This window comes from Trifolium pratense, linkage group LG4, assembly GCF_020283565.1.
Source record: "Trifolium pratense cultivar HEN17-A07 linkage group LG4, ARS_RC_1.1, whole genome shotgun sequence".
Classification (NCBI taxonomy): domain Eukaryota; kingdom Viridiplantae; phylum Streptophyta; class Magnoliopsida; order Fabales; family Fabaceae; genus Trifolium; species Trifolium pratense.
The window spans coordinates 55,542,616-55,677,372 of record NC_060062.1 but is presented as its reverse complement, the minus strand read 5'-3'; the positions used below and the strand labels follow the sequence as shown (position 1 = coordinate 55,677,372).

At 34.6% G+C, this 134,757-nt stretch overlaps 7 protein-coding genes, 1 non-coding gene and 2 pseudogenes across 9 annotated transcripts; 6 read left to right on the top strand and 4 right to left on the bottom strand.

Annotated features, from left to right (window-relative positions):
• Positions 1 to 22,757: 22,757 nt before the first annotated feature.
• LOC123922964 lies at positions 22,758 to 28,074 on the bottom strand (annotated as a pseudogene).
• On the top strand, positions 27,590 to 27,696 carry LOC123882509. Its single transcript, XR_006799839.1, has one exon. It is a non-coding gene; the product is annotated as a small nucleolar RNA R71 (small nucleolar RNA).
• Positions 28,075 to 68,567: 40,493 nt separating the features above from the next.
• LOC123921701 (syntaxin-22-like) lies at positions 68,568 to 72,550 on the bottom strand. The gene is made up of 7 exons (XM_045974349.1): positions 72,118 to 72,550; positions 70,907 to 71,000; positions 70,432 to 70,571; positions 70,118 to 70,192; positions 69,445 to 69,602; positions 69,232 to 69,332; positions 68,568 to 69,020 (listed from the first exon to the last, which is right to left on the bottom strand). Exons 1-7 carry the CDS (start codon positions 72,303 to 72,305, stop codon positions 68,955 to 68,957), a joined length of 822 nt encoding a protein of 273 aa, XP_045830305.1. The 5' UTR covers positions 72,306 to 72,550; the 3' UTR covers positions 68,568 to 68,954.
• Positions 72,551 to 81,476: 8,926 nt separating this feature from the next.
• Positions 81,477 to 92,378, top strand: LOC123921075 (binding partner of ACD11 1-like). The gene is made up of 5 exons (XM_045973469.1): positions 81,477 to 82,175; positions 84,439 to 84,542; positions 84,633 to 84,708; positions 86,304 to 86,384; positions 91,685 to 92,378. The coding sequence occupies exons 1-5, from the start codon at positions 82,170 to 82,172 to the stop codon at positions 92,255 to 92,257; spliced, it is 840 nt and encodes a 279-aa protein (XP_045829425.1). The 5' UTR covers positions 81,477 to 82,169; the 3' UTR covers positions 92,258 to 92,378.
• Positions 92,379 to 94,704: 2,326 nt separating this feature from the next.
• On the top strand, positions 94,705 to 97,587 carry LOC123921074. Its single transcript, XM_045973468.1, has 2 exons — positions 94,705 to 94,973; positions 96,847 to 97,587. The coding sequence occupies exons 1-2, from the start codon at positions 94,843 to 94,845 to the stop codon at positions 97,304 to 97,306; spliced, it is 591 nt and encodes a 196-aa protein (XP_045829424.1). The 5' UTR covers positions 94,705 to 94,842; the 3' UTR covers positions 97,307 to 97,587.
• A 5,454-nt stretch (positions 97,588 to 103,041) lies between these two features.
• Positions 103,042 to 113,313, top strand: LOC123922963 (annotated as a pseudogene).
• A 1,217-nt stretch (positions 113,314 to 114,530) lies between these two features.
• On the top strand, positions 114,531 to 118,030 carry LOC123882007 (receptor-like protein 6). The gene has a single exon (XM_045930784.1). It carries the CDS (start codon positions 114,828 to 114,830, stop codon positions 117,666 to 117,668), a length of 2,841 nt encoding a protein of 946 aa, XP_045786740.1. The 5' UTR covers positions 114,531 to 114,827; the 3' UTR covers positions 117,669 to 118,030.
• A 690-nt stretch (positions 118,031 to 118,720) lies between these two features.
• On the top strand, positions 118,721 to 122,394 carry LOC123923129 (dolichol-phosphate mannose synthase subunit 2). 2 transcript variants are annotated; one of them, XM_045975784.1, is made up of 4 exons: positions 118,721 to 118,889; positions 119,986 to 120,069; positions 121,837 to 121,950; positions 122,037 to 122,394. In XM_045975784.1, exons 2-4 carry the CDS (start codon positions 120,031 to 120,033, stop codon positions 122,187 to 122,189), a joined length of 306 nt encoding a protein of 101 aa, XP_045831740.1. In that variant the 5' UTR covers positions 118,721 to 118,889; positions 119,986 to 120,030; the 3' UTR covers positions 122,190 to 122,394. The 2 variants fall into 2 exon arrangements, with proteins under 2 accessions (XP_045831740.1, XP_045831741.1); XM_045975785.1 differs by lacking the exon at positions 119,986 to 120,069 and having other exon boundaries at positions 118,727 to 118,889.
• A 5,031-nt stretch (positions 122,395 to 127,425) lies between these two features.
• LOC123923128 (probable calcium-binding protein CML11) lies at positions 127,426 to 128,209 on the bottom strand. The gene has a single exon (XM_045975783.1). The coding sequence runs from the start codon at positions 128,005 to 128,007 to the stop codon at positions 127,513 to 127,515; it is 495 nt and encodes a 164-aa protein (XP_045831739.1). The 5' UTR covers positions 128,008 to 128,209; the 3' UTR covers positions 127,426 to 127,512.
• Positions 128,210 to 130,770: 2,561 nt separating this feature from the next.
• On the bottom strand, positions 130,771 to 133,664 carry LOC123923127 (F-box/kelch-repeat protein At3g06240-like). The gene has a single exon (XM_045975782.1). The coding sequence runs from the start codon at positions 133,482 to 133,484 to the stop codon at positions 132,294 to 132,296; it is 1,191 nt and encodes a 396-aa protein (XP_045831738.1). The 5' UTR covers positions 133,485 to 133,664; the 3' UTR covers positions 130,771 to 132,293.
• Between the last annotated feature and the right edge of the window lie 1,093 nt (positions 133,665 to 134,757).

Here is a 134,757-nt window from a genome sequence, read left to right as displayed (position 1 = left end):
TCTTCTATTTTTCAGGAATGTGATCATAAACAAAGATATGAAACAAGAGAAACAAAGTTGTTTTCATGGGAGAATGCAAGAATATTGAGAACATTTTGTGGGGCCTCAAATTAACTTCTTAATTTGGATGCTAATAGTGTTTATTCTTTTGCTTGATAGTGTAATAATCATATTAGTTGTCTTCATTGTTAATCATTTGTTGTAATGGGTTGAAGTACATCTTCTTGCATCTTATTTTGATTTTGCCTATCAAAAAAAAAAACTAAACCACATTTGTTGTCAAATATTAATTAATAAAATTATTTTTGTGTACATCGGTCAATTTCTGGCGTTTTTTTTTCTTTGGTGCCTTAAAAAAAGGTTTCCTCTTTAATATTTGATTGAAAGTATTCTCTTTATATTCAACTACTCACTCCGTCCCATATTATAAGAAAAAAAAATCATTTTTTTATGTCCAAAATTATAAGCAAAAAAAACTAACTTTTATCATTTTCAAGATTTACTTTTATTTATTCTCATAAAATTAAATGCAAATTGCATTTAATTTACTTTCTCTTCTTTCATCAATAATAAATAACCAATAAAAATTCTTTTTACATCTTCCCATGAAACTTATTTCAAGAAAAACACAAAAAATCATACTTCAAATCATCATATTCCACTTTTCTTAATAAGTGTGAATTTTTTTTTTTGCTTATATTATGGGATGGAGGGAGTATGATAGAAATTTGCATTTATTTTTTTTACAAAAATTTGCATATATAACAAGTTTTTTTTTTCTAAAAAAACAAGTTTATTTTTCGGTACCAAAATATTATCACATATAACAAGCTAATTATTACTGACCACCATTGTAACGACCCAATTTTCAAATTATTAATTTTTATGTGTTAAAATATTTTAGTAACGTAGAATTTTAATTAAGTTAATAACTTGAGTTATTTATCGAGTACTTTAGTTATTAAGCGAGTAGTGAGAGTTAACGTGTTATTGGGCCAAGCCAATTGGGCTTGAGGCCCATTGGGCCTTGTGGACTTGTGAGGGGGGGGGGGCGCTATTTAGCCCTTGAAGTGAGAGAAAGTCTCACTTTTTGGTTGTTCTTGGAGAGAGCTAGAGAGAAGGAAGAGAAGAGGAGAGCTAGGGCAAGCTTGGAGGAGAGATTCGAGGAGCAATCTTCGTGAGTTCGTCGATCTAAGGTAAGAGAGTAGATTTCATATTCGTGGGTGACCCGAGGAAGGGGAGAATGTCGATTTCTCCTCACCCGAACTTCCTCCACCCCATTTTCGTTTTAGCTTGGAATGGATTTTCTTGATGGAAATCGTTCCTAAGGTTCTTAATATGTTTAACATGCTTTTAACATGATTAACGAACGGATTTAATGATTAAAAAATGAGTTTATGAAAGATTAAACTCAAGAACTTTGTGTTCTTGAGAGTTTTGATGAAAAAGTGTTCAATCTTTACTTTTTCGATGTTTATAATGTAGATCTGAGAAATGGACTGTCCTTTTGTGTTCATCCATGTTTGTTATGCTTGAATACAAACTCTTTTGGGATTTATAAGATGAAAAATGAGATTTTTGGGCGTTTTTGTGTAGAAAACGCAAGTATTTCGCCCCAGGCGTAAATATTTCCGCCCCAGGCGAAAATACTGCAGATTTCACAATTTTCATATGCTGTCTTCCTTTGCATGTAGTTTCAAATCAGTGTCTTATTCTTACATGATTGTTGATGCATGTTGATGCTTATAATGCTCATTGCTAATCATTAATTGATTGTTAATCATGTATGAAGTATAAATGAAGTATATTAAGGTGTTAATCAACTTAATAAAGAAGGATATTAGAATTATGTTATTCTAATAAAGACGTATATTAAGGTATAGTGTTATCTTAATAAAGAAGTAATGTTGGATAGTGTTCCACATTAGTAAAGGAAGAACTTAATGCTAATTAAAATGATTGTGAGTGAATTCATGAAAAACATATACATGCATTCATGAATATATGTGATATTGGATATTCCAATAAAGAAGGATATCGGATTATATTTATCCGATAAAGAAGGATATTAGAGGTGAGATACTCTAATAAAGAAGATGGTACCACATGCATTAGAGGTGTCTAGAGGACATAGCATGAATGTGAAGCATTAGATTGTGAAATTCTGGTATCACTAGAATGATGTTGCCTAAGATGTCCCAACATCTACTTTATGATTAACGTTGTTTCTATTGTTGGCACATCTTATATAACATATAAAAACTGACAGAAAATAAATAAATGACACAAGTAATTGTTAACCCAGTTCAGCCAACTGCCTACTCTGGGGGATACCAATCCAGGAAGGAAATCCACTAATAGCTCTAGTTACTAAGACCTCCAGCAAACCCTAGGATTTACGCCTTAAACTAAGACCTCCAGCAAACCCCTGGTTTACGCCTTATAACCTCGACACTACTCATGCAACTTCTGCCTAGAAACTCCTAGACATGAGATCCCATCTCACTTCCACTCACACAACACAACATGTGTTGTTTAAACAATGTTAGGTGTGAATATTTGCCTTGACAGGAATATTTTTGTTTTGATGATTGACAAAAGAGTCCGAGAATGACAAGGATGCAAAAAGCGGAAAAGAGGGTCAAGCTTTTCAAGACTTGAGTTATATACTTATTAAGTTATAATTCATATATTTTTAGGATCCTTATGTGAGTAGTAAAAATAGCTCTCATGAAAATATAACACACACTAAAATTATTTTTGCATAAATTGTCTTTGGAAATTGCATATTTTCTTATGGCTTTAAAAATATTTGTGAGCATGGTTTTGAACAAAGTCATAATTATATTATAGCAAAGGAAATGCTTTTCAACGTGCTACTAAGCAGGAAGATATTTTTTTCTGGCACACAAACATTTATGCATTAACTGTCTCAGCATGATTTTCTTATATGGCATTATTTGTTTCCTTTCTTAAAAGAGACCATCGATTTTACAATATGCATAATCGTTTTTGCAAAGAGATCAATTGGATTAATTTCTTTCTTTTTTCATAATATGACCGTTGCATATCATTCATTTTGGCATTAACCAAATTGTATCATTTGCATTAAAAGGTTTCGTTACCGTTGGAGGAATTCTTTATGGATTTTGCATCTCTCATTTTTCTCTTATAAATAGGTGCCTTATGCTAGCTTATTAAAAAAACTTAATTTGGCATAAATATTCTATAAAAATATTATTCACCACTCTCATTTTCATTACACTTGCTAATATATTTACTTGAGAGCTCTTTTATACTACATAGTTTATCTTGTAGTACTTGTGCTTCAATTTGTTATATCTACACATTTGGTGTAATCTTTCAATCTTGTAATTTCTATTGTATTGGGTGTGATCCCAAGGTTTTCAAGAGAGGTGATATCTCTTAGTTTAGAGGCTCTTGCACAAGGGAGGTGATATCCCATTGTTTGTGTTGAGAGTTCTCGATTGTAAAGGTTATTAGCTTATCCTGTTATAAAAGCTTGGTTTAGTGAAATCTCAAGGTGCTTTCCTTGGGGACTGGAGTAGGCCCTTTGTTTTGGCCGAACCAGGATAATTTCTTCGTGTTTTTCTTCTTACCCTTTCATCTCTTTTATTTCTCGCTGCAAGTAATTTTTTATTTGGTTAAAATATTTTAAGTGCTTATTTTTAATCAATTTTTGAGTACACAATTCACCCCCCCCCTCTTGTGTCGTTTGGAGTCACTTGACTAACAAGTGGCATCAGAGCTTGGACTCTTGTTTAAAGACTAATCGTCTCAAGAGCCAAGATGACTTCAAACAATTTTTATGGGGAAATTTCCTTAAATAGACCACCACCCTTCAATGGTGAATGGTATGGTTATTGGAAAGAAAAAATGAAAATTTTTCTTCAAGGTATAGACCTTGATATATGGGATGCCGTGGAAAATGGTCCTTTTATTCCCACTCGTTTAGTTAATAATGTAGTGGTGAATAAACCAAGAAATCTTTGGACCAAAAAGGAAAAAGAAAAGGTACAATACAATTTGAAGGCTAAAACAATCATAAGTATTGCTTTAAGCATGGATGAGTTTTACCGAGTTTCAAATTGTAGTACCGCCAAGGAAATGTGGGACACCCTTCAAGTGACCCATGAGGGAACTCCCGAGGTCAAGAGGGCAAGAATGAACACATTAACTCGTGACTATGAACTATTTAGGATGAATTCGGAAGAAAATATAAAAGATATGCAAACACGATTCATCCACATAGTTAATCATCTCCGAGCACTTGGAAAAACTTTCAATAATGAGGATTTAATTAACAAAGTTCTTGGATGTCTAAATCGGAGTTGGCAACCCAAAGTGACTGCCATTTCAGAATCTAGAGATTTAGCATCTATGGACTTGGCTACTCTTTTTGGAAAACTGCAGGAACACGAGATGCAACTAAATCGACTCATAGAAAATGAAGAAGGAGAAAAGAAAAAGAAAGGGCATGCTTTAGCTGCAACTACCAAAAATAGTGACTTTGAAGGTGGTGACAGTTCTGATGAAGATGACGTGGACATGGCTTTAATGTTTCAAAATTTCAAAAAGTTCATGCGACACCAAGGTAAACCAAAACAATTTCGAAATTCCCAAAAGAAAAGTGATGAAGGAGCCTCTTTCAATCCAACATGCTATAAGTGTGGTAAGAAAGGTCATATAAAATCTGAGTGTCTTCTATATCAAAAGAAACATGAGAAATTAGATAGAAGACCACAAATAGAATCTAAAGGGAGAAGGGCTGACATTTCATGGGACGACAACGACATGGATTCATCCGACGAATCAGATAATGAGGAAGCAAATCTATGTCTCATGGCTCATCAAGAAGAAGAGGTAAATTCATTTGAATCTGAACCTAACTTTACTTATGATGAGTTGCTCTTTATTTGTGAAGAATTAAATAAGGAGTCCAGCAAGTTTAAAAAAATTGTTTCTACTTCTAAGAAAACTATTTCCACTCTTGAATCAAAAATTAATGTTTTAATTAAGGAAATAGAGGATCTTAAAGAGAAACAAGTTTTTCTAAGCGAGATATCTACTTACACCCCTTGTGAAAACAAGAAAAAAAATATTGAATGTAATGAATGCAATATCTTGAAAGATAATTGAACAATGTTCTTGCAAAATTCACAATGGGTAGAGACAAACTAGACATCATTTTGGGTAATCAAAAGGCAAGCTATAATAAAGCTGGTTTGGGTTATCAAGCAAAAAGACACACTTTACCTTTTAAAAGAAATTTTAGCCTAAACATGACTTCTAGTAGACCTTTTGTTAAATGTTTCTATTGCAACAAAAATGGTCATACTTCATCTATTTGTAATTTGAGAAAGAACCAATATTTAAATAATAGATGGGAAGGAATGTCAAATGGCACTTTGCCTAAAACTAACTCTCAAGGACCCAAAATGATTTGGGTACCAAAAGCCAAAGTTTGATTTTGTGTTGTAGATGTGCTTGGAGCCGAAGAACTCAATTTGCATATCTTTAATGGCTATTCAAAGCACATGACATGGAGAGAAAGGAGTTGCCTTATTATCAACAAAGAAAATGGCTATGCATCATAAGGCGATGTTATTTATTGAAAGTTCTCCAAAATGAAATTGCAAATTCAAAAGAAGCAAAACTGGTTTACTCTTTTCACTTTACTATTTTTTATGATTTATTTTTCCTAAATATATGCCTTGTCATGATTATTTCTTTTCCGCTTTTTTATAATGCCAAAAGGGGGAGAGTTGTGTGATTTGCATGTTTCAGGGGGAGTAGTTTGTAAATGTTTGCATATAGAAAGGGGGAGAATAGTCTGCGCTTATCTCTAATATATACTTTATTATTGATTAATTTTATCCTAACCCCTTCATTGAGCAAATCCCACCAAGAGATGTTTGTCATCATCAAAAAGGGGGAGAATGTGAATATTTGCCTTGACAGGAATATTTTTGTTTTGATGATTGACAAAAGAGTCCGAGAATGACAAGGATGCAAAAAGCGGAAAAGAGGGTCAAGCTTTTCAAGACTTGAGTTATATACTTATTAAGTTATAATTCATATATTTTTAGGATCCTTATGTGAGTAGTAAAAATAGCTCTCATGAAAATATAACACACACTAAAATTATTTTTGCATAAATTGTCTTTGGAAATTGCATATTTTCTTATGGCTTTAAAAATATTTGTGAGCATGGTTTTGAACAAAGTCATAATTATATTATAGCAAAGGAAATGCTTTTCAACCCCTGCGCAGGAAGATATTTTTTTCTGGCACACAAACATTTATGCATTAACTGTCTCAGCATGATTTTCTTATATGGCATTATTTGTTTCCTTTCTTAAAAGAGACCATCGATTTTACAATATGCATAATCGTTTTTGCAAAGAGATCAATTGGATTAATTTCTTTCTTTTTTCATAATATGACCGTTGCATATCATTCATTTTGGCATTAACCAAATTGTATCATTTGCATTAAAAGGTTTCGTTACCGTTGGAGGAATTCTTTATGGATTTTGCATCTCTCATTTTTCTCTTATAAATAGGTGCCTTATGCTAGCTTATTAAAAAAACTTAATTTGGCATAAATATTCTATAAAAATATTACTCACCACTCTCATTATCGTTACACTTGCTAATATATTTACTTGAGAGCTCTTTTATACTACATAGTTTATCTTGTAGTACTTGTGCTTCAATTTGTTATATCTACACATTTGGTGTAATCTTTCAATCTTGTAATTTCTATTGTATTGGGTGTGATCCCAAGGTTTTCAAGAGAGGTGATATCTCTTAGTTTAGAGGCTCTTGCACAAGGGAGGTGATATCCCATTGTTTGTGTTGAGAGTTCTCGATTGTAAAGGTTATTAGCTTATCCTGTTATAAAAGCTTGGTTTAGTGAAATCTCAAGGTGCTTTCCTTGGGGACTGGAGTAGGCCCTTTGTTTTGGCCGAACCAGGATAATTTCTTCGTGTTTTTCTTCTTACCCTTTCATCTCTTTTATTTCTCGCTGCAAGTAATTTTTTATTTGGTTAAAATATTTTAAGTGCTTATTTTTAATCAATTTTTGAGTACACAATTCACCCCCCCTCTTATGTCGTTTGGAGTCACTTGACTAACAGTTTAAACAATGTTAGGAATGATGTGGCGACAACTTGCCAATACAACACTTCACTTTTGCTTAAAAGCTTCAAGTGAATCACACACGGTAAACTCCGTACTTCAAAGCTTAGGAGTCACCTTAAAATAATAAACTTACTTCTTAACTCGTGTTATAGAATCCACAAGCAAGAATTACAATCAAACAATAAAAGACTCAACAAAGACTCAATATGTGTAACTAATATTTTTCAATAAGATACTTAGTCTTGAGCTTGGTCTTCGTATATATAATGATTAGGCACGCTTCTCTTTCTTCACAAATGCTCAGACGCTCCTTGAGAATCATAAAGGATGATCTGATACTTTTTCAATCTTCATTAAGGATATATCAAGACTTTCCAAAAGTGTTTAAAGGACTTTATATGATAGGATAAGTCATCCAGCTATTTCATTAAGTTTGTCTTATCCTTATAACTCCTGATCAGATCAGATCTCCATTAAGCGTGCTTTTTAAGTGGATTTCCATATATAGCAGATGCTCTCATAAATGCGCGAGATTTCCTTCAGATGTTTTCCAACATCTTGTTAGTATATTTGTTTTAGCAAAATTAAGCCAATTCAAATATCCAACAATCTCCCCCTTTGGCAATTTTTGGCTAAAACAATTTCAGGCCATTACCTTTGAGAGATTAAAAAGCGCAATCCTTCAAATCACCATGGTCACACAAAAGAAGGAATGTTAGAGCATCATTTAAACAAAATTTCACATAGGTGAAAAATATATGCATCAGAGGCAGCAGCAGCGGAGATATCATCAAATAGCCTCGAGCAAAAATAAAACGTGGTATCAGAGCAAATGATTAATCATATCATATGTCATATGTCATCAAAGTGGTTGTGACATATGGGAGCATATCTTCTAGCACATGTTCGTCCAATCAGGGCAGCATCCATTCAGCAGCAAACTCCCCCTGAATTCATCAGCTTGTGCATCATCTCAAGGTAAAAAAAATTTACTCCCCCTGAATACTTGCTTACTGCTACTTAAAAACATGTCATAACAAAAGACACAACAACATGTAGCAGAAACAAACAAACCAAAATGCTACTCCCCCTTTTTAGCCACAAAATGTGCCAAAATAGGAAAGTAAAGTATCCAAAGTGCAGAATTTAAACAGAGTACAGACCATGCACTCAGAAGGTGCTAAAATCCAGGGCACAAACACCCACAAACCAAATAACAAAGTGCAGTAAAAACAGTAAAAAGATTACAAAATCATTCATCATCACTGCTATCAGAAGCTTCATCCTCATCTGTAGCAGTATCATATCCTTCATCCTCATCTGCATTGTTTTGTTCACCTGCAGCAGCCACATTTGCACTAGCTTTGACAGGTACTTCATCAGCTTCCAAGCCTTCAATCATTTTCATGAACACTTTCTTTCTTTCCTCAAGCTCAGCCTGCTGTTTATCAATGTCCTGACATTGAACTTTCAAACCAGCAATAATCTCTCTTTTGGTCATAACACCAGCTCCAGCAGCAGATGTCCCAACATGATCAGTAACATTGTGATTACCAAATAGCTTATGATGAAAAGTAAAACCAGATTCCCTCTTCTTAGGTGTGTCAGTCACAACCTTGATGTCTGGATATTGGGCCAAGATAATTCCACATAGCAAAGATGGAAATGCTATTGGCATCTTCACAGCAGTTGATCTAATATGCTTAATGGTTTGATCAAAAATAAAGGTCCCATAGTCATAGTCAACCCTGGTTCCTACAGCATATATAAATCTACCCAGGTTGGTAGCAACATTGGTTGCATGCTTAGTTGGCACCCAATTTGTTGACCCTATCCTATTGAGGATGGCATACTTGACATTCAACTTACTAGTGGGTATCAGCTTCTTCTTGGGCCAGACCTTAACCTTACCAGCAGTTATCTCAGCACTTACAACATCATTGGCAACCTCTAATTCAGCCTTAGGTTCTACAGACCTACCTAAGTAATTATTGATGACAACAGGAGAAAAATTGATACATTTACCTCTGACAAAAACTTTATGGTAGTCCTTGCTCAGTGGGTTATCACATTCTTCAGGGATGTTCACAAGAAACTCTTTCACCAGCAGCTCATAGCAGGGACTGAAGTCACAAACTGTCTTCATCAGACCAGCTTCCTTGATGTAGTCAAAATGTCTTGACATTTGAGAGCATCTTTGGTCAGTTCCCTTTCAACAGCCAATCTCCTTTGGTAGATATAGTCTCATCTCAGTGCAAAGGCAGCACGATGGAAAGAGATGTTATCACATGGGGCTTCTTCAATACCTTGAGGAGCCTTCTTTGCTGTAGCCTTCTTGGGATTGGGAGATGAGATGTTAGCAACATCTTCAGCAGCATCATAATCTGAGTCACTGGATGACTCCTTCTTTCTCTTCAATGTATCCTTTTTCTTGACAGGAGGGGACGAAACTTTACTCCAACCTTTTACGGGTCCAACACCTTTTGTTTTCACTCTTGGTGCAGGAGTCTTGCTTGCAGTGGCCACAGCCTTCCCTGTACAGCTTCTCAACCTTTTTGTTATATCACCAGTTGATTTTACAGCAGTCTTGGTGGTGACATAATCATCAACATCTACTACATCCTTTTCTTTTTCCTTCTCAACTTCTGCAGATTTGTCAGCTTCAACCTCTGGTTCTTCTGTGGGTATTGACTGGTTACTTTCTTCAGACTGAGTGTCCTTTTCATCATCAGAGGTACCCTCATCAGCAGTTCCAATTCCTTCTTCTGAGGACTCAGATGTTGTGTCAGTTGTCTCAACATCTTTTTCAGCAGCAACTTCCTTCACAGGTTCTTTCTCAGCAGTTTCAACTTCCTCTTGCTCATTCAGAGATGTTTCAACATCTGTCATGACAACTTCTTCAGTAACAACAGGGATTGATTTTTCAGCCACCATCTCAGCAATTGTTGGTGATTTATTAGCAATATTAGGCTCAACCTCTGTAGGGGTGTCTTCCATCTCAGTTTCAACAGGCATAGCATTAAGATCCCTCTTTTCAGCACCAGGCCCCAATTTTTCTAGACTATGGTTATCACCGGTTGGAACGATTGTTTCAACAACATCAGACACAGTTTTGGGGTTTACTTCAGTTGCTTTCTCAGATGTGTTAACATTTGATTCAAAAACCAAATCAGACATAGAAAGAGAAAACTTAGATTTATAATCCCTTCTATTCCTTTTAGAAGTTCCTTTCTCAGATTGATTACCAGATGGAGAGATAGCATCACTTACTTTTGGAGTTTTCTTCTTTTCAACTGATTTTCCCTTCCCTTTCTTCTCAGCAACACTTGATTGAACTTTGGGTTTGGAAGCACGAACAGTTGTAACCGGTACAGCATCCTTGATGATTAGCGCAAATTCGATCTTTGCCTTTGATCGAGTAGAACGTGCAGACTTTGTTGTTTGCGATGATTCAGACATGTTCGGATGAAGGTTTTTGAAGTTGGAGAAGTTGAATGGATGAAAGTTGTAGTGAGAAGCAGTTGAATAGGGTTCACAATCAAAAATTAGGATTTGGAAGAAAAAGCATTGATTGCGTGTAATGAAATATTTAAGGGAAGTGTGTAATGAGTTCCCTAAATTAGCGTGCATTGATTGATAGGAGAGAAAGCGGTTTCCTTTTGCACGCCACAACTGCAGTAACTTCTATGCTTCTTCATGCAGGCAAATTCCCAATTTGCCCCTTAAAAATTCAAACTGATTTGCGTCAAGTGCCTTTGTAAAAATGTCAGCTAGCTGTTCACTTGTACCAATATGCTTAAGTTCCACGCAATTTTCTTCCACAAGGTCTCTAATGAAATGATGCCTGATGTCTATATGTTTGGTTCTTGAGTGTTGAACTGGATTCTTTGATATATTGATTGCACTCAAGTTGTCACAATATAATGTCATGACATCTTGGTTGACATTATATTCTTTCAGCATCTGTTTCATCCACATTAGCTGGGAACAACTGCTACCTGCAGCTATGTATTCAGCCTCTGCAGTAGATAGAGACACACAATTCTGCTTCTTGCTGAACCATGAGATTAAATTATCACCCAAAAAGAAGCATCCTCCTGAAGTGCTCTTTCTATCATCAGCACTTCCAGCCCAATCTGCATCACAATACCCTATCAAAGTTGAGTTCTTGGTCTGGGAATACAGAAGCCCATAATCACTGGTGCCCTTTATATACTTTAGAATCCTTTTGACTTGTACAAGATGGCTCATCTTTGGCTTGGCTTGATATCTTGCACAAACACCAACAGCAAAGGTGATGTCTGGTCTGCTAGCTGTAAGATACAAGAGACTGCCAATCATGCTCCTGTATAGGCTTTGGTCAACATCAATGCCATTCTCATCTTTGGTTAGCTTCAGATGAGTAGCAGCTGGAGTTCTCTTGTGTGCTGCAGTGTCCATTCCAAACTTTTTTATCATATTCTTCGCATACTTGCTTTGAGAAACAAATATGGTGTCTTCCATTTGTTTGACTTGCAGACCAAGGAAGTATGTTAGCTCACCTACCAAACTCATTTCAAACTCAGATTGCATCTGTTGTACAAAATGTTGCACCATCTTTTCAGACATTCCACCAAATACTATGTCATCAACATAAATCTGGGCGATCATCAGCTTCTCTTCTTGTTCTTTAACAAACAAGGTTTTGTCATGGCCTCCTTTTCTGTATCCTTGACTAACAAGAAAGTTTGTCAGCCTCTCATACCAAGCCCTTGGAGCCTGTTTCAGTCCATAAAGAGCTTTCTTTAACTTGTACACATGATCAGGATTGGTAGGATCTACAAAACCTTTTGGCTGCTCCACATAGACTTCTTCATGTAAGTACCCATTTAGAAAGGCACTCTTGACATCCATTTGGTACAGCTTAAATTTAAAGATGCATGTTATACCAAGTAGTAGCCTAATAGATTCCAGTCTTGCAACTGGCGCAAATGTTTCATCAAAGTCAAGTCCTTCAACCTGAGTGTACCCTTGAGCCACTAACCTTGCCTTGTTTCTTGTTACAACACCATTTTCATCTGACTTGTTCTTGAACACCCATTTTGTGCCTATGACATTAACACCATTGAGTCTAGGAACAAGATTCCACACATCACTTCTTCTAAACTGAGTTAATTCATCTTGCATGGCTTCTATCCAAAACTCATCAGTGAGAGCCTCTTTTACATTTTTAGGCTCAACTTTTGAGACAAAACATGAATTAGTAACCACTTCATTTGTCCTTCTTGTAGCAATTCCCTGGTTAGGATTTCCTATGATGAGATCCTTGGGATGATTCTTCTGTATTCTTATTGAAGGAACTTTACTCACAGGACGAGGTGTAGGAATGGTTGATTCATCATCTGAATCTGATTCCTTTTCTGCTACAGCTTCTTCAGATGTTGGCAAAGTTGTTGCAACATCATCTTCAGTGTCAGATGTTTTAGCAGATGTCAAATCATCTATCACAACATTGATAGATTCTACTATTACCTTGGTTCTCTGGTTGTAAACTCTATAGGCCCTGCTGTTTGTTGAATATCCAAGAAACAATCCTTCTTCACTTTTAGGATCCATTTTTCTTCTGTGCTCTCTATCAGATAGGATATAGCACTTACTTCCAAACACATGAAAGTGTTTGACAGTTGGTTTTCTGCCTTTCCACAGTTCATATAGTGTAGTAGAAGTTCCAGTTCTGAGTGTGACACGATTGTGAATATAACAAGCAGTATGCATAGCCTCAGCCCAGAATTGATATGGAAGATGTTTTGCATGCAACATCACTCTGGCTGACTCTTGTATTGTCCTATTCTTCCTCTCAACAACACCATTTTGTTGAGGTGTAATTGGAGCTGAGAATTCATGCTTGATTCCTTCAGAGATGCAGAATTCAAGAAAGCTTGCATTCTCAAACTCTTTGCCATGATCACTTCGTATCCTTACAATAGCAGAGTTCTTTTCTCTTTGGAGTTGAAGACAAAGTTCTTTGAATGCATCAAAACTTTTAGATTTGTCTTTTAGAAATACAATCCATGTGAACCTTGAAAAGTCATCTACCATGACAAACGCGTACCTTTTTCCTCCAAGGCTCTCCACTTGCATTGGCCCCATCAGGTCTATGTGCAGCAATTCTAGTACCCTTGTTGTGGTAAGATGTTGCAACTTTGGATGCGACATCTTTGTCTGCTTCCCTATTTGACATTCTCCACATCTACTTCCTTCCTCAATTTTGAGTTTTGGAAGACCTCTGATTTCCTCTTTAGCTATTGCCTTTTTCAAGCCCTTGAGGTGCAGGTGACCAAGTTTTTGGTGCCACAACTTTACCTCATCTTCTTTGCTAATAAGACATGTGGATAAATCTTCTTCTATAGGTATCCAAAGGTAACAGTTGTCTCTTGACCTTACTCCTTTCATCAACAGCTCTCCTTGCTCATTTGTAACTAGACATTCAGCTTTTGTGAAGTTAACCTTCATGCCTTGATCACAAAGTTGGCTTATGCTGATTAGATTTGCTTTAAGCCCTTTTACAAGCAGCACATTATCTAGCTTTGGTAAGCCATGGTTTGCAAGTTTACCGACTCCCTTGATCTCTCCTTTGGCTCCATCTCCAAAGGTCACAGAGCTGGTAGCATATGACTTCAAGTCTTCAAGATAGTGTTCAACACCTGTCATGTGTCTAGAACAGCCACTATCAAAGTACCAGGTTTCTTTTGAAGAAGCTCTTAAGGATGTATGAGCTATTAGACCTGTGATCTTCTTCTTTTCTCTCCATTCCTGTCTTGTTGTAACATTAGGAAAGATAGGAGTATAGAATTCTTGATGAACTCTCCTTGGATATCCGTGCAGCCTATAACAGAAAGGCCTAATATGTCCTTTCCTTCCACAATGATGACATGTCCAGTTATAGAACCTGGGCACAGGATGTTCCATAAGATGTTGCGACAATCCTCCTGACACAAACGTGTTGTTGATTGGAGTATGTATAGTGGCATTGTTGAACTTCATCTGTTGCTTTACTCTTTCATGTTCAAAACCAATGGGCTTAGGTTTCCCGTAGTTTTGTCTTTGTAACATTTCCTCAAAGGCATCAGTACCTTTGGTCATCATTTTAGCCACTTTTGTGACTTGATCCAAGTCAGCATTTAACTTGGTCACTTCTTCACCTTGTTCAGCAACTTTACACAGGAGGTTAGACTTCTCCATTTCCAACTGTTGAATTTGACTACTCTGATCTTCAACCTTAATGTTGAGATTATTAATGTTCATGAGTAAGTCATTTCTCTCAGCTTGCAGTTTGCCATTAATCTTCTTTTGTTTCTCCAATGCTTTGCAAACTTCTATACTTCTATTATGAAGATCTTTGTAAGTAGCAGCTAGTTCCTCATAAGTTACCTCCTCATCACATGATTCTGAGTCAGATACACAAACTCCTGTTAAAGCATTAACAAATTTGGCAGATTCTTCCTCCTCTGAATCTGTATCAGACCATGAAACCACAAGACTTTTCTTTTGCCTTTTTAGAAAGGTTGGACATTCAGGTCTGATATGGCCAAAACCTTCACATTCATGGCATTTCACTCCTCTTTCATCTTCATTTGTCTTTTTCTGAAAGCTGGACTGTTTGTTGTTGTTGAATCGACCATTTGGCTTGTGCCTTTGATCCACTTTCTTCATCAACTTGTTGAACTGTCTCCCAAGCATAGCCATAGACTCAGCTAAGCTTTCTTCACCTTCAGATTCAATTTGTAAATCATCAGCAGCACTTTTTGAAGCAAAGGCTAGATTCTTATCTTTCTTTTCATTCCTTCTGTTCAAACCAATTTCATAGGTCTGAAGTGATCCTATGAGTTCATCTAAATTTAGGCTTGAGAGATCATGAGCCTCCTCAATGGCTGTCACCTTCATATCAAATCTTTTAAGCAAAGATCTGAGTATTTTTCCAACTAGCTCCTCATCTGAGATAGGTTTTCCAAGTGCATCAAAGAATTTGCAAAGTCAAGCACATTCATCTGAAAGTCATGAATGGTTTCTTCCTCCTTCATTCTGAGATTCTCAAAATTGGTTTTGAGCATCTGAAGCTTAGATAGCTTAACTTTTGATGTTCCTTCATGAGCTTTTCTCAGAATTTCCCAGGCATGCTTAGCAGTAATACATCTCTTAACAAGCCTGAACATGTTAGCATCCACACCATTGAAAATTGCATACAAGGCTTTGGAGTTGCCAAGTGCCAGATCATCCTCATCTTTAGTCCATTCATCATGTGGCTTCTTAACATCAGTTTTATTGCCATCTTTATCAAGAACCATTGGTGGTTCCCATCCACGTAACACAGCCTTCCATGTCCTGCTGTCAATTGATTTTATGAAAGCCTCCATACGAGATTTCCAATAATCATAGTTCTCAGGACCTGTCAGTAAAGGGGGTTTAGACACTGACCCTCCTTCTTTATCCATTGTACCAGAAAGTACTTTCCCTGGAGCTCACCCAAAATAACAGAACAGGGTGCCTGCTCTGATGCCAATTGAAATTCTGGTATCACTAGAATGATGTTGCCTAAGATGTCCCAACAACTACTTTATGATTAACGTTGTTTCTATTGTTGGCACATCTTATATAACATATAAAAACTGACAGAAAATAAATAAATGACACAAGTAATTGTTAACCCAGTTCAGCCAACTGCCTACTCTGGGGGATACCAATCCAGGAAGGAAATCCACTAATAGCTCTAGTTACTAAGACCTCCAGCAAACCCTAGGATTTACGCCTTAAACTAAGACCTCCAGCAAACCCCTGGTTTACGCCTTATAACCTCGACACTACTCATGCAACTTCTGCCTAGGAACTCCTAGACATGAGATCCCATCTCACTTCCACTCACACAACACAACCTGTGTTGTTTAAACAATGTTAGGAATGATGTGGCGACAACTTGCCAATACAACACTTCACTTTTGCTTAAAAGCTTCAAGTGAATCACACACGGTAAACTCCGTACTTCAAAGCTTATGAGTCACCTTAAAATAATAAACTTACTTCTTAACTCGTGTTATAGAATCCACAAGCAAGAATTACAATCAAACAATAAAAGACTCAACAAAGACTCAATATGTGTAACTAATATTTTTCAATAAGATACTTAGTCTTGAGCTTGGTCTTCGTATATATAATGATTAGGCACGCTCCTCTTTCTTCACAAATGCTCAGACGCTCCTTGAGAATCATAAAGGATGATCTGATACTTTTTCAATCTTCATTAAGGATATATCAAGACTTTCCAAAAGTGTTTAAAGGACTTTATATGATAGGATAAGTCATCCAGCTATTTCATTAAGTTTGTCTTATCCTTATAACTCCTGATCAGATCAGATCTCCATTAAGCGTGCTTTTTAAGTGGATTTCCATATATAGCAGATGCTCTCATAAATGCACGAGATTTCCTTCAGCAAAAAGGATGTTGTAACATGTTTTCCAACATCTTGTTAGTATATTTGTTTTAGCAAAATTAAGCCAATTCAAATATCCAACAGATTGCATTAGGGATTATGTGTGCATTTTATGATAAATGATGTTTGACACATTGTTGCGATATTTCTGCAAGTGCACAGACTTATCGTGTAGTTATAAAAGATTATCGATCCCACAGGGACTATTTGTTAAAATTTCGCTTATGTTTTTAATACAATGTAAGGTTAAGGCTTAATAATAATTAAAAAGGGGTTTGTAAAATAATTACCTAGAAATAAAATAATTAAATTAAATAACAGTGGCTATTAAGAATTGGTTTTAAATAAGTTGGATTTTAACTAACTGGAATGTTACTTTAGGTACTTCAATGGGTTCGGTAATAAACACTATGTTTTGAAAAGTTTAGTCTTTTTTTTTTAAAATTGATTTAAAAATACTCGTCTCACACTTTCGCGCTATTGAGTTATATTATATAATGATAAAATAAATGTATCACTTTCGCTATAACATTTACTTATAAAAATATTGTTTGGAAATCAATTAAATTTTACTAAAATGGTCTAGTTTTCACAAAACGATACTAGTTTAAAAATATAGAACTCATGTCATCACACTATTGGACTATATTATATATTATAAATAAGATGTTTTTGCTATCGCTCAATCATTAGTTCATAAAATACCTTTTGAAAACTAATATAATTTAATTAACCTTAAAGAGCTATCGCGATATTAAAGTTAATGTTCAGTTTTTACTATCTAATATAAATTTCAAACAATCGTTCTGTTAATTCATACTTTAATTAATTTTCACTATCGTGCAAAATTATAATCTATTGTTTAATTAAAAACTGAAACAGAAAACTAGACTTGAAAATTTAATTCACAGTTTAATTACCGAACTCATATCAGACACCTATTTCACATACCAGTTATATTAAATTAGTTGGACATAATTATAAATAAAGGCATAATATAATAGTAGTTACGTGAAAAAGAAAACATAGATATGGATTTAAAATAATTAAAGTGAGCAGTAATAGTAACTGGAATTTGGAAAATAAACTTAAATATATTGATTAATGTAAACTTACAGACAACGGAAACTGGAATTGAAACAGGAAACAAAGGACAAGCTGCAGCTCTCAACACGTAAAGCAGTAAACTTAAGTCTAAAAATTTAAAGTATGTGTTTTTTCTCTTCAGCTTGACGTAGTGAAAGATGATTTTTAATTCATTCTGAATGCATCTATATATAGGCTGAGGAGTCCTGCCTTTTCTGCTTTCAGTTCCTTTAATTTCTCCCCACGATTCGCAACTGACTTGATAAGATGAGACTGATATTTTTGCTGAAGAATAGCTCACGACCGGCGCCATGTGTTGTTTAAATTTTGCACGTGTTCCTTTAAAATAGGTGACTGGCGCCACAATTTTCAAGGCTGGCGCCATAAATTCCACGGCTGGCACCTTAAATCTTGTGGCTAGCACAAAATTTGTGTCCCTTAAATACATGGCTGGCGCCTTGTATTCATGTGGCTGGTGCCACTTGTTTTGCTTTGTTTCTTTGATATTTTTTTTGGTCTCGGCACATCTGTAGTTTCATAAAAAAAACAATAATTATTTTATTAATACTAGGATAAATTAGATAAAATATTAAAATACTTAAAGAAATAATAGTGATAAAATAGTGCATTTTTCGGTGTTATCAAACTCCCCTAAACTTGAACCATTGCTTGTCCTCAAGCAAAAAGATATAACATTTAGTGATAGAGAAAACAAAACTAAAGACATCCTCAAAGCCACTTATTTAATTTCTACCGAATCATTCAAATCTGCTTGTTTATCCCCACTAAAGATATCATGGAAGCACAAATCAAAAGTGATCATGAATTTCTTCCTTATATAGACCGTTCCGATATATTTTGCCATTACCCGAACTTAACTTTCATTTCTTCTTTCGTCATCCCCTTTTTACCCGTGGTAATCACATTAAGCCCGTTATCTATTCACACACACATGATAGCGAACCTGTTAGTGATTATGATTTTTTTTTTTTTTTCATTTATTTTTCTATTTCAACCAATGATAGTTTTGCATCTTTTAGGTGTTTCGCAGTTGGGCTAAATGACCGGGTGAGAGTCACCTAACTTAGAATGCGTAGTCCCTTTTAGATTTATACTATCTTTATACATATATTTTTTTCGAAATCATTCACTTATTTTCGTCGATTCTACTACTTAGATAGTGATCGTAGATGGTGCCGACTACCACTGGGTTTACTCAAGAATTAGTAAAGTTTAAGAAATTTAAATTCGGGATTTGGCAAGTATCAAAATTGATCTACATAACTAAGAAATTTATGGTGTTAAAATGATATAGCTAGTAGGAAAACATACTGATAAGAGGATTTAGTTTAATTACGTCAATGACTTAGGAACATCTAAAGTGCATTGTTTCTCAAAAAAAAAAATTTTTTTTTTTTTTTGTTATGGCTCAAGATTGGAAAAATTTAAAAATAACCCGAAAGTTTTATTTGCAAAGATAAATTAAAATAAAAACTGGGAAATAAAATGATAAAAGCGATAAAGTCCTCCCCTAAACTTAAATCCAACATTGTCCCCAATGTTATGACTTAAAAGAAGGAGAGGAACGTGAAACCTGGGAGTATTATCAATCATGGTGGAGGTTGTTGGTATCGTTGAAAGTTGTCAAACTGCATCCTGAATTCGCTTAAGTTATAAATGACACGTTCAAGTTGCTGTTGACGTTGTGCCTCCGCAGTTTCCCATCGGTCAAAACGGCCTTGAATTTGTTCTTGATTTTGGAGTATTTGATTTTGTTGGGCGTGCATTGAGTTTATTTGTCCCATCATCTCCGCTTGTTGTTGATGCACATTATATAAGAGATTATCGCGCTCATCATCGGTGTAATGGCGAGAGGAGGATGCACTTCCTGCAGAAGTGTTAGAAAAATATGTGGTGTGTGCAGGTGGAACAAAATCATGGCTCCCATCAGCGGCAACATCATCAGTAATGTGCGTGGGAGTCGGGTCGGTCATAGGTTCCTCAGCAGTATTATCATAAAAAAGGTTTCCAGGAATCCGAACATTGGTGCGGTCCGGGTTAGGAAGAGTGAAATTAGGGAACACTTTATTATTAATTAACAAATAGTAAACACTTTGTCGTTCCTTAATTAATTTCATGCTCTTAACCGTGTTAAGATCAATGTAAAAAGAAGGCAACGGACCGGCGAACTCGTCTCCGTGTCCTAGGAGTTTAGCAAGTGTTGTAATTAAACCCCCAAACATAATGTCTCCTTTCTTTGCAACAAATGAGCGCATATGTGAGAGCATGAAAGAAACAGAATTAATTTTGATATTATTAAAAATGGCATATAGAAAGAAAAGCTCTTTGGCGTTGACTTTGTTAGAATTTATTCGCCCGAAAATAGTGTAACCAAGTAATTGTCGAAAATATCGGACGGCGGGATTGTGAATGGAGGAGGCTGCATTACCCTCAAAGCTCTTCAAGCGTCTTCCCGTAATAGAATGCCAAAATAATCTAGCATTTTCTTCCCATTGCTCGTTTTCGGGGATACTATACATTACACCATCGCCATAAGGAATACGCAAAAGATTTGCAATTTGATCATAAGTCAATTCGTATTCCTTATTTTGCAATCGAAAACGAGCAATGCCATTTGAACTATCAGGATTTATTAAAATAAGAGAGCTGAGAAATTCTATAGTTAGTGGAAAATACCCAACATCTTTTTGGTTCAAGAAAAAATTCAAATCAAGAGTATCAAGCATATAATTCACACTATCATATAATCCTAGTTTTCTTAAACAACCTTCATCAGCATACCTAGTGGGAACAAAGTCCCTTTTGGTGAGAGCTTTAAAGATATCTCTTTGTGTATAACCTTCTTGTCCCGGCCGATACATGAGGGGTGCTGGTTGGTTTGCCATGGAAATTGAGTGGTGTAATAAAGAGAGGGAAATTATATGGTATGTTGGTATAATAAACTTAGGAGAATAGAAAAAGTAATGAATGAATTGTTTGTTGAAATGGTCAAAAGGGAATAAATAGGAAATAGTAATATGTCAGGCATCTCAAGGAAGCTTCACATGAGGTAGTATTTTCAAGAAAATAATAGCATGCATTATGACAATGACAATGACACATGAAGAACTATTGCATGCATGACTACTCACATGTGAACTTTATTTATTTTGACCAAATAATTGTTGAAGGCATTGGATACTATACACACTACGTATAAGTATAAGAATGAATGTATAGTGGTGTAAGTCTCTAAGGCGCCAGCCATGTTGATATTACATGGTATGGCGCCAGTTTTAATTATATGGTGCTGGCCGTGGCCTTGTGTAGCGCCGGCCGTGGCTTTGGTACTAGTCACAATTGAAAAATGTTGAAAAAAATCGTTTGATAAATTTTTGTGACCGGCGTAAATGCGTAAATAAATATACTTAATAATTTGCGTTATATAATAATAAAGTGGTACTAAAAATAATAACTATAAAAAAGAAATATGATTATCCAAAATATAAAAATATGCATACGAAAAATAAAATTTGTCTTTGTGATGCATGTGATGATATCTAACATGAAATAAATATCTTCTTTCACGATTTATTTAAAGCAATGTCTGGTTGTGAAAGAAAAAATAAAGTAAAATTTTGCGATCAGCCACTTGGTTGTGGCGTAGCGGGAGGCACTTGGATGGCGCGAATCTGGTCCGAACAACGATCGAACTGTTCTATAACCAAGTCCATGAATCGATAGAAATCTCCTTTTAAAGTTGCAAGATCCGTACGAAGAGCAACGAGTTCATTCTGCATGCCGGCAATGGCAACTCCACAGTCAGGTGGTGTGGTAGAAGCAGCTGTAGGGGTAGGTGATGGAGGTGCAGGTGTGTAAAAGAAAAGTGGTGGTTCTGGGTCATTAAGAATGTAGTAAAATGGTGGTGTTTCGGGGTCAGTTTCATCTTGTCCCTCCAAGTTATAGAGCCAGTTCTTTTTATCGTGTACACTAGTTTTGGTATTGTACGGCAGAGTGAATTCATGAACAGGCTCAAGGTTGATCAATAACTGGAAGGTATCAGGGCCAAGGTTTCCAATCAGGTGGTTGTTGAAGCAATATTCAATTCCCATGGGTTCTACTCCTATAGAGAGGTCAATCTGTGACAGGGGGGGTGTAGAGGTCTAAGGCTCTAGCTATGATGGTGACAAAACCACCAATGCCTATATGGCGAGTTGGGTCTTTGGTGAATTTGGCTAAGCTGTCAAGTAGGAAGGATGCAGCATTGAGTGGTCGACTTTGTGATCCACAAAACATTATGAACAGTTCTTCCCTATTGACGGTTGTGACGTTGGAGGGTTTTCCAAAGAAAGTGTGGGCAATAATCATGTGGAAGTATCTTATTGCCAGGTTATGGATTGCTGTGCTTAGTCTTTCATCGGGGGGTGAGTTAGGGTTGCCCGAAATGCTGCCCCAGAAGCGTTGAAGCTCACTTTCCATAAAAGTATCTTCTTGTATCTTAGTGAAAGCATCTGGGCCACAAGGCACTCCTAGGTATTCAGCTATTTCTCGGGTGGTAAGACGGTAGGATTTTCCGAACAATCTAAAACTGACAAGACCTCCATGTATGGGATTTCCACGTGTCGACTCATACCTAAATGCACTCAGGAATTCCAGAGTCAGATTTCGGTAGGTGGGTGGGTTGGAAAAAGTGAAGCGGTCCCAACCTAGTTGGTTAATCAAGAATCTCACGCTCTCAGAAATTCCTAAAGCTACTAAGGCGTAACTGTCTGGAAAAACATGGAATGATGTCACTCGGTGTGAAAGGTCTTCGTATCGTTTTTTCTGTATAGCGCTTCTGAAGTTAACTATCATTTTGTCCTCCATTTCGTTTTTTCTTTCTTTCTCTTTTTTATTTTTTTTTTAAAAAATTACTCACTATCTGCTATAATCAGGAGAAAAAACAATCAAAAAGGTTAGTGCTGATCAACAAAATATGCGAATTAAAGTATATGAAATAAAATTAAAAATTAAAAATATTAAAGTACAAGAAATAAAATAATAGAAAATATAAACATGGGTTGCCTCCCATGCAGCGCTTCATTTAATGTCGGTAGCTTGACAATAATTCGGGCAAACGTTTAGGTTTCAGGTGGGAGATCATCTAACTTTAAACTTGAGTAGTGATCTCTATCGTTAGGGAAGTAGTAATGTTTTAAACGTTGCCCATTAACAATGAATGTCCCGTTTGATCCGTTCTTGACTTCTATGGCCCCATTTTTAAAAACTCTAGTTATTTTAAATGGTCCTGACCATCTGGAACGTAGTTTTCCAGGAAATAATCTTAGTTTAGAGTTGAAGAGAAGTACAAGTTCCCCTTCCTTGAATTCTTTTCTCAATATATGCCCGTCATGCCATTTTTTAGTTCTTTCTTTGTAAATCTTGGCATTTTCGTAAGCATCTAGTCTAAGTTCCTCTAGTTCATGTAATTCTAAAATCCTTTTTCTTCCGGCAGCTTGGTAATCCATATTAAGGGCTTTAACTGCCCAATAGGCCTTATGTTCTAATTCCACCGGCAGGTGACATGACTTTCCATAGACGAGTCTAAATGGGGTGGTCCCTATTGGTGTTTTGTAGGCTGTTCTATGTGCCCATAGAGCATCATCAAGCTTTGCGGCCCAATCCTTTCTAGAAGTGGAAACAGTTTTTTCAAGGATTGATTTGATTTCTCTATTAGAGACTTCAACCTGGCCGCTTGTTTGTGGATGGTATGGTGTGGCAACTCGGTGTTTCACTCCACATTTCTTTAATAAATTCTCTAATTGTTTTGATATGAAGTGTGATCCGCCATCACTTATGACTAACCCGGGGACTCCAAACCTAGGGAAAATGATTTTCTTAAACAACTTAGTGACTACTCGCGCATCATTTGTAGGTGAGGCTATAGCCTCTATCCATTTTGACACATAATCTACAGCTACGAGTATGAATTTGTTGCCCATGGAGGATGGAAAAGGTCCCATAAAATCTATTCCCCAAACATCGAAGATTTCTACTTCTAGGATGTTTGTGAGTGGCATTTCGTTTCTTCTTGAGATGTTTCCTGTACGCTGACATTGGTCACATTTTGCAATAAACGTGTGAACATCTTTAAAAAGGTTAGGCCAATAGAGGCCGGCTTGTAGAATTTTATAAGCGGTTTTAGAAGTGCTTGCGTGCCCTCCATAAGGTGAGGAATGACAATGGGTAATGACACTCTCCATTTCTTCTTCGGGGATGCATCGACGAAAAATTCCGTCGACGCCTCTTTTAAATAAAAGGGGCTCGTCCCAATAGAATTGTTTAACATTATGGAAGAATTTCTTCTTTTGTTGATAAGATAATTCAGGAGGTATTATTCCGGTAGCTATGTAGTTAACATAATCAGCATACCAGGGGGCTGTAGTTTGGACTAGAGCGGTTTCTATTTCTTCCTTGCCAGCTTTTTCTTCGCCGAAGGAGAAATCTAATTGAGCGATCAGTCTATCACAAGGGAAGTCATCGTTAATTGGGATATGTTCTTTCCTAATATCATCTAGTCTAGATAGGTGGTCTGCTACCGTATTTTCTATGCCTTTCTTATCTTTGATTTCTAGGTCGAACTCTTGTAGCAGCAGTATCCATCTTAGCAGTCTTGGTTTTGCATCTTTTTTACTCATAAGATATCGGATTGCTGCGTGATCGGTGTAAATGATGATTTTAGATCCCACCAAATATGAGCGGAATTTGTCGATTGCAAATACGACAGCTAAGAGTTCTTTTTCGGTGGTAGCATAGTTTAGTTGTGCCGCGTCTAGGGTTCTACTTGCATAATAGATAGCGTGTAGCTTTTTATCCTTTCTTTGTCCTAGAACGGCTCCTACGGCGTAATCGCTGGCGTCACACATGATTTCGAAAGGTTCACTCCAATCAGGAGGTTGCATTATAGGTGCGGAAATCAAGGCTTGCTTGAGGAGTTGGAATGCTTCCATACATTTGTCGTCAAAGATGAATTCGGCGTCTTTCATTAAAAGGCCGGTTAAGGGTTTAGTTATTTTAGAGAAGTCTTTTATGAATCGCCGATAGAAACCTGCGTGTCCTAAAAAACTTCTTATGTCTCTAATGGTTTTGGGAGGTTGAAGGTTTTCTATTACTTCGATTTTAGCTTTGTCCACTTCTATTCCTCTATTAGAAACTATATGTCCTAACACTAATCCTTCACGGACCATGAAATGGCATTTTTCCCAATTTAGTACTAGGTTGACTTTAACACATCTTTGTAATACCAATTCTAAATTAGCGAGACATCCTTCAAAACTTTCCCCATAAACAGAAAAGTCATCCATGAATACTTCCATTTTATTGTTTATAAAATCTGCGAATATCGCCATCATACATCGTTGGAAAGTCGCAGGGGCATTACACAATCCAAAAGGCATACGTCTATAGGCAAAGGTACCTACAGGACATGTGAAGGTGGTCTTCTCTTGGTCGTCGGGGTGTATTGGGATTTGGAAAAATCCAGAGTATCCATCTAAATAACAGAAATAGGAGTGTTTAGCTAGACGCTCGAGCATTTGGTCAATGAAAGGTAGAGGAAAATGATCTTTCCGAGTGGCTTTGTTTAATTTTCTATAGTCGATGCACATTCTATATCCTGATTCCACTCGCTTAGGTACAGATTCTCCCTTCTCGTTTTTGACTACTGTTAGTCCTCCTTTCTTTGGTACTACATGAACAGGGCTGACCCATTTGCTATCAGATATTTGATATATAATGTCCGCGTCTAAGAGTTTCAACACTTCTTTCTTAACGACTTCGCTTAAGATAGGGTTTATTCTTCTTTGGTGTTCTCTCGAAGTCTTTGCATCTTCCTCTAATAAGATTCGGTGCATGCATACAGAGGGACTAATTCCCTTTAAGTCTGAGATGTTGTAACCTAAGGCAGCAGGATATTTTCTTAAGACATCTAATAATTTTTCTGTTTCTATCGGGTTTAGGTCAGCGTTCACTATGACTGGGCGACTCATATTTTCGTCTAGATATTCATACCTAAGGTTCTTAGGTAGCGGTTTGAGTTCCAGAGAGAGTTGTTTAGGTTCAAGCGTGGAATTAGGTCCAAGCGGTGGATCTTCTGTTAAACTATTGTCTATATCTATAGGATGTTTCAGGATCTCCGCCTCTTTAGGTAATTCTTTCTCTATCTCTTTAACACACTCATCTATTATGTCTATAGCGTAACAAGTGTCTTCTACGGCGGGTGTTTGCATGAACTTAGAAAGAATAAATTCAATTTTTTCTTCGCCCACTTCTAGAGTAAGTTTTCCTCGCTTAACGTCTATTATTGCTCCTGCTGTGGCCAGGAATGGTCTTCCTAAAAGGATTGGAATACATGAATCTTCCGTAATGTCCATTACTACGAAGTCGGTAGGGATGTAAAGCTGGCCGATTTTTACTGGAATATTTTCTAGGATACCTACAGGGTATTTAACTGAACGGTCTGCTAGTTGAAGAGACATCCTAGTAGGTTTTAGATCACTCAAGTTTAACTTTTTGCTGATCGAGAGGGGCATGAGAATAACACTTGCTCCTAAGTCGCATAGTGCCTTATCTATTACGTAGTTGCCTATTACGCAGGGAATTGAAAAACTTCCAGGGTCCTTAAGTTTAGGTGGCATTTTGTTTTGGAATATGGCACTGCATTCTTCGGTAAGTGCGACTGTACTATCCTCGTCTAATTTCCTCTTGTTTGATAAAATTTCTTTAAGAAATTTCGAGTATGTGGGCATTTGCGTTATTGCTTCCGAGAAAGGTATGGTTATGTTTAGTTGTTTCAGAAGTTCTACAAATTTCTTAAAATGCCCTTCAGTTTTAGTCTTAGCCAATCTTTGAGGAAAAGGGATAGGTGTTTTGTAAACAGGTGGTGCAGCAGGTGTAAGCTTCTCGGTTGTCTCCTCCTTATCTCCTAATTGAGGATTTTCGGCTTCTCTCACAGGCTCCTTTGGGGATTCACTATTCTCGGCCTCCATGCTGGTTTTCTTAACGCTTCCCGAGTTTTTGACTCGAGGATCAGGTGGACCTTGCAATTCTTTCCCACTTCTAGTGATTATAGCATGTATGGAATTTGCATGCCCTTTGGGATTAGGCTCAAGTTGTCCTGGAAATGTGCCAGCTGGAGCGGCCATAGCTGCTTGCTGTTGTGCCACTTGGGAAATCTGTGTTTCTAGCATTTTGTTATGGGTGGCTAGGGCATCTATCTTAGTGGATAGTTGTTTTACCAACTCATTAGTTTGAGCATTTTGGTTTAAGCATTTTTCCGCCATAATCTCGAAGTTAGACTTCCTTGGTGGATAAGGTGCAACTGGTTGTCCTCCTTGCTTTTGGTAACCTGGAGGTGCTTGAGTAGGAGGGTTGAGTGTATTGTTGTTCCTATAAGATAAATTAGGATGATTCTTATAGCCAGGATTATAGTTATTGGACAGAGCGGCATAGTGTACTTGGTCGAGTCCGGCTAATATAGCACAATCAGATGGTACGTGACCAGGGACTCCACATACTTCGCAATTTGGTTGGATTGCAGCTACGGTGGATGTGGTTGGCAGGGTTAAACTCTCCAACTTTTGAGTAAGGGCTTCTACTTTGGCGTTGACATGGTCTATGCCACTTACTTCGTATATACCGCCTTTTGTCTGGGATTTCTCTATGGCAGCGCGTTCGCTTCCCCATTGATAATGGTTTTGGGCCATGTTTTCTATAAGCTGGGTGGCTTCTTGGTAAGGTTTATCCATCAGCGCTCCGCCGGCGGCTGCATCTATGGTTAGTCTTGTGTTATAAAGCAGGCCATTATAGAAGGTATGGATTATGAGCCATTGTTCTAGACCGTGGTGTGGACAGAGTCTCATCATGTCCTTGTATCTTTCCCATGCTTCGAAAAGTGATTCTCCTTCTTTTTGCCTAAATCCGTTGATTTGGGCTCTTAGCATAGCTGTCTTGCTTGGCGGGAAATATCTGGCCAAGAATTGTTTCTTCAATTCGTTCCATGTAGTGATGGAGTTCGAAGGTAGAGCTTGGAGCCAAGCTCTAGCTCTATCTCTCAAAGAAAACGGGAAAAGACGGAGTCGTATTGCTTCGGGTTCGACACCATTTGCTTTTATTGTGTCTGCGTACTGCACAAACACTGATAAATGGAGGTTAGGATCCTCCGTAGGGGAACCAGAGAACTGGTTTTGTTGCACGATTTGCAACAAAGCGGGTTTCAACTCGAAGTTTCTTGCTTCGATGTTAGGGGGCGCGATGCTCGAATGCGGTTCTTCTTCGGAAGGAACGGCGTAGTCCCTAAGAGGACGTGCGTTGTTAGCCATGGGTAAGAGGTTTTGAAGTTCGCGGATTCGACGTTTAAAATGAATAAAACGTTCTATTTCGGGTATAGGTTGTTGTAATGGTTCCTCGGAGTTACGAGTATTGGGCATACAACCTAAGAAAAAGGTTTAAGGGTTTGCCTTAATCGTTACGGATTAAAAACTGTATAGCGAAAATTTGACTAAATTAGTCCCCGGCAACGGCGCCAAAAACTTGTTGCGATATTTCTGCAAGTGCACAGACTTATCGTGTAGTTAGAAAAGATTATCGATCCCACAGGGACTATTTGTTAAAATTTCGCTTATGTTTTTAATACAATGTAAGGTTAAGGCTTAATAATAATTAAAAAGGGGTTTGTAAAATAATTACCTAGAAATAAAATAATTAAATTAAATAACAGTGACTATTAAGAATTGGTTTTAAATAAGTTGGATTTTAACTAACTGGAATGTTACTTTAGGTACTTCAATGGGTTCGGTAATAAACACTATGTTTTGAAAAGTTTAGTCTTTTTTTTTTAAAATTGATTTAAAAATACTCGTCTCACACTTTCGCGCTATTGAGTTATATTATATAATGATAAAATAAATGTATCACTTTCGCTATAACATTTACTTATAAAAATATTGTTTGGAAATCAATTAAATTTTACTAAAATGGTCTAGTTTTCACAAAACGATACTAGTTTAAAAATATAGAACTCATGTCATCACACTATTGGACTAAATTATATAATATAAATAAGATGTTTTTGCTATCGCTCAATCATTAGTTCATAAAATACCTTTTGAAAACTAATATAATTTAATTAACCTTAAAGAGCTATCGCGATATTAAAGTTAATGTTCAGTTTTTACTATCTAATATAAATTTCAAACAATCGTTCTGTTAATTCATACTTTAATTAATTTTCACTATCGTGCAAAATTATAATCTATTGTTTAATTAAAAACTGAAACAGAAAACTAGACTTGAAAATTTAATTCACAGTTTAATTACCGAACTCATATCAGACACCTATTTCACATACCAGTTATATTAAATTAGTTGGACATAATTATAAATAAAGGCATAATATAATAGTAGTTACGTGAAAAAGAAAACATAGATATGGATTTAAAATAATTAAAGTGAGCAGTAATAGTAACTGGAATTTGGAAAATAAACTTAAATATATTGATTAATGTAAACTTACAGACAACCGAAACTGGAATTGAAACAGGAAACAAAGGACAAGCTGCAGCTCTCAACACGTAAAGCAGTAAACTTAAGTCTAAAAATTTAAAGTATGTGTTTTTTCTCTTCAGCTTGACGTAGTGAAAGATGATTTTTAATTCATTCTGAATGCATCTATATATAGGCTGAGGAGTCCTGCCTTTTCTGCTTTCAGTTCCTTTAATTTCTCCCCACGATTCGCAACTGACTTGATAAGATGAGACTGATATTTTTGCTGAAGAATAGCTCACGACCGGCGCCATGTGTTGTTTAAATTTTGCACGTGTTCCTTTAAAATAGGTGACTGGCGCCACAATTTTCAAGGCTGGCGCCATAAATTCCACGGCTGGCACCTTAAATCTTGTGGCTAGCACAAAATTTGTGTCCCTTAAATACATGGCTGGCGCCTTGTATTCATGTGGCTGGTGCCACTTGTTTTGCTTTGTTTCTTTGATATTTTTTTTGGTCTCGGCACATCTGTAGTTTCATAAAAAAAACAATAATTATTTTATTAATACTAGGATAAATTAGATAAAATATTAAAATACTTAAGGAAATAATAGTGATAAAATAGTGCATTTTTCGGTGTTATCACACATACTTGGTAAATGTTGATTGTTAATCCGTATGTGAGGAGCAGAGTCCGTCATGACTATAAAATGAACAACGCAGGGTCCGTCATGATCATAATCTGAACAATGTATTTGTGGTGTTAGATTACATTAGGAACTTTATGTATATTCCTATTTGTAATTGAGTTATATGATGTTTGTTGATGTTTTGGTATTGTCTGAGACGACGTGAAACTATATGTTTGGTGTATTTTGTGGATGATTGATTATGTGATAATTGTTGACGTATAAGTGATGTTTGAATTATAATTTGTCTGGTAGATTATAATGGAATGATAGATGTTGGTGAATATGTATAGATGTATGATATATGCATGAATATTGAGAAGTGTTTAAGTGTTGGAACAAAATTGATTTAAAAAATGTTTGCCCCTAAATCTATAAAGGTTTTGATGATAACAAAGTATTAATAAACAATTGGAAGGACTAAAAATTTATTTTAAGTGTGCAGATATAATGCTCTGAATAAACCTTCAGAAGATGTGTGTTCAGAAGTTCACGCGCTCAGAAGATGTTAGACTTCAGAAGTTACAACATTCAGAGGATGAAGACTTCAGAACTTCTTGACTGACTACAAGCTTCATCAAACTCTGAAGAGCTTCTTGAAATCTGTGAAAGATTCTCTTTGCAAGTCAACTCTTCTACCAATGAAGAAAAGGACCTTTCAAGCCTGATCAGTTCAGCTACTCTTGTTTTGTCTGTACTCTCTTGAGAACGTGGGTCTTCAGAATTGTTAGCTGAATAAGGAAAGTCCACTCTGCAGTAGTCAAAGTAGCTGAAACTCTTACTCAGTTTAGATACAAACAAACTGCATCAAGACAGACTGCTTGAAGACAAAAGATTATCAACTCCAACGGCTCCTTTTTGCAACGACTCTTTTCTAGTGGTATATATACTAGAAGAATCAGCTACAACATATATACAATTATCAAGGATTAAACGTGCGCTGAACAAACTCTGAACTCTGTGTATACAAGCTCTGAACCTCTTATCAAGTGTTTTTGCACTTTAGTCTAATACTCTGTACTCTTTGTATTGGCTCTCATTAGGTTCTGTTAAGAGCATTTGTATATTGTTATATACTTTTCTGTTACTTGAGAAACTTAAGCTTGTGTGCTTAAGTGTGAAGTCTCTTGCTTGTGTGCTTGAGCATTGTTGAGAAGTCTCTTGCTTGTGTGCTTGAGCAGGTGTAATCTTGTGTGATTATAGTGAACTCCCTTGGAAGTGCAAGGGGACTGGACTACTCTCGTTTTGTGAGAGGAACCAGTATAAATTGCTTGTGTGATCTCTCTCTCTCTCTCTATCTTGTTATTATTTGTGTTATTTATCCGCTGCTAACTTAGTTGAGTTAAGAACTTGAAAAAGTTTTAACTTAGCTAAAACACAATTCAACCCCCCCTTCTTGTGTTTTCACACCTTCAATTGGTATCTAGAGCTCTGGTCTGTTACTTTCACTTAACAGTGAGACAGTAAAGATCTTGTGAGAACACTATGTCTGGAGGAGATGATAGTAGCACTAGAACAACCGGTGAAGCCGGTGAGGCCAGTGGTGCTGGTGGTGGTCCAAGAAATGCTTTTGGTTTTGACTACTTAAGTAATGAATCACATGAACATAGTGGCAATAGAAAAGCCCCTATATTCAATGGTGATGCATCATTATTTGAGTGGTGGAAGGAAAGATTGTATAGCAATATTACTGCTATTGATCATGAGTTGTGGGATTTGGTTGAGCTGGGAGTAACTTTTGAAAACTTAAATGAACATGGAAGATTGTCCATTGAGCATAGAAAGTTACTCACACCAGCTAACTTAAAGACCTACACTAAGCATCATAGAGTAAAGGACATTGTTGTTGGTGCTATTAGACATGAGGATTATGTCAGAATAGAGAACAAGTCTACTGCTAAATCTATCTTTGATTCTATGTGTGCTACCTATGATGGTAATGAAAAGGTTCAAGAGGCTAAAGCTAGTCTTTTGATAAGGCAATATGAACTATTCACTATGCAACAAGATGAAAACATTGAGACTATGTTTACAAGGTTTCAAATCCTTGTATCTGGTCTTAAAGCTCTTAAGAGAAGTTATTCCACCTATGACCATGTTCAGAAGATTCTGAGAAGTCTTCCTATTGCTTGGAGACCCAAGGTCACTGCAATAGAGGAAGCTCAAAATCTCAAGACTCTGAGTCTTGAAGCTCTGATAAGCAATCTCAGAAGCCATGAGATGGTTCTGGATGCTGACTCAGAAACTAAGAAGAAGTCCAAGTCAGTGGCTTTACAGTCAACTAGGACTACTTCTAAGGCTCTTAAGACTCAGCTTCTTGATATTGAAGAAGAATCTTCTGCTGATGGTCAAGAGGATGAGATGAATGAGGATGAGTTTGCTTTATTCACCAAGTTTCAGCAATGGAACAGATTTAACAAAAGAAATTTCAGAGGTAACAGCTCCAGAAATTTTGTCAGCAAAAAGGATGATCAGAAGAACTGCTTCAACTGTAAGAAGCCAGGACACTTTATTGCTGATTGTCCAGAAATGTCTGCTAAAGACAAAAGCAAAAGATACAGCTCAAAGAAGCAACAATTCAAGAGTAAATTGAGAAAGAGTCTGATGGCTACCTTTGAAGAGCTATCATCTGAGGAAGAAGTTGAGGAAGAAGAAGAGGCAAATCTAGCCCTGATGGCTTCAACTGACTCAGATGCAGACTCAGACGATGAATCAGAATCAGATTCAGAAGTAACTGATGAGGTATTTTCTGACTGCTCTAAATCTCAACTTATAACTGCACTTAACAAGGTCATTGAGAAACATCTCAGAGTGTTAAGTAAACAAAAAGTTTTACAAGAAAAGCTTAACACTCTGACTGAACAAGCAGAACATTTTCAAGGTCTATATCAAGAAACTCTGAATAGAGTAAATGACTTTAAAAAGGGTTGTGCTGTTTGTCACAAACCTATTGATGAGCAGGAAATAGCTCTTCAACAGTTTGTGCATCTCAACCTTGGTAAGAGCAAAGCTGCTAATCTTGTTTATAATGTCATGAGACATAGAGGAGAGGGACTTGGCTATGAATATGGTAGAACATATTCAAAGCTGAAGACCTCTGCCAAAAAGGTTGGAAAATCTTGGGTTTATTATGTTGTTCCACAAAGTGAAGAGGGAAAGAATCTTGGTAGTGTTGAAAATGACAAAGATGATCTGAGTAATTTAGAAGCTGACAGCTCAGAGGAACCCAGTTCCTCAGGATTTGGAGAAAGAAGTTCAGAAGATAGAAGTTGTTCAGAACCTGAGAACATCAGTTCAGAAGTTCTGAAAGCTTCAACATCTGAGACTTCAAATTCTGGATCCAAAGGAACTTCAGTACCTGAAGCTAGTCAATCTAAAAGATCAGAAGTTTTTAAAAGAAAAAATTCTAAATCTCAGATGGAGTACAGGACTCAGATTATTTATGATTCTAGAGTCAGTAGATATAATCAATCAGAACATGGGATTGGTGATAAATACAAACCCTGGAATCATAAACAATCCAAATCCTGGAATAATAACAGATTTCAAAAGAGAAAGTTTCAAAAAGGTCATTATTCCAAACCAAGATTTTTCTCTAACACTAGACAACATAGTAAGCATGTATGGACTAACAAGCGTGGACCCAGAAGATGGGTACCAAAAGCTGAAATAATGTATCATTCAGATTTACCAACTAGGAAAGGATATGTCCTACCTAGAGTGTGGAAACAAGTCTTATGCAAAGGAAGAAGGGCTTATGTCCTAGACCAATGGCTGACAAGTTCTCAAGTTAACAATCAGAACTTGATAAATGAAGAGGAAGAATACTGGGATGACTTTATCATTAACCTTGATGAAGAGTTCTATCGCAATGATTAAAGTTGTTTCTCATACAGCCTGCCACTCAAAGAAGTATCATGAAACACTCATGGTATCTGGATAGTGGATGTTCAAGGCATATGACTGGTGACAAACAACTATTTTCCAAGCTGACTATGAAAGAAGGAGGATCTGTTGGCTTTGGAGGTAATCAAAAGGGAAAGATAATAGGTACAGGTACAGTAGGTAATTCTTCTCTATCTATTAATGATGTTTGGTTAGTAGATGGACTCAAACATAACCTATTGAGCATAAGTCAATTTTGCGACAATGGTTATGTAGTTGTCTTTAATAAGGAATCATGTACTGTGTCTAAACAATTTGATAACTCCATGGTATTCAAAGGTCTGAGAAAGAACAATGTTTATAAAGTTAATCTTTCTGATTTGAATGAACAAAAAGTGATGTGTCTTTTGACCTTGAGTGAAGAAAAATGGATCTGGCATAAGAGGTTAGGCCATGCTAACTGGAGGTTAATCTCTAAGCTTAGTAAGCTTGACCTTGTCAGAGGTTTACCAAAAATCAAATATCACTCAAACACACTTTGTGGTTCATGTCAAAAAGGAAAGATTACAAAATCATCTTTTAAACCTAAGAACATTGTTTCTACCTCAAGACCATTGGAACTTCTTCACATTGATCTTTTTGGGCCAGTTCACACTGCCTCTATCAATGGAAAGAAGTATGGATTAGTGATTGTTGATGACTACAGTAGATGGACTTGGGTAAAATTCTTAAGAACAAAAGATGAAGCTTATGATGAGTTTAGCATCTTCTGCAAACAAATTCAAAATGAAAAAGGCTACACTATTTTAAAAGTTAGAAGTGATCATGGTGGAGAATTTGAAAATGAACCTTTTGAAAACTTTTGTGAAAAATATGGCATTCTGCATGAATTCTCTTCTCCTAGAACTCCTCAACAAAATGGGGTTGTAGAAAGGAAGAATAGAACTCTGCAAGAAATGGCCAGAACCATGATGCATGAAACTAATGTAGCAAAGTTTTTATGGGCAGAAGCTGTAAACATAGCATGTTATGTTCAAAATAGAATCTATATCAGATCTAAGTTGAACAAAACTGCTTATGAATTGTTCAAAGGAAGAAAACCTGATATTTCTTATTTTCATCAGTTTGGATGTACGTGTTACATCTTAAATAACAAAGTCCATCTAAAGAAATTTGATGCTAGAGGTTATAAGGGTATTTTTATAGGATACTCTGAACGCTCAAAAGCATACAGACTGTATATTTCTGAAACACACACTGTGGAAGAAAGTATGCATGTCAAATTTGATGACAAAGAGCCTGACCAAGTGTCAGAGCTTGTGGAAGGTTTGTCTAGATTTCAGGTATCAGAGGATCAATATTCAGATATTCCAAACTACTCAGAACATCCATTCTCTGAAGAACCTCTGAACATAACAGTTCCTACAGACTCTGAACAACAAAGAACTGAAGCAACTGCTGAACCTGATGTTGGTGAGTCTGAAGATGATGAAGCCCCAAGAAATACCTTCAAATACAAATCATCACATCCAGAGGAACTGATATTAGGCAACAAGGATAGTCCAAGGAAGACAAGATCTCAACTGAGAAATGAGGAATCTTTAGTTGGTCTTATCTCAATGATGGAACCTTCAAAGATTGATGAAGCTCTGAAAGATGATGCTTGGATTGTAGCAATGCAAGAAGAGCTGAATCAATTTCAAAGAAATGATGTCTGGACTCTAGTGCCCAAACCTTCACACAAGAACATTATTGGAACAAAATGGGTATTCAGAAACAAGCTGAATGAACAAGGTGAAGTGGTAAGAAACAAGGCTAGATTGGTTGCACAAGGTTATAGTCAACAAGAGGGGATTGACTATACTGAAACCTTTGCACCAGTTGCTAGGCTTGAAGCAATCAGGTTACTTCTATCTTATGCAGTTAATCATGGAATAACCTTGTATCAGATGGATGTTAAAAGTGCCTTCTTAAATGGTTTTATTTCTGAAGAAGTGTATGTTAAGCAACCTCCTGGTTTTGAAGATGTCTCAAACCCAGAACATGTTTTTAAATTGAAGAAATCACTGTATGGTCTGAAACAAGCTCCAAGAGCTTGGTATGATAGACTCAGTAATTTCCTTCTTGAAAAGGGTTTTGAAAAAGGAAAGGTTGACTGCACACTCTTTAGAAAAACAACCAAAGAAGACATTTTAATCATTCAAATTTATGTTGATGATATTATCTTTGGTTCAACTAATGCTTCTTTGTGCAAGAATTTTTCTAAGATAATGCAGGATGAATTTGAAATGAGCATGATGGGAGAATTGAAATTCTTTCTTGGAATTCAAATCAATCAGAAGAAGGAAGGAACTTATGTTCATCAATCAAAATATACCAAGGAACTTCTGAAGAAATTCAATCTAGATGACTGCAAGATAATGAACACTCCTATGCATTCAACTACCAACATGAGCAAGTCAGATGATGAAGGAAAAGTAGATCAAAAGGTCTACAGAGGTATGATTGGTTCCTTACTCTATCTGACAGCCTCTAGACCAGATATTTTATTCAGTGTATGCTTATGTGCAAGATTCCAGTCAGATCCTAGAGAATCTCATCTTACAGCTGTAAAGAGAATCTTTAGGTATCTGAAAGGAACAACTAATCTTGGACTTCTCTATAAGAAATCCAATGATTATGTGCTAAATGGATTCTGTGATGCTGACTATGCTGGAGATAAAATTGAAAGAAAATCCACAAGTGGCAATTGTCAATTTGTTGGTGAAAACCTTATCTCCTGGGCTAGTAAGAGACAAACTACTATAGCTTTGTCTACAGCAGAAGCAGAATACATTTCAGCAGCTAAGTGTTGTACACAACTACTCTGGTTAAAATATCAGTTAGAAGATTATCAGGTAAGCAGTAACAATATTCCTTTATATTGTGACAATACTGCAGCCATTCATTTATCTAAAAATCCTATCCTACACTCTAGAGCCAAACATATTGAAATTAAACACCATTTTATCAGAGATTATGTTCAGAGAGGCATTATAGATATTAAGTTTGTTGATACTGAAAATCAATGGGCTGACATATTTACTAAAGCCTTACCTGTTGAAAGATTTGATTTTATAAAGAAACATCTGAACATGTTTTCAATCTCTGAATGAAAATTCTTTTGGGCTTTTAAAGTGTAAGAGGTTATGTATATCAGAACTTATGATTCAGATCATCTGAAACACAAGCTCTGAAGTACCTAACTCTGATAGAGAATTTTAAATATCTCAGAGGCTCTGAACTATTTAAGTGGGAAACGTTTAGTATTCACTGCTGAACAGTTGTCCATTAAAATAGCAGTTACCGAGTAAATTTCTGCACGTGGTCTACGTGTGTCAGGTAGTGGGTGGTTAATGATGATTTTTGGTATTCAACTTTCTGTCAATTCGCGTAACTTCCCAAATTTGCTATTTTCGTGTTAACTGTGTGTATTTAAATAAAACTTACACTATACACTTGCACACTTCTCACTCTCACAACCTACACTCTCTTTTTCTCTCTAAACCTCCGACAAACTTTCTTTCTCTCTCGTTAGTTTCCAAACCCTACCCTAATCTCCAACAATGGCCGGACCTTCATCTTCTTCGTCAACTAAGATTCCACCATTTTTGTTCAAGAACCTTCAGATTGTTGGGAACGAGATGGAATTCCCAGAATCTGAACTCACGTTTCTGTCAGAGAAGATAGTTGATTTCGACAGCTTGAAAGCTAATGGTTTCGACGTTAAGCCGTACTTTATCACTCAAGGTTGGGATAAGTACTTCGACATGCTTAACGGTCCTATCTACCCAGATTTGTTGAAGAAATTCTGGATGAAAGCAAAAGTGTTTGACAAGCATGAAGCTAAGAAGGAAGAGCTTGCTGCAATAGAAAGGGATCCTAGTCTGAAGGGTAAAACTAGGAAGGAAATGGGTCTGCTGGAATTTACAGGTGTACAGATTAGGTCTAACATCTGTGGAATGAATATGAGTCTCTCGCCCATTCATTTCAATGCTCTTCTTGGTCTACCTAACTCTGGGATAGAGTTAGATGTTTTTGAAAAGGATACAAGATACAGAGATGATCTTCTGCATCTCATCTGCACAGACTTCTCTTTGAAAGGGAAAGTAAAGGGATTGACTGATGAATGTAGAGTTCTCTTCAAAATCATCTTAGCAACTATCAGTCCAAGGGTTGGTGGGACTGATACAATCTCCTGGACTCATCGTCATCTGCTGTATTTCCTTCTGACAGGAAAGAAGGTAAATCTTGGAGATTATTTCTTTGAAAGGATTTGTGAAGCCGTTTTTGCAAGTAAATCTCAGAGGAAAACTACTATAGTTTATCCTAGGTTGTTGTCAGACCTTCTGCATCAAGGTCATGTTGTTCAGAACTTAAAGAAATTTCACCCAGAACTTGTGGAGAAGAAGTTCACACCTGAAATTCTACATGCTAGTTTCCTTACTAAGATGCGTCTTATTGCATCTAAGCCTGTTGCACCTCCACAAGAACTATCTGCTAAACTTGAAGATCGTCTGTATGTGGATGGATATCCAGTTATTTCAGAAGCTGATGTTGAGCACATCATTCAGGACTATTTGGAAGTGCTCAGAGAAGAAGGATTCGTTGTTGATAGAAGTATGATTCCTCCTGCTCCTGCAAATTTGTATAATCCTACAAGGAGACCTAAGAGAAAGGCTGTTGCTCAAGCTGATCAACCTAAGCCAGATCTCTTGGCTCAGAAGAGGATTAAGGTGGAGCAAGCTGATGCTGAAAAGAGAACCAAAAAGAAGCATGAAGAAACTGCAACCAAGGCTGCTGAAGGAGCTTCCAAAGAGCCTATAATTGTTGAAGTTGACAGCTCATCTGAAGAGTCTGCATCTGAAGATGAGACTGAGTCTGATGAAGAGACACTAGCTGAAAGACTTCGTAGAAGACCTGTTCCTGTTCCTAAAGGTAAAGGTAAGTCTTCTAAGTTTGTCTTTAATGAAGCTGAAATTGGGATAGGTTATACCAAACCTCTTAGGACTATACTTCCTGAACCCACAATTATTCCAACCTCTGATAACCCTCTGTCTGAACTAGAAAAACATCTTAGTCCAGACCCTCTGAATAATCAAACCTTCACCCAGAAATCTTCATCATCCCTTAAATCACATTCACCTCAACCCCAATCACAAAAAGAAACACCTACCATTCCAATCACTGAACCAATCTCTCCCACAAAACAACCCTCTCCACATAAATCTCCTGAACCATCCCCTGAACACATTTATCCTGAATCAACCTCTGACATCTCATCATCTGAATCAACCCCTGAACCAAATCCTAACCCAAATGCTGAACACGTTTCTCCTGAGCGTATTCACACTTGTGCTCCTAAGCCTTCAGAGGCAGAAGTTGTTATTGACAACCCTGCTACTGAAACACCAAACCTCTCTACCATTCCCAATCCTTCACCCTCATCATCTAACCCTTTTAGTAATCTATCCACTCAGTTTCATGATGACTTACTTAGATTATCTAAGATAAAGGACAGGTTCTTAGTTTATCCCTCTGATGTGGATTTAGAGGTGTCAAGAATTAAGGCAAGGATTTGCAATGCTTTGGATGATGCTGCTGAAGAGATTAAGGCTGTGGTTGGAAGAAGAGACTTGGATGTGATAAGCTTCATGAGGAAAAGTCTGGCTAGGGCTGAGTTGAAGAGGATTACAACTTTCAATCATGCTGAGTCTGAACGTGCTAAGCTGGAAGCTCTTGCTGCTGCTGAACAACGTCTGAACGCTTTCAAAGTCATCTGGATAGACTCCAAGCTGTTTCAGAGTCTTGAAGCTCAGAGGTCTGAGTCTGAAAGGTTAGAAGAAGCTGCTGCAAGAGTTGCCCTGTTGGCAAATGAGTTGCAACCAGAGGACATTTCAGAGGATGATGTGCTTGCTTTTCAGAATCAAGAGGATGTGCTGATGATTGACTATCCAGAGGAAGGTGAACCCTCTGATAAAGGCAAGGCACCTTTGGTTGAAGAACAAGCGCCTTTGGTTCAAGATCAAGCTCCTGTGGTGGTTAATCAGTTGCAGATCTTTCAAGAAGCCCTGAGGGAACAGCAGGAAGGTTTGGAAAGGCAAAGAGCTGCTCACCAAACATTGGAAACCAAGGTGGATGGTTTAGTTTCCAATGTGGGATCGCTGAATGACAAATTTGACCAACTCTTAGCTTTCCTTAAGAAACCCTAGGATTCTATGCACATTTTCTCTATGTTTTTGTTTATGCTTTACCTGATTATTTTTTTCTGAACTTGTTTTTCATATTTTGTCTCAACAATTTCCTTTTGGATTTTCACTTAGTTATGTGGTTTGTTATTTTTTTTTGTGCAAATTTTCTTTGATAAATAAGATCATAAGAACACAAGATGCTTTTAAAACGAAATTTTTATTATTGATCTAACCATGTTGAGTACATTGGTACAAAGAAAAAGAAAAAGACAACCTAATCCTAATCAGATGGATAAAACTCAGAAGAAATCTCTGATTTCTCCTCAGCATCATCTGATGAAATTTCTATGGGATCTGGGTTTTGCTCTTCTTCTTCTTCTTCTTGTTCTTCTTCTGGAACATAGCTAGCCAAGAACTCAACATAGTCAGCATCATCTTCATTCTCTTCAGCTTCAGAATCTGATGAGATGACTATAATCTCCGCTTCTTGTGGTTTCTTGTTGTCCTCTTTATCTTTCTCATCTTTTTCGCGTTGTTCGTCTTCTTTCTTTCTTCGAAACTCTGCTATGCGTGAACTATACCTTCTCATTATTCCTAATCTCTCTTGTTTTACTCGTTTATTCTTGTTTTTCCGTGAAGCAGGCATATTAACTCGTTCACCTTTTTATAAACTTTTAAGCGCGTTGTTTTCTGTCTTTGAAATAAATTCACCTTTGTAACAACCACTCTTCTTCTTTGACTGTCTTGGTTATATAAATTTTTTTACTTTTTGATAATGACAAAAGGGGGAGTAGTTACGCATTAATTGATAAGTGATATTTTTCAAAACTGAAACCACGCCTTTTATCTCGCTTTTATCCGTTAAATTAAAAGTTGTTACTTTTAAGTTGTTTTACGTATTTCAATGCGAAGACTAAGTTAGTTGAAACTAAAATAAATTTCATAAGTAAGGATAAGTTAAGAGTGCAATTTTAACTTAGCCTTATGAGACTTAGGGGGAGAGCTTGCAAACCTCTCACTCTGAAGAAAGATATGAAACGTGTTTTATTTCAGATTATCTTAATCTTATACTAAATTAAAATATCATGGATATAACCTAAAGTTTTGGCTTTAAGGAGTATCAATCTTAGGGGGAGCTTGCAAACCTCATAAACCTAAGAGAAACATGATAAGTTAATTTAACAACAATTGTCAATTAATACTTATGTTTGTCATCATCAAAAAGGGGGAGATTGTTGGAACAAAATTGATTTAAAAAATGTTTGCCCCTAAATCTATAAAGGTTTTGATGATAACAAAGTATTAATAAACAATTGGAAGGACTAAAAATTTATTTTAAGTGTGCAGATATAATGCTCTGAATAAACCTTCAGAAGATGTGTGTTCAGAAGTTCACGCGCTCAGAAGATGTTAGACTTCAGAAGTTACAACATTCAGAGGATGAAGACTTCAGAACTTCTTGACTGACTACAAGCTTCATCAAACTCTGAAGAGCTTCTTGAAATCTGTGAAAGATTCTCTTTGCAAGTCAACTCTTCTACCAATGAAGAAAAGGACCTTTCAAGCCTGATCAGTTCAGCTACTCTTGTTTTGTCTGTACTCTCTTGAGAACGTGGGTCTTCAGAATTGTTAGCTGAATAAGGAAAGTCCACTCTGCAGTAGTCAAAGTAGCTGAAACTCTTACTCAGTTTAGATACAAACAAACTGCATCAAGACAGACTGCTTGAAGACAAAAGATTATCAACTCCAACGGCTCCTTTTTGCAACGACTCTTTTCTAGTGGTATATATACTAGAAGAATCAGCTACAACATATATACAATTATCAAGGATTAAACGTGCGCTGAACAAACTCTGAACTCTGTGTATACAAGCTCTGAACCTCTTATCAAGTGTTTTTGCACTTTAGTCTAATACTCTGTACTCTTTGTATTGGCTCTCATTAGGTTCTGTTAAGAGCATTTGTATATTGTTATATACTTTTCTGTTACTTGAGAAACTTAAGCTTGTGTGCTTAAGTGTGAAGTCTCTTGCTTGTGTGCTTGAGCATTGTTGAGAAGTCTCTTGCTTGTGTGCTTGAGCAGGTGTAATCTTGTGTGATTATAGTGAACTCCCTTGGAAGTGCAAGGGGACTGGACTACTCTCGTTTTGTGAGAGGAACCAGTATAAATTGCTTGTGTGATCTCTCTCTCTCTCTCTCTATCTTGTTATTATTTGTGTTATTTATCCGCTGCTAACTTAGTTGAGTTAAGAACTTGAAAAAGTTTTAACTTAGCTAAAACACAATTCAACCCCCCCTTCTTGTGTTTTCACACCTTCATTAAGTACCCTTTACTTACACTTATATTTTGAGTATGTTGTCTAACTCTCTTTTATGTGTTATGTGCTGGACCGTTGGGGGTCCAGATTTTACAGGATTTTGTGGTATTCGATGTCGAGTCGTCGGTGAAGCTCCGCTCTGATTATGACACGGGAAAAGGGGTTTTATGTTGTATATAGAGTCATTCATGACTCATGTATTTAGATTGGAAAAATGTATCTTTTATAAGGGAATTTATATTGTATAAAACGAGTTTTTATTAAATAATCATGTTAGTATTATTTTGTAAAGAGGAGTGTAATATCTAGAACTAATATTCTATAACTTAAATTGCAATTTTCCGTTGCGTATTTTTGAAAAAGATTTAATAAAGGTAGGATTAATTAAATAATGGGTTCGGGTGTTACAACCATCATCTACGCGACATTTAATAGACCGAAACATGTGATTTACAATCAATTAATTTAATTGTATTAATCAATTTAGTCCATAAAACTACTAACAAAACACAATTTTAGTGTTGTTTTATAATTTCGAGATCCGAGTCATTTAAACATCTCCACTTCCACTTCAAATCATACGGAACTTTTTTTAAAAAAAAATAAAAAATAAAGAACCTTATTTTATTATTTTAAAACATGCTGTATTTTTTAATTTTATAAATAGACCAAATAACAAGTCATGAAAATTGACATACACAAAAAAAAAAAAACTATACTTATTTATAATGCAACAAAAAAAAATTGTACTACAGGCTATTTTGGCACTACCATATATATCATTATGTTGCACTAGCTTATTTGTACTACAAATATATTTTTAGCATATTTTCTATTAATTTCTATTAATAAGATTATTAAACCAATTAAAGCAAATACGTTTTTAGCATATTTTTAATGCAAATACATTTTTCATTTCTATATTCATAATATCAATAAAATAGAATGAATTAAAATCATATAAGGCAACAATTCAAAGAATTCTAATTCTAATAAATGTTTATTAGCTCATTTTTTTCAGCAAATAAAAAAAATGAATTTGAAATTGAAATATATTTATTTGGGCGTGAATTAGCCACACGTTTTGTTTAATAAAAATGGAAATATCAATCTCTATAATTATAGTAAATTCGAATTCAAAGAATAAAATAAAATCCTCTAAATAATTTTGTATTAATCTTTGACATAAAATAAAAAAACTAATTAAAAGAAGTATTTATCTAAATGATTTTTTATATTGTAAGGAAAAGGTTTTTAATTTTTATATTGTAAATAAAAGCTTTTTAATAATTTTATTTTTTAAAAAACTATAGGTACATTAAATCGAAATATATTTTTTTTAAATGAAATATTTTTTATAAATAATTATAGCAACACTAATTTCTTTTTCTGAATACATTAAAAAAAAATTGACCGTAGTAGTATATAATTATTGACCGTAGTATATTTAAAATAGTTGGAAAATATGGTAATGCAATATATTTTTGGAAATGTTAAATATAGAATGAACCTCATAAATTAAGGCAATTTCAAAAATTAAGGGATTAGTAAAAGCTTGGGGTGGTAAACGATTTCTCTATCGTAAATTCATATTACTCATTTTAATTTTTAAATCAATTTTATATGTAGATCTGTTTGGTAGAATGATGACGGACTCATCTAAGGCATGAGTTTAAGACATTGAAGAATAATTCTTTACATTTTTTAGTTTTGTTTGTCTTTTCAATTTGCTACTTTTACGTTTTGGAGATTTATGTTCAGTTGTTGCAATGTAATGTAATTTGATTTATGATGTAGACATATATAACTTTTTTTTAATTTCAATGTTTGTGTCGAATGCATTATTTATGATAATTTTTATTACATAAGGTGGTTTTATTAATCAAGGCATAAGATATGCTAAAATCGGAACACTCGCACTGTCCAATAAAGTCATATAATAGAAAAGTAGAAGAAGATGATCTCATCACAGTACATCGTGTTCCTGGAGTTAAACAACAACAACCCTAAGTCTCTTAAAAACTCAAAATTAGAAAAATTATGTCGCGCAATTAAATTAGTGTAGACTATTAATGTGTACGATTAAATAATAAAAAATTATGTCCGCAATTTGTGACTAATTTTTTGGGTCATGTTAATTCTTATAGTACATGTTAAAGAATCCAAATATCAAAATATTCTCTTCAATTTTGTGCATTTTTTTATATAATAAATTTTTCTGCATTTTATTTATGAAAATTTAAACTTGAATTAACCGCATGAATTTTAATAAAATATTTTTTTATTTAAATCATTATATGTGTTACATTAATTTTAAGGGAACAAGTTAGCATTTTCCTTTTTTTTCATAGTTATTTTACTTTAGATATTATGAAATTACTTTAACTTTTTCTGTTTGCTTGGGGGCTTTATTTTAAGATATTTATACGAGATTTTATATTTTTACTCATATATTCATACATTGATCTATTTTTTGTATTTTTTATCGGGTCTGTGTTCATTTTTTTTGTTATTTATATATAACTTTTTTTTTGTTGATTTATATGAAGATTATATATTTATATTCATATATTAAGACGGAAATCTATTTTTATTTTATAATTTACGTGAGACTTTTGTATTTATAATTTACATGCGCATATATTTTTGCACATGTATTACTTTGGGGCTATACTTACCTGATAGTCGAACTGTGAATTATCAGCGAATTCTTCCATGAGAACAAGAGTGTTAATACTACTTAATACCAAAAAAAATATATTAAAATAAATACGTTATTTTTATTCATGTATTAACACAAAGACATATTTTTTTCCAATAATTTATACGATGTTCTATATTTATTTTATTTGGAGGATATTGATGTGGAAATTAAATTAACTAATATAAGATATATTCAAATAATTTTTTTAGGGTATTTTTGTTTCATATTTATTTTACTATGGGTATTATGAGATTATTTTAACTTTGTTTTGTTTGTTTGGGGGGTTTTTTAAAAAAAAGTTTACACACGAGTCTATATTTTTACGTATATATTAAGAGACATGATTTATTAATTTTTTTTATACGGGGCCTACTCTTTTTCTTTTTTTTTTGTGATTCACGCGGGAAATATATTAAAATTGTACGTTTAATTTTCGGTAAAATAAAAAATCAGAGGTACAATTTTAATTGAATTGTAAATGATTTTAAAACTATTTTAATTGACTATATTTATATATTAATACGGGATCTTAATTTATTTTATTTTTGACAAATACGGGATCCTACTTTTTTTATGTTATAGTTTTTCATTTTTCATCCTTTTTATTTCAGAATGATGAAAATTTTAATATTAAAATGTTAATTTTTTAGTCTCATTTTACCCGTGTTTGGCACGGGTCCGGATACTAGTTATTTAAGATGATGGAGCTCCCCAATATTTTGGTGGCCCTGAGTTGGGGGCTTGGTTGCCCTGGCCCAAAACCGGGCATGTTTCTTGGAAATGAACTCTTTGAACATCGTTGACTGTGAGCATGCTTGTTGTGTGCATTTATTGCAACAGAGACAAAATGCTTGGAGCAGGTCAAGGATGTTGAAATTCTTGAGCAAGAGGACAAATGTGTCCGTCTTATGAGCAGACTCTTCAGAGAAATACAGTACTTCTCACTGTCACTTCAGGATTTTGCTTCAGCTTTAGAACTTGTCTTCTACTTAACCAGTCTTCAGAACTTGTTCTTCAGATGTAGAAGTTGTTGATTCTCTTGAAGTGTCTTCCTCAGAACTTTAACTTTTGTTAACTCTTCTCTTAAGCACGCTAGTCTCCGGAACTTCGATGGTCATCATAATTGACTTTTGACCTATAGCGTTGAATTTTTAGTGTGTTCAACATGTCTTTCGTATGTTGATTTCTACTATCATAAGTAGATTTCATCTTCATAGCGTTGGATTGTTGTCTGATTTTGGTGATCAACGATTAGATGATGAACTTGTCTGGTCATCTTCATGGGTTAGGCAGTTGAAAGATCGCATGTCGATTCTTACCGAATCAGATGACAACGAAACATTCTTGATTCATACAAGTCTTAATTCATATCATCGGAATCAAACTCTTGAAACTGGTTCTGATGCTTTCGTATATTTTTACCATGATAAGTTTAACAGGACCGCCACATCATCAACCCCTTGATCGAAATTCGAAATTGGTGGTGCGTTATAGTAATTATCATCATCATCCTAATCGTAATTATAATCATGATATTATTGTTTAATAATTATTCATCTTAATTGTGATTTCTTTCTTTCGTTTTGCAGGGAGCTGAAATTAAGAATATGGGAAATGTGTCTTATGAGTGTAATTCTTCACTGTTTCACACATATTTCGCAATTTGTTAGTGGTATTCGTTATTGCATTCATAGTTTTGCTCCATGTAAGTATATAATTAAGGTTCTTCGTAAGTTAAAATCAACTCCTTATTTTCTTATTTGTTTTTTCTATTTCCTAGCGTTGGTAAGCCCGGATAGTTGTGTTGGTAAGCCCGTTAAAATCCCAGGAGAGGAGTTAGGTGGTGTTCCTGCAACCTTTTGAGTCCGTTGGTGTTCCCGTTAAGAAAAGAAACTAAAAATAAAGAAAAGAAGAAGTATGTCTAGAATACTTAGAACTTTAAGTGAACTAGGATCTTCTAGGAGAGATCGTGCCATAGTTACTTCTGGATTATCACCCCAAGAGTTAGAGATTAGAAGTGACCAAGATAGATATCAAAACCATGAATTAGAAATAGCTGAAATTGAAAACAAATTACAGAATTGGAAATTACCCGAAATCAGTTATAAAGAGATTTATAAATCAAGTATGTTTGATAACTTTAGAGCACATAGTATTACTCAAACAATAGAATCCTCAAAATCTATAACTCATCAAAGGGAAACTATTAATTTATTAAATGAAAAATTAATAGAAGAACATGTAAAACAAGGCTTTCGTTATATTCATTTAGGATTAATTCAAGTAGCGGTTAAACCTCTACATAAATTAGGATTAAATACTCCAATATTACTGGTATTAAGAGATAGCAGAATTAAAACATTTCCTGAATCTATAATAGCTATTCTTGAATCAAATTTAAATGATGGACCAGTTTATTTTAACTGTTATCCTAATTACTCTATGAATTTAACAGATAGTTTCACACCTACATCATTAGTAATTAATATTCAATGTATGGATGACTTATTTAATGAAGGAGTTGCCAATATAGATGTATGTCATAGAATTAAATATAAAGTTTCAAATATTAATTACAATTTTAAAGCACTTAGAAGTTCGCCGAAGAATGAAACTATTATTGTTGAAGCTAATTTAAGACGATCAAATATTACTACACCAAAAAGATTAAAGGCTTCAGACTTAAGACAAAAATTACCAGAAGAATGGATATTACAAGATATAATGCCTCCCCCAAAATTAGAGTCTAGACAACCTAGACAATTTATATTAGAAAATGATGGTAGCATTAGGATAAGAATGAATAGAAGTCAATCCATGAGGATTGAAGAACCTATTAGTAGTAGAGCTAGTACAAGCTCTAGAAGATCTATAGATTCTACCATTAATATTAATTTAGCAGGAGTTGATTTTACTCCTAATATTCCCCAACCTATTTATGAGACTGAAGGAAGAAATGATTCTCCTCCTATGTCTCCTACTGCCTCACAAATTCTTAATGTTATGGAATTAGAAGAAGAGTTTGAAATAGATAAAGCTTGGATTAGAGAAGATTTTGAAGCGGATTATAATAAAGAAAAAAGAGACTGGTACTTTAATACATTTGAGAAAATACAAACTACTTATTATCTTAACAGATTTTATGATTATATTAGAAATAAAAGAATTAATGTTTATTTCTTCACTTGGTTTGAAGAATATTGTATAGAACAAAAGATAATTAATCCTTTCATACAGATAAATTATTTGAATGTTACTACAAAAACTGCTAAAAAATGGACAACATTAACCAATAAAACTGTCGAATCTGTTCATCCTCCATTAGAGGCCATTAAGATAGAAAGTCATAATGTATCCTTAGAAGCTTATCCTTTTAAATCCCCAGAAAATGCTGATATAGGAAAAGTTCAGTCTCAGCTGAATTTTTCAAATACCATATTAAGCACCATAGCAGATCAGTTAGATAGAGTAGAGACTCAGATGTCTCATACTCCTCATACAAATAATAAAATAGAGTCTTACAAGGATTTTCCTTTAGATCCGCAAAGACCTATATATAAATTAATTAATGTTCCTGAGAAGGATTTAAGCGAAGTTAAATTAGGGCCTAGTAAAGATGAATTAGTAGATAATCTTATGAAGAAATTATCTGATTTATCTATTAATGGAAAAGCAAAAGCTCAAGTAAATATATTAGAAAAAAGTGAGGATAACTCTGAGGTTAATAGAATTAGAAAACACATGGGTTACCAAGGGAGAACTAGAAACTATTATCCTAGACCTAGTTTTCCAGATCTTCAATTTGAAGAAGCTAGAGACATGGTTGCCAGCTCTTACAGCGGTAATTCAATTATAGAATGGAACATAGATGGTCATAGTGAACAAAATATATTAAATACCATTCAAGAGATGACCATGGCAGCTACAGCTTTTAAATCAATAGGAGAAAATTCAGATAAAAAAGCTGCTATATTGATAATTACTGGTTTTACTGGACAATTAAAAGGATGGTGGGATAATATAATTAGTCCTGAAGAAAAACTTGCTATCTTAGAAGCTAAAAAATTAGATCCATCAACAGGCATCATAGGAGATGAAGATGCTGTTAATACTTTATTATATACAATTACCAAACACTTTGTAGGAGATCCATCTCAAATACAGGATAGAGCTGCAGATCAATTAGCAAACCTTTATTGTCCTACAATGAGTGATTATCGTTGGTATAAAGATATGTTTTTATCAAAATTATGTAATAGACCTGATGGTGGCGCTGATTATTGGAAAGAGCGATTTATAGCAGGATTACCTAGATTATTAGCAGAAAAGGTTAGGATGGCTATTAAAGCTAAGAGTAATGGAGTAATTCCTTACTCTATATTAACTTTTGGGCAAATATCTAGTCAGATTATAGAAACCGGAATAGGAATTTGTACAGACTTTAAAATACAAAATAAAATTAAATCTGAGGTCACTCAAAGTAAAAGGGAATTAGGTTCCTTCTGTGAACAATTTGGAATAGAACCTATTAGAGCCCCTAGTAAAAAGGTTAAGAAAAATTACACTAAAAACTCTAGTAATTATAAGCCTTATAAAAAACGAAGAAATCATTACAAGAAAAATAAAGAACCCTCTGAAGATAAAGCTTATAAAAAATCTAAAGGAAAGAAGAAAACATTTAAAAATGATAAATCTGATATTAAATGTTTTAAGTGTGGACGTTTTGGTCATTATGCAAAAACTTGTCGGGTTAAGCAAAAAATTAACGAAATTCATAAATTAGACATCAGTGATCAGTTAAAAGAGAATCTTATTAATGTATTAAAAGATATTATGTTAAATGATACTTCATCCATTAGTTCTGAAGAATCTTCTTATGAAGAAGATGACATTAATCAAATATTAACTAGTTCCGAATCGGAAATTAGTTCTGAAGAAGACTGTTGTTTAGGAGCGGAATTATGTACTTGCGATAAGTGTATTAAAAGTATAAATGTAATTACTAGTGATCAGGCTACTACCTTAATAAGCATATTAAAAGATATGCCTGAATCTTCACAAAAGGAAGAATTCATGTTACAAATTAAAAATATGATCGACCGAGAAGAAAAGAACAAAAATACAGTTCAAAAAATAGAGTTTAAAGAAATCATGAATAGATTTAAACCTATTATTACTCCCCCTATAACTATTAAAGATTTACAAAATGAAATTTCGCTTATGAAACAAGAAATAGATTTATTAAAGGTAAAAGATTTAGAGTTAGAAGTTAAATATTTAGAATTAAAAGGAAAACAAATTATAAATAATGAAGTTGGAACTTCAAATATTAGGCAAGATATAGATGATCCCCCCTATATTGCCACCCTAAATAGAATGATTACCCATAAATGGCTTTGTCCAATTACTTTACTTGTTAAAGATCAACGATTTGATCTAGTTGCATTAATAGATTCTGGTGCAGATATGAACTGTATCCAAGAAGGATTAATACCTACAAAATTTTATGAAAAAACTTTACAAGGATTAAGTGGTGCAGGAGGTCATAAATTACAAGTTCAGTATAAATTAACAGATGCTAAGATCTGTAAAGATCATGTTTGTTATAAAACTCATTTTTTATTAGTAAAAAATATACATCAACATATTATCTTAGGTACACCTTTTCTTTCATTATTATATCCTTTTACAGTTTCTCATGAGGCTATCACTTCAAATGCCCTGGGAAGGGAAGTTATATTTAGATTTTTCGAAACACCCAGAATTAAAGATTTAAATACTGTTCAAAATCTTTCTACATCTACGATTAATTTAATTTCTCAAAAGAAAAAACATATTAATATGCTAAATAAAGAAATTCAATATAAAAGGATAGAGAGCCAATTAGAATCAAAAAATATAAAAGACAAAATTATTCTATTACAACAACGTTTTGAAAAGGAAATATGTTCTGAACATCCCAATGCCTTTTGGGATAGAAAGAAGCATATTGTATCATTACCTTATGAACCTAACTTTAATGAAAGGTCTATACCCACGAAGGCAAGACCAATTCAAATGAATCAACAATATTTAGAGTATTGTAAAAAAGAAATTAAAGATTATTTAGATAAAAAATTAATTAGGCCAAGTAAATCACCGTGGAGTTGTACAGGATTTTATGTTAATAATCCAGGAGAATTGGAGAGAGGTGCTCCCAGATTAGTTATTAATTATAAACCCTTAAATAAAGTTCTTCAATGGATTAGATATCCCATTCCTAATAAAAAAGATTTAATAGGACGATTATCTAATTCAATTATATTTTCTAAATTTGATTTAAAGTCAGGATATTATCAAATTCAATTAGAAGAAAAAGATAAGTATAAAACTGCTTTTGTAGTTCCCTTCGGTCATTATGAATGGAATGTAATGCCCCTAGGATTAAAAAATGCTCCTAGTGAATTCCAACATATTATGAATGATATATTAAATGATTATCAAGAATTTTCTATTGTCTATTTAGATGACATATTAGTTTTTTCCAAATCTCTAAATGAACATTTTGATCACTTAGAAAAATTCTTTGAAATCATTAAAAACAATGGATTAGTTTTATCAGCTAGAAAAATGAAATTATTCCAAGTTAATGTGAGATTTTTAGGCTTTAACATATATCAAGGAACTATTACTCCCATTAGTAGAGCTATAGAATTTGGAGATAAATTCCCAGATGAATTAAAAGATAAAACCCAATTACAAAGATTTTTAGGATGTGTAAATTATGTGGCTGACTTTATTCCCAACATTAGAATCATCTGTCTACCTTTGTTCAAAAGACTTAAGAAGAACCCTCCCCCATGGGATGAAACCATGAGTCAAAGTATTAGACAAATTAAGCAACTAGTCAAAAGACTACCCTGCTTAGGAATCCCAGATCCCCAAGCCTTTCTTATAGTAGAAACTGTAACACCCAAACCCGTTATTTAATTATCTCTGCCTTTATAAAATCTTTTTCGAAAATACGCAGCGGAAAAATTGAAAATCTGATTTATAAAGCGCTGGTTTGAATATCACAAACTTCATTCAAAGATAATACTAATACATTTATCTAGTAAAATATTCGAATGAACTAAAAACAAAACCTCGCATCGAACGATGCGTTATTAGTTATACAAAACGGATACTTTTCAAATGAAAGCTTAAGACCAACAGAGTATACTAAGAGGACTACATGCATATACATATAAAAACCCCTTTTTCCCGTGTCTCAATCAGAGCAGAGCTTCACCATTGCACTCGGACGAGGCTAACACATAACCTGTCAACCTGGACCCCCAAAGGTCCAGCAATTAACACAAAGCAGAGAGTTAGAAAACATAAACATAAATATAAGTGTGAGTAGTATACTACACACTTCACACGCTATCATACATTTCTAACTCACGCACATACATCGTCAAATACGACTACCAATTAATCATTCATTTACAAACACACCAATCATATAGTTTCACGTCTTCTCGGACACTACCAAAGTGTACATTTTATAGTCATGACGGACTCTACACTTGTTCATTTTATAGTCATGACGGACTCTACACTTGTTCATTTTATAGTCATGACGGACTCTGCTCATATACCAAGACATGGCAACAATCACAGTATTAAACAATTAGTAAATACCAAAGCTTAACACATACGGAAAACACATTACAATCCAATCAGATAATGTCACATAACAATTATCAAATACATGTGCATTTACCCTAATGCATCTAATGCCAATTATCCAATGTCATGTCATCCCTAGACACGACTAATGCATGTGGTACCATTTACATTGTTCAGATTTCAGTCATGACGGACTGTTCAGATTATAGTCATGTACGGACTGTTCAGATTATAGTCATGCACGGACTGTTCAGATTATAGTCATGCACGGACTCTACATCAGTTTTACATCATGCAGGATGCTGGCCAACTTAGACCATCTCATTCAGTTTTACATCGTTGCTGGATGGTGTCAGTTTTAGATCATGCAGGATCATCATCAATACAGTTTAAAATCATGTCGGATCTCGGTTATCATCAACCATCTCTCCAATAAAGAGGAGTCACACAGTTTTATATCATGTTTGGATATGGGCTCCAGATCTCGGATAACATAATCCCATCTTCGGCCACTTTTCATAAACATAGTCCATTTTCATCAATTATTGGAATTCACATGATTCCCATAACACAATTATTCATGAATGCATGATTACTTTTAAACACATCAAATACATGACGCTATCTAGCTCGAAGCTATTCATTCACTGATGCGGAAACACAATTCCAACATCTAACACATTAGGATAACACAATATCCTATCACTCAAATCATAATTATTCACATGATAATTATCTGCATAACCATTTTTATACACATAAAGTTTCATTTACACTTATGTCATAAAACACACATCATTTCCTTAACATTGCAAATTAATGTTAAAACATAAACATAGTCACTTGAACTACAAGTCATTGCATACGCGTGCGAATCATATAACGATTAACAATAAGCATTAACAACATCAACATGTATCAACAAACATGTAAGGATACCCTTAAACCATGTTACAAGTGCCTAATTGCACTTAAAAGAATTATCAAAAAGTTGCTGTCACAGAGCTGTTCGCTGTAGCGAACACGTAGCGAACACGTAGCGAACACGTAGCGAACACGTAGCGAACACGTAGCGAACACGTTCGCTGTAGCGAACAGGTAGCGAACTACATCAGAGGGTTACAGGTACATGGCGAACAGATAGCGAACCCGTAGCGAACACGTTCGCTGTAGCGAACAGGTAGCGAACCACACCAGAAAATATCTGTTCTTGAGCCATCTAAGGCGGTTTAACATTGATTCCACTCAAAAATTCATCCAAACATGTTATAAATTCATATAAACAGTCATTCCAAACATATATGGTATCAAGGAACATTAATCATCTCTTCCAAACATCCAAATACCTCAAATAATCAAAATCATGCCAATTTCTTGGGTTTTAAGCAAGTTTAACAAAACATGCAAATCATTGATCAAACATCTACATATACCCACTTTCAACTCCCCAAAGTTGTTTACCTCATCTACCATGAGTTCACTACACATGTTAGGATCAAAAGAATCCAATTTCCATTAAGAAAATCACCCACAAAACCCACAAGAAAATAGAGTGGAAAGAGTTTGGGAATGGAGGAATCGACATCCTCCCCTCTTTCGAATCACTCACGAATATGTAATCTAACTCTCGTACCTTAGCTCGACGAATCCACAAGCTTGCTCTTCTCTTTCTCTCCCACGAGCTCTCCCTCTCCCTCATGAGCTCCTTGCCCTAGCTAAGCTCTCAATCTTCCTTTCTCATGAAACATGAATTATGAGACTATTCATGGTTTGACTTGCTACTTATAGCTCTCTCTATTCTCATGGATCAAAGCCCAATTGGCTAAGCCCAATAACCACTTACACGCCCCAAGGCCCAATCAACATAACTTCTCGCTCATTAACTTACGTTCTCGCTAAACGATTATTCGCCGCTTAATAATTTAATTATAAATCACGCCCTCGCGAAATAAAATAATTAAATAACGAATACTAAATTTTGGGTCGTTACAATTCTACCCCCCTTAAAAGATTTTCGCCCTCGAAAATTACCCGACTCAAACACAACTCCGGATAAATTCCCTCATCCGATTTTCTAATTCCCAACTTGCATTCTAACCAACGGGTTTTCTAGTCATAATACCTTAACCGATACGGTCTCTTACACAAACTCCGATTCAAAATCACACTTCATCCGGATTCGTACCAACAAAACATACAAACTCCAAACCAAACCAAGTTTGACAAAATCAGTCAATCCCAATCGACACAATCTCGTCTACTCATCAACAATAGATCAAGGACAGCTAATCCCTTGATTTGTCGATAGATAGTCAACAATCGTGATGATGGCATAAACCATTCTCATCAAACTACTTAAAATTTTAACTTAACCTCTTACGGTACTCGCAGCACCACCCCAAAACAAAACCACTTAACTCAAAATACTCCAAAAGACCCTTCCGTTGCATACTTCACAACTTTCCAAATTCCATAAGTTCTTAACCTTTTCTTTAATCACTTAACTACGCCGAAACATACTATCTCCAACCGTCAAATTCCTTTTCCTTGCAATTCCCCAAATCATTGCGTCGAACATTCAACATAACTGTTTTATTTTCCAAATAATCTCTTATCCAATTTCTGACTTCCTTAACATGACCTTCCCGATATCATTTCCCGTCGAAATATTCTTACCCAAAATATTACCTTAAGTCACTCGTCGACTCACTATCATCCCACCGTTCACGACGAAAATATCCATAATCATTTATTTCCTTCCCACATGGTATTACTATACTATTCCCATAGATACGATGTGTCCGACATCTCTAATCTCCACCGATTTTTCCATTCCATAAATAATTTTCCAATTGCTACAAAACATCTCTGATACTTACTTCAAGCATCACTTCCAAATTCTCAACACACATTTTCCAAACACAACAATCACTTATGTGTGAGATAGTCCTTTCCGCAGCTTCTTACTTGACATAAGTCACTTTCTTACGTCTCTCTAATACTCGTGCTCGACACGTTTCCAAAGGCTAACTTTCTTATCCCCAAACATCCAAAGGTAACACTTCGCACTTAGCTTCTCATCAATCTCTAAGGTTCCATCCAATCTTAGACACTAGTTGTCTGATTATCGTCCAAATGGATTCATTTCCTTCCTCATAAACTTCTTATGAAATCCTTCGATTTGTTATCCCACTTCCATCTTGGAATAACTCTACTACTTGTACAATCATATGCCACTTGATAACTTAAAAAGTTTGCTAATCTTATTATGATATCTTCATAACTTCATTCTCATTCCGTGGTTAACTAACACTAACGGTTTACAAGGCTCCACCTCTATTTCTAAGCTTCTCAAATCCTTCCAAGAAATGACTACTCGGTTCAAACATACTCAACCTTTATAAATCCTTCCTAGGCTCTTCTTGATCACCTAGTAATTCTGTATTCAAATCTCAGCTACTATCAAGAGTTGATTTCCAAACAACCATGATCTCCGTCTTGTTGATTCCAACACAACTCTCATCAGATTCCTCTGAAAACTTTTCATCAACAAAGCTTCCATCTTTATCACTCTTCCTCCTCTTTGAGGATGAACCATCAAGTGAAAGACAACCAATCAAGGGAACATTCTTGCTACGAGTTCCGCTAGAAACACCACCAGTCCCACTTAACTTAACTCTCAAGGTATCCACCATTCGCATACTCGTCGTATGATCATCACTAGGTTTTCTTACCCTCGACGCACACGTCTTCTCCGTTTCCCAGCAACGGTGTTCACTTAACATTCAATCTGCTCCATCGTTCCCCAATGGCCACATTCTCCCTACGGCTAAACAACTTCATTCCGACTCACTCCGAAATGATCATCTGATACTTCCTCCAAATATCCTCCAAATAAGAACTCCACTTCGAACAATGCTACTCAATCTTAAACAATCCTCTTCAAGAACATCTCTATTCGTCCTTACTTCTCGTGTTCGAAACATCTTGGAGAGACAAAATCTTCTCCCCCACTTATCTCAAACCCACCTTTACACTTCCACTAGAACATCCGGTGTAAGCACCTAACCGTCCTATCGATTCCAAATCTATTCCTCCCAAGAGAAATCTAATACCGACAGCATTCACATGCATGTCGTACGCAAAGGGTAAACATAAGGTAAGATATCTAAGCATCTACTCAAAACCCCGGTGCAGTCCTCTTGACATACACACCACTGCAAAATACGTAAACACACTATTCCCATCTATGCTAATGTAACAACCTACGTAACAACTAGCATACATAAACACAACAACATGTCAATACATATATTTATAACTAAAATACATGTAAGACAACAAAACATCCATGTACACAAGACATCGAGTCAAGTACATGCATTACATTTCATTTGCTCGCATACTTACAACATCTACTCAAACATGTATAAAATATGGCATGTTCTCAAACAAGTTCTCATCATGAGAATACATTCACATAGTTCAATTAAAGAACCACACTAAGTACTAGAAATCAATCTACCACATGTTATAAACAAACATATAACAACACACATTAGGACCTACTTACATCCTACTCCTTTCTCACTCTAGTGAAAAATTCCTTTTCACTTACTCAAAAGAAAATAATCTTATGTTTTCAACAAAATCTTCATCACATGCAGTTTTACATCATGCTGGATCATCAACAATTAGCAATAAGCATCTACAAACCAAAAGTTCAAACCACACAAATTTCTAAAACTTTAAGCATAGAAATACACAACCACTACTTGACTTGATAACTTATAACAATGATAAGTATCAATCGCATCAAGTACACACAACAAGAAAGACAGACACAACTGGCACACACGCTCACTCGATCTGACTGCACAGAACGGCTCTGATTGACATGTAACCTCACAGTCCGAAGACGACCTGCTCTGATACCACTTTGTAACACCCAAACCCGTTATTTAATTATCTCTGCCTTTATAAAATCTTTTTCGAAAATACGCAGCGGAAAAATTGAAAATCTGATTTATAAAGCGCTGGTTTGAATATCACAAACTTCATTCAAAGATAATACTAATACATTTATCTAGTAAAATATTCGAATGAACTAAAAACAAAACCTCGCATCGAACGATGCGTTATTAGTTATACAAAACGGATACTTTTCAAATGAAAGCTTAAGACCAACAGAGTATACTAAGAGGACTACATGCATATACATATAAAAACCCCTTTTTCCCGTGTCTCAATCAGAGCAGAGCTTCACCATTGCACTCGGACGAGGCTAACACATAACCTGTCAACCTGGACCCCCAAAGGTCCAGCAATTAACACAAAGCAGAGAGTTAGAAAACATAAACATAAATATAAGTGTGAGTAGTATACTACACACTTCACACGCTATCATACATTTCTAACTCACGCACATACATCGTCAAATACGACTACCAATTAATCATTCATTTACAAACACACCAATCATATAGTTTCACGTCTTCTCGGACACTACCAAAGTGTACATTTTATAGTCATGACGGACTCTACACTTGTTCATTTTATAGTCATGACGGACTCTACACTTGTTCATTTTATAGTCATGACGGACTCTGCTCATATACCAAGACATGGCAACAATCACAGTATTAAACAATTAGTAAATACCAAAGCTTAACACATACGGAAAACACATTACAATCCAATCAGATAATGTCACATAACAATTATCAAATACATGTGCATTTACCCTAATGCATCTAATGCCAATTATCCAATGTCATGTCATCCCTAGACACGACTAATGCATGTGGTACCATTTACATTGTTCAGATTTCAGTCATGACGGACTGTTCAGATTATAGTCATGTACGGACTGTTCAGATTATAGTCATGCACGGACTGTTCAGATTATAGTCATGCACGGACTCTACATCAGTTTTACATCATGCAGGATGCTGGCCAACTTAGACCATCTCATTCAGTTTTACATCGTTGCTGGATGGTGTCAGTTTTAGATCATGCAGGATCATCATCAATACAGTTTAAAATCATGTCGGATCTCGGTTATCATCAACCATCTCTCCAATAAAGAGGAGTCACACAGTTTTATATCATGTTTGGATATGGGCTCCAGATCTCGGATAACATAATCCCATCTTCGGCCACTTTTCATAAACATAGTCCATTTTCATCAATTATTGGAATTCACATGATTCCCATAACACAATTATTCATGAATGCATGATTACTTTTAAACACATCAAATACATGACGCTATCTAGCTCGAAGCTATTCATTCACTGATGCGGAAACACAATTCCAACATCTAACACATTAGGATAACACAATATCCTATCACTCAAATCATAATTATTCACATGATAATTATCTGCATAACCATTTTTATACACATAAAGTTTCATTTACACTTATGTCATAAAACACACATCATTTCCTTAACATTGCAAATTAATGTTAAAACATAAACATAGTCACTTGAACTACAAGTCATTGCATACGCGTGCGAATCATATAACGATTAACAATAAGCATTAACAACATCAACATGTATCAACAAACATGTAAGGATACCCTTAAACCATGTTACAAGTGCCTAATTGCACTTAAAAGAATTATCAAAAAGTTGCTGTCACAGAGCTGTTCGCTGTAGCGAACACGTAGCGAACACGTAGCGAACACGTAGCGAACACGTAGCGAACACGTAGCGAACACGTAGCGAACACGTTCGCTGTAGCGAACAGGTAGCGAACTACATCAGAGGGTTACAGGTACATGGCGAACAGATAGCGAACCCGTAGCGAACACGTTCGCTGTAGCGAACAGGTAGCGAACCACACCAGAAAATATCTGTTCTTGAGCCATCTAAGGCGGTTTAACATTGATTCCACTCAAAAATTCATCCAAACATGTTATAAATTCATATAAACAGTCATTCCAAACATATATGGTATCAAGGAACATTAATCATCTCTTCCAAACATCCAAATACCTCAAATAATCAAAATCATGCCAATTTCTTGGGTTTTAAGCAAGTTTAACAAAACATGCAAATCATTGATCAAACATCTACATATACCCACTTTCAACTCCCCAAAGTTGTTTACCTCATCTACCATGAGTTCACTACACATGTTAGGATCAAAAGAATCCAATTTCCATTAAGAAAATCACCCACAAAACCCACAAGAAAATAGAGTGGAAAGAGTTTGGGAATGGAGGAATCGACATCCTCCCCTCTTTCGAATCACTCACGAATATGTAATCTAACTCTCGTACCTTAGCTCGACGAATCCACAAGCTTGCTCTTCTCTTTCTCTCCCACGAGCTCTCCCTCTCCCTCATGAGCTCCTTGCCCTAGCTAAGCTCTCAATCTTCCTTTCTCATGAAACATGAATTATGAGACTATTCATGGTTTGACTTGCTACTTATAGCTCTCTCTATTCTCATGGATCAAAGCCCAATTGGCTAAGCCCAATAACCACTTACACGCCCCAAGGCCCAATCAACATAACTTCTCGCTCATTAACTTACGTTCTCGCTAAACGATTATTCGCCGCTTAATAATTTAATTATAAATCACGCCCTCGCGAAATAAAATAATTAAATAACGAATACTAAATTTTGGGTCGTTACAGAAACTGATTCCTCTGATTTAGGATTTGGAGGAATATTAAAACAAAAATTACCTGAGTCATCCTTAGAACAAGTGGTTAGGTATTATTCTGGAACATGGAATCCGGCACAACTAAATTACAGTACTATTAAAAAAGAAGTTTTAGCTATTGTTTTATGTATTACTAAATTTCAAGATGATTTATTTTCAAAAAAGTTTTTATTAAGATCTGATTGTAAGGCTGCAAAAGAAGTTTTACAAAAGGATGTTAAAAATCTAGTTTCTAAACATATTTTTGCCAGATGGCAAGCTTTATTATCATGTTTTGATTTTGATATAGAACATATTAAAGGAGAAAAGAATTCATTACCAGATTATCTTACTAGAGAATTTTTACAGGGAAAATGAGTAAAAAAGACAGTTATGGCCCTCCTCTTGAGGAGTCTAAAAAGGTTATTACAGCAAAACAAGCATTACAGAATTCATCGGCTTCTACTTCATTATCAACCCAAAATAAATTCACCCCATTAACCCCTTTGGCCTTACCAGCCTTTTATCCCTCTTCATCACCTAGAGGTATTAGGCCATCATTAAATTCAAAATTAATTTCGCCATTAACTTTTTCTTTAAACACTCCATCCTCATTAAATACCCCTTCAAGAAACCCAGAAAAATTACCCTTCTACACTCCCCCAGATTCATTATCCTGTCCTTTCATGGAAAAAGATTACAAAAAGATTCTTTTTCTATTAGAGCCAGAATTTAATTCCAATGGATCATTACTTCAAATTACTTCTAAATTCTTCCCTCAAGGTTTTCATTACTTACCCTCTCACCCAGAAAAGTCCAGATTATTTTATGAGTTTATTTTAGTGGATACTGAGTCCATTGATATAACTTATACTTTTGATAAGAATGATAAAAATAAAATTATTTTTTCAAAATTTAAAATTTTAAAAATATTATCACCTTCTGATTGGAAGGCTCATCCTTCTCATACCAGGAGCTTCACTAGACGCTTTACTCCCCAGAATTACTCATATTATGATTACATGGACGCCTGGTCCAATATGTTATATTATCAGCCATTTGATCATTCTTGGTTCATCTGGTTTAAGAAAGACTTCGCCCATAAATTCCCATTATGGTTTATTAAATGGTTCCATGAATGGGGCCCAGAAAGCAATATTTATCCAGATTTTGCAGCAATAGCTTTTGAATCATTTAGCTTAAGAATTAATGTACCAGATCATTTAAAGATATTAGCTTTTCATGCTACTTTTGGAATTTCATGGATTACTTCATGGACTTTCAAAAAAGAATTTTCAGTCCCAAATTCCAACATCTTCTGGATCGTTCGGAGCATAAGAATTAAATGGTGGAACAAGTTTAACCCCGATTTAATTAAATCTCAAGTGTTACAAGATTGGTTTATTAAAAATCCTAAGTGCCTCGAACCCAAAGAGGTCGCAGAGAAGGAAGAAGAATTCTTAGCTGAAAAATCAAAATTTTTGGCTGATTTATCTTCTTCAACCAACAAAAAAGAATTTTTAAAGAAATTACAAGTAGCAATTTCGGAGTCAGACATCAACAACGATGAAGACTCGGGAGATTCGTCTCAAAGCCTAACCAGGGATAATGGAGACGATTGCTATGGCATTATAGATCTACAGGATTAAAAAAAAAAAAAAAAAAAAAAAAAAAAAAAAAAAATTATTGGTTCAAGCATCATTATTGTCATTTGGCCGACAAGATTATTTGGGAATCTTTGCTTTTCAAAAAGCTAGATTCGTGGCAGACATCTTTATCCTTACTTTTGACTATGTTGTAAAAGTTTTTTGTTTGTTTTAGAAATAATTGTCATGTAATTATTTTGTTTCAACTGACAGCTGTCAGTACATTAAGTCTAGGCTCTTCCTTCCTCTCTATAAAAGGAAGTTTAGTTTTCATTATGGATCATCGAAAAATTCTCGAGGAGGAACAATCTGAGGAATTCTAGAGATCCAATATCTTGTAAGCATCTTATATTTGAATAAAAATGTTTTGTTATAATTTCTTCTTTCTTATATTAACTTTTCAAATCATATATTATTTTATAGCACAGCTGCGACGCACTGTAGCAGTTTCGTCTTATTATAATTCTACACATTTTCATATTTTAATTATGCACTCAATCTATTAATTATGGTATATATATATATATATATATATATATATATATATATATATATATATATACTCCCTCCGGTCCTTTTTATAAGGAACCCTTAGGGCAAAAAATTTGGTCCTTTTTATAAGAAACTTTGACTAATTTTCAAATGTTTTAAATGTTCAATTTCACTTATGCCCTTATTTATTATGAGAGAGAATTTAAAAATAAGTAAGTTAGTTGAATAAAGAGTAATTAAATAAGGGTATATATGGAATAAATTAAAATTTATAAGAGTATTAAATGAAAATAATTATGTTAAATGTGCTTCATTGGTCTGTGTGATTTTTTCAAAGTGTTCCTTATAATAAGGACCGGAGGGAGTATATATATATATATATAATTATTTTAATTACTTTTTGGTTCTATTTATTTATTTTAATATTAATATTTTGATTTATGGAAGTTAATCGAAATTCATGAATTTTTCATTTTCAAGTGATGTGAAAGGTTTCTGTGTTCTTTGTGCTTTCCGTAAATACATTGAAGCTGCTTTAGAACCTTCTCGAAGTGTGATTATTCCGACATTACTTGCTCAAAATTTGAAGCGTATCCTTTTTTTAATTTAATAATTGGTGTTAATTTTGGAAATTTATCTATTTATTATTTGATTTGTGTTAGAATCAGAGATACACAAATAGGAAAAGAGAAAGATGGCTAGGGTTTCAATAGAATACCAATAGCTTGACATTACAAAAAGGTTACTGGAGAGAATATATAATAAAACCTAATGGACTCTAAACTAATAGGCCCAATAACATAGACTATTATTTTATTATCTAACACCTACTCTCAAACTCATGATGCATCAACAAGAAGCATTATGAGTTTGTCAAACAAAATACGAAAATAAAATAAACTACCAAATAAAATAAACTTCTAACATCACCCCTCAAGCTAAAGCTTACTAAGCTTTAAGCTTGTTACAAATTAGCCCTGACAATAAACTTCTAACAAATCAAATTAATCCAACATCCAATCTAGTCCGGTCCAAAGTCAACCCATCCAAATCGTACCAAATCAAACAAAACCGGACCAAGCAGAAGAATCATCCAATAAAGAGAGATGCAATCAAACATTGCAATCAATCAAAAGAAGTGCAATAGGGAGAAGTGCAATGCAATCAGAAGAAGTGCAATAGGAAGAAGTGTAATACAATCAGAAGTGCAATAGGGAGAAGTGCAACAGGGAGAAGTGCAATGCAATCAGAAGAAGTGCAATAGGGGGAGAAGTGCAATACAATCAGAAGTGCAATAAGGGGAGAAGTGCAATCAGAAGAAGTGCAATAGGGGGAGAAGTGCAATGCAATCAGAAGAAGTGCAATAGAGGGAGAAGTGCAATGCAATCAGAAGAAGTGCAATAGGGGGAGAAGTGCAATGCAAAAGAAGTGCAACAGGGAGAAGTGCAATACAATCAGAAGAAGTGCAATCAAAGAGAACCAAACCAACTGAAACCAAACAAACCAATTATATTTCATGCCGAAACACACACCATCTTTCTTCAAAGATGACCCTTGCAAAAACTCATATCATGAACGAAGCCGCTTCATCACGTACCACTCATATAATCATATGCAAAGCCATCACAACTTTTATGCATAGCCACCGAATCATGCATGTGAACAAATTTCCACATCTTGCCTTTCCTTAATGAACAAATGCCAAAAACAATTCTGACTAACCACTAAACGCAATGGCACAGTAGCACAATTCTCACAAATCAATCCCATGAGATTGAAATTGATCTTCAAAACACCAAATTCAATGGCAAACATATAACTTACAAGAGCCAAACTTCAAAAGCTAAATCAAACACGTTCCCAAACTTTTGACCAACCAAACAAATGGATCAAAGTGAACAACGATGACCAATGAATAAATTAAATCCAACGAACCAAACCGAGATCAATAAATGCAATCTTCAAAACACGTAGTTTCCCAAAATTTTGGGAATTCAATAACGGAAGAAATGAACAATTCAAGGAGGATCGAAACAAGCTCTCGATACCATGTTAGAATCAGAGATACACAAATAGGAAAAGAGAAAGACGGCTAGGGTTTCAATAGAATACCAATAGCTTGACATTACAAAAAGGTTACTGGAGAGAATATATAATAAAACCTAATGGACTCTAAACTAATAGGCCCAATAACATAGACTATTATTTTATTATCTAACAATTTGTTGTTGTGAATTTGTGATCCAGAACATATACGATAACAGATTGTTTTTACCTAATTTTTTAAGATCTCAACACGAGCATGCACATGAGTTTATGCAGAAACTTCAAGTATACTTCCCAAATGGAGAAGAAAATACAATTGGGGTGAAACTTTTAGCAAAGTATGCTATGCACATTAATTTAATTTATTTTTCTTATAGTTATTGAATAATGAATTAACTTTGACTCATTTATAAGGTTTTAAATTATGGTCGCAATTCAATTAATTGTTGTTTTAGTAAAGGTTTGAAAATTATGCTTTATATTAATCATATATTTAACTATGATCTTCGCAATATAAAAATTGCTTGATGGCCATGACTGCAATTGTAAATATGACTAATTATGTCACAAATTTAATTGTGAGTAGACAAAAACTTATATTTTGAGACGGAGAGAGTATTTTATATTTTGAGTCTTCCGACCTTGTTCATTTATAGGGAGTTGGAATCCTTTATCCTTTATTTATATTTATATATTAAGACAAAAAAACAAACCACCTAAGTGTATAATTATGCCGCCCAAACTTCATTTTTTTTTTTTTACAACAAAACCTTATTTATACCTTTTGTTTGTCTATGCTGCTAACATAAATTCGAACTAATTAATCTTCCAAAAGTTCAATTTATATTCCTTCTCATCCCAAGGCCTTGCAATCCTATTGGTGGGACGATTTTACTCCCTTTGACACTGGTCACACGATTCCAAAGAAGTCTAATTTCATAATTACTCCCATTGGTTTGTGCCCGTTTGTATGTTCGCAGTGGTCGTTCGCCACATGCTTATGTTTATCTCATTTTGATGGATCTTTTAGTATGTTGGGCTTTTAGCCGATCCAGAACAATATTATTGACTAGATATATCCAACATTCTATGCATTTAAAATATAAACTTCTTATAATAAGAACCGAAGGGAGTATATGGCAATATCATCTCATCGAATGGCTTTATGACTATTATTTTCTCTTGCATAAAGCTAACGGTAATACTACACACATATATAAGAAAATATCATTGAGAGCTTTTATAAGTGTTATTTGGTTTTACTCAATGAATCAAGGCAATGCATTCAGACAAATTATTTTTTAATGGTTTGATTAATTTTTCTTGATCTGATCCATTACTTAAGGAATCTTCATGATTCTTCACATCTCCTTTCAAAGTTGGCAGAGAGTTCGGATGAACGCCAAACTTGTATCCAAAAGTTCCAAAAGGAGTTTTACCCAATGCTTTGGTAAAAACATATGCAATTTGTTAAGTTGTAGGCAAATATTGAAGTTGAAGATTAGAATTAGGAGTTGGGTCTAACTCAACTCTACAAAACCAACTTTTAAGGTGAGGTTGCCTATACTATATAAACACATATTCAGGTCATCTAGCAACCGATGTGGGACTTCTTAACACACACCCTCACGTCCAATGCTATTGGGCTTGGGGCGCGGATATAAATGGTGGATGGGCTGATCAGAAACCGGATAGCAGGCGACCCAACGGAACATAGAGGAGGCTCTGTTACCATCTTAGAATTAGGAGTTGGTTCTACCTCAACCCTACAAAACCGACTTGTAAGGTGATGATTGCCTCTATTATATAAACACATATTCGGGTCATCTCGCAACCAAAGTGAGACTTCTTAACAAGCTTGAAAATCCTATTCAGGTCACCTCTTTGTAGCTTGAAAACTCTTACTCTTCAAAGAGGATTTGCATACTATTTATAGATGCAGCTTGTCCTGTGAATCTCTGCTATCAAGTATGTCTGTTAGATAACATAATAAAGCCGTTGTAAACTTTTCATGAAAGCTCATAGAAATCCTTGCACAAATTCTGATTTCGAAAACGTTCTCAACTTGTTCTCTATTTGGTTTCAGCAAAGCATGGGAGAGATGAGTTGATATGAGTTGTGTTATGTCATATGAAGCTTGCTCCCCACAAATAGCTGTTGGAATAGTCGCTGTGTCTTCAGAAAAGTACATATGATATGACAGATAAGAATTGGTTGCAAAAGTGAAATAAAAAACTGTGTACTCAAAATCAAGAAAGTTCTTCAATCGTTCTTGAATCATTCTGAAAAACGTATTAACTTGTTAATGAGAAAGTAATCTTGATCTCTTCTTCATATGCAGTTGCAAAGGACTTGATACACTAGTTATAGCCTCTGCAAGCAAGTGTTCATTCGTACTTGGAAGGTACCATGCATGTAAGCTTTAATGCAAGAAGCTTAGAAGAATGTTCCAACCACGTCCTTTCTTTAATGCAAGAAGCTTAGAAGAATGTTCCAGCCACGTCCTTTTGCAAGTACATTGCAACTAGCAGTGCATAAAGGTTGTTGTTGCATTTTGAATGGTCTAAGAAGCAGTCCAGTTGTTCAACGGTAGATCCACTGACAACTTATGCAACACTCTCACATGATAAATTCATGACCTTTTTTAAATATGTCAAATAAAGAATGTTCTTCAATACTATGCATTTCCTTTCCTTAAATGACTTAATCACCGTTGAGATTGTGTGCTTTCAATCCTTTCTAAAGTGTTTCTTTGTATTGTTTCCGGTTAACATATTAATAAGTTAAAATGTACTTTACAAAGGATGTGAGGCCTGAAATTGAGAATGTTCTCTGGACGTTTTTGATATGATATGCAGAACTTCTTTTCAAGACTTTGTTATTTCTTTGCATTTGTTTGTTTATTTCGCTCAAAAGCACTTGTTAGATAACAATATGACCATAATGACTTAAAATATAATTAAGGGTGTTTGTTATCTTTAAACATCAAATTGGGATTTTGCCTCAACAATGAGTTAACATCTCTAAATCAATGTTGAATAGTGGCCAACCAATCATGAAGGTATAGTAAATTAACCCACTTAGGTTGGTGCATTGGTATTGACTTGGGACCTGGGAGTGTGCTCCTCTTGAGGTCTAAGGTTCGATTCTCTCTGATGCCAATTTGGATGGGCTAATTTAGCTTATTCAAAAAAAAAATGAAGGTATAGTAAATTAAAAACCTCTTCTAAGAGAGGTTTGAGATAAAAGATGTTGGTAGAACAATTAAGAACAACAGTTGCAACAAGGTAGATTTGTTTAATACGATCAAGATGGAGATGACAAGCAACACACACCCTGAGAATTATTGTGGCCAAGATTGTAGTAGAAACCTTGGATAAGGCCACCCTGAGCATCTCTAAGTAATCCGCCACAAGCCGAGAAGTCATTCTTTTTGCTATGAGATCCATCAACATTAAACTTAACGGTACATGTAGGAGGGGGCTCCCATTTGATATGGATAGTGGAATCAAAGTTATCCACATCCACTTATTCACTTTTAAGTGGATTTTTTAGCCACTAAGTTACTAGACAAAAAAAAAATCATCTGCCAGAAATTGCCAGGAAACTCTTGTAAATATCACATGTTCAATTGATATTATCGGCATTTTAAGCATGATTAATTAATTAATTAATACTCCATAATAATTTATTAATCGTTTAATCTTTCTTTTTACATTTTTTTAAATCTGTGTTGGCAAGGATGGATTTTACAAGTGAATAACAGAAAAAGAAGAAAAAAAAGGGTAACTGGTTTAAATCAAAAAAGGAATCTTAGTTCTGATGGCAATTTTCCAATCTTCACTAGCCTTGCCAACACAGATTAACAAGTTTACTAAGCATGAAAAATATACTATTTATGAACGAGTACCTTCCACAAATTATCAAATACATCTATTTATCTCTATACACAACCTTGCACCTACCCAAGCAAACCTTAAGCTTTCAATTTTGGAAACAAAACACCAGTTACCACTATAAAAGAAAACAGATCATCATAAATCAATGTCTTGCTGAAGAGTCAGCACTGCCAATTTCGGTGTTGCATTTACAAGTAAAGGAAAATCAAAGAATTAATATATTCTTTATATTAAAGAAACAAGAGAACTTACGGCAGAATTTGACACATCCTTAAAACCCCAAACATCAACATAAGAGAGAACATAACACCCCACAACAAAATCACAATATACTGAAGGGAATTCCCACATCATGCTCTGAAATCAGCTGCGTCAAACTCCAGTCAATTGAAACCCGTAAAACACCACTTAAGTGACATCATCAGCAAGGGAGATTCTATCTGCTGCTCTTTGTATATATGCATTAGCACCATGATGGAATTAATAGAATCTTTGACTAGGCAGCAAGAACTATGATCACAATGAGAAGCACAATCCCGAATATCACCAAAAGTAAGCATGCCTTGAAAACAGACAAAAACACAAAATTAGCAATGGAAAATACTCAATGGTAGAAAATCTACAACAACTGTTTAAGTTGCAAATTAAAGCACATAATAGTTGCATATTCCAACAACCACTGTCCCCACCCCACCAAGGGGTGCCAACAAAAAAATAATTAAGCAGGTTCAGACTTGCAAGTAATAAATTGCAAAAAGAAAATTATATATTACCAAAGACGAATTTGATCTTTGTGTTTTTGAAGCTTTTGCAAGTTGAGATCTTGCTTGTGCGGTTGCTGCATGGGAGTTCTCAATGTTGGAACCAATATCATCTACAAAATAAAATCTGTGACATCAGATAACATGAACAAGTACATAAAAATAAATGAACAAACTAATGGTAAAAAGATACAAAAATTAATTATGAAAGAAGAAATAAATTACCAATCATGGTTCCTTGCTCATGGACAAGCACAGCGAGATCTTTGAAAATTTCATTAACTTCACCAATTTGCTGCTGTATTTCTTGAATGCCTTGCTCCCTTTCCTCAATGATTGCCTCATTGAAGGCAATCTCATTATCTAAGAACAAAACCTCCTGCCTGTAGCATGAACAATCAAAGAGCTGAGGTACTAAAATAATGCTATTTGCTGAATTGAAAAAGTATCCTTTTCTGATAACACAAGTGAAAGTTCATCAAATTTAATGATACATAGGACAATCCTGTCATTGATTGTACACCACAAAATATATTTGAAAAGAGAAATGACAGCTAAGTTTTTTCAGAATTAGAATACTTTGCAGATGAATATGCAAGGGATTGCAACAGGTTAAAGTGGAAGCAAAACCTCGCTGATAAATAACTGACATCAGTTTTCGATCAAATTTTACAAAAGATAGGATTAATATATTTCAGATGCCTAATATTGTTATTTATTTGACCTAAAATTACATTTCAGTGTGCAGTTTATCACAACATATATCACATCCATTTTATAATTAATACAATGTCGACTCTTTCTGGGGGTGGGGGGAGAATCATTAATTTCTTATCAGAAACAATGGAATAATTTTGAGAAAATAACATATAGATCAGCAAAATATATGAGAAATAACCTCCTGGATTCTACGAGAAGGGCACGCTGTTCTGGTGTCTTATCAGAACCGACATTCACTTCACTAGCTGTATAGCTGCAAGCCAAAAAGAAAAGCTCATGTTATAACCATTTTATGCAGAAGTCGTCAAAAATAATAACAAGCACCAAGTGCAACTAGAGAAGCACAATTGATCACAATAAAACCAAATGCAAACAAATTTAACAAGTAATTTAAAAGTAAGCTAATCTTCATTGTTCATAACCAACAATAGAGGACGCAATCTTGCCCCTTCAATTTTAGGAATCCCAGTAGTATAATAATTGATAAATCACCTTGAAGGAAGAACTGCTTGTGGAACAAAAGGAGTGTAAGCTGTTTCTCTCTCAGCTGAAAGACGTTGCGCCTTCTGAAACTCTTTCAACACTGCTTGAAAATCTTTCGCAAGTTTAGCATCTGCTATCTTCTTGCTTGCCTGAAAACACAAAATAAGGTAAAAGACATTAAGGTCATGGCACGCTAAAATACAAAAAAAAAAAATATGAAATACTCTTCTTCAAAAAATATATATTATGAAATACAATAATTTTTTGCATTATTATTCATTAAAGAATGATGCAAAAGGATTAAGAGATTACATATTTTGTAAAGGGGACAGCAACAATTTAAGTGAAATAATCTAAATATTTGTGTTTGCGTGTGTGTGGATGCGCACGTGTGTGTAAGCTTGATCAATACAAATTCTAAAACCATATAAATTTCCCTATATATGCAGATGATGTATGGCACAAAATAAAGGTCTAAACTTACATTAACGTTGGCATGGTGATCAATGTCACTAGCTTGTTTAAGCTTGGCTGATGTATCCTTCACCAACTGCCCAATATGCTGTCTTGTCTTGTGACTGCAAGTTGAAAAAGTCTAACAAGGTCAGGGCCTAAAGGTAAAACTTACATGAAGATTTTGTTTCGGACAATGTTTAGAATTAGGCACCGAATTAAAATTTTATAATGTGAGGGGGATGGGAGCAGCTTGCAAGCCAAGAAAAAATTATCAGTTTCCAAACAGCCGTTGGCATTTTATCTACTTTTAAATCATTTTCCTGCCATCAAGCAAGTTTCATCTTATAATAGTTTGAGTGTATCTGAGTATAATGGGACATTCATTATAAGGACTATAACAAAGCATGTCCTTTTTCAGATTTAAAAACTTAGGATTTCCCTATTCCCTACTATAGCTTAATCCCAAGTTCCCAACTGATGAAACAACAAGAAAAAAGAAGGCCTTGATCATTGCATAAGCAATAAAAATATCGTTTATTTTGCCTGCCCAGTTGGCAATCGACTCCTGGAAGTGGGAGCAAGTGACACACAATAAACAACAAAATGACCTATAACTATAAACGAATGTAGATAATCTCATAACACCCCCTACCCCCTAAAAACAGCATGTCTAAGAAATGCAATGGACCAAATCAAACCAAACTCAAAATGACAAACCAAGTTCATTAACTTAAACAAGATTTTCAAAACAGGTCAGTAACCAAACTACTCACCAATCCAATTCGGCCAACTTACCTCCAAACCCAAAAAGTTCCTTAAAAAACTAGCAATCCTAAAACCACATTCAGAAATCCTAAAATCCCAACTTATTTATAATTCTCTACACCTCTACCACAACTTACACAAACCCTAAATCCCAAATCACGGTTCCATCCCACTTCCAATCTAAATCCATCATATAATTCCTTTCATTTAAAACAAATCTAATCCTCTCTTCAGTCATCATCAATTACACAATTCTCTCACACGTTTAGGATTTCAAAACCTATACAGCACAATTCCATAATAATTAACCGATTCAGCTATAAGCCTATAATCAAAGCTGAATTATCAAAATCAACATCTACCTAATTCCAAGGGTAATTGAGCTCAATCCACAACAAAATTTTCACTTTTATTAAATAAAAAAGAAAGTGAATTCAACAAGCACAAAAAGAAAAGCGATGACAAAGAACTAACAGTTTTTCACGGAGCTCAGGGGTATCTTTGGGTGTTCCAAGGGTATTGACGAGTCTCTGAAACGTCGAAACGGCGGTGTTGATCTGAAAGATCCCGGCGGCAACCGCTTGCGTCGGGTCTTGTTTCCCGTTGATCGTTCCACGTCTAGAACCGAACGGCCGGCCAGCTTCGATGTCCTGGAAGCTCATAATTCTCTGTTGATTTTTTTTTTTTCTGTTCGACGATGAAAACTATCTCGAGAAAATTAGGGAGAATTTTCCTGAGAAAGGGGAAGAAAAGCGTTTATCGGGATCTGTGATTTTAGGGATTAGGGCACGATGAGAAGAGAAGGAAAGGAAAGATTTGGAATGCGAATTGAGATTCGGTGAGGTAGTTTCTTCCGTAGGTCGCTTAGTTGTTTTTCTTGTGGTGGTTAATTCTTTTTTGTTACGTTGACGTGGACATTTTTGGATACGTGGCGAGTTTATATTGGATGGAGATTGGAGTTTCTGTTTTCGTGCGTGGCGTCATTTTTTAAATTAATAATTGGTAATTATTGGTGGTGTTCTGTTGAATTTTTTGGGAGGACGTGGTGTCCAACACATTTTTTCTTATGATGAAAAGGATTTGAAAATTTGATTGCTTTTTTGTTTGTGACCAAAAAAAAAGTTATCATATTTTAAGTCTAGTTTTTTACTGTGTACGCACTAATCTAAGACCTCGAGATAAACATATTTTAAGGACCCGAGTTAACATCACTAGATCAACTCAAGTGAGTTCCACCAACTTAAGGCACCGAGCCTAAAACCTAGGCTGGTCAGCCAAAAATGGCAGGTTAAAACGGGTTGGCCCGAATGGCCTGACGCGTTTTGCCACCTCTAAAATTATCACTTCTAACTCTATTCTATTTCTATGTAAAAAGAAATAAAAATATGTTGGGCAACCTGATTTTCTCATTAAACGAGTATTTGCTTGCTTAGCGAATTGATCTGGAAGAGGACACTGCAGAATTTCATATTTTTCAAAGTTAAATCATTCGTTTTATATCCCAATTTTTTCTGGTGTATTTTTTTTATGAATATTATAAAATTGTTTATGTGTTTTAAGTGTATTTTTATGAATGTTGTAAAATTGTTTATGTGTTTAGCTGTCAAAATAAAATTTGATCTTGACCAACACCTCAGTATGATTGAGATTTCATGACTTATCAATTTCATTCACTTGATTTTTGCCCAAAATATTGTGTTTTTTATTGCTGCTAATGTGACTTTAATTGCTGAAATTAATGGTTTCTTTGAAACATTTTTCTTTATGATGACTTTTGGAGGAGAATCACATTTCATCATTGTTATTGTTGTTATTGTTAGGAATGATAATGGTTGCCCCCATTAAAGATTTTGTTTCGATATTATTTTGGATACTAGCTTTTTCCCAATACTATTATCCATGTGTTTTTTCAGTCAATTTTGTGGTCAAGAAAGTCTTATTTTGCCAAGATCCGCACTAATGGAGCTGTTATTGCTTTAATGTTCCAGATATTGTTTGTTGGTGGGCTATCTGCTTTAGCATATTATTATTAAAAAAAAATATATCTTTAGGCATGGAAATGTTGAGTTTTAAGTCGGTTTAAGAAAAAACAATATGCTTTAGATTTGTTCTTTATTTTAGTTTTAAGTTAGTTGGTTTTAGTTTTTCTTTATGTATTAGTTTTTTTAAAGGTTAATAGGTGTTTACCTCCTGTGATGTTGGGAGTTTTGGACAAAACAAGTTGCATGCAACACTATATCCATCTAAGTAGGCGAAGGCTATTGTGCACAAGTGAATTAAGTTGTGCACAATACACAACTAATTTTAACTATTGGATGATAAAAGCTCACAAAGTCTATTATAAATTCATCACACTGTATCTTTTCCTCATCCACTTCCAAGTCCTTGTAGTTCACACCCGGACAGAAACAACCGATAATCAGTGTGATGGCGAGCTTGATACACAATTTGACATATGGCTAGCTTGCCACACCAGGTGTTAACAACGGTGAAACAGTGACGGAGAAGAACAGGTCGGAGGTGTTTGTATGATTGGTCGCCCTACGACGGTGACAGACGTTTTTCGTTCTATTGTTTATGTATTCTGTTGAAATGGATTTGGGTAAAAAGTTGATAATGAAAACATTCTCTCCTTTTAGATTACTTTATGCCAAGTAATGCTCATCAATGGTGATGTTTGAAGGAATCCGTCTATCGGTGATTCTCCGATGGCAGAGCTCCAATTAAATGATGGTGACTGTGAGAGTGAAAGGGAAAGTAAGTCTACAGAGGCGTGAGTGGAAGTGAGGGATGGGTGTTGTGTTGAGTATTCACCGTATTAGTGTGAGGATTAATAAATCCAATGGCTACAATGGCTTGTGCATGATGCAAGTCCTACTCAACTTATGCATGTTAGAAAAAGTCATCTAAGTAATCTTAGGCAAATTAGATATCAAAATTTAGAAATGAGAAAAAAAAAATATATATGAATAAATACTAACTCCCTTTAATGTACCAAAAAAACACTCTTTATGTCACAATGTAAAATTCATTAAGATGAATTTACTTGAATATCATATTATATATTTAAAAACTTCAAAGTTAACACTAGACAGAATAATGTTATATATCAATGTTGAAGAATATTATTACAAAACAATGATGATCAATTAATCATAAAAATTGTCTACTATTTTGGATGATGCAATGCAAACAAAAATCATCCTCTAATTATAGACACTAAGCAACTTCTTCGGATTTTATAGACACTAAGCAACTCAAGACTTGCTTAGCGAGCATTGTTTGCTGGGGAACCTGGGTTTTCTCGTTAAGCGAGCATCTGCTTGCTTAGCGAGTTGATTTGGAATAGGACACTGCAAAATTCCATATTTTTCAAAGTTAAACCATTCGTTTTACATCCCAATTTTTTCTCGTGTATTTTTTTTATGAATATTATAAAATTGTTTATGTGTTTAGAATGTATTTTTATTAATGTTGTAAAATTGTTTATGTGTCTAGGTGCCAAAATAAAACTTTATCTTGACCAACACCTCAGTATGATCAAGATTTCATGTCTTATCAATTTCATTCACTTGATTTTTGCTCAAAACATTGTGTTCTTTGTTGGTGCTAATGTGACTTTAATTGCTGAAACTAATAGTTTCTTTGAAACATTTTTCTTTATGATGACTTTTGCATGAGGATCATATAGTTCATCATTGCTATTGTTGTTAGGAATGATAATGGTTGCTCCATTAAAGGTTTTGTTCGATATTATTTTGGATTCTAGCTTTTTTCCAATAATATTTTCCATGTGTTTTTTCAAACAATTTTGTTGCCAAGATCAAGTCTTATTTTGCCAAAATCCGCACTTATGGAGCTGTTATTGCTTTAATGTTTCAGATATTGTTTGTTGGTGGGTTATTTGCTTTAGCATATTTTCATCAAAAAAATATCTTTAAACATGGAAATGTTGAGTTTTAAGTCAGTTTAAGTATGTGTTTGGTAATGCGGCAGCATACCAAAAACGCGCGTTGAAGCTCTGAAATATGATTTTACTTTTCTTCAAGATGTTTGGAAAAATTATCTAAACTCGATTTTACTTCTGCAAACTCGATTCTAGTCGAAGTTGGCAGTTGGAGCTTCTGCGTTCATTGGAATAACTTTTGAAATTTGATCACTGTGTGCAGCAATTTTTATCACTGTGCAGAAAATATTTTCCCTTTGTTACCCCTGCTCTTACGGCTGCTATTAGCTAGGTTAAAGAAGAAGAAAAACAATTTGGGTCAAATGTATTTCTGAACCCGGCCCATTTAAGTTTGTCAAAACTTCAAATAATACACTAAAAGTTTTTATTTATTTATTAACACACTTAATGTTTTTCTACTCGAGTTTCTTTTTTCTGTTTTTCTACTTATCAGGCAATGGGTACAATGGTCCATCAACAGAAGCACCTTGAAATGCACGACCAAGACTATATCATAAAGCTCAGACAACTAGAACCGCAACTGCATTCCCAACTTGCATGTACCTATAACAACATATAAAATTATTTCAATGTACACCCATAATGGATAGATGTTTTAAGAAGTAAGGTAGCATGCATTAATTCGAACTATAATATTCATCAGCTTGGGAAGTACTTATCAAGAAATGACATGAAGAAGTAATAAATGAATTCATAGTTCAAATTCATCCACTGTAAGCATAAAAACCATACGACTACAAATAAAATAACTTTATAACTCATAAATAAAGAATTAATTTCTAAAATTAAATTGTAATTTTTATTAAAAAAACACTATCAATTTTGTTATTTATTTTATTTGTTGTGTAAAATTTAATTTAATTTATTAATTATCTCTTAATTTTTTATTTATGGGTTTTGTTTCAACGTTGCGGAATATGATATTTTTTTATTATGTTAGTTACACATATAAATAACTATTTTTGATGTTGTTAACATTATTTACAATTTAAATAAATGTTGTTCTTTTTAAAAAAAATATTGCATTTTTTATTAGGGGTCCATTTTTACGATAATTGTATTTGTGGTAACAATAACAACTATCGTAAAATGCAATATTTTTATACTTATCAGGCAATGGGTACAATGACCCATCAACAGAAACACATTGAAATGCACGACCAAGACTATATCCTAAAGCTCGGACAACTAGAACCGCAACTGCATTCCCAACTTACATGTACCTATAACAATATATAAAATTATTTTAATGTACACCCATAATGGATAGATGTCTAAAGAAGTAAGGTAGCATGCATTAATTCGAACTATAATATTCATCAGTTTGGGAATTACTTATCAAGAAATGATATGAAGAAGTAATAAATGAATTCATAGTTCAAATTCATCCACGGTAAGTATAAAAACCATACGACTACAAATAAAATCACTTTATAACTCATAAATAAAGAATTAATTTCTAAAATTAAATTGTAATTTTTATTAAAAAAACACTATCAATTTTGTTATTTACTTTATTTGTTGTGTAAAATTTAATTTAATTTATTAATTATCTCTTAATTTTTTATTTCAACGTTGCGAAATATGACATTTTTTTATTATGTTAGTTACACATATAAATAACTATTTTTGATGTTGTTAACATTATTTACAATTTAAATAAATGTTATTCTTTTTAAAAAAATATTGCATTTTTTATTAGGGGTTCATTTTTACGATAGTTGTATTTGTGGTAACAATAACAACACATTTCTTCAAAATTGTTTACAATAGTTGTATTGTAGTAACAACAACACATTGCATTAAAATTGTTTACAATAGTTGTATTTTGGTAAAATAATGTTTACAATAGTAACAACAATACATTACATCAAAATTGTTTACAATAGTTGTATTTGTGGTAACAACACATTTCGGTAAAATATGTAAAGTATAATCTTACTCAGGTGATGAATTGTTGTTGTTAGCCATGTTTTTGATTTTGAGGTTTCTTCTTCCTGTTCGGCTTCAAGTTGTTGTTTGTAAGGAAGATCTTTGAGGATAATAATATTATATAAGGTAAAATGTAGGGTGTGTGAGTGTGATGATTAAAAGATTGAAGAAAGTAAAATCTCATTAAATGCCTTAAAGAGACTTAAAACAATTGGTGGGTCATCCGTAGTGTCCTTTTCTATTTTCTTGGCAATTGCAATGCCAAATACAATACAAAAATTTGTTTCTAAATACGTACTCCTTTCGGTCTTAATTATAAGCAAATTTCCACTTTTTAGATTCATTGAAAAGCTATAATATTTGATCTATAGTTAAGGTTAAATAACAAATATTTATTATTAGTATTAGTATACCTTTGATCTATAGATAACAAATATTTATTTTTTTGTCACTGAAAGTGTCATAAAATTTTGTTTAGTATTGAAGTTTGTAGGCGAGTTTGAAGTTGAGGTACTGATACTGAAATTATAAAAAAACTAAGCACATCATATTTAGTTGCAAATTCTTCGAGTTCCGAAGATGTCGATGGCACCATCAAGTGGAGGGATTACATAAGCAAGTTTAGATTTGAAAGGAAGGTTCAAGGACTAAGAACATTAGATTTCAGATGGGTTCCTTTAGAGGCTTAAACTTTAGTTAGTTTTAGTACCAAGTAGTTGGAGCAATGGAGAAAACTTGAATGAATGAAATCTGAAAATGAAAAAGAAGAAGAAGCATTTGGTGAGAGATTTGGTAAGTGTGATGGAAGATGAAAACCTGATATGATATATGTGTATAGAAAGATACAAATAGAAGACTTTTGAAAAGTTGAGGGAAAAGAGCAAATGGATATGTCTGTTATCGCATTCTCGCCGTTTTTCGTCGTGGCTTTTTTCCTGTTGTTCGTTGTCGTTCATTTTCTGTTATCGTTGTTCTGTTGCCGCTAATCTTTTGTGGTAGTCGTTCCTTTACAATCATCACAGTTCCGTTACCACTGATCTTTTTTGGTAGGCGTTCCTTTTCCATCATTGTCGTTCTGTTGCCGGTGATACTTTGTCATCCTCGTTCATTTTTCGTTGTTCATTGTTGTCCCTATCCTCTGACTTGCTTGATGTATTTTCTGGATTGAGTTCATTTCAATTGCAATATAACATACTGTGATTTCCGCTAAAATCTCAATTTGATTGGCAATTAATGGTGACATGTGTTGTTTGTGAACCATTCATGTTTCGCGATAAATAACATCGCTATGAAAAAATTGAGGAACATGAGAAAACTTTTTTTCGAGAGAATTCATTCTCGCTAAACAATATCTTCAATGCAGGTAAAATATAAAAAAAAATCAACTATATTTTAAACATTAAATACGTCTTTCATTTTTAATATGCTTAAGAAATATTTCGGAGACCTTATTTAGTAAGACCTAGAACTTAGAAGTCGTAAGACTGACCTTAACCGATCAAACTAAGTGTGTGTTTGGTTTAGCGGTGACTATAATTGAGTTTGGTAGAATTGAGTTTGACAGAATTGATTTTAGTTAAAAGTGAGTTGGTCATAATTGATTTATGTTTGGATACATTATCTAAAATTGCTTTTAAACGTGAAATTACCAAAAGGGTATAATATTCAATATCAAGATAAATATGGAATGATCACACATTTATTTTATCTAAAATTATAATATGAATTTTAATGTTCACACATTCATTTTAAAATAATATTAATTATAATAACTATTTTTAAATTTAGTAAAACAAAAATTAAACTTATGTGCCGTAAAAGAAAGGATAATTTAAGTATCAAAAAAAGAAAAAAGAAAGGATAATTTACAAGTTATTCCAACACTAATAACACAAGACCAGATTTGTCAAAAAAAAAAAAAACACAAGCCTAGATCTTTGTACAAAAAAAAAAATAAAAAAAATAATGCCTAGATCTCTCTATCATTGTTGTCAAACAAATTAAGCACCACCCGTCACTCGCCATTAGAGCTGTCAAAGGGGCCGGCCCGGTCCGGCCTGGCCCGGTCTGTAGGGGCCCGATCAAATAAAGGGGCCGGCCCAGCCCGGCCCGTTAACTTCATGGCCCGACCCGATTAGCCCGACTCGATAAGCAAAAGTCTACATGGCCCGATGGGCCGGCCCACTAATTTTCATAGTATTTTTTTTTTTGAAAAAAAAAAAAAACATATTCTACTAAATTTATGTTATAATTCTCAACTAAATCTTCAAGAAGGTAATTCGTATCCCTATATTTTCTCACATAATCTCCCAAACAACAATATCTTCCTCTTTATCCTCATCAAACAAACAAACAAATCTCTAACAAATAATCTCATTCTAATCCAATAAGTTTTTTGTCATATTATTATTATTACTACCAAAAAAAAATTCCAAGTTTTATATCTTTCATTCATCCATTGTAATTTAAGTAAAAACAAAAATATAGAAAGAATATAAAAAAAATATAAAAAGATGATTTGCTTAAAAATAGGAATAAAACAGATTATAGATAGGAACAAAACACAAATAATAACAATAAAACAACAAAAATAATAAATAAAAAATTATATATGAATTTATGCATAAAAATAGGACCAAAATATAACAATAAAAAGATTATAATTTTTTTTTAATTCTTTAAGGGGCCGGCCCAAAAGCCTGTGGGCCGGCCCATGACGGCCCATGAAAAGTCTGACCCAATAAGACCCGGCCCGATAAGGCCCGACCCCCTTTTTATGAAGCCCGGCCCGTGTAAAATGATAGGGCTAATGGGCCGGCCCGATAGCCCGGCCCTTTTTGACAACTCTACTCGCCATCATACCCGCAAACAAATTCTCACGGAAAATTTCTCAATGAAATCCTCCACTCCTTGTTCTATTAGCTTCATTTAAAATACAGATATTTCTTTCTTCTTTCTCCTTCTCTTGCGTTCAAAGGTTGTTTTTTTATTTCCTCTCTCTCTGTTTCATCTTTTAGAGTGAGAAGTTTTTGAGGGGCAAAAAGGGAAAATTGGAACTCATCTGATTTGTTTACTGGAGAATCGATTTAGATCAGACGCAGAAGCTACAAATACCTGCTTCAACTGGAATCACTTTTACACAGCAAGAATCAATTTTGAAGCAAACATCCAAACAACTTCTAACTGATGTGAATCACGTTTGACACTAAAAATGTGCGTTTGAGTCTCCCCAACGTGTAACCAAACATACACTAAGATCTTTGAAAAGTTCAAGTCTCTCCCTCTCCGGTCCAATTTGATTGAGTGTGTGTTTGGTTTAGCGGTGGCCAGAATTGAGTTTGGTAGAATTGAGTTTGACAGAATTGATTTTGGTTAAAAGTGAGTTGAAAAGAATTGATTTATGTTTGGATAGTTAACATAAAAGTGATTCTTACAAATTTATGTTGTTTGGATAACTTGAATCAAAATTACTTTTGAATGTGTAAATTACCGATATGGGTTTTAACTTTTAATTGTATAAGTAATAAATAAATTTTAATTAATTAATAGTGAACCCAAAACAAATCATATTTGAAAATTTTTAAAAAAAAATACCCAAACCTAACCCAATAGTTTTGTCAAAAAATAAAAATAATTTATCACATTAGTTAAAATACCAAAACGGATTTTTAGTTTAGCTAACAAATCACCAGATGGACCATTCCTCACATTTAAGGTAACCAATCTCTCAATTTATCACATTAGTTAAAATAATTTTGATAAAACAAAATGAGAATTCTCTTATTCCAAAAGAAAAAATAAAGAGAGAATTATCTGGAACATGTATTTTTACAGAAATTAATAAAATAAAAATAAAACGACTCTTCAATTAAAGTCATTTCCAATGAAAAAAGGAAGAAGACTCTAGAGACCCCTCAGGCCTCAACTATTCAATGACTTTGTGAGTTTCTCTTTATAAAATTTCATTTCACTTAGGTTGTTGTTAATTCTTCTGTGATGTTCGTCCCTTTCACCATTTCTTATCCTTATTTCTGTGTTTAGTTAGCCAAAATTTCATTTGTGTTTTGATTGTTGTTTTGGTTGAAGCTTTAAGATAATCGTTTTTCTCATTTTTCTTCTCCCTCTTTCTTTTTTTTCTTCCACCAAATCTGAAAAAAAAAATGAGAGAAGGTGTTCTAAACAAGAAGAAAGTTATGGGTAAATAGGTAAGTGTAGTTTTCACAAAAAAATTAATAGCTTGGATTCAAGTTTGCTCTAACGTGAAAGCTCCAATTTATGGCTTAAAGAAAACTCGCGTTTGGAAGCTAGATCCACATTTTAGAGATTTGCTTTTGCGGTTACCAAACATCAAAAAATTGGTTAAAATCACGTTTGGGTACGAGGACTTGCGCTTGGTGGTAAAAAACGCTGAACCAAACAAGCACCGAGTAATTTTTCAATCACGCGGTTTACCCCGGTTCAACTCGCACGTGCGACGCAAATCCAGCACACGTTTCCAAGTCTTCTCTTTCTCTCATTCGTTTAAACTCATTCAGACCAAAAACAAAACTGTAGTCGTGTCTGCACTCTGCTCCGTTTTCTTCCTCCCCAGTCCGCCCACTTTCGCCGCCGTTACTTCTCACCTGCTATGTCGGTCAGTTCTCATCTCATCTCATCTCATCGCATGCATCTTCTCCTTATTCATTTCATATCATAGACAAACCAATCTTGCTCTTATTTTCATAATTTCTCATTCATTCATATATTCTTCTATCATTTACCTTATTATTTTCTCAATTAGATTTATTAATTGTGCTATAGTTTAGTTTAATTTAGTTCAGTTTCTAAGTGGAACACTAGATCCGTCTTAGTCTTCTTTTTTCCTTTGATGTGATGTGATTTTGACTAAGTTCCTATTATGTGATGATTATCGATTAGTTTCGTGTTTTTTCAATTTGGTAAAGTTGTATTTTTATTCAGATTGTCAACGATTGTTTGTGTTTCTTTACTGAATCATATTTAGAGGACCAATAACTACTGTGTTACATTATTTATTTAATTTATAATATTTGATTCTCTTCATATTCTGCGTTTTAGCCTTTAGGTCAATGGAACAAACGACTTTTTATGTGGCCCTAAAGTTAAACTATATGTTGTTGGCATGTTATGTTATATTCTTCTTTTATTTAGGTTTTTTAATAATAGAATTGCTCGTTCTAAAACAATTTTCTTCGAAGAGTTTACTATAATATTAATATTAATTTACTAACATACTATCATATAATTAAGAGCAAGGTTTTTTTAAATAGCAGTTGAGGTTACAGTCACGTTAAAGATTTCGTGATTTCGGCTGTTACGGATGTTGTGTTATGGATTGCTGTCATCGCAGTGTAATTAATCACACAGCGCTGCTATATCGGACGGAAGCAAGTGTGAAATTAGACGAATGCACATGCAAAAATTTATTAGTTATCTTATCTACCTTTCTCACGTGCACCTTCAGCTTTTTTTTTTATCAAAAATACGTATACAAAAATATTACAACCCTTTGTAGAAATACATCGCCTCAAAGAAAAAAAAATCCTACCAGCTTCCACTATGCTCTGCTCAACGCTGTCAATCGCCACCACCTCCATGTTTAACATTCTTTTAATTGCTAAAAAAGATAAGACAGTGTACTCTATCTATAATATCCCCAATCCATTCTTTTTTTCATTTGTTAATTACATGGAAAACATTAATCGGGGGTATCTAATTATTTGTCATTGAAGTTATATAACAATGAGAACTTTAACTTAATTAAATTCATAATCTTGTTCCAAGTAATTAGATACAACTTTCTCCTCATAGTTGCTCAGTTGCTCCTCCTCTAGAAAGGGTGGTTGTGAAAGCCATAAATTGGATTTTCCGCAATAAATCTGTGAGGGTCGATGCCGGCGAGGCAGTTATGAAGACACTGGTGATTGGTGAAATCGCGATGACCATGGTAAATAAAAGGATAAGCGGTGTGGTTTATGGTTGTATGCCCACATTTGCATTTTTTTTTTTTTAAACTTTCTTTGTATTTTAGTTGATAATTTAATGATGAAAATTATGCCACGCCACGTCATTTGTCGCCTGTCGTATGCACTTTGGTTTGCACCATTGAGCATTATCATTAATCACAACATTGCACAAATCTTATTAAAATTGTTTGTACTATCATATATGTATAATAACTTAAATTAGAGATAAATATGAAGTTCTGAACTAGGGAAACGGCAAAAATGAGATAACGCTGTGTAATTTATGTTGATATTTGTACTAAAATGTGATTTTTATGCATCTCAGTTGAAAAAAAAACCGGAATCGTCTGCCTATTTGCATATTGTTGCGGCTGTATTGGCATTTCAATGTGTTTTTTTTTTTTTTTTTTTTATTCTATAAATTTCAACATGATATTTTTTCACTCTATAAAAAGGCAACAGTTGCTGCCAATACTGTTTCGTCGCCGCCGTTTTCTTACACATGCTTATGTATATATTTGTGCTGATTGATCAAGTTTTATTTTAATTATGGTCGTCAGCATCCTGCTTTTGGTTTAATTTTTATGGTTGTCTCGCTCGCATCCTATTTTGATATTTTACACAAGATTGCATTTAAGATGAATAGTAGTTATAAGGAGCAATTATAAAGCATTCAAAAAACGAAATGAGTGGTTTGACAGCTTGATAGAAATTTTAATGTTTATTAATTTGCGAGTAATATCTTGTATTGTTACGTATAATCGTAGTAGACACCACAAGGGTAGTTCCCATTCTTAAAGTTCCCATTCTTAGTTAGTATGGATCAGTAGATATCAGAACGTAAGTGTGTATCCAGGGTTGGGTTCTCCACAGGGTTCTAAACTTATAATGTTACATGTATTTTCTTTGCAGATCAAAACTATAAAAGTCGGTAATGTTTCCTTGGGAGCATCTGAACAAGACCTTAAGGAGTTCTTTTCCTTTTCCGGTGACATTGAATATGTTGAAATGAAAAGGTCACAGTTGCTGTGCTTGGTAGTTGACTATTTTTAAGATTGTTTCCTTGAAGTTTTATTAAACAATTGAATGTTTATATATTAATGCAGTCATGATGAACGATCTCAAATTGCCTTTGTTACTTTCAAGGATCCACAAGGTGCTGAGACTGCAGTACTACTATCGGTAATCTTCCCGACATTGATTATCAAATTATTTTTTTTTGAAGAAACATTGATTATCAATTAATGTATGTGGATCAAACATGGTTGTTTATGAAATAGTTAAGTATGTTAAGCACCAAATCAATTTTTCATGGATTGTCATCCAAAGTATTATATATTCATCATTGAGATTTCTGGGCTTAGAAAAACTACAAGATTTTTTGTCAATATCCAAAGCGCATTACCTTGAGTTGACGTATTCAGCTTTTGTCTCGATAGTGGAGTATAAGTGAATCTTGTAGAAAACCAATATTTATTTGAGGATCTCAGAGTACCACACCACATGTTTAGAAACTGTTACTTGAGAGGGTTCAGATTTCAGAAGTCTCATTTTTATTGAATGTCTTGTTTTCAACCCTTCCAAACAAGGGACATGCCTCTTTTGTTCATGTATCATTCATTTGTCCAAAGGTGCTTATCACGTAATTGGTCATATATGTGTTGGTTAATCTTCCAAATTCGTCAGTATTTCCATCTCAGCTTGTCACATACTCACATTGTGTCCCAACATTGAATCTCATTATTTTTAATTTTTGAAGTACCTTGGTTTTTAGTTTTTGTTGATGCAATCCTTTGCTTGTTTAGTCTGGACTCTGGAGGCTGCACATACGTCTCAGACTCTCAGCTATTTTCTTAGGCAAATAGGAATAGGTTACAATTTTCCTATCATCCTATGAAAGAAAGTGGTTTTGGTACTTACTTTGATACCACTGTTAGTTCATATTGATCATATTCTGTTTCATTTTGTCAACTAAAAGGGTTTCATTGGGAACCTCTTTATTATGATATAGATTCCCTATCTGAAATTCTGAGCTTTCGTCAACGTTGAAAGTAAACCCGAGGTTGGGGGTCATTTTGAAGCTATACTATAAGAAGTTAAGAACTGTCATTATTATGTTATGAACCAACTATCCAGAAAGCTTAAGCTATTGGATGAAGACACACAAATGGTTATATATCTGATTCGTGGGGTGCACTATCCCCCTAACGCAAGAGCCCTTCGGGCTTGAAGCATACTGATGCTTATCTGTGCTTGGTTTGCATATGATCTTAGACACTAGCTATATCTTATTTCTTGGTTTGTGTTGAAATTGAAAAAAATAGCCCTTTGAAGTATGATATGTTGCCAAAGTGCCACTACTTTTGGATGTGTCTGATTTATCATTTTAGTTCGGTAGTATATTTATTGACAACCTAGTATCATAGTATGTTGGTAAATACTTATTCTGGTCCAAACAATGTATGCAGCGTCTCATTGCTCTTCCATAGATATCTGTGACATCAAATTGCATTTTTTTTTTGTTGGTAAAATCAAATTGCACTTTTAATTCACATTTTTACTATAAAATGATCCCTAAAATGGCATCAAATTGATGTGGAAGGATGAAACTGGTAATACTAATCATTGAGGACCAATTTGATATCACTCGAAAATGGAGAAGCGATGTGATGCCATGTATAGTTTTGGAGAACCAAATTAAGTGTCTTTTTCTTTAATGTAGAAATTTATATAGCCAGCAGTTATATCAAAATTTAACAGAGTTTTCAATATATCAGGGAGCAACAATAGTTGATTTGTCGGTTAACATAACTCTGGATCCAGATTACCGGCTTCCACCTGCTGCTCTGGCATCATCTGTAAGCCTTGCAAAGACCCTCTATTTTTTTTTATGTTCTCAAGTAACTGATAGGATCAATATTGTATTGCTAACACAAATCACAAAACAGCAGACAAATAGGGAAAACTGGTATATTTATTTTTAGTAATATAAATAGCTGAAGTTCATATGGGATTCAGCCAACTATTACAGAGATGAAAGAAAAGGAAAAAAACGATAAAGACTGTAAAAGGTAGGTAAGGCAATTCGAGAAGCCTTGGATCTCCCAGAGCAGTAACAATACTGACAAAATATCTGAATGATTATTCCCCATCGTAAACTCCATAATTATAGTATCTAAATTCTATTTTCTCTCTCTGCCACCTGGCATAGTCATCCAAAAACCACTGAGTTTGTTGCTATCATTTAGGAGTGATTCCCTCCTCCTTTCTTATTGTGCTTACGTGTATAAACTATGTCATACTTATCAATACCCCCTCCTTCAAAACTCTCCTTGACCTCAAGGAGAAATCCGGGAAACTCTTTCCTCATTTTCTCAACTGATTCCCATGAATTCTCAAATTCTGGTAGCCCTTGCCATTTCACTAATACTTCCACTTCACCCTGCTCATTCCTCCTAGTATCCATTGCTTCTTCTGGCCCTGGCTCTAACTGCCACTGCTCATTCATACAAGCAGGTAGAGGTTGAGATTCTACATTAGGAGAGATAGCTTTCTTTAATAAAGAAGCATGAAAAACTGGATGTACCCTACTGTCATCAGGTAACTTCAGTTTATAAGCCACAGCACCTATCTTCTGCTCTATCTCATAAGGCCCATAATATCTTGGGCTTAGTTTCTGATTAAATCTATTAGCCAACTTCCTTAACTTGTAAGGTTGGATCTTCAAATACACCATATCTCCTACTTGATACTCCACCTCTCTTCTATGTTTGTTGGCTTGTGCCCTCATCTGGTCTTGTGCCTTCAATAACTGTTCTTGCATTTCTCTCAACATAACATTCCTTTCTGCTGTAAGCTTGTTAACTTCCTCCACTGAAGAAAGACTCACATCACCTCTTATTAACACTGGTGGTACTCTCCCATACAAAGCCTCAAAGGGAGTGGATTTCAGAGATGCATGATAATTCGTATTATACCAATATTCTGCCCACGCTAACCATCTAGGCCACTGCTTGGGTTGTCTACCAGTCAAGCATCTTAAATATGTTTCTAGACATCTATTCACTACCTCTGTTTGCCCATCTGACTGAGGGTGATAAGCACTACTATACTTCAATCTTGTACCTGCCTGTTTGAAAACTTCTGCCCAAAATGAACTAAGGAAAACCTTGTCTCTGTCTGAGACAATAGAGCTGGGGAATCCATGAAGTCTCACTATTTCTTTGATAAATAGCTCTGCAATATCCTTAGCTGTGTAAGGATGCTTCACTGGCAAGAAATGAGCATATTTGGTTAGCCTATCTACCACTACCATTATGGTGTCAACCCCTTGTACCTTAGGTAGCCCACCTATGAAGTCCATAGATATGTCAGTCCAAACCTGTTTAGGTACCGGTAAAGGTTGAATCAAACCCCCAGGACTCAGAGTTTGATACTTATTTCTCTGGCACACCTCACAAGCATCCACATATTCCTTAATATTCTTTCTCATACCCTCCCAATACACCACACTAGCAATTTTTTTGAAAGTCCTGAGATAACCAGAATGTCCTCCAGTGGAAGTATCATGAAATTCATGTAGAATCCAAGCAATTCGTGGTGAATTCTTAGGAATAGCCACTCTGCCTTCATGAAATAGTTTTCCACCTCTTAACTGATAGCCCGGATGACTTAATGGATCACTAATTAAATCCTGAACTAGTGTTTTAAGCTTATCATCTTTCTGAATTTCTTCTTCTAATCCTTCCCTAGCTTCACATTGCACCATAGAAATGGTTGAGTACTGCATCTGTCTTGACAATGCATCAGCAACACTGTTCTCTTTTCCAGGTTTATATTTAACTTCAAAATCAAACCCAATCAACTTGGCTATCCACTTTTGCTGATCCTCCCCCATTGTCTTCTGTTCAGTGATGTGTTTCAGGCTCTTTTGATCAGTGTGAACCTGAAAGTGTCTGCCTAACAAATAAGGCCTCCACTTCTGTATAGCTACCACTATAGCCATAAGTTCTCTTTCATATACTGACTTGCCCTGTGCTCTGTCAGAAAGTGTCTGACTCATATAAGCTATTGGTCTACCCTCCTGCATCAACACTGCACCAATTCCCTTCCCAGATGCATCAGTCTCCACTATAAACTCTTTGTTGAAATCTGGCATTGCTAGTACTGGGATAGTGGTCATGGACTGCTTCAGCTTGTCAAAGGCCAGTTGAGCTTCTTCACCCCATTTAAAGTTGTCCTTCTTCAGTAACTGAGTTAATGGCCAAGCTATCTTGCTATAATTTCTGACAAACTTCCTGTAATATCCAGTTAAGCCTAAGAATCCCCTCAAACTTTTAAGTTCCTTAGGGATAGGCCATCTCAACATATCTTCAATCTTCTTGGGATCAGCTGATACTCCTTTTCCAGAAATTAAATGGCCTAAGTACTCAATTTCTGCTTGACCAAAAGAACACTTCTTTTTATTGGCAAACAATTTGTGAGTGTGCAGAACTTGTAAAATTTCTTTCAAATGTCTCACATGATCCTCTTTGTTGGCACTATATATTAGAATATCATCAAAAAACACCAAAACAAATTTTCTCAAATAAGGTCTCAACACTTCATTCATCAAGGCTTGGAAGGTTGATGGAGCATTGGTGAGGCCAAAAGGCATAACTAAATACTCATAGTGACCTTCGTGGGTTCTAAAGGCTGTTTTGGCTATATCATCCTCTTTCATTCTAATTTGGTGGTACCCAGACTTAAGATCCAACTTGGAAAATATGACAGCTCCATTTAATTCATCTAATAATTCATCTATAACTAGTATAGGGAACTTGTTTGGGACAGTTACCTTATTTAAAGCTCGATAGTCAGTGCAAAATCTCCACCCTCCATCTTTCTTTTTCACTAGCAAAACTGGACTGGAGAATGGGCTGGTACTGTGCCTTATGATACCAGCTTGCATCATTTCTTTGACAATCTTCTCTATCTCATTCTTTTGATAATACGGGTACCTATATGGCCTCAAATTAGGAATGTTGGCATCTGGCTTGAGCAGTATAGCATGATCATGCTCTCTAATTGGTGGTAATCCAGAGGGCATGTTAAAAACGGTAGTAAATTCATTAATCACCTTCCCCCATTCAGACATATCTCCACCTTCTACTGCTTCTGTTGCATCACCACTGACCGTGTGTATATAAAATCCCATCCCCTCATCAGACAAAGCTTTAATCATTGTCTTCCAAGTTGCTTGACTGTTGCACATAGTTGGATCTCCTTGGATGGTGTATTTTTTTCCGTCTAATTCACACTTCAGACAAAGATTGCTAAAATTAGCTTCTATGTTGCCCAAGCTTGCTAACCAGTCCATACCAAGCACCATTTCTGAACCACTCAGTTCCATAATGAAAAAATGTTGTTTAAATTCAACCCCTTGAATGTTGAATTGTAAACCTTCACACACACCATTGTTTCTCACCTTCTCCCCGTTCCCCACTTCGATGACATAGGTGGGTGTCTCAACTACTAGCACTTTCAATTCTTTCACTAATCCAGATGTTATGAAATTACTAGTGGCACCTGAATCAATCAAGGTCCTCACTTGTCTTTCCCCTACTCTCACCCACACCTTGAAGGACTTGTTGGAAGTGAACCCTTCTCTGCTGTGTAATGACAACTGTAGGTTTTTTAACTCCCTTACTGGCTCTTCCTCTCCACTCTCCTCCTCTGCTATCAACTCCTTCTCTTCCTCACTACTCCAATCACATAGCCTCAAACTCATATGTTTGAACTTGCAAGTGTGATCTCTGCCCCATTTATCTCCACACTTGAAACACAGTCCTTTCTTATGCCTTTCTTCCAACTCTGCCGAACTCAACCACTTGCCTTTGAATTTATCTCCACCTACTGCCCCCCTCTTATCACTATCTCTCTTGGCTCCTCCAAAATCACCAGGGTCTCTAAACTTTACTGCACCGCCTCTATCCTTCCATTCCCCCTTCTCCTTTCCTCCAGCTCCTCGTTTCATCAAAGCATCATTCTTTTCCTCCAACAACAGGGCACGATCCATAATTTCTGCTAAGTCTCGACAATCATAGAGCTTCAACTCAGCTTGAATTTCTTCTTTTAACCCATTTAAAAATATGCTATCCAACATCACTCTCTCTTCTCTTCTTACTGGAGCTACCAACGTTTCAAATTGCTCTCTAAACTCCATAACTGTCCCCTTTTGTTTCAGATTCAACAATGGACCAAGTGGGTTTTGAAGAATTCCTGGTTGGAATCTTCTAATCAGCGAGAGTTTAAACTCATCCCAAGTCCTTGATGCAGTTTGTTCTTCCCACCACACAAACCAATTTAAGGCCTTATCCTCTAAGGCGATCACAGCTGCATCTAACTTATCACGAACGCGTACTTCATTCAAACGAAAATACCGTTCAATACGAACCAACCACCCATAAGCATCATCCCCTTTGAATATCGGGATCTCTAGCTTACGTCGGTGTCCCTGGTACCTGGGAAAACGAGGACGCGATTCTCTCGATACCATGCTACCGTCACTTCTATCGTCATCCTCTGTAGGCGACGGTCTCCGACGTGGCCTTCCTTGCCTTTGTCGAGGTCGATTTCGCTCACGTAGTAACAATCGAATCTCATCCAAAGTATTTTCGACGTTACCCATCCTCTGTTCTAACGCATCAGCTCTTGCAGCTTCCATTATTGATGATAAAGATCAACAACAACCAAAGCTCTTGATACCAAATTGATAGGATCAATATTGTATTGCTAACACAAATCACAAAACAGCAGACAAATAGGGAAAACTGGTATATTTATTTTTAGTAATATAAATAGCTGAAGTTCATATGGGATTCAGCCAACTATTACAGAGATGAAAGAAAAGGAAAAAAACGATAAAGACTGTAAAAGGTAGGTAAGGCAATTCGAGAAGCCTTGGATCTCCCAGAGCAGTAACAATACTGACAAAATATCTGAATTCTATTTTCTCTCTCTGCCACCTGGCATAGTCATCCAAAAACCACTGAGTTTGTTGCTATCATTTAGGAGTGATTCCCTCCTCCTTTCTTATTGTGCTTACGTGTATAAACTATGTCATACTTATCAGTAACTTTGTTATTTTTGCCTATAACAAATATGTAATATATTTCAGGCCGCTGAGGGTAAAACTCCTGGTGGTGCCGACTCTGCTTTACGGAAGGCAGAGGATGTGGTCACCAGCATGCTTGCCAAGGGATTTATCTTGGGAAAAGATGCTGTGAACAAAGCAAAGGGTTTTGATGAGAAGCACCAGTTAACTTCAACAGCCTCAGCAAAAGTTACATCTTTTGACCAAAAACTTGGACTTAGCGAGAAATTAAATGTTGGTGCATCAGTTGTGAGTGGTAGAGTTAAAGAAGTGGATCAAAAGTTTCAGGTTTCAGAAAAGACCAAATCAGCATTTGCAGCTGCAGAACAGAAAGTCAGTACCGCAGGGTCTGCTATAATGAAGAATCGCTATGTACTCACCGGGACTTCCTGGGTAACAGGTGCTTTCAGTAAGGTTGCTAAGGCAGCTGGGGATGTAGGACAGAAAACAAAAGAGAAAGTGGAAAGTGCAGAAGAGGAACAGAATCGAAAAGTTGAAGACCAGTATGCACAGGTCCTTTCTGAGTCCCCGAAAGCGGCAGCAACAAGTGAACTGCACTCTTCCAAGCCTGCACCTGCTCAGGGTTTGATCCTTTGATTTACTTCTTGTATACACCTTCTTTAAAACTCCTGCAAATTGTTTCCATGTGATTCACATTACATTTATAAGCAAAGAGAAACTGAATTTATAAACTTTAAAATGATATGCTTTTTTTTTTTTTTTTTTTTTTTTATCTTTTCCCATTCAGCCTATTGAAAAAAAAAAAGGGAATGGAAGCTTTTTCGGTATATATTTCTCTTGCTGAAATTTATATTACTATGATACAAGGGTATAAAATGAAGGATTATCACGAGATCCCCCAAAAAAAATTGATTAAATTTTTGTTTTTATAAAAAAAATTTAAATGAAAACTTTGATTAAATTAAAATTGATATTTTAATATAAATAAATAGGTTTAAATGGATCTCAGTTACATCGAGGGAATTAGTCTCTGCAGTTGCGCACGGAGGATACATTTGATTTACCAATTTTTTTTTTTTAAAATGACCAACAATACTGAATTGTTCCAAATGGGAAGTGTATTGGGCATTGTAAGCATGTGGCAGCGGTTCGATTTTCAGACCATGGATATGAAAAAAAAATTGGTTGAAAGGAGAGAACTCACCGTTCCACATATTCTTCGACAGAGATTAGTCATCATTAATAGCGGTGGAAGGGCTTGAAGAGCTTGAGATGTTAACTCAATAGTAAGATTTTAGTTTTGTAAAATTTTAAGTTGTCGAGTTTAAAATTTGTCAGAAAGTAATTATGGCCGATGATTAATAAAAATTTCTTTTTTTGTCAAAAAATAAAAAGCATATAAATAACCGAGTTTGGTGTTATTATTGAGTCGTGTCGTAGATTATTAAATATGAGTCAAAACTGGAAGGTTAGTTATGTTAGGAAACAAGCCAATCGAGTAGCTCATGATCTTGCGCAGACAATTCGTTTTAATGCTAGTTCCCAAATTTTTGATTATTGTACACCTTGTATTGAAACTATTATTATAGGCTAAATGGCTTAATTAATAAAATAGTCCCTTAAAGACATTTTTGGTTTCACATAGGTCCCTTAAAGAAAAAAAGGTCCGAATAGGTCCCTTAAAGAAAAAAAAGTCCGAATAGGTCCCTTAAAGACATCCCCGTTAATCAGTTTGATCCTTTCCGTCCATTTTTTCGAGGACCAAACTGATTAACGGCAATGTCTTTAAGGGACCAAACCGATTAATGGAGATGTCTTTAAGGGACCAATTCAGACCTTTTTTTCTTTAAGAGACCTATTTTGTCCTTTTTTTTCTTTAAGGGACCAATATAAAATAAATTTTACTAATTAAGCCATTATTATAAATGAAATGCACTAAATTTGCTCGTGAAAAAGAAAGGGGCCTAAAGATAATATATCCTCAAAGATTGGTTTTGTGTTTGGACTTTGGACCTTTCCTGTTTTCGAACTTGGAAGTGGGCCTTTAGCACAAACATTAGAAAATTTCTCATCCCACTACCCACTTTCTCACCACATCTTTGGAAATTTCATTTTTGCTCTTGGTCAAAAAATTCGGAACGCGTTTTCCGATTTTTTTTAGTTCAAATTTGGAAAAAATTCGGAAAACACATTCCGAAGTTGTTTTTGAATACGCGTTCCGAATTTTTTGACCAAGGGCAAAAATGGAATTTCCAAGGTTGTGGCGAGAAAGTGGGTAGGTGGGATGAGAAATTTTCCAAACATTACGACCGGACGACAAAACTAGGGGTGCTCGCGGTTCGGTTTGGATCGGTTTTGAGGTAAAAACTCATCCGATCCAAAAATAAATTCATTTGCGGTTTGGTTCGGTTTTGGATGACAAATAAAAAAAAATCCGATCCAATCCGATCCAATATTATGCGGTTTAATTTGGATCGGTTTTTGGATATCCAAATTATAAATTGTAATTTTTTTTAATAAATATAAATATTATAAAAAACGCAAAAAATAATAGTTTGACATTTTTGACAAAATAAATATTAAGTTTGATGTAAAATATAACATATAATATATTGAAAATTAATATTTTGGAATGACAATTACCAATTATATTCGAAACATATAAAAAGTAAAAAAAATAGATTAAATTAAACTAACATATAGTATTAACAAAATTTAAAATAAAAAAAAGGTTAATGCAATATATATATTTATACTAATAAAAAGATAAATAAATATTAAAATATATGTATGCGGTTTGGTTTGGTTTGGATCGGTTTTAAGAAATCAATCTGAAATCCGATCCGATTCAGCGGTTTTCACAAAAGAACATCCAAACACATCCAAAAAACTTCGGTTTTTTGCGGTTTTCGATTTTTTTAGATCAATTTTCGGTTTTTATTTGGCTTGGTTTGGATTTGAGCATCCCTAGACAAAACGACAGGCTCATAGTCATAGATATTTATTAAATAAATCAACGGTGTAGATGAAATCAAAAGCAAACCTCAACGGTGACGATGAAGCCATGAAGAAAAAAAAGTTAGAAAAATCGTCGCTGCAATCGCAAACCGTGGGTTGTGGCGGCTCGAAGAAACTTTGTGCAACAGGCAAATGCAAAATAAGCTGAATAAAGCTGAGAGAAAAGAAAAGAATAGTGCTACTATAGTAACATTTCCGAGATCATGGTGCTATGGGAGATTACATTGGGAACTGCGTATTTTTTAGGTTTAAAGCGAACTTACAGACTCGCTCTCAGGATTCAACGTAGGATCATAACCTCTAATCACTCTCAGATTCGCCAATTTCTTCATCGGTATTGTTCATTTTTCAATTTTCAATTTCAATTTTATCTTTTGTTTCTTCAATTTTTGGAGCATATTTTGTAGCTGATCATTGGATTTGGAACACTGATAATTTTTTAGTTAAATGCAGGAATTTCTGTTTGTTATTTACTTTTTATTTCTGCTGCAAATTGTTTGTGTTTAGTTTTGAATTAGGTTTTGAGTGTGTTTGGTTCTAGGGTGAGAAAACTTGATTTTGAGTGAATTGATTCTGTTGAGTTGAAGTTAAAGTGATTTATGTTTGTAAAAGTGAGTTGAACACTTGAACAGTAAATTTGAGTGTAAAAATCAAATTTAGAATCATAATCTACAGTTTATAGCTTCAAGTAGAATCAATTTTGGAGCAAAATCAATTCTACTTTAGAGAAGTCAAATATGTCATCAATTCTACACCTCGTGAATCTGTTTCTATCTATGAAGCACGAACACAGACACAGACACCAGACACAATGCGGACACTTACCGATAATAATTTGAGAATATGACATAATTAAGTGTAATCATAAGTGTCAGCGTCGTGTCGGTGTCCGACACGAGACACGGCTAATCTGAGGTGTGTCCGTGATATGAGTTTTTGGATTCATGGAAATTGGAAACGGTGCGACCACATTGTCGATTTATCATCACTGAATGTTTTAATTAGTGTGATTATGAATATATTGATTTTTTTGTTACCCTTTTGTTTGTTTTCTAGATTCTCTGTCTCCTATATCCTAGTAGTTTATGAGGAAATGGATATGTGATATTCTTTTGAAAGTCATAACTTTGTGCGGTTGTTGGCTATGGTGTTAAATTGCGGCCGTGATTGTGCTGCGAATTGCAAACATTTATATTGCAGTAGAACTCCGGTGCCGATGAAGTCAGTTTATATTGCGGCGGCTACGATACACGACTGCAATTGTGGTTGCAGAATGTAATTTTAAACTAACACCCTTTGTATGTTTATTAAAAGCTTGAAATGTGGTTTATTCTATGGATATGGAAGTTAGCTGTATTTGATAACACTTATGGAAGAAATATTTTGGAATAGGAATTGTGGGGGGAACAGCAAGAAATTTGTGGGTAGGACTTAGGAGGTCAAATGTGAATGGCAATGTGTAGTGGATTTGTAGTTTATTTTTTATAGAGATCCTATTTGTTCATTTTATCATTCAAGTGAAGACTGAGTATTGAAAACTGAGTTGGAAGAGTTGTTTAATATCATGATGATACTTGGTGGTATCTTTAGAAAACTGGGCACAGTAACCCTTGCTTGATAATGAAAATATGCAGCCGTCTCGTTCATGTTTTTATTTTTTTTTAATCCAAGGTTCACCGCGTCTGTCATAGTAACATATAGGTTCGGCAGAAACAAACATAGAGTGGCTCTCACATGATCTAGTTTGACGATGTCAAACCAGTAGCCACCTCTCTATGATTCGCACCCTTGAAAGACTTAATGGACAAATATAATCTCTATTATTTTCTGTTTGCATTTGTCCCGATGTTATGTAATCTAGCATTTTTTTCTTAATGTCAAGGAAAGGGTTGGAATCATTGTTGTGGCCATGATAGTCTTACTGCAAAGTGTGATATTGTAACCACTCATGTAAGAGATGAAGATTTTAGAGCTTGTAGTTTAGTAATTGTCACATTTGGTCAGCTATGAGCATTAGTTTTTGCAAATATACTGCACAAGTATCCTGATATTGAACATGGATTTTTTGTTTTGTATGACTTGAGAATCTTTGGGATGTCATGGTTGTCTGATCTTTTCGTTTCCTCTTATTGAATTATTTGTGTTAGTAGCCATAGTTTGACATAATACAATTTCATTGCTGATCTTCATGTTTTGACACTTAACAGAAGAACACGTTCTGTATTTGATGTGGCAGTCAAAGTTCATCAGAACATTCAAGAAAGGGACATAGAAGTGGGTCAGAATCTTGGAAACTTCATTTTGCGTTGGCTTGATCGAATGAAACCGTCAGCTCAGATTCATGGTGGATCACCCACCATTGGTGCTAGCTCAAGTGTAAGAATGACAAAGCTTCAAGCTGCCTCTTCCAACTTCAAAAAACCTAGTTACTATACCTTATTCAAGAGGGGCTCAAACAAGCGTTTATTTACCCCATCATCAAGTATATGGCCAAAGCCTTTCCCCACCATTGCAAATATGTTGCGACCACTGACTCCTGCTGGGATGACCACACATTATCGGAACCTCAGTTACTATCCTCGTGATGCTTTTGGATCAAACTATAATGCTTATCGTTCAGGCGGTGTTATTAGGAAGGATATCCAGCAATGGATGCTGCAAAACTAGTGACCAATTTATTTTCCAAGGGGACCAGTGGCTTAAGAAATAACATAACTGTTTTGCAGTCTGCAGATGCTGGAAAGTGATGGTTAGTAACAGAAGCTCTTCAAATTATCTTTCCCTATCCAAGGAATTCATTTTTTTCATTTTAGTTTCTTTGGACTTTGTATAGTCGGTTGAGCTTCCTTCTGGAGAATGAACTGTGGAACATTTGTCTGTAGTTTTTGGTTTAAAGAACTAGCTATTGTTATATAGCATGTGTTGATTAAAATAATGACCATTTTATATTTCTGTTTTTGTTTCTTTCAAAACATTATGCATTCAAGCAGCTATAGAGCTTATGCAACGTGTAGATTGATTTTTTGATACATTATTTAAAACTTAAGTTGTACACAATTTTTTTTCCGAGATTTGTCACAGCATCTGTATTATGACCGAGATTTGTCACTAATTGTAGGATATACTATAAAACAGGAATATATGAGATTGCTCACTAATAATATGTAGTTTTTTTTTTTTCGGAAATTGTTATTAATTATTTATATAATTTTTTTTACACAAAAAATTCAAATAATCAAATATATAATAATATAATAATATATAAAAGGGAATTTATTATTTACATTCAATACAAATTGATATTGATAGGCATAATTTTTTTTTTCCGGCAATTGATTATTCTATATATTGACATTCATATATTTGTCCATTTAATTTAATTTAATTTTTTTTTTCCGGAAATTTGTCACAACATCTGTATTATATTGATAGACATAATATGTAGTTTTTTTTTTCGGAAATTGTTATTAATTATTTATATAATTTTTTTTACACACAAAATTCAAATAATCAAATATATAATAATAATAATATATAAAAAGGGAATTGATTATTTACATTCAATACAAATTGATATTGATAGGCATAATTTTTTTTTTCCGGCAATTGATTATTGATTATTCTATATATATATTTTTTTTTTTTGGTTTACTATTATTCTATATATTTACATTCATATATTTGTCCATTTAATTTAATATGTAATTATGTTTATAAAAAGTAATACTAATGTGGTGATCCTATTTCATAGCAATCAAAGCTGTCAAATTGTGGCACAATAGTATTAAAAAGGAAATATGTGGGGAAGATTGTTGCTTATAGTTTTTATGCTTTTTTTTTTGGATCGCAAATATGTGGGGATGGTATGGATAAAGTCATTGTTTGTGTCTTGATTCAAATCATGTGCATAAAACATTCCTAAAATATAATATTATATGTTGATTTATTTTTATTAGGGTAATTTAAAAGGAAACATTTAATTTGACCAAATTACTCATATGTCCTTTTTTTTCACTATATATAGGACCTTAATCTCAACCCTAAAACTCACCATTTCTCAATTCTCTTCTCTTTAGTTATAGTTATATCTCTTTGTTTATTTTCATTGTTTTTTATTTACTTGAATTTTTAAGAAAATGCCTCCAAAATATAATTCTATTTCTGAAATTTCTCCATCCAAAGAAACATGGAATGTATTGGTTAGAATTGTTCGCATGTGGTTTGTTAAAGATATGAATAGAGATGCGCTGCCGTATTCTTTAGAAATGGTTTTGATGGATAAGAAGGTTTATTCACATCTTGATTTTCAATTTATTTTTAAAATTTTTTAAGCAATCATATCTAACTTTTTGTTTTTTTTTTTTTTTTGTGTATTCTAGGGTGAAAAGATCCATGCAACAGTTCGAAGAACATTAATTTACAAATATGAAAAGGAACTCACTGAGGGTTAGTGAATCATATGAAGATTCTGTGGTTAGTGAATCATAAAAATCAACATATTAAAGAATTGATCTTTAATTAATGTGTATATATATCATATGTAACTCTTTGTTTCTAGGGTAAATGATCATTTACCCCCCTACAAAATAAGCAAATTTTCGTTTACCCCCCTATGCAGATTTTTTTTCTGTTTACCCCCCTGCAAAAAATAGATTCCCTCATTTTGCCCCCTAGGTGTACAGCAGGACATGTGACTGTGCAAATCTGCTGACGTGGAAATAAAGCAAATATTTAAATAAAGCAAATTACAATTTAGCTTACTTCGACCTTGAACACAATTATATAATTTCTTTTGGCATCCTTTAAGTTTTCTCACGAGTCCTCGAATCCTGTTAAATTACTAAAATATCCCTGTCTGCTAGTTAACTAACGAATAATGTACGTCACATAAGTAACGGGTGTCAAAAAATATTTAAATTGTCATCCAACTACTTAAGTAGCGGACAGCTCAGCTATAGACATAAAAATTAGGAATTACATTGCAATGTTATATTTTAATATGAATAATTTTATTTATTTCATTACATTGACCGGTGTTTATTAACGCACATCAAAATTAATAAAACGGAAAAAATAATTTCCTATCTGCCATCTATATCTCCTTCTAGAAGTTAAAGATGATGGTGGTCAGACTGCCACTTTTAGGGGACATTCCATCAATCCCCCCTAACAAATCTGGCATAGACGAATCTGCCATCAACCATCTCTACCGCTTCCTCTTAGGGAAGAAATAAAATTGGACGGATCCCTTTCGATTAGTCACAACGATCCTAATAGACCCCAAACATTTCTCGCTGATTAGCATAACGATATCAATCGTTGTCATAAAAAAACATGGATGAGATCGTTATGATTAACCGACGACGGACTATGCTTCCATTTACGCCAAAAATAATAAATAAAAAAACACTAAACTAAGAGAAAACGAGAGAAAAAAAAGGGAGAATGAGAAGAATTGAAAATGAGAAGAAATGAAAAGAAATGTTCCAATTTTATAAAATACTGACCTCTCCCCCCTTCTTGAATCATTGAATAATAGAGCGGGTGTGAAACAAGTGTAAAATTGAAAGATAAAGATAAGGGAAATTGTATTGAATTTTCTGGAAAACAAATCCAACTCTATACAAGATGTGAAAATAGAGAGTTTAGAGGGAGAGAGTAACAAACTTCACAATTCACATAACTAACACAATACCTCCTATTACAGTATTAATAGTAATTCACTCCTTCACATAATTCTTCCACATGATGTGCGTTTTACATGGCCTTGCACCTCTGCGTGGTACCATCATTTGCGCTTTGGTGCTAACTACCTTTCTCTCATGCAAATTCTGTGGGGTCCTTTCCTGATTTGCTGACTCACCTGCTTCTAGAATATCCCTATTATTTGGCTTCATTACAGGGTGTTGGGTGCTTATGGTAAATCTTATTAGAAGTCGATGCAATAATGTTAAACTTCAATGGAGATAAGTGTAATGATCACAATAAATAAGAATGATTTGTGTATCGTTAAATAATATAGAAGATACCAACACTTGTTGGTTTAGTTGGTAAGGACAGACTATTTCCCTCAAATGTTGTGCTTTGAATCCCACCACTGATGTGAGAGCGGTGTTGGTGGGCGATCCGTAAGTACCTTTGTAAGCGATCGAAGGCCTATCCTAGCCCGTGGTGGTGACTGGAGCCGAACCCACCCCAACTTTAAGTTACACAAAAATTAATATAGGAGATGTTAGCACAACAATGATAAACCTTAGTGAAGGTGAGTACAATTTGCCTCTGTTTGGTTCAACTGAGAGGGAGGGGAGGGGAGGGGAGGGATTTTAATGGAAGGAAGGGGAAGGGAGGTGAAGGGAGGTAATTTTTTTTACATATAACATGTTTGGTTCAAAAGAGGTGAGGTGAGGGAGAGTCATTTTAATTACAAATATGTTTGGTTCACAGGAGGAGGGGAGAGATTTTATAACTAAATTACATTTATATCCTTATAATCTTACGTCCACACATAATCCTTATAATCTTCGGACACTATCAGAAATCAAATCATATGTTAGATACTCACCTCACCATGGCAAGCCGTGGTCATGGACTTTATTTACTTTGCTCCAGGAAAGCCATGGCCAGCACGCAATGCCACATAATAATAATAGTAGTAGCAAAAGAAAAACGAAGGCGGAAAAGCTACAACATCGATTGGCTTATACTCATAATACAAAATAGAGTAAAATAAATAACAAAAAAAAAAGGCTTAACTATACATTTGGTCCCTTACGTTTATTTTAGGTTTCAATTTGGTCCCTTACGTTTAAAAAGTATCAATTTGGTCCCTTACGTTTATTTTAGGTTTCAAGTTGGTCATTTCCGTCAATTTTGTCACATGTGGCAGTCAATTTGCATACGTGGACTGACACGTGGCACTTGGACACGCTGACACGTGTACTGTTCAAACGGTATTAGTGACAAAACTAACGGAAAGGACTAACTTGAAACTTAAAATAAACGTAAGGGACCAAATTGAAACCTAAAATAAACGTAAGGGACCAAATGTGTAGTTAAGCCAAAAAAAAAATAATGAAACGAAGGGCTGAAGCATAAAAAAAAAATCAAAGATTCTAGCAAACATATTTCTAGAAAATTCACCCAGGCCGGGACGAAAGCAATTTATATAGGTAAACAATAATAGAGATAACCTAATTTTAAAAAGGATAATTTTGAAATTTAAAAATAAAATTGAGGATAATTTAGGAATTGTAATCATAAAATCTTTCATTCCCTCCCCTCCCCTCCAAATCCCCCCAATTTGGGGGAAGCAAAAAGTGGTTTTTGGAGGGATTTTGCTCACCTCCCCTCCCCTCCTCTTCCGTCTTAAAAATTGAACCAAACACAATTTTTTTAAAATATTCCCTCACCTCCCATCCCCTCCAAAACCCCTGAACCAAACAGACCCTAAATATTCATGATGTTTTATCAAATGTACCATGATCTTAATAAAATCTCAATGGTGAAAGCATTAATAGTGTAGTGACATAGTGGTGTCATCCGATATAGTTTGTGAAATTTCAAAATGACGTGTGGTTTGTAAAATTGTAGTTGGTTCAGTGGGAAGGGATAAGTTTCAAATTTTGTATGGTGTTTCTAGTAATAGCAACATGCCATTAGTTTGCTTCATCTCCATTATAAAATACTGTAAAGTAGCAAACTTTTGATTATCACCTCCATTTTAAAATAGTGTTTGTGTTTTACAGGTGAAATGTATTGAGCTAAGATTCAAGTCTGTTGGTCATTATTTTGGGTCCTATGTGTATCCATTACTAGCGGATCCAGAAACTAACCAAACGTGGGGCTGACCATTTTTTTAATAAATATTACATAAAATTTAATTGTAGTTTATATAAATAGGAATCAAATTATACCGATATAAAACTATTTTCCATTGATTTATTTATCAAAATTAATTTACACTATGATTATACATAGAAATTATAGTCTATTAATAATAATTATGTGTAAAATAACAACTTTAAATATATAGTATATAGTATATACAACATTAGGGGTGGGAGGGAGGGGCCAAAGCCCACCCTTGCCACCCCTTGAATCCGTCCCTGATTACCGGAAGAAACTCGAACACAATTGTGCTCGAGTATGGAAATCTTACAAAGCTCACCTTTTACAGAAGTAGTTTCTCTTAAAGAGGCACCTGATAATAAGATGAATAGAATGCTCTACAACGTTAGAACTAACAGATGGAGAACAGGTCGTCTGGTCATGGAAGTGAAATGTACAAAACATTGACTGGGGATGTTTTTATTTTGGCTGATTTTAAGCCTGAAATTGTTAACGATTTACAAAGGATGGGAAAAATGTGGATTTTAGTAGTGTCAGCAGGGGTTGTCGAGGAGACCAGTGATCATAATGCGGAACTTGTGTCTTCTTTCAAAATTCTTCCATCTAAAGATATTGATCTCGATGAAGTAGGGAAGAAGTCTATGTTTATGATATTTTTGACAAATATAACCCCCAATAGAAGAATATGGGAAGCTTTGCATATGTCGCGAAATTCAAAGCTAATCCAGAAAATTTTATGTGCTGAGGTAAGAGCTAATTTTATGTAATGCTTTTATATCAAGCGTTTGAAGTTTAATATCCTGTGAGAGCACTATCAATTATTTGAGATCAAACATTGATAGTGTTAACCTATATCAAAGCATAACAATGTAATAATGTCAGGTTTTTAATTGGTATTGTTTTGATATTCAGTGCTGATTGTCTTATGCTGCATCACTCTTTTTAGGAAGTTTATTATTGTTGTTGTGGACTGCAATTTCTAAGTACAACATTTTTCAAATTTAATGATTTTTATGACTGATGGATATATGCTCGGCACAGGTTGAGGAAAATTGTGATTACTGCCATCTGCAGACTGATGCTCTAAGTCTAAAGGATGACACAACATATCAAAGGTTAATATCTGATTTGAATGAGTCCCAGAAAAATGCAATTTCTGCTTGCCTTTCTTCCTCTCAATGCAATAATCATTCGACTGTGGATCTTATCTGGGGTCCCCCAGGAACCGGAAAAACCAAAACTTTGGGCACTCTACTTTTTGCCCTACTGAAGAGGAACTGTAGGACTCTTGTTTGTACTGGCACAAATGTTGCCATTAAAGAAGTTGCATATCGTGTCTTTAGCATGGTGAGGTCATCCTTTGATGGAAATTCTGATGATTTGTTCTGTCCATTAGGAGACATTCTATTATTTAGGAATCACGAGGAACTTAAAGCCGGGAAGGAAATCAAAGACATTTATTTGGACTATCGTGTCGAACAGCTTTCAATGTGCTTTAGACCTACTGGTTGGAGATATTGTTTTGGTTCAATGATTGATTTTCTTGAAAATTGTGTTGAGAGAGAAACAAGAGCGAATTGATGATAAGAAGACTAATTGGACTAAAGATGATAAGGCTTCTGATTGTAGTGAGAGAATGTGCAAATCTTTTCTTGAGTTTGTGAGAGAAAGGTTTCTTGAAATAGCATTGCCACTCAGAAAATGTATATCTGTCCTACGTACCCATGTATCCAAAAGTTATATCGGGGAAGATATTATTGAAGGTTTGGTCTGCCTTGTTCACTCCATTGATTCCTTTCAATCTTTGTTGCTCCAAACTAATACTGTTTTTGAAGTATTAGAACAACTATTTTGTCCTCCTGAAAGGCAACAACCTATTTCTTTTGAGTCTTCTGAGGGTGCTGAATACGTATTGAACAAGAGAAGAACTGAATGTCTGGATTCTTTAAAAACCCTGGAAGATTCACTTGGTAAACTCGACTGGCCGAATGTTACACATGAAGAAACAATCAGAGTATTCTGTTTCCAAACATCCTCATTAATATTTTCCACTGCTTCTAGTTCTTTCAAGTTGCACTTTGTTGCCATGAAACCACTGAACGTTTTAGTGGTCGATGAAGCTGCACAATTGAAGGAATGTGAATCAATCATACCTCTACTACTGAATGGAATTCTTGTTGGGGATGAACGCCAACTACCAGCTATGGTGAAAAGTAATGTATGTATTCGAAACATAGATAAGTTATCAGTTTCCAGTTAACATTGATGCTTGCTTATCCTTTATTTGTTTTAGGTTTCTTTTGGAGTTGGTTTTGGAAGAAGCCTATTTGAAAGGTTGGACTTATTGAATTATCCAAATCACTTTCTGAATACGCAATACCGAATGCATCCGACAATAAGTTCCTTTCCAAATTCACAGTTCTATTTAAACCAAATTCTTGATGGTCCAAATGTTATGAGTAAGAACTATAGAAAGAAATATCTCCCAGAGCCAATGTTTGGTCCATATGCATTTATTAATATAGTTGGTGGCAGAGAAGGAATTGATGATGCTGGACGAAGCCGGAAAAATATGGTTGAAGTTGCAGTTGCTATAAAAATAATTCGGAAGTGTTTCAAAGGTTTGGGTTTGTTTGTATGTAAATGATTTCTCTGTGGTTCTCTATCATGTTTTTTGATTTTCTTTTCCCTTGCAAAGGAATATAGAGAATAATTGATTGTAAAACTACATGGCTGTGAGTTGCTTAATTTTCCACAAGATAGCATTTCAAGTATTGGTGTTTAGTAGTAGTATTAAAAATCACTTGTCATTTAATGCTAATTATCAGTGAAAAGTATACTAATCATCAGTGAAAACATTTTGTCATTGTGCCTTTGGGTTTAGGGTGGTTACTTCTAGAAAAATTCTTTGTTAATATTTTCTAGCAGTAATATTCTGTCTTATTTTACCTGGTCTGTAGCGTGGCTTGACTCAAAAGAGAAGCTCAGTATAGGTGTAGTTTCTCCATATGCCGCCCAAGTTGTCGCTATTCAGGATGTACTTGGACAAAAGTATGACAGGTATGATGGATTTGATATAAAAGTGAAAACAATCGATGGCTTCCACGGCGGAGAACAAGACATTATTATTTTATCAACTGTGAGAACTAATGCCTGTGCGTCACTTAAGTTCATCTCCAATCACCGGAGGACAAATGTTTCTCTTCCAAGGGCAAGGTAGAACTTAAGTTTGTACTATTTGTTTTTGTTCATTCCCAGTCACCTGAGGACTGATATTTCTCTTACAAAAGCAAAAGATGTATGCATTAATGCCAGTGTTCTGATATTCAACAGGCACAACTTGTGGATTTTGGGAAATGAAAAGACCCTAGTAAGTCTGGATAATGTCTGGAAAGATTTGGTCCTTGATGCAAAAAAGCGTCAATGTTTCTTTGATGCTGATGAAGACAAAGATTTGGCAAAAAGCCTTTTGGATGCCAAGAAAGAGCTAAATCAACTTGATGACTTGCTTAATGCAGATAGTGTCATTTTCAGAAATTCCATGTGGAAGGTACTTGGATTATAAATCTTGTAATTTTACTTATTGTTCATGTTCTTGATATCCTAATCATCTACTTGACCTTCAGTTTTCATTCCCACCTTCCACAATTTTTTAGGTTCTTTTCAGTGACAACTTCCTTAAATCATTTAAAAGACTGCGATCCAAGCAGAAAAAGAAGTCTATCATTGGACTCTTACATAAAATTTCCAGTGGATGGAGACCGAAAAGGATTGAAGTGGACTTACATTGTGGAAGTTCATCAAAGATGTTAAAACACATCAAAGTTGAAGGTCTCTTTATTGTTTGTTCGAAGGATATCGTAAAAGAACCAAGGTACACTCAAGTTTTGAAGATATGGGACATCGTGCCTCTAGAGGATATCTCAAAAGTAGTGAAGAGTCTTGATAATATATTTGCAAGCTACACTGATGATTTTATTAAACGCTGCAGTGAGCAATGTTTAAAGGGGTAAGTTCTTTGAGCTGTATTATATATCAACAGAGCTGTTTTTAGCTAACTCATAGAATGTGTTTTGCTTCTTTTATAGGAAATCTGAGGTCCCTATGACTTGGGAAAGAACAACAAATATCATCAAGTTTAAGAACAATGATAATCTTGGAAATGACGCTGAAGTGAGTAATTGTGATGAAAGAATTTATGTTGAGAATTCAAAAGTTGAGGAGAGCTTGTTATTGATGAAATTCTACTCATTATCACCAATTGGGGTTAGCCACTTACTTTCTGATCATAACATTGATGAATTAGATCTTCCATTTGAAGTATCAGATGAAGAGCGTGAGATAATTCACTTTTCTAGAAGTACGTTTATATTGGGGTGCTCTGGTACCGGCAAAACCACTATTTTGACCATGAAGTTATTTCAAAAAGAGAAATTTCACCATATGGCTCTTGAAGCAACATATGGCATTAAAAGTGGTGCATTTCCTTGTTTGAATCATGATAAAGAGCATGAAGAAAGCTCTAAGGGGAATGACAGACCTATCTTACGCCAATTATTTGTAACAGTGAGTCCTAAACTATGTCACGCGGTAAAACATCATGTTGTTCGATTGAAAAGGTGTGCAGCCTCTACTTCAAACTATCTTTATTTCTTTCCTTTTCAATATAAATAATGTGAAAAATATTGTTTTAATTAGGCACGAGCTGACTAAGTTTGGAATTATCTCCTTTATAGTCTATCTGACCATTATTTGCATGATGTTTAACTTTTGATGTTCTTCGGATTTATTAAAACAGAATTATTTAATTATCATTGTATTTTATACATATCTTCAAAGTAGAAAAGAACTTGTTGAAAGTTTTTTATTATATTTCTGTCCTTTTTTACATGTTGATCATTGAATTTGTTTTCATCAGGATAGAGAACTATTGTGAAACTTGGAGTTCTGTAAATTTTAAGCGTATGACTATATTGATGTGATGCAGATCCATATGTGGTAGCAATGTCTCATGTATCCAAAGTTTTAGAATGACGCAATGGTGTTGAAGTTACTCTATTTTGAATCTTTAATTAACTCTAGTAATCATTATAGTATAATGTGTGGATTGATATCTGGTATTAATAGATCATGTTTTGCATGCAGATCCATATGTGTGAGCAATGTCTCTGCTGAAAGTAGTCCTATCGAGGGAGATGTTGATGTTGATACATCAATTCAGTTTAAGAATTTACCAGATTCTTTGATTAACCTTCCAGCCAATTCATACCCACTTGTGATAACATTTCAGAAGTTTCTAATGATGCTTGATGGGACTTTGGGGAATTCATATTTTGAAAGATTTAGTGTAAAATCTGCTGCTTTAGAGACCTTCATGAGGAAGAAGGAGGTGACTTATGACAGGTTCGATTCATTATATTGGCCACATTTCAATTCCGAGTATACTAAGTCTCTAGATCCATCTAGAGTGTTCTCTGAAATCATGTCTCATATAAAAGGGGGTATGCATGGTGATGGTAGTAAGCTAAGTCGCGAGAGTTATGTTTCCTTATCTGAAAACCGAGCATCAAGTTTGAGCAAACACAAACGAGAGATGATATATAATCTTTATCAAAGTTATGAAAAAATGAAGATGCTCAGAGGGGATTTTGATTTAGCTGATATTGTAGCTGATCTTCATCTTAGACTCAGAACTAAAAGATATGAGGGTGATGAGCTTCATTTTGTGTATATTGATGAGGCGCAGGATCTAACCATGAGCCAAATAGCTTTGTTTAAATATGTATGCCCAAATGTAGAAGTGGGTTTTGTTTTCTGCGGAGATACTGCACAAACAATAGCAAGGGGAGTTGATTTTAGGTTCCAGGATATAAAATCTCTCTTTTACAACAAGTTTGTTCTAGAATCCAGGAAAAGTTCATATAATAATCAGGGAAATGAAAAGGGATTGGTTTCAGATACTTTTTTATTGACTCAAAACTTTGGGACTCATGCTGGAGTGCTGAAACTATCCCAGAGCATCATTGAGCTTCTTTCTCGATATTTTCCTGATTCTATTGATTCTCTGAAGCTTGAGACCAGCCTCATTTATGGGGAAGCTCCAGTTGTTCTTGAATATGGAAACAGGGAAAATGCAATTCTAACTATTTTTGGCAATAGTGGACATGTGGATGATGGGAAATTTGTTGGCTTTGGAGCACAACAAGTAATTTTGGTACGCGATGATTCAGCGCGGAAGGAAATTTTAAGCTATGTAGGGAAACAAGCTCTTATTTTAACCATTTTAGAGTGCAAAGGCCTCGAGTTTCAGGTTGTTAAAAGATCATGATATCTAATTCAAATTCTGCTATTTTTTTATGTCTTTTTTGTGATGGTATTCTTTGTTCTTTCCCAGGATGTGTTGCTCTACAACTTTTTTGGCACTTCACCTTTGAAAAATCGCTGGAGGGTGATTTATGAGTACATGAATGAACAAGATATGCTGGAACTTGCAGAATTAAAGTCTTATCCAAGTTTCAATGATTCCAAACACAATATTTTGTGCTCTGAACTCAAGCAGCTTTACGTTTCTATAACTCGTACAAGACAGAGATTGTGGATATGTGAGAATACAGAGGAGTTCGCAATACCTATGTTTGACTACTGGAAAAAGAAGGGTCTTGTGCAATTAAAAGAACTGGATGATTCCCATGCCCAGGCAATGAAAGTTGCAAGTAGTCCAGAAGAATGGAAGTCACATGGCAAAAAGGTTGTTTTGCTTCCATAATGAACTAATATTTTCGTTATGATTTCATAGTACTGAATTAAATTAGTTTATCCTACACGTTTTACTTTAGCTCGAATCCTACTTCAGTCATGATTTATCGGGTTCTTATTATAGTTTGATTTGCAACTTACAATATATATGTGTACCTCAGATTATCTATCTACTTTTTCCTTCTAAATGATACATTATCATTTTGACCGCTTCTTTGCAGCTATATTATCAAAATAACTTTGAAATGGCGACAATGTGTTTTGAAAGAGCAGGAGACTCTTATTGGGAGAAAAAGTCTAAAGCTGCTGGTCTTAGGGCAACTGCAAACCGTTTGAATGATTTTAATCCTGAGGGTGCAAATGCAACCCTTAGAGAGGCTGCTGAAATTTTTGAAGACATAGGAATGGCGAATTCTGCTGCCCAATGTTTTTCTGATTTAGGAGACTTGGAAAGAGCTGGTATGAGCTTGAGCTTTGGTACCTAAGTGTTAAATTTTGTGTTATTTTACAACAATTATTTAGTAGCATTAGAGTTTTATATGTTTGTCTACTAAGAAATCATTTTATAACACAAACAACAAGTTTATCTTGAATGGTAATATCATGTGTTCATTGGCCGAGGTTACCTAGGCTGTAGACTGGAACTTGCTCAGCAACAGTGAATAAGGAAGAATGTTTTTGTTTTGTTCTTTTGCTATTGAGTATTTCTTATCCTCATTTTTATCCGTCTTCGTAAATTTAACTATTTAAGGATAATATGATCTCATCATGTCCCTTTTAAGAAAATATAAACAGAACTGACACCTGATAAGACTTTGGATGAAGTAGTTACAAAGTAGTTAGAAGAAAGGGAAATTTTGAATTTTTAGCATATAAGATTGTGTCGAGAGGGGAAGCTCCTGAAATTAAAAATATCCTATTTTCTGTCAGTGGTTTAGCCATCAGTAACAGATTTTTGTTCATTCTTTCTCTCTTCTCTACAAATTTCCTCTTTCTTGTGGTTTCCTCAGGCCACCCAAGCTTACACATTTTTTATGCTCTCTTATATTAATGATAAATGTTTTTGTTAAGATCATTCTTATTCTGCTTTTAGGGAAGCTTTATTTGCAAACAGGTGAAGAGCCTGATTTGAAACGAGCAGAATTTGAGGGAATGATTTTGAATAATCATCTTTCTGTGGAGACATTGTTTCATTGTTGGACATGTTGGAAGGATAACATTGTTCTTATATCGGAATGTCTTCCAAGTTTTAAATCCCCAGATTGTTGGACATTTTATGAAACCGCAGCTGAAGTTTATGCTAGAGGCAGTTTCTTCTCAGATTGTTTGACGATTTGGCAAAAGGAAGATTGTTTGAGATTGGCTTCTCTTACATTCAACATTGGAAACAAAATGAAAATGCTGACCATGGTATATGATTAAAAAAGTCTCGAAAAAAAATTCCTGGAAAGTTGTGCTCATAATTATCTTGATCATAAAGATACCAGTTCCGTGATGAAGCTTGTTAAAATTTTTCACACAATGGATTCGAAGCGTGTCTTCTTACGATCATTGAATTTACTGGATGATGCTCTTCTTGTGTTAGAAGAGGAATCAGGGAACTTTCTGGAGGCAGTAAACGTTGCTATGATGTTGGGTGATATTCAACGTGAGGCCCATCTTCTTGGAAAAGTTGGTAGATTCAAGGAAGCTTTTGAACTTCTTCTTTTCTATATACTTGCGAATTCTCTTTGGTCTTCAGGAAGCAAAGGGTGGTCTGTAAAGCAGTTTGCACAGAAGGCTGAGCTTTTAGGAAGAGCATTGTCATTCGCAAAAGAAGAGTCAGACAGCTTCAATGAGCATGCATGTATGGAAGCTGAAGTATTATCAAATGATCATAAAAAGACTTCTGAAATAATGATTCGTTTGAAATATTCTCGCATGCATGAGAGTATCAGAGGTGAAATATTATGTTTGTGGCAACTTTTGGATGCCCACTTTCATCTGAATAACTCTAAATACGTTTGGCAAGACAATGTGATTACTGATGCTGTTGAGGGAATGATTTTGGAGAATCATCTTTCTGTGGAGACATTGTTTCATTGTTGGACATGTTGGAAGGATAACATTGTTCTTATATCGGAATGTCTTCCAAGTTTTAAATCCCCGGATATTCAACAGCTTAGCAGTTATGCAAAATTTGCATTGAATTATTTGGGTGTTCGGAAGCTAACTTGTAATCTGAATGAGATTTACTCTTTGCTCGTCCCTGATGCTAACTGGGTTATAAAATTGGGTGGTAGGTTTCAAAAGAAGGATGGAAGGCTAGTTTCTGTTGATGTTGATTCATTGGTTTTTTCTGCTCAGAGCTATTGGAGTTCAGAACTTCTTTCTGTTGGCATCACTGTTTTGCACAACCTTGATGCACTAGACGAGTTTTCAGTTAATACAGACCTTTCTGATTTTCACCAGTTTCAGTCTTTATTGCATATCTACAAAGTCTCTGAATTTCTTCTTGGATCCAAATGTTTTAGCCACACACATGGTAACTTGAAGACTTTGGACAAATTTCGCAGACTTCCAATCGACCGTTTACTTCGATACATAGTTCCTCTAGACTGGAAGAAATCTCTGACAAAAGGCATGGTCTTTATAAGGACAACTGAGGCTTGTAAGGATCTGGTGAAAGAGGCCATCTACGAGAACATTAGGCTAAAAGAGAGGCAAACATATGGTCAAATTGGAAGGGTGTCCGTTATGATTCTTGGTACATCTGGTCTGCTTAATGAACTGTATGTGGAAATTATGACCAGATTTGAAGATAACATACCCTGGAAAAAATTCATTCAACAGTGGAGTTCAGCTCAAGAAATTTCACAAAGAAATGATTCATCTGCAGAGCTGAATCGCGCGCTCAGTCTTTATGAAGGAAACTGATTATCTATCTCCTAGTTGTTTTATGTATCTGGTTGAACGGCTTCTGCTCTTGACATCATGCCGGAAGGGGCTCATGTTTGCTACTAAGTCATCTTTCATTGAATGGCTTAATTACCAGGATGGAAATTCACTAGCAAATTTGAGTTTAACTCCAAGTATGAATATGGCAAATGTGCATAAGTTCATTGCGCGTATCCTCCAAGAGTTGATTAAGAATCAAAATGGTACCATAAATTGGATCAGGAAGTCAAACTTAGATGTGAAGAATTATTTACCACTGTTTGTCTTGAGATTGGTTGTCTCGTTGTGTTTGCTTCACCTCAGCACAAGGAAATATTTAGAGCCACTTTCCATCACAAGGAAATATTTTGTGATGTTCTTAAGAAAGGAAGGGAAGTCCTGGATTTGAAAGTCATTGCCGAGGCACTTAAAGTGATTGACAATCCCTTGGTTATTGTCAAGTTAGGCAACAGTTCTTCAAAAATTGTTTGTCCTGATGCTGTGTTTGTAGATTTGATGGTCTGCCGGCCAAAAGAGCTTATATTACAGATATTGTTTCCGGATAGAGTCGACAGTGTTGATGGGGAAAGTGCAGCAGTTACTGTTGAATCTTCTGACTCAACATCTAAGGAGTCTCTAAGCCGTGGTTCTGTTTCAACGGACATGTATCCAAATTTTGACCCAAATAAGCGCTTATTTACCCCATCATCAAGTATATGGCCAAAGCCTTTCCCCACCATTGCAAATATGTTGCGACCACCGACTCCTGCTGGGACAACCACGCATTATCGGAACCTCAGTTACTATGCTCCTGATTCTTATAGATCAAACTATAATGTTTATCGTTCAGGGGGTGTTATTAGGAAGGACATTCTGCAATGGATGCTGCAAAACTAGTGACCAATTTATTTTCCACGGGGAACAGTGGCTTAAGAAATAACATAATTGTTGCAGTCTGCAGATGCTGGAAAGTGATGGTTGGTGACAGAAGCTCTTCAAATTATCTTTCCCTATCCAAATAATTCTTTCTTTTTTTTTCGTTTTAGTTTCTTTGGACTTTATTTAGTCGTTGAGCTCTTCAAATGAACTGTGGAACATTTGTTTGTAGTTCTTGGTTTAAAGAACTAGCTTTTGTTATATAGCAGATAATCATGTGTTGATTAAAATATTGAGCATTTTGTATCTGTTTTTGTATTTCTGTGTTAATTGTTTAGTTTATTTTCTTCGCATAACAGAACTATTTTTTTTTTAGAAACACAAGGAACAAGATCAAACTCAAGTTTATGTTGTTTTGATTATACTTAAGTTTTTCGAATTACTTTCAATAATTTTGTGCATACTCTTCATATTTAGATTGAAGTTTTATGCTTACAACAAAATAATAAAATGTTGAGTATGGTCACACTTAAGGTGTGTGAGTTTAATAAATTTTGAAGTTACTTTTCAACTAAGTCATTATGTTGGGAGCGAAAGTTGAACTCACGTCTTAGTTGAATTCACGTCTTTGTGGAGTATGAGTGAACTCCTTATCAACTGATCCAATCTGCGTTGACAATGTTGCTTTGAAGATAAAAGGACAAATAAATATGAAGCAATTTTTCTATTAACGTATCCAATAAAATTGCATAAGATCAGTCCAAATTTCAACTCTTACAGTTGGCTGCGTCAAGATCTTAAATTGGTATTGTATACTTGTATCTCAAAAATGAAAGTAGCGTGAGAATGAGGGCAAATTGCTGAATCAAATCAACGATGATAAATTTAGGGTCTGTTTGAAAAAAAATCTAGAGATTTTGAAGAAAATCTAAAGTTATTTGCCGTTTGTTTACAATCATAAAAATCTATTTTTTTAAGATAGTGAGGGATGATGAGTGATAAAAAAAATGGATTTTGATAAAGCTATTGAAAATAAATTTTCATTTTGATGAAAAAAATGATTTTTGAAAAAATCTGAAACAAACACAAGCAAGAGAAAAAAATAGATTTTTTTTTTTTGGAAAAAATAGATTTTTTTTGTTGAAAAATCTGAAACAAACAAGTCCATAATTTCGATCCCACTATGAATGGACAGAAAAGTGAAGTTTGTGGATGATAAATTACAATGATGATATTATCTTAAAAAAAGTCCTTGTATAAAATACACGTGCTTGAAATTAATACAAGAAAGATCAAATAAAATTGTAGAATCTAATTAAATACCTTTCTTGAATTTACACAAGGACTTTTAGGTTTAGGTGAGACACTTTACTTACTTCGCGGTTGAATTCAGAATTATCATAGCCTCTTCTCCGAAAACTAGAGGATTAATAAAAAAAATAAAATAAACAAGAACCTTTAAATTATTGAATTTTGAGTGAACTTTTTCACTTTTTGTCACAGTTTTTTGGAGTTGATCAAGTTAAACCTGTGAATTAGTCCAACCAAAATGCACGGTCAATGATAATCAAGTTCTCTAGAAAACATTTTCATTTGTTATATATGCAGTCAATTGTTTTAGTATAAGAAGTAAGAACCACCTAGTATTCCTTCAACAAAAAAAAAAAAAAAAAAAACAGAACCACCTAGTATGTGTCTTATTTCATCAAAAAATTTCAGTTTAAAATATTAAGATACAAAATTTACAAACTGTATCTTAAGTCTTAATATTTCATCCAAATTGTATCATACAATGGTGTTTGTGTGGTCTCTTGTTTTTTTAGTACAATTTCTTTTCCTTTATTCATCATTCGCTTTCGCATGTACTACTTGTCTTTCTTTCATTCAACCGATGCAATGTAACGATGAGGAAAGTCATGCCTTGTTGCAATTTAAGGAAGGCTTTGACATCAAAAAGTTTGCATCTGTGAATCCTCTCAGTTATCCTAAAACAACATCTTGGAATGCAAGCAAAGATTGCTGTTCATGGGATGGCATTAAATGTGATAAGCACACAAATCGAGTAATTCGCGTTGATCTTAGGAGCAGCCAACTCTATGGTAAAATGGATGCAAATAGCAGTCTTTTTCGCCTTGTACACCTTCGAAGTCTTGATCTTTCTGATAATAACTTCACTTACTCTCAAATCCCGCCCACGATAGGTGAGCTTTCACAACTAAGATATCTGAACCTTTCTCGTACTATATTTTCCGGAGAAATTCCACCACAAATTTCAAAGTTGTCCAATTTGTTGTCTCTTGATCTAGGCTTAAATATTGATATATCAAGTCCTAGAAGTAGTGCAGTTAATTTGTTGCAACTTAAATCGTCTATTCTCAGAGGCATAATTCAAAACTCAACAAAACTTGAGATGCTTCAACTTAGTTATGTGACAATTTCATCTACTTTACCTGACACACTCACAAATTTAACTTTGTTGCAAGCACTATCTCTTTGTAGTTCTGAATTGCACGGTGAATTTCCGGTTGGAGTTTTTCATCTTCCAAAATTGAAATATTTAGATTTGAGATATAATCATAATCTCGATGGTAAATTGCCCGAGTTTCAGTCTAGTTCACTCACACAGTTAGAACTTGATGACACCGGTTTCTACGGTACACTACCATCATCCATCGGAAAGCTTAGTTCTTTAAAAAAGCTATCAATTTCAGGTTGTCATTTTTATGGTAATATTCCTTCTTCACTTGGCAACCTCACACAACTCATCTATATAAGCCTCGAATACAACAAATTTAGAGGCGACCCTTCTGCATCGCTAGAAAACCATACCAAAATAAGCGAATTGTATGTTGGTTATAATGAATTTACTATTGAGACTATCTCATGGATTGGTAAGTTTTCATCCATAATTGGCTTAGATATATCCTCAATAAATGTTGGTAGTGAAATCCCTTTATTTGTTGCAAATCTCACCAAGCTACAATATTTAAGTGCACAAAAAAGCAATATAAAGGGTGAAATTCCATCTTGGATAATGAACCTAACCAATTTAGCATACTTGAACCTTGCACAGAATAGCCTTCATGGTGAAATTCCAAACTCTTTGTTTAGACTTGAGAATCTTGAAAGGCTTTCGCTATGCAATAATTTGTTGCATGGAATGGTAGAACTTGACATGTTTCTCAAGTTCAAAAAGTTGACTGTTCTAAATTTATCATTTAACAAATTTTCATTGCTGAGTGGAAAAAGTTCTTCCAATGTGACCAAGTCTCGAATCCGTGTCTTACAATTGGCTTCTTGCAATTTGGTTGAGATCCCGACATTTATAAGAGATCTCAATGATTTGGAATGTCTTATGTTGTCGAACAACAATATAACAATGCTACCGAATTGGTTGTGGAGAAAAGCAAGTCTAATAAGCATAACTATTTCCTATAATTCATTGACAGGACAAATATACTCATCCATATGCAATCTCAAATCACTCGTGCGTCTTGATTTATCATTCAACAACTTAAGCGGCAATGTTCCCTCATGTCTAGGGAATTTTAGCCAAAATCTAGCAATTCTTATGCTAAAAGGGAACAACTTGTCAGGCCTCATTCCTCAAACATACTTGTTGGGAAATTCCCTTCAGATGATTGATTTCAGCAACAACAATCTTCAAGGCCAGTTGCCAAGAACATTGGTCAATTGTAGATGGCTAGAGTACTTTGATATTCGACATAACAATATCAATGATTCATTTCCATTTTGGCTAGGAGATTTACCTGAGTTGAAGGTACTGGATTTAAGTCATAACAAATTTTTCGGAGACATTGAGTGTTATGGGAATGTGACATGCACATTTCCTAAGCTTCACATCATTGATCTTTCACACAATGAATTCTCCGGCAATTTTCCAACAGAAATGATCCAAAGATGGAAAGCAATGAAAACTTGCAGCACAAGTCAATTACAGTATGAGCAAGAAGCTTTTTACTTCCAATCTTTGAATTTCAAAGGGTATTGGACAGAAACAGATCCTTATTCATTCACAATATCGAACAAAGGACTTGTGATGGTTTATAACCGGCTGCAAGAGTTCTTCAACATGATAGCCATTGATTTTTCAAGCAACAAAATCAACGGAGAGATACCACAAATCATAGGTGAATTGAAGGGTCTTGTTTCGCTCAACTTGTCGAATAATATCCTTACTGGAAACATTCCTTCTTCCTTGGGGAAACTTTCAAACCTTGAATCACTAGACCTTTCTTTGAACAAACTTTCAGGGAAGATTCCTCAACAGCTGACACAACTCACCTTTCTCGAGTTCTTTAATGTCTCATTCAACAATCTCTCAGGCGCTATACCTCAAAATAATCAGTTTGCAACGTTTCTAGACAATTCATTCGAGGGTAACAAAGGTCTGTGCGGGGATCAGTTGTCACATAAATGCTTAGATCATGCAAGGCTTTCATTTTCTTCACCTTCTGCTTCTGATGATGATGATGACGATGACTCGGGATCTTTATTTGAATTAGATTGGAAAGTAGTTCTGATTGGGTGTGGCAGTGGTTTTGTTGTTGGAGTTGCATTGGGAAACACTTTCTATCACCAGGTACTTGGGTTGCTTAAAAGAATCTTCTGAGTTGAAAGCAAAAAACATCTGTTTCTTATGTATATAAGATAAACGCTTATCATATTAGTGTTTATGTATAAGCTAATTCTACGATAAAAGATAAAATAAAGCCAAATTGTACGTGTGTATATAAGATATGCGCGATACTGCTACTGTAACATAGTAAATATAGTTTCCTATTCATTGTAGTTGATTCCATTTCCATCATATACCATTAGACAAAAAAAGTTAATTATAGACACAGTCTGATTAATCAGTAGAGAATTTTTCTGTATATACTATTACTACTCCAGCTAAATGTGCTCATCATTTCAAAGTGATAGCTTATCATATAATGTATGGAAGCCAAAATACTAATAAAGTGTGACAAACAAATGCAATAATGGATAAAGAATATGGGAAAAGATGAATCTGTTTATTCAGAAACAAACAATACAAATATTTAGTTGTAATCATCTTGAAATGAAGGAGTAAAAAAATATTAGAATAATAAACTAAATAATGTATAAAATTCATATTATCAATATTTAGGGGATCTTTCAGTTGAGAAGATCTCCTCCTTTCTGCTTACTTTTATTTACAAAATAGAGAACGATATAAAATCCTAAAATTGTATGCATAAGAGGTGTTAGCAAACACAATTCTATACTTAAGCATCGAACAATGTAAAATCCTAAAAATTTTATGTATAGAGTGTGTTAGCTAGTTAAGTAGCGAACTCAATTCTCTACTTAAGTAGCGAATAATATTTATCGCAAGTTTCTCATTTTTACAATGTCCTGCTACTTTAGTAGCATAATAAAGAGTAAAATTGAAAACATAGGAGGCGCACGAGGCGAAAGAAAATACACTATTCTGAAAGGTTCATTTGTCGCCTACTATTTTCTCAAACAACATATGCTACTTAACTAGCAGAAATCATTTTTTTCTAAATTTTTTCATTTTTACTCATCTGCTACTTAATAGCGGACGAGTAAAATTAAAACGCGCGAAAAACTGATAGGGTGGCAAAACAAACTCTCCTAAATTCTAATCTTGAAGCCCAATCCACTATCTTTTGAAGAGCCCATCATCAGTAACAACTCCATCCAAACAACAAAATTACAGAATTGCCCTCATCATTGTATCATCAGAAACAGGTCGGAGTCACAGCACTGAATTCAACTGATCGTGAAAACCAAAAGCAGGCCGGAAAAAGCAGCCGGAGTTAATCGTCGGCCGCCATAAACAGTAAGAGATTCCGTCTTATTTTCCTTTCTTATACTCTTCTTTTCGGATTTTCTTCCCCTTTCTGTAGCGCGCGCGATTTGCATCCGCGATAACCGTTCCTGCAAACTTCAACGCACCATAGAAATTGCGTCGTAGAAGAGCTTCCTCGATTGCTTGCTAAATCGGCATGATTGAAAATATAGATTAGTTTTTTGATGTTTATATATTGAAATCTGTTTACCGATGCTTGGTAGATTGTTTCATTTACAGAATATTGTATTAGGGTTTTGTTCTTACTCACCATGATCACTGCCACAATCAAATTTCAAAACTGATGTGTCTTTATGAAATTAGAATTTAAATTTGGTCTATGGTTCAGCTCAATGGATTCAAATAGCTTAGTTGCTTACTCTGTGCTGAAAATTCAATTTTTTGTTAGCAGAATATGGGTAAAGGTAGGGTTTTAAATAGTGGTCATGGTAACTGTTGTGGCTGCATTGATATTTTGGAGAATCGCGGTCGAAATTTAGCCAATGAGACCTCAGTTATGGTCGCATTGCCGTTTTTTTGGGGTCAGGTAGCCTAGTGGCTAGAAATTCCACCTTTAAGATGGATAAGTGGAGTGTTTGGGGTTCGAACCCCGGCCCCTGAATATAAAATGCAATGTCCCTACCAACTGAGTTAAGCTCAAGGGGACATAAAAAAAACCAATATATTGCAGTCCAGATTGAGGTGAAAGATTACAATTGATGATCAACCCCATTTCACTTATAAGTTATATTTGTTTGGAATTTCTTGTATGCATCATAGCCTCTGTTTCCTCTAATAGTCTGATGTGTCCATTTTCATAATCTATCTGATGGAATTGATTAATGTGTTATAAATTGTTTTAGCAAATTCTATCGATGGGGCGATATTCATGTCATGTTCATTTAAGTACTTCCTTTTCCAAGTTTATTAGCCTTTTTTGTTGCTTTTATTACTTAACTGGAGCTTATTTGAATGATAGTTATGATACATTAATTGCTGGTTTCTTAGTTTTTATGTTCATAGGGTTTTAGTTTTAGTTTCGGTTCCAATTTAGTATAGTTTATTATAATGGGTTTGTTTTATGCAGAGCTGTAAATGTTAAAGGGGTTTCCAAGTTTAATGCTTTCTCTTTATGAACACTTACAAGGATGTTGTGTCAAAGCATGCCAAGGAAACTAGTTTACTTTTCTCTGTGCTGTTCTTTCTTTTGTTCCCTTTATTATCTTAGCACTCAACATACAAAAAAGGATGATTATTTTGATGTATATTCTGTTCCCTGTTTTTATTTAATCTCTATATTAAGATCAACACAGAAAAGGGTCTTACATTTTCTCTTTTATCATATCCTTCTATTTTCTTTCATAGACATAGGAATGCTCTCAATAAGATCAATCGTATTATGCCCCATATTATATATAGCTACCATTCACACAAATTTGAAGGGCTGCACTTTACTCGCTTTGTCTTGCTTCGGTTTTTATTGAAGTAGCTAACTATAGTCACACCAATTTTTTTTTTTTGGGTTAAGTAGCCTAGTGGCAAGAATTCCACCCTTAAGGTGAATAAGTAGAGTGTTCGGGGTTTGAACCCCAACTTCTGCATATAAAATGCAATATCTCTACCAACTGAGCTAAGTTCACGGGGACATTAGTCACACCAGATTAAAATAGCTAGACATTAGTTTTTACCTATGTAATGATATAATTCTTACCTCGGTTCAAATGGGTGGAAAAATTGAAAAACCATTTTTGTTCGTGTGCAGTCAACTTCAAATAGTAAGCAAATATTGAGATGGATCATCAATTTCTCACAGTCTTATTAATCGGTAACCAACTTGTGTGGATGGCAATAGCAGCACCCTTAGGCCTTAGCTAGTGATAACGTGATGATATACCACCAGAGTGAACTTGATAGCAACTTGCAAATGAGCTTGACTTCAACTCAATCTGCTCTATTCAATGCTTGTAGTTACTTATTTTAAGTAGAAATGTAGTTTTGGTAATCATTCTTGGTATGATTATATTTACTTTCATTGTCAAGGACTTCATATAATAAATGTGAACAGCAATCAGACCACCCACAGGATTCTCTGTCTTGTGCCGATGGCTTCTGCAAAAATGTTTTGTAAAACGGTCAGCCGAAAATGTAATCTCAAAGGAATATTTAGTTCTTCACAAAAATACAAAGGCAATTGCTTCTTTCCTAAGATAAAAATAAAACAAAATAAAGGTGGTTGCATCAATATTATACACCATAAAGTCAGAACCCCAAAACAACTGATTCACATCCTTATTTTCATGGTGCTGGATTTGCTGCATACTTTTGGAGTCTGTTAACAGGTCAATTGGTCAAATAAGAACCAAAGAATGAATCAGTTTTTTGAAATGTTTTAACTTGTTCATAGACCAGTTTAACAAACCAGTTCAGAGGCCAGTTTGGTTTGGGAATTTAAATCTGAATCCTTTCAGTTCGGATCATGGTATACCAAAACTAGTTCAGTTTGGTTCAACTGAACTGGTTTCTGGTTAGGTTCAGTTTAGTTTCTTTGTTGAATTGAACCATGAACACTCTCTCATGGTCTGAAGATTTCCTTCACCTTTGCATCCATCAGTTTGATGTAGTTTCTTATTAGGAAAGTTATATTTTAGTTTCTTTTCTTAAATACAAAAGGTGTATTTATAATTAATTACTAATGGTTATTAATTTTGTACATACACTTTTCTTACTATAATCAAGTTTTTTTCATGTCCTTTTAGTAAGGTTTATCATCAAACATTTTTTACATCCAACAAGTCATATGAGATTTTGAATTCGTTTCAGCTCATTGCAGACTTTTAAGAATATACTTGTGCTAAGGATGCTACCAAAATTTTGTTGAATTTGTTTCTGCCGTCTAATGTGAATGCTAACAGTCATCTGTGTCTTTTGTTGTCAACAGGAAGCAAAAACAATAGAAATCAATATGGAATTAGCAGACAGAGCAGTTGGATTTCTATTGTCTTGTATAAGCTTATCGATATTCACTTATTATACTTTCTGGGTTATCATCCTGGTTAGTAACTTGCCAAGCATTTTAAATGTATTATGGCTACCTGATTTTAACTGCCTAATAAGTTTATCGATCTTTTGCTCTTTCAGCCCTTTGTAGATGGTGATCATTTCATACATAAATATTTCTTACCCCAAGAATATGCCATATTAATACCTGTTTCTGCTGGTGTTGCTCTTCTTTGCCTCTTATGCATATTTATTGGGTTCGTGATGCTCAAATCCAAGAAGAAGAAGGCATAATGTATGTTGTCTTTTTTGTTGCACAATTTATTTTGATGTTTGAAACAAGTATTTTCCAGCATTTTATACGAGAATATAACTTTGCATGTCCCTAGTGTCAGGAATTGGCAACCACATTAACTTTTATTTGTGGGGCTGGCGGGGAGATTTGATGTCCTTTATGTAGTATATACTATCTAGCACACAAAAGGATTTTGATCTTCTCCTTTTCCTCCCTCATTTTCACATTTTTGTTAGAAGCGATATAGAGAAATAGAGACAAACAGTTATTTACTCAATTTTGATTTTATGTACAAAACTCATCAAAATTGTTTTTGTGTCGCTTTCTCTCCTAACATGAAGGTGAAAAAGAGAAGATCTAGATCTAACAAATAATGGCACCAAACATTTTGTTTATTCAATTCACTTTAGTACCACTTTTTATAGTAAAATCAAAATATTGTGTTTTTGGCATGTCCCATTATATTGCCCGGAGACACCACTATATCAAACCCATACTTCGTCCTTAGCACCCTAGACCAGTATATCAAGCCCGTACTTCGTCCTTAGCACCCTAGACCAAAGCCTGTCCTCGGCTGTTAAGAACCACCAGCGCCATAGCAAGCATTGATGCATTAAACAACGTAAGATTTTTAATACCTAGACCACTTGTTTCCTTAGAACGACACGTCTTACCATTTCACCCAAGGAATTTTGGACAACCCTACAAAAAATTCATTTGGATTGACACATGCTATTTTAGTGTTTTTCTTTTTCCCACACTAATAAAAGGAAGAGTTAACACCTCCAATTCTTGAAACTTCAAAGCAAGTTATTTTTCTTGTGCTAAAGGAAATGGTAATAACTTCGATTCTTATAACCAGATTATGCACTTTTCTTGTGCCTCAGCTGTCATAATATTAAGAATCAATCAGTTAATTACCGGTAATGATTTTTTTAATTAATTTTCAACATCATTAAAAGACTAAAAAATTGATGGCTTGGCTCTTTTCCTATCTAAGGAAAAGGGTATGAAAAAACATACAAAATTAATATTCTAATTCAAACCTAAGCACTAACTCCTTGGACTGAGCATTGGGCTAGTATGGTCAGGTTCAGACCCAAACATCTTGATCTGAATCAAGCCGAAGAATCGAGAAATAAAACCATTTTCGAATGTATTAGACATTGTGTATGGTGGGTTACAGGTACGGTGGGAGGTATGTTTCCAGTGAGAGCAGAGATTATCATATTCTACCTGTCAACCTTCGCTAATTGTTGTAATATGGCTTTAAAACGATGATTCATCGACACCAAGAGGAGGTTGCATCCCAAGCTTTTCTTCAAATTTCTCCAACAATCCCACTGATATCGCGATGCGTATCCTCAATCTTGGATGAAAGAACTTGAAAGTTGAATAATTTTTAGACAAAAATAAATAAATAAAATAAAATGTTGATTTAATTGTACTTCGAGTCTTGAAAGCATGTAAGAAAAAAAGGTGACGGATGTGTGTAACTCAAAGCAGGAGAGAATTATCTCCAGTGAAATCTCAACCACTATTTCAGTATTGCTCTAATAGGTCCCATAGAATTGGATGACCATAATCACCATTGGACACTTTAATGAAAAATTCATCGAAGAGGATCCATCCTTATGCAAAACAAACAAGTAAATTGTCTGAACGAACACTGCTTCTCCCGTTGTTGTATTACTGAATCAACGAAGAAAATTGTCTGAACTAATGGGTTTTAACCCTTATTTCATTTTCCCAAAAAATAATAATTAAATTTACTAATGACGTGCTTTAAAAAATAAATACAAAATAAAGAAATTACAATTGTCCTTGCCATGTCGTGTTTTAGATCCAATCAGATGCAATATTGTACTATTAGGGTCTAAAATGAGAGAATCTAGACATTACAAGAGGAAATTAAAAAAAGAAATTTACATGAGGTAAAATAAAACTTGCTAATATTACCAAGGAAAAAAGACCTATTAACCCAAAGAACAATGGTAGAGCTTCCATCCACCAGACACACTCCCAAGTCAATAAGAGGAAGACGAAATCATAAAAATTGGTTCATCCATGAAAAGCAACAAAAAATGTGTCAAGTAACATTAATGAACCTTCTCTGCCAACCTCACAAACTCCTAACAAATAACAAATGTTATCTCTTACTCGTAGTATTGTATAATTTAAGATAATTACTCGTAGTATTATATATGAATGAAGGACAAATAACAATAAGTTACAACACTACTTTTTTTTGAATGACATATCAATCCTCTTAAAACAACATTTATAACCTCCTACATGATTTTGAATTAATTTTTGTTCATAGAATATAAACAAATTACGGTAAAAAGAATTCTCTTATTGTATCCTACACAGGGCCGACCATGTGGGTGTGCAAGGTGAGCCACCGCACAGGGCCTCAAACATTTAGAGGCCTCAAATTTTTTATATCGGTCTATTAAAAAATTTATATATGTAAAAAAAATAATGACTTTGTTACTACTAAAAATATTTTAGTACTAAAAAAAATTAATAGACACACTCTTAATTTTATAAGTAACTTGCGGTTGATTGTAAAAAACGAAACTAACATTTCAAGAAAGTTTTTTTTTCCGAAGGAACCGTAATATTATTGATTAAAATATGCCGCTTTTAGATGTTATTTACTATGATGACTATTTTTTATGTTATTTACGATTCAAATAGAGAATCACTTTTAAAAAAAATTATATTTTTTTATTAAAGATCTATTTTTAATTTTCAAACAAAGCATCCAAATACTCGGGACCGGCCCTGATCCTACATTGACAAAATGCACTAACACAACTAATTAATTGATAAATTAATTAAATTAAAGCTATAGTTAGATGCCCACATGTATGTGGTCTCCAATTACAAGTTACAGGCAGCCACGACACGATAGAGCAACAGATGATCCACAAAGCATTTTTCTAAATAAAGGAAATGCTAAATAACATTTCTGGGACGCTTATTAAATATATTAAAAATAAAAAATTTATAATGAAATTTATGCATTCAATACTTTAAAAACTTTAAAAATTATTTTTTTAATATTAATTGTGCCTTTAATTTTCTTTCTTTTGATATCATGATATGTTTAACTTGTGTTTTGGCATGACCTTTTAAACAAATTTATCAATAAGTTGCCTAAAAAACTATATTAATTAATACGTTCAACTAAGAATAATATATATTTTTATACCAAGTAGTTGAAATTTCATCTTAACGAGTTAAATGTTCTTGGTTCAAATCCTGACCATGTAAAAAAATAATGGCAATTAATTACACCATTTTACAAGAACTTTTAAACCATGGCGTAATTAGTTGATAAATTACAAAGAGCATAAAAACATATAACATGACCGACATTAGAAAAAAAATTGAAGATAGATCTAAATCCTATATACAAAATGACATCAAATACATTTTTATACACTATATATAAACTATAAAGGTTTTTTTTTTTTTTTTACAAAAATAAACTATAAAGGTTAAACACAACTTAAATAGCATTTACCAAAATATTATAAGTTCATGAAAAAACTCTATAAGCTTAAGAAAGAAGATTGTTATACACTTATCATCAAGGTTTTAAAAAACGGTCCTGTACCATGAAAACGGACGTTATAAAATGCTATCTCAAGTGACCTATACCGTTTTTTAAGGTTTTAAAGGTGAGAAAAAAAAATCACAACTGAAACGCCGTTACGAACGATACGAAACGCCGTTACCGACGCGAAAAAGCAGAAAAATGGTTGAAGAGAATCAGAATCTTAGTACCTTTTAGCTTTTACTTTTACCAGGAGATGAATCAGTACCTCTAATTTCTCTTGTCTTGTCTCTACTTCGTTCTTCTCTTCTCTTTCATTTCTTATCACAAAGTCGGATTTGTTGCTGCTTGCTTCTTTCTTTCCTTCGTCCTTGCTTCAAGTTTCAAAGAATTTTTGTTTTTCCATCTCCAGATCCAGATTGCAATTGCATCTTCCTCCATTCCTCCCACCAACATGTAACTAATGAGTTCTATCTTGGTATATTTCTTGTGGTGGTGTTTGTAAATGAAAATCATAGAGTGAGATTTGAGATGAGACGAAAACAAATTGGGGATTTTCATGCTTGTTCACTTGTTCATTGTTCTTGCTGCGTCCTGCGTGTGTTTGTAGGGGGTGAAAATGTTGAGAGTGAAGTTGTGAGACACTGACTTAAGAGTAGTGAATAGTGATAGTGATTTTTTTGGTTACAATAGTGATAATGTGATTGTGTGATTGTGATGGTGATTAGTGAATAGATAAATAGAGTTTTTTTTTACACAATAGATAAATAGAGTTAAGAATCTTAAAATAATAAGACTAAATCAGATTTTGATTACACTAAAAATTAGATTAAAGTATTCTTAATTAATTTACTTACTTGATTAATTTTTTAAAATTAGACTATAAACTATTTTGTAGGTTGGTTGAATAATGCCTCGAAGAGAAGAATTACCGGTAGAAGAAGAAGAACGATTTCCAATCGGTAAAGCACAAGGTGATAGTGGAAGTTATGATCCTGCACGTCGTTCTACCATGTGGTGACTAGTAATGTAATCAATGAGTTTTCAATAAACTTTTTTAAATGTATTAGTAGTTTTATAAGATCTGTGCAATTTTGTGATTAATTCACACCGCAACTACCGCAATCTGTAACGTAGCATCCGTTACAGCCGAAATCGTGAAAACCTTGATGCGACCGCGACCGCTATTTAAAACCTTGGTTATCATTATCAAACAACACATACTTTTTTTTTCAACACCTACTTGATACAATGAGAATTTTGTCATTTCACATACAAAAAGAGGAACAATTCAGTAACATCATTGTTTATCTTCCATCAATTTTTTTTCTCTGTTTTTTGATTTTTTTGCTGCAAACACCATAGTCATGGTAGAAACTCCACCACTTCCACCTCCTTCACAATTGCATTAATTTTATGAGTTTATATTTGTGACCTCAATGTATCGAGTTGAGATTCTTTTTCCTCAATTGCCATTTTTTTTAAAAGTTAAAATCATTTTTCTAAGTTCAACAAAATATTTAAAATTAACACTCGATTTTATAGACAAAAGTTCTGATAATCTGAAATTCGACCAAAAAATATTTGTTAAACATAGAATCTACATTAGTTTCTCTGAACAATTCGTTCTAAATATCGAGCTAAAAAAATCATTTCATGCCGCATCATTGGTAAATAAATAGAACAATTGAAACAAAATTTCAGATTGTATTACAATTATTAATACCTGTAAATAGAGAAAATCAATATATAAATTAAGTCCATGAATTATCAAAAGCAGCAGAAGTAATCGCTTGAGCAAATTCCTGAAAATTGATCATCCCATCACCATCTGTATCAGCTTCCTTTATCATTCCGGTCAATTCCTCCGCCGTCAACGCATGTCCCAATTTCGCCATAGAATGAGCCAATTCCGCCGCTGTTATGAATCCATTTCCATCTCGATCAAACATATCAAACAGCTGTCGAAGTTGCTCCTCCGTGTACGGTGACTTTGCCGGCAAAAGCTCCGGTGCAACCAACGAAACGAACTCGGAGAATTCAATGAGTCCGTTGCTGTTTGTGTCTGCTCTTTGAATGAATATTTCTAATTGCTCTGCGCTTGGTTTTAAACCAAGCGATCGGAGAAGAGAATTTAGTTCCAATTGCGTTAGGGTACCGTCGTTGTTTCGATCGAATGATCGGAAAATTTCGCGTAATTCGGCTATTTGTTCGTCGTCCAATTTCACTTGGTGTTGCTTCTTGTTCATTTCTTCTGTTAAAAGAAAAGAGTGTGAAACGGTGTCGTATTTGGTATAAGAGAGTGTTGTTTTGTTTGAAAGAGAGAAAACAAAGAAAGGGGTTATTGATTGTGTTTGTGTGAAGTTCCGAATTTTAAGTGGTTTACTCAAATGTAGGATCTGTTTTGAATTTTCCAAAGAATGGTTCAGACATTGAATTTTGGTAATGAATTATTATGAATATAGATGGGGAAGGTGAACTTATTTATTTTATTTTTTTTATGCTCGGTTAATAAAATAAGGAGAATGTTAACTTCTGCCCTTAAGGCACATGTTAAGGAAGTAAAAATAGAAATTATTAAATGTTAATTTCTGCATTTTGACTTTTGAAGCATTAAATTTCTTGTATCATTAAATGATGAATTTCTATTTTGGTATATCTTAACATGTGCCATAACAAGACCCATAAAATGATTGAGGATTTTCTAAGTCAAACTTAGGAGAAAAAAGTACTTAGTCTATGGAACCTTTTCTCCTTTTTGACTTTGAATGTAATTTTTACTTCCTCATCTCAAGTTAAGAGAAGAGTCAATTTTGAAAAATGATTACTCTCTCATCCCAAAATAAATGACCTAGTTGATCACCTTTACATTTATCAATGCACAACTTTAATCATTAATATATTAAATTATCTATTATTAAAAATTATAAAAATTATATATTTTGAAAATACTCATCGAGACAAATCAAACATCTCATATGCTAATATTTACATATACATATTAGTAAAAAAAGACATTCAAAAGAGATCATACGAATAGTAGATAAAGTAAAAAATAAGTCATTTATTTTGGGACATAAAGAGTACTATATAACTATTGTGTAACATTGTTAATATTGTACGTAATTTTATCATTTATTAAATGGGATGTAGATCGGCTGCAACATTCTAAATATATTAAACGAAAATAAAAAAGGGTACAACACATTTATTGGTGATGAATTTTGGTAGTATGTATGAAATTTTAGGTTTGATCCTCATTTTCAACATTGTTAAAAAAAAGAACACTTAATGGAATAAATTAGACCGAGTCAAATTACATAATTGCCCAAACAGATATATAAATAGATTAAAACAAGAAAAAATTGGTCAAAAAAACATAAGAAAAGATACACAACAACATTGTATTTGTATGGGTCCGTTTTCAAAACTATATAGTAATAAAGAAAATTGAAAAAAAAATCAAAATGAAGAGACTCTCAACTCCTGTTTAACATGATTCATGATAAAATAAAATAAAGTAAGGCTCTATTTGGTAAAAATAAGCTATAAGCTAGCTGAAAAGTTAACTGATAGCTGATATTTGAAAAGCTAATAAAATGAAATCAAAGTGTTTAATAAATTTAACTTTTGTAATCATAAAATGACATAAAAATACATGGTTATTGTATGTAAGTGAGTAGTTATTTCTGTGAGTGTGTAGTTTTTTATTAAAAAAATAAATAAATTAAAATGATAAGGTTAAAATTGAAATAAAAGTTAAAAAGCTAAAAACTATAAGCTAAATATTTTAAATAGCATCCGGAAAAGAAAAAAAAAACTATAAGCTAGTTAAAAAAGCTTATCACCAAAGACCTCTAATTTTATGAAACAATCTTATAAACTACTCCTTAAATAGGAAACTACTTCCTCCGTTCCTAATTATAAGCACAATTTCAAACATAAAATTTGTCCCTTAATATAAGCATCTTTTCAATTCCCTAGGCACATTTATTACTACTTTTCCAAACATAACCATACTTTATATTGAAATACGAAAAATCAACTACAAATACTCCCTCCGTCCCAAAAAGAATGACCCAGTTGACCGAAACACGCATGCCAATGCATAACTTTGGCGACTAATATCTTTAATTGTATAATAGTAAAAATTATAAAAAATTGATATTTTGAAAATACTCATCGAGACGAATCTAACAACATCTTATATGTTAATATTTATTTTTATTTATTAGTAGAAAAATATGGTCAAAACAATATATATGAATAGTGCATATATTCAAAATGGGTCATTCTTTTTGGGACGGAGGGAGTACATCTTTTCACAAGGGACAATTTAGTAATTGTAATATCCAAAAAGTACACATTTATTACACTACCAACTTTTCTTAATATGCGTGAAAAACTTCAATGAGTGTTTATATTAAGGGACGGAGGAAGTATAAGCTAACTTATTTGTGCTACGAAACACACCCTAAATAAAAAACTACTAAGCTAACTTATTTGTGTTACTAAACACACCATAAATAAGAAACTATCTACCAAAAAAAAAAAAATGTAGGAAACTGCAGGCATGAATTGCGTGACTAGTTCTCACGTTTTTATTTTCTGAGTAATAGTTCTCACGTTGTCTAGCTGTGCCGTCACCATCATCATGATATTGATTAGTATTAACCGAGTTATTCTAAGAAAAAGATAAGGTTGACCGCTGATGGTCAATCGGTCATCCGTTTAATTGATGTTTAGTGTCGTTACCGAGAAAAGTGAGGCTGGTCGAAAAGACATTTTCGGTGAGAATTTGCATATTTATTTTCTTTATGGCTTGCTTGATTTTGTGCTCTAATTGAGGTTTCTCATTGTGTAGATAATATGGCATGTTTGGAACTCTTTTACAAAACTCTGGAGTCATATGTTATCTCCGAGCCGGAAGTTGAGCATGTTGATTCTGGAGGTGGTTGTTAAGAATATAACTTGATTGTTAAGAATATAGTTTGATAGTTAATCGTGGTGAAGGTGTTCACTCTGCTGGGAACACTCTGGGTTCTAAGAAGGATGTTTCCGCAGTCGTTGTGGGTGTGTCGGCGCATATTTCTGTCCATGATGAGGATGTAACTAGCGTTTGGGGTGCGAATAATGATGCGGTGATGGAGCAGGTGCATGGCGGATGTTAGGATAATCCATCCTTTTCTCATGAGCGGGCGCTTAAAATCCCCAATCTCCGGCTGCTTGTGAGAACTCACAAGCGGCAACAAGCTTTGTGATGTTATGCGGAGAAACAAACGGGCATAGCAGTAAGGCGCAAAATAAAGAGTGAACGAACACATCATGGTACCAGACTACTAGTGCTTAGCAGAACCTCCCAAATTATTACCACTTGAAATGAATTGATATGTGATGCAAATATGCACAGGAGAAAATACAGGTGCACACAGCCATATAAACACTGAATGAGAGGATATTAATACTATACTTGAGGGATTAATATTAATCACATCTTTTCCATATGCTTACCAAAATCAAAGGAAGAAAGAGCCATGGCCCATGGAAGTATCATTATTTTGAGAGCAATGCTAACTCAGATTTCACAATGATCTGAAACCACATTTGGCTCATCTCCTTTAACCATTACTCATTCCTATAACCAACAAATTTAAATTTCAACACAGCTCTAACCCAAGAACAATTCCCACTGTTTTTACAGTAAATGAAACCATTGACTAATGACAACTACTCAAATAGGCTCAACACGTTAACACAATATGCTTGAGTGACTCAGAATGAGAAAAACAACTATCTAAAAAGTAACTTCCTGAAACTTGAGCATAAAAAGAAAGTCATGGATGTTTCAACTTCTTCAATTGCTGCACAAACTACCTAAAGATTGAACACATGGTACAGGTGCTTAGCAGAAAATACCAAGTACTGTTATTGCTTAGACCATTTGAAGCGAATAGATGAGATACAAACATGTAAAGTGCAAGCAGACACTCATGTTTCTATTCCTAAGATATTAATCAGACTTTATGCTCAACACTTTAACCCATATGCCTAAGTGGTAAAGTCATGAGAAATAAATATGCATAAGAGAGAATACAGGTGCACATAAACAAAGCCATTCAAACGCAGAAATGAAAATATATTATTCCTGAGAGATTAATCACACCTTTTCCATATGCCGAATAAATCAAAGGAAGAGCCGTGGCAGCATCATTACTTTAACATATGTAGTCTGTAAAATTTATCTAACCTCCTAACTTGGAATCAAGAGAAACAGCTGCTACAAAACATGCACTGCAATTCCATGTATATTGTAGTACATATTTCCAAAAAACAATAGATAACAAGCTAACAACATGTATCTAACAGCAAACTTTTATTTCTTCAAGAGTGAAAACTTGTATCTAACAACATGTGTATGACGTCTCGTATACTTGAGAATACATATAATATTGACAATTGACAGGCCAATTTGCATATAAGAGCTAGACTCACAAACCTCCAGTGTGAAAACTTCACGCATTGGCTGGAAGAGTAATTAGTTGCCTATGTCTCCAATCAAATGAATATTTTTCTTGTAAATTGCCATTTGACACCAATAGCTTTCTCCTTTAATACCAATCTCCTCAATCAAACCAGTAGTTAAATCAAAACAAACTAGTTCACCATCTTCTCTTCTAAAAAATATATTGCCCTTCTCCCCTGCTCCGATAAGTCCCTGAATGCTAGACAAGAGTTCAACATTGAAGAGTCTAATCCATGATTCTTTGACACCAAATTCACCCAAAATTGATATTTGGAAAGACGTAGTATTCTTCCAATTAGTTATAATAGCAACAGACTCATTCAACATTGTCAGATTAACTTCAAAATCATCATCATGCTGCGTATCTTCTAAGGGTAAAGGTGTAATAAAGTACGCTTCATTGCATAATTTAAATGACACTAGCAAGGTATTTGCTTCCCCCAACCAATGACACATCCCATTGAAGTACACAGCACTATTAAAAATCGAATAAATCACTGGCATATCAAAATCGATTTTTCTCCATGAGTTACTTCTTAAACTATATATTTCCCAGAAAGGGTCGGGCATGACATCTTCCAAATGAAGCAAATGATTTTCATCATCTATAGTATAATAATTCACATGTTGAATGATTTTATAGTCATCTCCAACCCGATCATAGCCAAATCCATGAGGACAAATTTGAGTCATAAACTCGGATTTAAACTCAGCATGACCAGGAGGAATGACAATTTTTTCCTCAGTGGCAGGATTCCATAATACAGTTGTTGTATGAACTCCTTCATAATCATAGATACACAGAATGCCATTAATTGCAGAATCTACAACACGAATAGGAATAACACCAAGTTGTGGAAGATGAAATGGAAGTGGCAAATCCAATTTCACTTTTTTCTCAAAATTTTTTCCAGAAATCAAATAAATGTTCCAATCATAACTACCTAAAAACTGGTTAAGAACGAGAGAGACATCACCGTCGCCACGGTAGAGTGGATGAGAGTTGGATATGAGATTGTTGCGGAAGATATTGATGAAATTAGGGTTTTGAGTTAAACGAGACCATGATTTGTGAACGCAAGAAAAACGCTTCAGAGATTTAACAGGAAGTTTAGAGAGAATAGAAAAGGAAAGGTGATCGGGTATGTAGTTACTACTAACCTTCTTGTTCATTTTCTTCATATTCGTTGTTGGAGTAGCCATTGAGAGTTGTGGAGTGCAAATGTAGAAACCAGATGAAAAACACAAGTCACAGGCAAAGGGGGTTTTGTTAGAAAACTTAACAAGTTTCTACTAAGTGAGAAATATCAGATGATTATTCCTTAGGCTATTGCCAATTACATACAAGTTACTGTACAAGCTAATCACAGGACCTAAATTATAGCTCCCCGCGTACCATAACTATTTGATCCTGGGATTCCCGGCCGGTGCGTAGGGAGAAGTATTTGTTGGGAGTGGTCAACCCCTTAAATGGATCTTAGTTACTTCGAGGGGATTAGTCTCTGCAGTTGCGCGCGGAGGATACATTTAATTTAAAAAAAAAAAAAAGAAAAAAAGAAAAAGCATTTGACATGCTAGCTGTATTGCTTTGGTTTACCTACGATGTCTGAATATTACCTCAAAGTAACTCGTTTCTAATAAAGTGGCAATCCATTTCAATATGCTTTGTACCCTCGTGGAAAACTGGATTTTTGGCGATCTGCAAAGCTACCTGGTTGTTACAACTGAGTCGCATGGGTCCTTTATGCAAAATCCCAAGATCAAAGAGTAAACTCTTTAGCCATTTCAGTTCACATGTTGCGGTAGCTGTAACGACCCATTTTTCGTATTCGTATATTTTATTGAATGTTATTTTATTTATTAATTGACTTTTATTATTTTAGTGAGCGGCGAATAATTATTTAGCCGAGCGTAAGTTATTAGACGCGAGAACCTTTGTTTTGGGATTAATGGGCGTGAGAGGCCATTTGGGCCTTAGCCACTTGGGCTTGGTTCATGACTTTTAGGGAGAGGTATTTAAAGAAACCTTGTCATGAGACTTAGCTCATTTCATGACTTTTTGTCTTAGAAGCAAGAATAGAGCAAGGGCTAGGGTTTGATCAAGAGAGAAAGCTTGAGCAAGAGAAGGCTAGGAATCATCACCAAACTTAAGGTAAGAGATTAGAATTCATGATTCTTGAGTGGCAAGGAGAGGGGAGATTGTCTATGTCTCCATTCCCGAACTCTCCCACTCAATTTCTTTTAGACTTTTGATTAAGCTTTTGTATGTGAGTGTGATGTTCTTCATCATCACTTTGTATGTGTTAATCACTAGCTTGATTTCATGAAAAATATGTATGTGTTTGAATCATGTTTGAAAAGTTTATGAAAGTTGCTTAAAATCCAAGAAATTGGCATGATTTTGATTGTTTGAGGTATTTGGATGTTTGGAAGAGATGATTAATGTTCCTTGATATCATATATGCTTGGAATTGCT

Bases quoted from the DNA above. Each gene is read 5' to 3' on its own strand.
- LOC123921701 (XM_045974349.1), bottom strand. From the start codon at position 72,305: ATGAGCTTCCAGGACATCGAAGCTGGCCGGCCGTTCGGTTCTAGACGT. The intron at 71,001-72,117 runs GTTAGTTCTTTG...TTCAACTTGCAG, and splicing joins CCTGAGCTCCGTGAAAAACT to TCACAAGACAAGACAGCATA. The intron at 70,193-70,431 runs GTGATTTATCAA...TTTGGCTTGCAG, and splicing joins CAAGCAGTTCTTCCTTCAAG to CTATACAGCTAGTGAAGTGA.
- LOC123923129 (XM_045975784.1), top strand. From the start codon at position 120,031: ATGAACACTTACAAGGATGTTGTGTCAAAGCATGCCAAG. The intron at 120,070-121,836 runs GAAACTAGTTTA...TGTTGTCAACAG, and splicing joins TTGTGTCAAAGCATGCCAAG to GAAGCAAAAACAATAGAAAT. The intron at 121,951-122,036 runs GTTAGTAACTTG...TTGCTCTTTCAG, and splicing joins CTTTCTGGGTTATCATCCTG to CCCTTTGTAGATGGTGATCA.
- LOC123921074 (XM_045973468.1), top strand. From the start codon at position 94,843: ATGGTGCTATGGGAGATTACATTGGGAACTGCGTATTTTTTAGGTTTA. The intron at 94,974-96,846 runs GTATTGTTCATT...GACACTTAACAG, and splicing joins ATTCGCCAATTTCTTCATCG to AAGAACACGTTCTGTATTTG.
- LOC123923128 (XM_045975783.1), bottom strand. From the start codon at position 128,007: ATGAACAAGAAGCAACACCAAGTGAAATTGGACGACGAACAAATAGCC.
- LOC123923127 (XM_045975782.1), bottom strand. From the start codon at position 133,484: ATGGCTACTCCAACAACGAATATGAAGAAAATGAACAAGAAGGTTAGT.
- LOC123882007 (XM_045930784.1), top strand. From the start codon at position 114,828: ATGGTGTTTGTGTGGTCTCTTGTTTTTTTAGTACAATTTCTTTTCCTT.
- LOC123921075 (XM_045973469.1), top strand. The intron at 84,543-84,632 runs GTCACAGTTGCT...ATATTAATGCAG, and splicing joins GAATATGTTGAAATGAAAAG to TCATGATGAACGATCTCAAA. The intron at 84,709-86,303 runs GTAATCTTCCCG...TCAATATATCAG, and splicing joins AGACTGCAGTACTACTATCG to GGAGCAACAATAGTTGATTT.